General features: G+C 38.7%; 2 protein-coding genes and 1 non-coding gene across 6 annotated transcripts; 1 reads left to right on the top strand and 2 right to left on the bottom strand.

Moving 5' to 3' along the window:
• Nucleotides 1–39,575: 39,575 nt before the first annotated feature.
• Oma1 (OMA1 zinc metallopeptidase) lies at nt 39,576–102,166 on the bottom strand. 4 transcript variants are annotated; one of them, XM_027944985.2, is made up of 9 exons: nt 102,081–102,166; nt 93,060–93,596; nt 88,974–89,202; nt 86,347–86,520; nt 86,142–86,249; nt 83,407–83,535; nt 80,777–80,851; nt 59,895–60,044; nt 39,576–39,889 (listed from the first exon to the last, which is right to left on the bottom strand). In XM_027944985.2, the coding sequence occupies exons 2-9, from the start codon at nt 93,575–93,577 to the stop codon at nt 39,677–39,679; spliced, it is 1,596 nt and encodes a 531-aa protein (XP_027800786.2). In that variant the 5' UTR covers nt 93,578–93,596; nt 102,081–102,166; the 3' UTR covers nt 39,576–39,676. The 4 variants fall into 4 exon arrangements, with proteins under 4 accessions (XP_027800786.2, XP_071474837.1, XP_027800787.2 ...); XM_071618736.1 differs by having other exon boundaries at nt 102,094–102,137; XM_027944986.2 differs by lacking the exon at nt 102,081–102,166 and adding an exon at nt 101,986–102,036.
• Nucleotides 102,167–126,502: 24,336 nt separating this feature from the next.
• Nucleotides 126,503–127,615, bottom strand: Tacstd2 (tumor associated calcium signal transducer 2). Its single transcript, XM_027944891.2, has one exon. It carries the CDS (start codon nt 127,613–127,615, stop codon nt 126,653–126,655), a length of 963 nt encoding a protein of 320 aa, XP_027800692.2. The 3' UTR covers nt 126,503–126,652.
• Nucleotides 127,616–132,575: 4,960 nt separating this feature from the next.
• On the top strand, nt 132,576–132,704 carry LOC114100377 (small nucleolar RNA SNORA42/SNORA80 family). Its single transcript, XR_003584057.2, has one exon. It is a non-coding gene; the product is annotated as a small nucleolar RNA SNORA42/SNORA80 family (small nucleolar RNA).
• Nucleotides 132,705–144,179: the final 11,475 nt, after the last annotated feature.

Raw genomic sequence — 144,179 nt, forward strand, 5'->3', positions numbered from 1 at the left:
ATGCCCTTCAGAACTGTATGAATTTAAAACTTATGAATTCTTTATTTCTGGATTTTTTCCCTTACGTGTTTTCAGACTTTGGTTGACCATGGGTAGTAAGTAAAGCGAAGGTGTAGATAAAGGGGGACTACTATTTTAGTACCCACCTGAAGCCTGTGTGTGCTGAGCACCAGGCTATAAGCTGACCTTATAGAGATGCCTGAGGCCATGTCACAGGCTTCAAAGAGCTTGTGGCTCCAGGGGAAGTACAAGAAGCAAGAGAGCCATTTTAATACTAGGACAAGTACTGTGACAGAGGGCATGGGAGCACTAGAGCAGGGAACCAGACCAGGACTGGGAGCATTAGGGAGGACAATCTCCTGGTGGAGGCAAATGTGCAAGGAACTTCAAAGGTGGATTTGCATGTGGATCCTTGTTGAATGGCATAACTTTGGGAAAATCATTTAGACTCTTGGAACTTGGATTGCCTATTTGTACAATGAGAGGTGCTAGTGTGTACCATGTAACGTAATGACATAATTGATAAGTATGTATCAGACACAAGGCTATCATTTGGTGAATTGCCACTGAGGGTCAGGCATCCTCCTTTGCATCCTTAGCTCCATCGTTACCACCATTATATAGATGAGAGAGCTCAGGACTGTCTTAGCTTGGATTAACCAAGCAGAGGCACATCTTGACCCAAGGACTAAAGCACGAACAGATTATGGGGGGAGTGTAAAGAGCACAGGTGACACTGGCAAAGGGCAAAGCAGTCATTACTGCATTATTAGACCAGCTCCTCTGGAAAGCAGGCAAAACACATGCCTTAGAATTATCCCAGTCCCAGGCAAGGGAACTGGGGCGTTTATATCCCACATCTGTCACACGTGGGTTAAAGGCTGTGCCTAGGAGATTCCAGACCTGCAAGGCACATGAACAAAGTAGAGTCTGGTGACCCAAGGGCAGCTCTCCAAAAAAGATGCAGGTGCTGGCTATGGAAAGGTAAGGCTGGATAGACAGAAAGAACTGACAGTGTCTCATCCAGTGTCCCAGAGGAGGGCAAGGAACTTGCCCAAGGTCACACAACACACAACTGTTGAGCAGCAGAAGGATTTAGACCCAGGCCGTCTGACTCCAATGTCCACTCTACTAGTTCCACACTCCTTGCAGAGCGGGTCACATAAAGGGTGGCTCTTGCCGTGGTTGTCATTGTCTTCCTGATTATTGTTCTCTGGCCCTACCTGTACAGATTAAACCCCAGGGCAAGTATTTAAGTCATCCATTCTACCTTGCATCATGCTGGAAAAAGAGGAGTTTTGGGAATTGAATCTTTAGTTCAAGTCCTAACTGCCTGCCTAGCTAGACAGATTGCTTTCCCTCTCTGGTACCGATTTCCTATAAAAGGAGGTGTCAGATTGGATGATCTCTAAGGAAGTTTCTCTGATATTCTTCGCTTCCCTCATATGGCTTCCCCCACCACTGTGCAGGGTGCCCTCCTGGTGGGCCCCCTGACCAGTGGGCGTCTCTAATTTGGAGGTGCCCACCCCTTCCCACAGCAGGCTCCTGATTACCAGGACTGACAGGAATTTATATCTTCTCAAAACCCTCCTCATTGGGAACAAGAGGAAATTAAATTGCTCACTGGAGTCGGTAACAGATGGTTGGCTCCATCTTCTTTCTGACTGGGACCCCCCCAGAGAGAGTAATTGAGGGCATCCTGTCACATGAAAGGGACCGAGGGGGCAGGGGAGGCTGAAGGATGGCCTGGAGTCCTCTCTTTGGCACTTAAGTCATTCTGATGTCTCCCCATTTCTCAGTGAAGGAGAAAATCAAATAAAACCCCGAAGGAACTACAGCAGATTGTAAATAGGGCACACCGGGGTGCCTCCCGTTTTCCCATCTCACTCTGTTGGTTTTGTTTGGGTACCTGTCCTCACCCCCAAAGCCAAGCTGGAGGTTTCCCAAGCATCTGGCCCAGGAAACTCGACTTGGCCAGCCCCAAGGGAACCCCTGGAACCATCCGGAGGCCAATTGGGCCCAGCTCATTCATGCAATAGCTGGCTCCCCTTCAAAGCCTATGGTTTCAACCAAGAGCTGACACAAGACTTCTTATTATTGCTCAACTGAGGAAGAAGCGATAGTTTACCCCCAGCAACCATGACCAATATCCACACACAAAACCGCTCTGTACCTCCCAGAACCTTCTTATCCCTTAGCTAAATGTTCAGCAGAATGTTACCCTTTGATACCTAATTCCAAAGAGGCTTTTATTAAGGGGATGTCATAGGAGTTCAGCTGGGGGTATAAAAGAACACTGTAATCAGAAAACCTGAGTTTTAATTCTGGCTTTGACACTAATAGGCTGTGTGACTGTGGGCAAGTAATTTAGCCTCTCTGATCTCACCCTTTTAATTTTTAAAATTTAAATTGAGATCTGTAAAGCAGAACTTGTTTTGAGGATTGCAGGAGGTAACATACATAAAGCAAGCAACAGAGGTCCTGAGACATTTGAGATGCTTCATAAAGTCTTGCATTTATGAATAATCACAGAAGTTCAAATTTGAAACTGAAAGAAATGTTTATCCCTTTTAGATTTACCAACCACTACATGATGGAACCACACAGCAGAATTTAGATGCATCCAGTCCCTACCTGTTCCTGATCCCCCCCCCCCTTAGTGACAATGGTGGTAGCTCAGCTTACTTATTCATTAAGAGCAAATAAGCATATTTATTCTTGCCTCCCCTGGATACCCTCACACACCTAGATCGCCCCCTACTCCAGAGGTTTAGTAGGTAATCTAAGGACTTATCCAGTCCAAGCCTGGTCTGAGTTAAATAAATCTAACCTCCCATCACACAGGAGCCTTCCTGTAAAAACATTTCCCAGTGGCCAGTGTGGCAATATATAAAGAAGGACCACCGATGATTATACAGTCCTATGAAGTCTTTGTTCCGGTAGCATATAAACTTCTACATCAACACTCAGGTTGTTTTTCTACTTTAAGTTTGGTAGCCTCCTGCCTCCCACCACAGAATGGACCCTGGGACAGACAAAGGACATGAGTGGAAAACTGCTGAAGACTGAGAGGTCTGGAGTTCATGGGGAGGCACCGGGGCTAACCAATGCTCCACACAATGACCAAGACAGTAGTAGCCTTAGGGAAGCTGGGTGGAGCACACATGGGAGCTCTCAGCTCCATCTCGGCAACCCTCTGATAAGTCTAGTTATTCTAAAGCTAGAAGCTCAGGTATAAAAAGGTGAGGTAGAAAATATCACATAGGGTATGTAACATGTAACACGTGTAAATTAATGAATAAGCATATTTACTCTTGCACAGAGAAAGGAATAACTAAACCTTTTCATTGCTAACACAGAGTGATCATAGTTACCATTTCTGATGTTAAATAATTGTTCATGCTCAAATATCTAAATGCTATTTTTCTTTTTTCAGTGCTGGGGGTTGAATCCAGGTTGAGTCATATATGCTAAGCATGTGTTCTACCATAGAGCTACACCCCAGCCCTAATTTCTGTTTTCCTTCACACTCTACCACTATTTACTAGCTGTGCAACTTTATTTCACTTTTTCTTCTATTTCTGTATCTGTAAAGTCAGTTTAAATGAGCTAGTCCATGGCTGGCAAATAGTAAGTGCCGACTTGGTGTTATTATTACCTTTCCCCAGTCTTGGTCCTTGTTGTATATCCAGCATTAAGCATCATGTGACTCTGAAAACAATCATTAAGTATCTCTGGTTGTTGGTTCCTTATATGCTACCAAAACTATCTTTTGTGACAACTTTAGCACCTTTGGTATGCATCATCATACTAAATGAAGTAGGAGAAATTAGAATAGCCAATATGAGAGCTTATGCAAACTACGGTAAGAGTCTAACGTCCATTACTCATATCATCCTCATGTCAATGGTGTGAGGTTGGGATTCTCCCCTTTACAGTGAAGAAAACTAAGTCTCGGAGTCACAGCCCTTCATGTCAGAGATGGATTGGAACCAGATAGTAAAACTCTGGATTTTGTGCTCTTAGTCCTGCTCAGAGAAACAACTGTGAGCTGTTGTCTCTCCCACTCACATTTCACTGGTCAAATAAAATCACCTGCTCATGTCTGGAATCATCATCACAGGTTTGGACCCCAAATGAAGAAAACTGTAGCCTAAGTCAGATGAGTATGATTAACAGCAAAGGGTTTTCTTAGATGGATAGAAGCACTTAGATTATATTGATATGAGTATTATATATAACACATGATATATTACATACATAGTGTACAAGTATATGTATACATTATATAATGTGATGTGTATATTACAACTGTAATAATTATTTTTGGTTGTTTAATTAACAATTTTAATCATCTATACAGTTCTACTACCTGCTAATTCTGTGAGATTCTAGCTTGACCAATGACTGGAGGTTTCCTGGAATTGCCCAGGGTATGGGACTTTCAGTCCCGGATAAACCAGGACAGTTGGTCACCCTACCTTGGCAAGTCTTTTAACTTCTCTAAGCCCCATTTTTCACATTGGTGAGATAATAATCAAATCTTTTTGTGGGAATTAATATAAACACATGGTACAATCCCTTGTGCGTGATAATTTATAAATTCAGGTGATACCATTATTCTCAAATCCCTAATAACTGGATGGAATAAATATTCACATTCCCACTTTACAGATGAATAATCAGCAGGTAAGGAGACTCCCCCAGGGTGCACAAGCAGCCACAGGCCTTCTCTCTATGGCTGCAGAGACCAGGTGCAGCCCTTGGGCCTTGCCCTACCCAGGAGTCCACAGCAGTAAGTGGCTCTTGTGCTGAAGTCCTTCTCAGACCTGGAGAAAGTGCTGGCTTGTAGCATCCTGCTGTCCCCACAGCCACCCTTCTGTGATTTAGGCTCCAGCTGAGCTTGTGGGTGAGCTCTTGTTCTTGCATCTGTGGGAAACGCCTTTTGCTAGAAGATGGAGAAAACTGGTTGTATGGCGAGTCCCCCTAAAGGGATGGAATGCTTTGCACCTGGGAAGCACTTACACCCAGCCAAGCTTCCCATGGCCACCACTCCACTCCTCTTCCTCCCCTCCACCCCCCAATGAGGGATGGTGGGCTCAGGGAGGCAAAGCCACCTCAGAAAACAGATCTCCAACCTACCAGAGTTCTCTCTGCCACAGTGAGATCTTTGGATGGAACCCAAAAACCACTTTCTTTTAGGGTGACCAACCATCCTGATTTACCTGGGACTGTCCCAGTTTTAGAACTAACAGTCACCCATCATAAGACAGGTCTATTCTTGGACAAAGCAGATAGTTTCTCTGAGTACCCCCAAACCATTTCCTTTACACTGTTATTTAAATATAGATATAGCTTTGCTTCTTTATCATAGCACTCATCCCAGGTGAAATTACGAAAGCAATTGGGAAGTTTATTATTTGGTTTTGTCTATTATACTATAAGCTTCATGCAGCTGTTGATCAAATCTGTATCCCTTGTTTCTTATCCATTACATGAATGAATGAATGAATGAATGAACTGCTCAGTGAATGTTTGTTATATATGTATAAGAATACCTAATAACCACCTTTGCTTAGATCAGCATTTCCCAAAATGTCTTCCCTGCAGGAGTTGTTAACATTGGTTACAAAAAATAAGGGTTGCCTTGGTGAAAGAAGCTCTAGAATGCCAAGTTAAACAATCAATCTGGTTTTCAAATTTTTGCAGTGACCTTTATATTCACTGAGCAAGGTTCAGTCAAAGGGCTGAGGTGGAAGGGAGAGACGGGTAGTGCACACTGTGTTTTCCAGACGTTTTATCCATGGAGACTTCAGCAAGAGCATGTGAAGATTTACGCTGCACAAAACATCCTCTGAGAAAGGCTGGACTAGATAACTGAACGTGTGTACTTGCTGCCAACTCTACATCCTGTCTCCTCCCAGCCTGTAGTTTTCGTCATTGTTGTTGATGCCATCGTTGGGCCTGGTCAGTGCATAAGAGAGAGCCAAGGAGGAGACACTCTGCACCCACTGTAGCTCTGCCTCTGCAAACTCCCAGGCTTTCACCCTCTACAGCAAACTAATGCTTTACAAAAATAAATCACCATGGTGTTCTGGCTTGTTTCCCAAACACCCCTGAAAGATGACAAGCTGCTCCAGTTTGTTCCTCCCAAGCCCCATGTCATCTCTGTTCATTCACAAGCTCCATGATCCCTGAATTGTGGAAGGCCACTCTGGCCATCCCATGAGAATGGCATCAGGGGCAAAATCACCCTCATCCCATTAGCCAAGAGCTAGCTCCATGCTCAGTGGGGAGGTGGCCAAATCCCTACAAGGTGCAGCAACCTCCCAGGTCATTATTCACAAGTAATGACTTATCACTCACCGAGAGTCTGCAGAGAAAGAAAAATCAAAGAAGGGGCTTGCTTAACTGTCATGAATGCTAAAAGAATAGCAGCAAGGGATGGGGCATTGGAATAGCACCTGCTCCTGAGAGGAGGAAATAATGGTGCCTTTCAAAGTAAATTTAAAATTGTTTTGAAATACATCAGCCAGTGATTGGGTACAAAGTCATTTGTCAAAATGCAAAAAAAAAGAGAGAGAGTTGATCAACTTTTCAGGCTCAAAAAGGACACAAAGGTAAACTTTCCTGCTGTGTGCCACTTTTTTTTTCTACATGCAGTCATGTGCTGCTAAGTGACATTTCAGTCAAGAACAGGCCACATATCTGAAGGTAAAGCAATAGTACCATATATTCTATATATGTGGCAAGCCGTGCCATCCAGGTTTGTGTGAGTGCACTCTGTGATGTTCACACAGAGACCAAATCGCCTAATGATGCATGTCTCAGGATACATCCTGGTCCTTAAGCAACACACTTCTGTTAACACATTATCTCACTCAACAAATGTTATTCATGGGCAGTTGCATGTTGAACATTATACTAGACAAGAGACACTCAGTGGTCAGTCCAAGAAACATCACCTGCCTTCACAGAGCTTGTAGATGAGTGAGGGAGAGTGAATCATCAGGTAATGTCATGTAAAAAAAAGAAGGAACGATACATGGTGCTAGTGACAAAGGTAGACAGGACAACGGGAGCTAGTCTGAGCAATAAGGGAAGGCTTCCTTAAGGAGGTGACATTGGGGCTGAGAGCTGAAGGATGAACAGAAATTCTATCATTTGAACATTGTAAGATAGGCATTCAACACGCCACATATCACCATGTTTTGGCAGTGAGCAGCAGCAAACTCAACTGAAATGACTTAAAAAAAAATTGTAATAAAACCCAAGGAGACACAGGTTCAGCATGGGTTAAGTGGTTTAACAATGTTATCCAGAACCAGGCTCCCACGTGCTTCTGCCCTGCCCTCTTCCTTGGGTGTGGGCTTTGCCCTTTGGGTTTGCGCCACACAGCCTCATGCAATGGCTGCTACAGCTCCAGCCAGCCCAAGAGGGGACCATATTCTAAGGCAGAAAAGCGTGAGCTTCTTTCCCCGCCCCCCCACTCCGTCTCCTTTTTCTGTTGAAGAAATCCTTTCCAGGGGCTTCCCAGCAGATAGCCCCCTGATGCTTCATTGGATAGAAAATCATCACATGCCCAGTCCTAAAGCAGACATTTGCAAGATGAAAGGAATTCCCATGATCCGCTTAGATCAAGGTCAACCCACTGGGGGCTTCAACCCTTCTCCCCAGAAGTCTGTGATTGTTTACTATCTAAACAAAAACAGCATTATTTCAGCAATGTAGAAAACAGGATTTTACCCACAATCAATTTTGCAATTAGAAAACTAAAGTCGGAGGGTTGCCCAGCTTGCTCATATACAATTTTCAATTGGAGCTCAGATGAGTCTGACCCCAAGTTCATGCCTTTTTCTCACCCTGAAACATGCATGCAATGAGGACAACCAGACCCAGTGTGGGTTTTATGCTGGGTCTCAAGACATGGAACTGATCCAGGCACTGAGTCTGTGGGTGAAGGATCTCATCTATGGAAGAAGAAGAGGTGGGGATCAGGGAGGCCCCAATGCATTTTCAAGGAAGAAAATTGGAGACATGGAATATGAGTAGAAGATATAAATTGTAACAAAGGATCCCAGTAGGGTTGCAGAAATGAGGAAAAAAATGCCAGCTCTTAGATTGAGCCACCAGCAGCCAGAAGCCAGGCTGCATGACTAGGTAAAACCTTGTACTCCTCCTCCATCTCAGAACACATTGCACACTGCCTTGGCCATTAGCAGGGTGGGACCAGAGCAGGAGGGAGAGAGCAGGGCAGACCATGAGAACAGTTCAGGTGAGCCATCCATGCCTAAAGAGTAGAGAAGAGCCAATCAAGAGAAATAGGAGTGGTCAGAGAGGTACAAGAAGGGCATAGTATAGAAGGCTAAACAAGATTCTCATCAGCAAGGCAGAGTCAAACAAAGATCTGGCATAGAATTCAGAGGGAATATACTTGGATGCATCTGTGCATGTGTCAATCTAAAAATAATCAACCAGAGAGAGATTTTCCAAAGAAACATGACATTTCTTTGGGAGAAGCAGGGTATGCAAGTATGAACATCATAGTAAACCAAGGGTGTATTCAAAGAGGTTGAGGCTGGTGGAAGTTTATAAGGCAAAAATGGGTGGGATTACATCAGCTATTTTGAAACATTATCCTTGGCCATAATGATTAAGGACGAAAGTGTGAACAACTGTTCAACCAAGGGTGAACAGACAGTTGCTGGGCAGAGGTCCTTGCAGAAATACTTTTTTGCATAAGGTTGCAATGGCCTCTCTGCAAGCTGTGGTTCTGAAAGAGTCTTTTGTTCTATCAGGCAGTTGGGTCTAAGAACCTTTCCTTCATGACCTCCGGGCTTCATTTACTTTTTTTTTTTTAATAATATTTATTTTTTAGCATTTGGCAGACACAACATCTTTGTTTGTATGTGGTGCTGAGGATCGAACCCGGGCCCCACGCATGCCAGGCGAGCGCGCTACCACTTGAGCCACATCCCCAGCCCCTTCATTTACTTTTTGTTGCTATTGTTAGGTACGGCGCAAGTGACTTCCTTTGGATTCTGACAACTTTCACATTTCTTTCACACATGTATGAATGAATAAATGGCTGATTTAATGCATAAGGAAAGGTCCGAGAGGAGGCAGGACCTGTAGCTATCAGGGGAATGAATAGGAAGGCTTTGAGACCCCAAGGATTGGAATCCAAGATAAATGAGGCCGATGTAATGCTCTTGAAGATGACTGGTAAGTCTCAGGACCTGGCCCTTCTCGGACCTGAACATCAGTGAGAGTCTGCTTGCTCCCACCCCTTTACAGATATGGCTGCAGAACCAGGCCTGATGCTTCCCTACCCTTTACAGGCATGCAAGCCTTCGGATAGACTTGTCTGCATCCTTGGAGCAAAGCCAGTATTTATACAAATGATGGAATACTAAGCATATGGAACTGCCCAGGTGGATGAGAGCAGGTTAGGAGACCACCAAATATGAATTCTCTAAACTCAAGGATTATCTTGAAGGAGTCTTTGGCATTGTTTTCAGTCACACCCCTGTCCTGAAATCCTAGGAATGCTCAGGTCAAAGAAGACTCACCACTTCTTCACCCATGTCCCCTTGATTTCCAAACCAATGTCTCAGCTCATTCTATTCTTTCAAAGTGAAATTGGGCTGACCTAGCCCAAATCCACATATCCCCAAAGAGACCACTTCCTGAAGGCAGACTGCCTTATTAAAGAAATGTTCTGCTAGGGTTTGAATATATTCCCCAAAAGTTCATGTGTTGGAATCATCATCCCCCAAGTGATGTGTTAATGGTATTGGGAGATAGTGTCTTTGGGAGGTAATTAAGATTAGATGAGGTAATCAGGGTGGGGTTTCCATGATGGCAGTAGTGGCTTTATAAGAAAATGAAGAGGGACTTGAGCTATTAGCATTGCTTGCTCTATCTTACCATGTGCAGTATTCTACCATGTTAAAATGTAGCAAGAGGGTCATGTTCACAGACTTTCCAGTCTCCAAAACCTTGAGATAAATAACCAAACCTCTGTTTTTCATAAATTATATGGTCTCAGATATTTTGTTCTAGCCACAGAAAATGGACTCATGTACCCTCATTTAAGGCAGTTAATCACTTCTATAGTATCACAGCACTCATTCCACTATATTAATGTTTATTTGATAATTCCTTTGCTTTCCCTCAAGCTCAAGAATAACAAGCTCTAGAATAACAAGCACTCAATTATGTTAGGTGGGTTCAGATATTAAACTGCATGAGATTTTGGCCATTATACCCAAGTAATAGAAGTAGACTAGAATTCTGTCTACTTCATGTCTGTATCTTCAGTAACTAACATAACCACTGACTATTAGTAAGTGTTCAAATCATGTGTATTGATTATAGATAGATAGATAAATACAGATATAGATATAGATATAGATATAGATATAGATATGACTTTGAGGGATAAATAAATGACTGAATATGAGAATGGGAGTAAGTAATTATTGAATAAATGAGGGGCTTGGGTTCTAGTCAAGATGGGATATGGAGGTTCACTCTGGCTCTCACTAAAAACAACTAGAAACACTGTAACACATTCATGGAACAACTATCTAAGGGTGTTGAAAAGCAAGTGTTGCTGGTGAATTTGCAAAGCAAACAACTTCAAGTAACAGCAAGCTGGTAGTGAGTTTCCTGTTGATTTTTCCCCCTGGTCCAGACTCAAAGATAGCATGAAGTCCAGAGCCATGCCCTTCATAAAAACAGAAGAAGAATCTCTAAGAAAAATCTTCTAATTGTGGTCAAAGGAGTGGCTTCCCATTCCTGGAGGTGAAGCTTGATTCCTCTGTGCTGGCTTGTGGGCTGAACTTAGGGACTCACTTGCAAAGAATAGGTGTGTGTGTGTGTGTGTGTGTGTGTGTGTGTGTGTGTGTGTGTGTAAATGACCTTGACAAGGGAGAAAAGAGGCAGGCAAGGCTATAGTCAAGTAATGAAGGTTATAGAAGCAGAGATGAGCCAAGTTGACATCGTGTAGTCCCTGAAACGGTACAATGAGAAGGACACTTCACCCATGGGACTTCAGTCCATCACGAGGCAGCATCAGACAAGCCCAAATTGGAGGGCATTTCAGAAAATACCTGACTAGTACTTGTCAAAACTGTCAAGGTCAGGAAAAGCAAGGAAAGCCTGAGAAAGTGTTATAGATCAGAGGGTACCAAGGAAACATGATAACTAAATGCAGTATCAAATCTTGAGTTGGATCCTAGAACAGGGAAAGAAAAAAGACTTTAGTGGAGAAACTGGTGAATCCAAATAAAGCCTGTAATTTAGCTAATGGTACTCTACCCACATAACTTTCTTAGTTTGACAAATGTACCATGATAAATAAGACATTAACATCAGGGAAGCTGAGTGAGGGTATAGGTAACTCTGAATATCTAAAATTATTCTGAAATAAAAAGTATATGTTTTAAAGTAAAAGGCAGGCTATGGGGAAGCTCAATGGTAGAACACCTGCTTAGGATGTATGAGGCCTTGGGTTCAGTCCCCAGCACTAAAAATAAATAAAAGAGTAAAAGTATTTTAAAAAACATACCATACAAATACTGATCATAAGAAAGCTAGAGGGCTAGATTAATACAAAAATAGACATCAGGGTGAGAAAAATACCAGAGATAAAGGGAAAGAGATGGTTAATGATAAAGGGGACAATACAAAAACAAAAGACAAATTTAAGACTAGAGGAATATATTAGAAACTCACCTACATAAGACTTATATTCAGAATATATAAGAAGCCTCAAATCTCAACAGTAAGAAACAAGCACCCAATTTTTAAAAATGGACAAGTTGTGATCAGACACTTCACCAAAAAGTTATTCATGTGGCAAATATGCACTTGAAAAGATATTCAAGATCATTAGTCTTTATGAAATGCAAATTAAAATCACAATGAGATATAACTATATCCCTAAAAGGATGGCTGGGGGGGGGGGGGAGAAAAAGAAAAACCAGTGTTGGAAGATATGGGGCAACTGAAACTTCTACTCACAGTGGTGGAATGCAAAATCATAAAGGCATTCTGCAAAACAATTTTTTTATAAAGGTAAAACTACATTTTCCATAGGAACCAGCAGTCCTGTTACTATGTATTTAATTTGGAGAAATAAAAACTTGTGTTCACACAGAAACCTGTACATAAATGTTATAGCTGCTCTTTTCATAATCGTCAAACATTGACAACAGTGTCAAGTGAATAAACAAATGGTGGCATCTCCATGCAGCGGGATACTCAGCAATTAAAAGCAATAACAAACAGCATGGATGGGTTGGGAATGAGTATGGCTCCGAGTGGAAGAAGACGGCCTCAAAAGCGTACACAATATACAACTCCATGAATACGACACTGTGGAAGAGACAGAACTGTAGGGATGGAGACAGTCTATGGTTGCCAGGGGCTAAAGATGGGGAGAAAGCTCGATCACAAGGCCAAGGGCATGGGGTAGGGGCTGCTGTGTGTCATAATTGTGATGGTAGTTACATAAATTTCTTGCAGCTGTGACTAAAAGACCCAACTAGAACAATTGTAGAGGAGGAAAAATTTATTTGAGGACTCACGTTTCAGAGGTCTTAGTTCACAGAAGGCCAGCTCCATTTGTTGGAGCTGGAGGGGAGGCAGGACATCATGGTAGAAGAGTGTAGTAGAGGGAAGCAGCTCACATCATGATCAGGAAGCAGAGAGAGTCTACTCTCCATATACATAATACATGCCCACTAGACATGCCCCAATGAACTGCTTCCTCCAGCCACACCCCACCTGCCTCCAATTACCACTCAGTTAATCCCAGCAGGGATTAATTCACTGACTAGGTTAAGGCTGTAACCCAATCATTTCTCCTCCAAACCTTCTTGCATTGTCTCACACGTGAGCTTTTGGGGAGCACCACCTCTAAACCATAACACATGCACACCCAGAAAAAAGAAAGTCAATTTGGTTGTAGGTAAACTCACATAATAACATAATAATTGATCATAACAATAATGGTAGCAGGGAATGAATGTGAGGCCTTTGCTCACCTGATCCCACCTGAGAGGAGTTTTTTCACACCAGTCTATTGAGTCTAGAGCAGCCTTGGTTGAGCCCTGGAGTCCCGCCTCTGCAGGTTCCTCTCCTTTTGTATCTCAGCTCCTCATATAGCCCACACCCCACTGAGAAGATCTGGAAACCTAGCACCACACCACGGCCCCTCTGGAGTGACTCATCCTCAGCTCCTCAGTCCCGCTGCTCACTGCCCTCTGGCACTTGCCAAGGTTTGCTGTGGTCAGTACCACTATTCCCCTCGAGTTCTGCTTACTTCAGGACACTTGACTGTATAAGGGAACCCCCTCGTGCTAGCTAAAGTGGAAAGCGTTTACCACAGGGCTTCCCAGAGGTCTCCCAGAACCTGTGACGGAAATTTCAGGAGAGCCAGGCCTCAGGAGAACTGAGGTCTGCGCTCTATCTCAGGGCCTGCTGGCCTCTGCTCCTCTCCCTGTGGCTCTGCTGCCTCCTCCTGTGCTCCCCGAATCCTGCCTTCCTCTGTTTACACCTCAGTTGTTGTTCGGAGTCCCCACACCCTCCACTCTTGGCTCACATGACCCTCAGGCTCCAGGACCTAACAGACACTGGCAGCAGTCTCTATAAATGTTCCATCAAATTCTGGGGAAGGAAATCAAAATGGGTTAGGCTCAACTTCTTACACATATCACACAATTCTAGTCTTGGATGAGGTCTCCACCTCTTACCCAGTTGGCAATTGGGTGAAGTCCAAGATCAAATGAGGCACAGGCTGCTCCTTCCAGGGGCTGTGGCAAGAGCCAGCACCGCAATAGTGCCCTTGAGATTAATTTGTGGATATACCAGGCTGTTGAAATACCACTCCCTCTGGGGCACAGACTCAAGACTGCACACCCAGTTGTGGGGGCAGCAGCAGGTTGGGGAAGCCAAGAAGGTCCAGCGTGAAGACACATTCAGATTAGTCAGAGGAGCCTCAGAGAGGGGAGAACCAGGGCCAGATGCCTGGAGGAGGAGCTGACCTAGACTCAAAGTTCACCTTGAGCAAGAGGTGACTATAGCCACACAGGGCAGCTTTATGAACAGATGAAGGGGTGGCCTAGAGTCTGCAGGAGGCGGATCTGTGAAGGGCTCTCAAGGAGGCCAGGAGAGGGAGCTGGCAACAGGAGCCACACCTCCCTGCTGCCAGAGTGCAGGCCTGCTCCTTAGAGAGGCTGCAGCCTGGGCCTCTGTTGCAGGCATTCTGAGATCCCGCCAGTTCTGCCTGCTCCCAGACAAAAACAATTCTCCAGATCCAGTTTGTGTGTCAAGTGTTTCCCTTCCTTCTGTGGAAAGGGAATTTGTTGTCTTATACCCTTCCTACCTTTGAATATCTATTTATTCTATAAAACTCCAATTTTCACGCTGGGTGATGTGGCTTCCACCTGTAATCCCAGCGGCTTAGGAAGCTGAGGCAGGATAATCACGAGTTCAAAGCCAGCCTCAGCAATGGCGAGACACTAAGACCCAATACAAAATAGGGCTGGGGATGTGGCTTACTGGCTGAGTGCCCCCGCGTTGAATCCCCAGTACCCCCCCCTCCACCAAAAAAAAAAAATCCTCCAATTTTCAATGGGGAGAGGAGTCAGGAGACACCTGAGGAGACAGGAGCCTTCAAGGGAAAAGGGAGTGAGCCAAGATGCCCACGGAAACCAGCCACCCTGGTAATGGCAGCTTCATCCAGCTAGGAAATTCCCGGAGTATGAGATCTGCGCTCTGTACCCACCAGAGAGGCAGGGAGCTGGGGACTGAACACCAACACCCACTAGCCTCAAGTGGAGGGATGCTCTAGAGGGCCTGCATTCCTGGGATTGCAGGTCCACCCCCATCCGCCACAGAAGGCAGGCTGGAGCAGTCCTCAGCAAAGACATGCTTCAACCAAAACAAAGTCTCCAGGAGCAGGGACGGCAGGAGGCAGCTCAGGAGAACAAAGGTCCACTGAGTCATGGTCGGCCCACCTCACTCAGAGTCCCGGGGACTGGCTGTTTATCTCTTATATCTAGAAATTGATATACATAAGAAGAAATGAATCCTGGGGCTCTCAGGCTGGTTACCTAAGTGCACTTTTCCCTCCTTACTGCCATTTCTTGAAAAAGAAAGTCACAAATATGTCCCCTCATTTGACACCTATCACCCATTGGGCAGTGGGTTCAGAAGCTGTGATTGAACAAGTGTGTGTATCTGTCTCCTTTCCCTCCCCTCTCAAGTTACCAGTGTCCCTCCCATAGCTGAGAGGTCAATCAAAGTGGAAAAATGTCCCCCAAAGGATGATGCTTCACCAGGCAGAGTCACACGCACAGCTTGAGATCCAGCCCCTGGCTCTGCCTCTCCTCATTGCAGGTCTGAGGGACAGGATAAACAACTTCTGCACCTTGCTTTTGTCATCTTAAAATGAACACATCTGTGTCGTTAAGTTTTGTGGAAATGAATTTATATAAATTCATTTCCACATACGGAAAACATACAATAGGTGCTCAATACATCCAATTCCTCAATGTTCTCTCCTTCTTTGAATGCAGAGTGATACTGTAAGAGAGGGCCTGATGGTGAAGACCAGCTGATTTCAAACAAAGGCCTGGGTCTCAGGGATCCCCCTTAAACATATGAGAGAACTGAGAACAGAGAGGTTAAGAAAAAACTCATTCAATGGAACTGAAGGACATTATGTTAAATGAAACAAGTGAGCAACATAAAGACAAATGCTGTATGTTCTTGAAAGTGAAAAAGTTGATCTCAAAAAAGCAAAGAGTAGAATAGTGGATATCAGACCCTGGAAAGGATGTCGAGGAGGGAGAGATGGAGAGAAGGTAGTTAGTGGGCACAGGGGGCAGTTAGATAAGAATAACTTTTAATGTTCTATAGCATAATAGGATAAATGTGTCTATTTCAAAATAGATAGTAAAAAGGATTTTAAATGTTCCCAGCACAAGAAATGATAAATGTCTGAGGTAATGGCTATGACCATTACACATTATGTGTATGTATTGAAATATCACTATGTACACTATAGATATGTACAATTACTCTGTGTTCTTAAAATTTTAAAAATATTTTTTTTTAAAAAAAAGCAAAAGAACATCATTCAAAGTTACACAGCTAGTAAATGGCTCAGGGTGGATCAGAATCCAGATTGTATGGCTATGGAGAATATACTCATGATCACTATGCTTCACCGATTCAGCAGAGAAAGGGGTGTGTTGAGTTGTATACTGGAGCTGGGAACATGATACAGTGACTTCTTTCTATTGAAAGAATCCACAAGTACAATAATGATGGTCCAAAGCAGAGCTGATGTGGGCAGGAGAAGAATGGAGGCCCACTGAATAGGAAAGAGATGCAATGGAGGAGTATGCAAATTGGGGAAGGTGAGGGAGGATTGGAGAAGAATAGCGAGGAAGAATCAATAAAGCTGCATTTTGCAACTCTAGGACACTTTTTTTTTTTTGTCATGGGTAACTTAGGTCCAGAGAGCCAGATTTGGAGAACGATGGTTACAAAAATGATCTTTAAAATATCCATTGAGTCACAAAACACTTAATAAGCTCCTGCAGTATATGAACCCTTTCCCCAAATTAAACTTTAAAAATGATTCAGAAGCACCTGAGGAGACTTTTGTTAAAATCTCAGCATTTAGCTCTCACTATGGACAACAAAGTCGATATCTCTGGGAGTTAGGTGTGGGCGTTGTGATTTTTTAAAAGCGCTCCTGGTGATTCTAATATGTAGCCAGAGCTGAGACCACTGGAATTCATTATCTCATTTAATCCTCACAGCATCCCTTTGAGGTTGTACTATTGTCTCAGAGAGGCTGAATAATAGCTCAGAAGAGCAGAGTTGGGGCTCACCCTTTGTTTTGGTGATTGCCTAGTCCATAGTTTCAATCCCTATGCAAGCATAGAGCCTAAAGGGTCTTAAAGATCTCCATGTCCAGTCCCCTTTCCTTTTGCAGGGTTAAAATTTGAGGTCCTGATATGGGGAAATGAATTGTCAGAGATCACCCACACCAGTAATGTCAGAGTCCAAACTCCAACCTCCATCTCCTAGCCCCCAGGCCAGAATTCACCACTCCCCGCCAGATGCATTTTGTTTCAGACTGGATATTGATCCAGAGAAGAAGTAGTGGGGAAAACCATCTGACAGTCATAGTACCCCCACTGCTGAGGCTGGCTGTGGCGAGGAAGGGAGCCCCAGCAGGCCACCCCCGCCCACCACCTCCCGTGTCTGCACAAGAGCTCCAGCTCAGTGACAGCCAGACCCCTTATTAAGCAGCCTGTGCCATCTTGCCTCCTGCCCTTGCTGAACTTACACAGCTCATGTTGTAGGGATTAGGAAAAAAAAAAATCCCTCCACCCTGAGGCGGAACAATAACAACATGGAAGCCAACGGGAAGGCAGTTCATCCTGTTGGCTTGAAAAATAACGAAGGTGACATTTAAGGGGCTGCTCTGGCCTCCCTGTCACTGGGTCTCATCATTAATTTAACTGTCTCTGTTACAGACAAACTTTCTAGTCAATCTTGGAGGGATGAGGGGGGCTCTTGTCCTCTGTGGCCCATTAAAGATGTAGGGGGCTTCTTTTCCTCTGTCCCCCACAGTCACCTGAAATCTAGTTTCTGTCCAATTCCTAGAGCTCAAATGACATTTCTGCAGGAGAGCATAATTGGCTGCTATTGTGGTGGAGGGGAGCGGTATGGGGAGAAGCAAGGAAGGTCCACTAAAGATCAATGCTCTGCCTCGCCAATAGATGCTATTTATTCAGTGCCCAAGATGGACCACTTATTCATACATTCATTCGTTTGACAGTTCATTACAGGTGCCACTGTTGTGTCAGGCACTGTTGCTAAGTGCTGAGTATGTCATGCTGAGCCAAATAGCTGTGGCTCCTGCCTTCCTGGAGCTTATGATCTAGTAATGCTCTGTTCAATATGGTAAAACTAGCCACATATGCCTCCTAAATTTAAATTTATTCAAATTGAAAATAATAAAAAGTTAAGTTGTTCATTTATCCTAGCCACATTTCAATGCTCAATAGCCATATGTAACTGGGCTTCCATATTGGATAGACTGGAAACAACTCCATCATCAGAGAAAGTTCTATCAGATAGCACTGGTCCCTCACAAAGCCATTTGAGGAGGATGTTGTTTCCCACATTTGGAGAAGAGGAGACAGTGATCAGCTGGTCATATTTGAAGACACAATTTGAACTTAGGTTTGTTTTACCAAAAGACCTATAAGTAATAGAAATGTACCAGGATCAAAGCCATAGATAGCCATAGTTAAGAGCATATTGTCTGCAATATGACATATAAATGTTTAAATATTAATATTGGCCAGTGTAAACCTCATCTTACTAATTATATGGGAATAATGATGAGGTCACTTCGTATCTTGGTAGAAATGAGTGGGGAGATAATATATGTATGCATCATGCCTGTAATGTGGTAAATGCTCAAAAAATTGAGCTATTATTGTTTGGGATAAGGAAACTAAACTGTAACTAAGAAAATCAACAATGGACGTTTAGGACCAGAAATAAGAGATAGGTCCAGAAATCATTTGTTTGGAAAACTCAAGAAGTCAAAAATTAAAACCAATTACAAACGAGGAAAGAGGATTCGGGATTTTGAAAACTGCATTATTTAACTATTGCTACATAACAAAACAACTGAAAATTTAATGCCTTAAGCACTGAACATTTATATCTCAAAGTTTCTGAGGGTTAGGAATCTTGTAGCAATTTAGCTAGGTGGCTCTGGCTCAGGGTCTCTTACAAGGTACAGTCGACCTCACTGATAGAGTGCTTGCCTAGCATACCTAATGCCCAGGTTTGATCCCCATAACCAGGGGAAAAAAATGTGCACACACTTGTACCATATTTTCAAATTTTTCAGTGCTAGTAGAGATATACACCCAAAAAAGAGCATATTGTCTGCAGTATGTCATATCAATGTTTAAATATTAATATTGGCCAGTGTTTTCACTTCTCTAAACCTCAGCCACTGTTCTAGAGACCAATTGTTTCTCCTACCAGAGTTGAGTCTCATGATCATTCTCTTGATGGAATAAAGAGTAAGGAAAAGGCAGAGATGGATGAGAAAAGGAGAAATATGATGGCTAATCGCATTCCAGTTCTACTTAGAAACACTTCCAAAATTACATTGTTTTAATTTCTGGCCATCTACTCTGAATTCCTGTCTCCCTCCCATCACTTGTCACCATGTTGAACAGTAGAGAAGGAGAAGCAAGAAAGGAAGGAATCGTTATTGGACACTTACTATGCCATTTTGGTCATGTCTCATAACTATCCTATCAGATGGTGGCAAAGCAGAACATTGGAAATACTGTGCCCTTGTGTGTAGCTACTTGTGTGTAGCTATCCGTGGTTCTGAATTTTATTCTTCTCTAGCTAACAGGGCTCCAAAATGAAATCGACCTACCTAGAAAATATGCATAATGATTTGTGGGAGCTTGAGTGGGGGACATATTGGCCCTTCTAGTTATATATTTAGATTTAAAGAATATTGAAGTTTACTAAGACATAATACACAGATGGACACTGATGCCCTTACCTAGGACTTCTCACCTACTGAGAGATCCTAAGAACAGATCTCTCAGAGTTCTGTACTATGTGTCCCACAGTACAAAACAACTACCCTTGGAACCCACATTCAGTGTTTGGCTTTCCACATGTTTGTGCATGAGTGTGTGTGTGTGTGTGTGGTTTTTGGTCCATTTTGCTTTGTATTTTATAATTGATGTGTGTACAGATAAAGTGCATTTACTGTATTATCTGAAATGTTAGTGTTGACAAGAGATGATGAAAATCTTTTGCACCAGAAAGAGATTCACTGGTTATCCCAGGACCAGAGGCTTGAAGTAGCCATCAAAAAAACAAGCTGTTAGGTAACTGTTACTCAAAAACACAAGGGTTTACAAATTCCTGATCTTTTTTGTGATGAAATTAGCTATTGTCTCTTGGAGCTAAGACAATTAAATTCAATTTCTGGTATAAACTGTACTTTGGATTATACCTTTGAATAACTACTTGAGAAGGGTTAAACCAAGGTTTTCAAAAACATCAGACTTTTGTTAATATGTTTAAGTTACTATTAATCTTTATCTCATGTTTTTAAAAAATATCCATCTTGAAATCTTCATTAATGTATGTTTTATATATAAAATGTTAGTGCAGATGTAACTATGTGATTTGTTTAAAAAGTAGATGTGGCACTGGGGTTGTAGCTCTGTCATAGAGTACTTGCTTAGCTTACATAAGACCTAGGATTTGAACCCTCAGCCAAAAAAAAAAAAAAAAAAAAAGCATGTGCTATTATCAGATGCTCAATTTTTTTATTTCTAGTAAAATCACATATTATGTTTTGGATATGAGGTGTCTCCCAAAAGCTCACATATGAGACAATGTAAGAAGGTTCAAAGGTGAAATAATTCGATTATGAGAGCCTTAACCTAATCAGTGAAATAATTCCCTGATGGGACTCAGTGGTAACTGAAGGTAGGTGGGGTGTAATGGGAGGAAGTAGAGCATTGGAGAATGGTTTGGGGGCATATATTTTGTATCTGGCCAGTGGAGTGCCCCTCTCTCTCTCTCTCTCTCTCTCTCTCTCTCTCTCTCTCTCTCTCTCTCTCTCTCTCTCCTTCTTGATCATGTAAGCTGTTTCCTTCTACCATGATGTTCAGCCCTAAAACCCTGATGTTGAGCCCTGAAGAATGGAGCTGGCTATTTATGGACTAAGACCTCTGAAACCATGAGCCCTCAAATAAACTTTTCCTCCTCTAAAATTGTTCTGGTCAGATCTTTTAGTCACAGCAGAAAAAAAAAAAACTGACTAAAACATTACATGATCAAAAAGATCAAAGACCTCCTCTCTAGAGCCCAGGATTGAGTCTCCTGCAAACTCTCTAGAAGCACTTAAAAGTAAGGGGAAGGCATGGAGGGATGAGAAAGGAGAGAGATGGAGATGCACAAGAGATGGGAGCTTTGGAGAGCACAGCTACTGGGATTGTCAAGGAGAAAGCATAAGAGGAATTCATTCTGAAGTTGTTTTCATGTACTTACAGAAACTAAGGAAGAAACTGCAACCATCCCCAGCCACACTACCAAACAACCAAATAGGAGTCAGAGAGGAACATGCCAGTGGAGGCAGAGCCAGCCAGCTTCGAGATGAACAATGGGATGGGCACCTAGAGAGTACTGATGAAGGGATTGAACCCTCTCTGTAGCTGAGTTATTCTAAAAGGCTCCTGGTCTTTCCTCTGTTTTTATTTTCTGTCTTGATGAGAAATGTGCTGATTTTCACCCTGTCTCTAGACAAATAGAACTTTGACATATAGTTCACAATTTACGTAACTGATTTCATATTCTCCTGCCAGCTGTATCATGCTTCTGACAATTACAAATATTTCTTCCCTCACCCTGAGGAGTTGTGGAGCATCCACAATTGTGCTGCTATCCCTTTAGTTGTATTGTTTTCATCATACACTGCAGGTAAACAAACAGGCAAGGGGGTAATGTTACCTAGGGACACATGATGGGTAGATGACACAGCCACAACCTGAGGAAGCAGGTTTCATATCCCAAGGATCTCCAATCTGGATCCCCTCAATCCCAATGTATTTGAATCAGTAGCATTTTTTTTAGAATGTTTTACCTTTGAAAAAAAATATGGGAGGCATTGCTTTAAGTTTTTACCCAGGAGACAAATATCCTGTGTCACATCCCTTTAACTTCATATAGCATACCATTGGCCAGACTCTTGCTAAGTGATCTCAGCAGGTTAATTTGACCTTGTGTGTTTCAGTTTCCTCATCTGTAAAATGGGGATGAGGATAGACATACATCCTAGTGTTATTGCAAAGATCTTAAAAAATTGAAACTCGAAATGCACTAAAAACAGTACCTGACATAGTAGGACATCAGTGCCTGCTGTTGTTCACCTCGGTTCCCTCATCCATAAAACAGGGAATTTTCATTCCCATAGCATGATTGTGATACTCCAACGAAGGAGTGCAAAAGTGGTTTATAAGCTGTAGCGAGCTCTGAAGATGAGAAAGTATGCTGTAATTTTCACTCTTAATGACTCACATATGAAACAAGTCTAAGAACAGTGTATTCCAGCCGAGAAATTAAAAGCTTTGTTCCTTAGGAGTCAGAGTGTGTCCCTGTACAGATCAATGTTGCTGAAGGGAACAGAGAGAGATTTAATTACTTTGAGCCTTCATGCCTTCCCCACTGAGAGCAGAGAGCTCCTGTTGAGAGGAGTGGCTGTGTGTGGAGGTGACAGGCATCCTAAAGCACATACTAAACCTGGCACCTTCCAAAGGCCAGACAACTTGAAAAAGAAAGAGCTGGCCCCGAGTAGAAAGTGTAAGCCCTCTGTATCTTTGAAAGAACAAGAGCTATAGTGGAATCCATTTGAGTGTGGCACCTCAGGGAGAAGGAGGCTAACATGCCTTCCTGGCCCTTGCCTGGCTGTGTGAGTCTTCATGTATAGGCTATATGGTGCTGGGTTTGCCTACTCTGGTACCCACCCTCTAAGGGATACATGCAACCACATAATAAGTGTCACATACATAAGGTTATTTGCATGCTTCCCAGTCTACATGCACATGTTCCTGTGGCTCTGGCCACATCCTTCATGTAAAACATGAATGGGTTTGCATGTAAATGCTGTGCCTGCCCCTATAGACACATGCATGTCTGTTGGCCCAGTGTCTATGTGTCACACCAACTACCCCATGTGTATGCATAAAAGAAATCAATGTGAGTGTTGTGAATACATGGTGGTGTGCATTTGTATAGGGCTTTCCCAGGGTTTGTCATGTGATGTGATTCATCCCAAGGATGTTGTCTTTTACTCAGATAGCATTTAGACAGCTTATTAGGTGCATGGGGTGTTTGGGAAGGACTGTAATAGAGTGGGATCATGTCCCCTATCCTTGAGGTTCTTCTATTCTACAAGGGGACAGAAACAAGGAATCACTCAATTCAGAGAAAAATTATAAGCATCAAAAAGATGATGGATAGGGATTATACTGGCTAGATTTGTGTTCAAGACTGAACTCCACCTTTTATGAGCTTCATGGCCTTAGCAAATTACCTCTCTGAATTTCTTTTCCCTTGTCTATGAGATGAGATAATAACAATAGGTTTTGGGGGAAATTAAAGGAGGAAGTAAGAAGTCACCGAACGGTCAGGGATGTGGCTCAGTGGTAGAGCATTTGTCTGGCATGCAGGAAGCTCTAGATTCAATCTCCAGTGCAGAAGGAGAAGGGGGGGGGGGAGTGGGGGAAGGAAGAAGAGAAATCAGGTAATAAAGTACAAAACAAATACTATGGATGTGAGCTTGCGAGGCGGGCTCTATGGAGGAGGAGGTAAGAACTGACCTGGTGGGCAAGGCTGATGCCAGTCCAGGAGAGGAGGTGATGATCCTGAGCTCCATGTTGGGCAGCCCTTGTTCCTTCACCTAGCAGTGTCCAAACACCTGGGGCAGAAAAGGACCTTAGATAAAATGGGACTCCAACCCTTCAGGTCACTAAGGCAGAAACGGATTGAGAGGGCTCATCCATACCCTTTCTAGGAGTGTGTGGAAGGAGCAGCTAACACAGCAAGAGGTTCTACTCTGGTGCTTTTGCACAGTCTCAGCCTGGCTCAGGGGCAGAGCTACCATGAACCAAGAGAGCACATTTTTCAGATAAGAAACAAACCCTCCTTTCGATAGCTGTAGCCCAATAGAGCCCGCCTTGGTGAGCTGCAAATTAGAATACTGCTTTCTTCAGGCAGGCATAGGCCTTGAGCACCCAGCTCAGTGATCAGCGCCCTGACCAGGATGCAGGCCTAGTTCCCTCTCAGGCAGATGCCCTATGTAACCCTACAGAGTGGCCATTGCCTGGATAGGGTCCAGGCATCATAACAGATACTGGAAGATGCAACAGGTAACAGGACATTGTGTCCACTCCCACAGGAACTCGGCCTATCAGAAGGAATGAAAATAACAAAACAAGCAACCAATCATTGTGAAAAGCCCCATGGGAAAGGAAGGCTACAGATTAGAGGAGGAGTCCCAAACCAAACCTCAGGTTCAGGAAAACTGTAGAAAGATGGGTGAAACATCAAGAATGGAGTGAGGCTCAGATCTATTTGGTACACAGCAGTGATCAGGCACAGAGATTTTATATTTTGATGTAGCACCGTCAGGCTGATAAATTAAAATGGCCCCTAAGTGTAACAGGTACCATTATACATAGGTAACAGACACACCATGTGTTTTCATACAAGGAAACTGAGGGTTAAGTAACTTGTCTACAGTGTCTGACTGGTAAGTGGCAGAGCTGGGGGCTGTTTCCAAGTTGTACCCTAACCATGGTCTCCATCACCTTGGGTAAGATGTGTTTCTTTTGTCAGACCCAGGAATAAGAGGCAAAGCAGAAATCCAGATTTATTTATTCTCTTTTTTTCTTTCTTCTTTTCATTTTTTGACAGGGTTTTGCAACATGCCCATGCCCATGCCCATGCTGGTTCAGAGGTCCTAGGCTCAATTAATCCTCCTGCCTTGGTCTCCCAAGTGCTGGGATGGCAGACATATGCCATCATGCCCAGTTAAGCCCAGACTCCTGAAACAAACAAACCAAGAACAATATGGAGGCTACAAGAATATGCCTCTCGGGTGTCCTATTTCAGGGGGCATAATTAATCAATGGAACCAACAAGTGCCCTCCAAACTCCAGCACCAACTCTGTACCATGCTGGTCCCTGGTCACTCCTAGTCAATGGAGACTCTCAGGAAAGGCTATTTCTGGAAACACAGGACTCCTCTCATGGGAAACTCATGTCGCAGTGACTCCTAGACAGCCCTGCCAACATTTCCCTAGGAGCTCCTTAGGATTCCTAAGACACTTCCTGCCCTCCCTCTCTTCTTCACTGAGTATCCCTCCTGCATCATGAACTCATGGCTTTTCCAGCCTCCTTGAGCTTCCTCCTTGCTTTTTCTCACAGGCATTTACCCTACCAGATTCTTGAAGGTTTAATCATGTCTCAGTTTCTATTTTCCTTGGAGACATGGACTAACACAGATGAGGTGGGTAGGTCTAAATAAAAGCAGACTCAAGATGGGTGTCCTGAAGCCCAGGATTCAGAGCCTGGAAGGCAGACAAAGGGAATGTTCAGAGTAGTTGCTGCTTGAAGCTCTGTCCCTTTCCTCACCTCTGCAGGCCTCACAGGAGCTGTTCTTTCTTGAACACCCTCCTCTCTCGCCTTCCTCTGCACTTACTCTATCTCATCTGGAGATCATTTCCTTCAAGCCCAATTGGGGAGATGCTCTACCCCTTTGGGCTACCCACAGGCCCTGACCTTCACATATCACAGACCTTACCACACTGAACCTGCACCTCCTGCTAGCTGGGGGCTCCCTGAGGATGGATCTCAGCCTGTGCTGCTTATCACCATACTCCAGTGCCTGGTGCAAAAGTCCCTGAAAATGTAGGAGGCATTGAATAAACAAACACATTGATAAGGAAGGTGTGGCCTCACAGCAGACCCACCACTTGCCTTGTCATGCAGATACAGAACCTGGATACAGTGCATCACAGTGAGCAACTAGGACTAGAGAGGCTTAATCTGGCAGGTGGCCCTATTCTCAAATTTGCTGAGCATCAGTTTCCTTATCGGTGCCTCACTCTCCCAGTTACATGTCATGTATAACAAAGTGACTAGCACAGTAATAAGAGCTCAAATATGTCACACCCTCTAACCTGGCCCCTCAGCCACCTCATTGCAGACCTATCACTCAAATGTAGCTACACTCACAAAGACAGAGCCTCTGCCTTTCTGACTATATTGAAAAAATACTTATGCTCTGCCATCTGCACTACCTGCCATCTTTCTTCCCAGGGCCCCATGTTCTCATCTCCTGATTATTAAAGACATAATAAACACATATTGCTCTCCTGCTGCTGTCATGGCCCTGGGGATTCAGAAATAAGGAGATGAGAGTCTTCTTTCTTATAGCTGGTGGTCCAGTGAGGGTTGGAGAGAGAAAGAGAATAGAAACACGTGTAAAAATAAATAATTGCTACTCAGTGCAATAAAGCCACAATAGACTGAGACTCGACTGCTGGCATGTGACAACATGTATCCCAAATTCTCAAAACATAGCCAATCCTAATCATTTTATTATTTTCACTAGAGGCAATTCATTGTGTATGATCTACTTAATATGTTTTAATTTTTTATTGTGAAATACGTTAGGCATTTTAAAAAGCACAGGTACAATGAACAACCATACCAACCACAGAGCTTAAATACAAAATGCATTTGTGTTCTTTCTTCTTTCTCTTTCCAGTGGTAATCTCTCTTCTGATTCAGGTGTTTATCATTCCCCAGTGTGTTTTCATACTTTAATTGTACATGTATGTGACTACGAATGATATATTACATTGTTTGACTTGTTTAAAATTTTATATGAATGTTGCATACTGTATACACCACTCTGCAATATTTTTGGATTTGCTCAGCAAAATGTTTCTGAGATATATCCATGTTGATACCTGTACCTCTCATTCACTCATTTTCACTGCTCTATAGTAATCAGGTGTATGGCACACATTATACTATTAATCTATTTTCTTAATTACAGATATTTGTTTTAGGAAAACATATATGTCCATTAGCATCTTCCAAGAAGCATACATCAAGATGGAATTAGAGGTGCAAGAGATTTATTGGAGAACCCCTTATGAATGATAAAGGGGGAGGCGGGGTAAGATGTGGATCTGATAGGAGTGAAAGGAGAGTGGGGGCTGGGGATGTGGCTCAAGTGGTAGCGCGCTCGCCTGGCATGCGTGCGGCCCGGGTTCGATCCTCAGCACCACATACAAAACAAAGATGTTGTATCTGCCGATAACTAAAAAATAAATATTAAAATTCTCTCTCTCTCTCTCTCAAAAAAAAAAAAAAAAAGGAGAGTGGGAAGGAAAGGGGATGGAGGAGGAGAGCTTCACTGTAGTGAAGTTCTAAGAAGATCTTGCCAGGCCGACAATGATCCCCTGAGAAAAGGTTGTCCATTGGAGGTGTCCTGCGTTGGCAAGAATGGCCCACTGTGACACCCCTACATGCAGGTGAAGCATCATGATAGACCTAAAGGTGTAGCAGCTGCAGCATCAACCATGCTCCCACAGCAGGTTTTCTTGAAGAGTGCCCTCCAGGGTTGCAATTGTGCATGAGCAGAGAGGAAGTTTTTCTGGGGGACTTTTGTTCATTCATCCTCTATCTTAAAAAAAAAAAATGAGGTGAAGAAGGTCATCAGAGTATGGTGTCATTAAAGCTGGGTCCTAAAGGACCATCTCAGGCATCATTGCTGGGGCCGGCAGTCACAATAAGCCACTTCCATTTATTTCTTGATATCCATTGAGCTCTGCTGCCAGGGATCTACAATCAAAGCTCTAGCAGGCTTCAAGGTAAAGCTTTGAAGTCTCACAGACCTGCACTTCATTCTTATTGCAGCCACTTGGCCATTGCATAACCTTGTACAAGACATTCCACTACCACGTTCTCATTTTTCTCACATGCATAATGAGAATAACCAGATCTATTTCAAGAGTTGTTCTGGGGACTGATTAGAGATGAGATAAGCACTGTACCTGACACACGTAGTAGGTGCTTGGAAAAAAAAATGTCTTCCTCATCCTATCAGACCATTGTAAAAGATTAAGAAATCTATCCTTGGATGCAATAATTTTTCTCAAACTGAGAAATGCTTAAAAACTTACAACCTTAGTTCTGCAAACTCCAGCTATAGCAATTGGGATGAATCAGAGTGATCTCCACCAAACCTTCTTATTCACACCCATCACTCTTTCTAAAGCAGCATTTGTGATTAATCTCACTCTAGGGCTAAATCGGTCCCAAGCGCTTCCCAGGCACTTGATAAAGAAGCTCTCTGATTTATAGCAAACACCATTATTGAGCGGTGGCAGAGAGAGGCCATTGGGGGATTTGTCTTGCTGGAAACTCTGTCCGTTGGAGCCATTTCTTCTATTTTCCTAGATAAGAGCTCAATTTATTTCAAAATAGATGGATGGGGTTCTTTTTGTTGTTGTTGTTGTTTCCTTGGTGGGTAAGAGACAGAGAAGACATGAACAATTTTTAAAAACAAAGAATAATATTTACTATTTTAAGTTTGAGAAACATTTGTCAGCTTATGCAGACATCAGGACTTATCAGAGGGCTAGGTACATAGTAGATCTTCAGTAAGTACTTTTGGAAATGGACCATCATCTCATATGATCATCTCATATGATCTTCTCAGTGACCCCATGAAGTACCCTGAGGCCACTTTATATTTGACAAAAGAGGAAGCTGAGGTTAACAGTCTAGAGGTAGCAGAGCTAGGACTTCCATGGAAGCCCTGGACCCAATCCTTATTGCCCTCCCTGGTCCAGAAACAGTCATCAGACCCATTTCCTTGAGCACAGATGTTTGAAATACGGTTGTGACATCAAACTGAAAACCTGCTTCACTAACACTGCAACTTCTTTCTCACCTATTCTCTGGGCCCTTTTGGTTCTACTCCAGGAAACATGCATGGGACATTTGCCTCTCATTTGTGGTCACTGTCACCTCCACCAACATGACTGCCTCATCTGCTTGAACAGTCCCGTTGCAGTGACTGAGAGCTCCTTACTCTGCCATACTGTCCACTGTTGCAAGCCCTTCTTATTTGATTGGACCAGCATATTGTCCTTGAAATACAATTCCCCTGGACCCCAGACTTGGCCACTGGCAGAATAGGGGCAGGAAAATCAGGCTCAGGCAGACCTGGTTTGAAGCCTACCCACTTACTAGCTGTCTGACATATGGAAAGTTCTCATTTGTAAAGTGGAACCAATATTGTGTCAGTAGAAATATTTCTTGGCACCCAATAGTGGCATAAATAACCACCTAATAGTGGCATAAATAATAAAGACACTTAATATCTCACTTCACAAAATGTTTAAAGGGAGGAAGTGCCAATGCACTTAGCCCAGCAACTCAGGGATGTTGGGGTTCTGGGGTGGTACCTCCAGAATGCTGGAGACCCTCATAGCTTGACACAATCCTTGCAAAGCAGGGATAGAAAACAAAGTACAATAACAATAGGCTTCGACCCCAAACTAAAACATCCTGGCTTGGGAGGCTGGGACAGGAGAATCGCAATTTCAAAGCCGGCCTTAGCAATTGCAAGGCACTAAGCAAATCAGTGAGACCCTGTCTCGAATAAAATACAAAATAGGGCTGGGGATGTGGCTCAGTGGTCTGAGTGCCACTGAGTTCAATCCCTGGTACCAAAAAAAAAAAAAAAAAATCCTTTCCATGACTTCTCTCTTTTCCAAAGAAACATTTTCCCTGGAAAACATTTGCTTTGTTTGATTTATAATTGGTCATATCTGGTCACGTGCCTTTTTAGTCACTGGCTGGTGAGGAGCATTGCCATGATTGACGAAGATGGTCATGATCTATTCTCTCGGGCAGGGCACACCACCACAAAGCAAAATAATGTTTGCTGGAAAGGAAGAGCAACAGTGATTGTTGGCTGGGCAACAGTCGCATTTTAGTGTATAGAATTGGACAATGTTTAGTAGAATCCCTGGCAATTTGTTCCATAATTGTTAACTATTACTATGACTTACTATTGTTAAAAATGTTAATGAAAGCAACCAAAATTCCCACCTAGAATCCCTGCTTATCCTCAACAATGGTCTTGATTAGCATGCTCCTAACAGAAAAGAAAAAGGCATCCAAGGCTGGGCTGCCTTGCCACATAACTCTATGAACTGGGACACACATCACGGTTCAGGTGAATGGCACTCTGCAAGTCGGCAGTGTTCAACTCGTGTGGCCATTTAGCTTTGGTCCCAACTAGGAGGAGAGTATTCTTTAGTGTCATCTGTCTTTACCACAGCCTCTTATCTAAGAAGTAGTCACCTTCTATTGGCCCTGACATAATATTATTTTTAGTTTAGCTTCATTGTTGTCATGACCACTTTTCATAAGTCTCACACTGAAACTTTCAACATAGGTAAAAAGAGGGAGAAGCAGTTCCCTTTGAGGAAGAGCCAGTGTCCAGTTGTGGCCTTTGAGCTTGACCATGGAAGCTCTAATTGTCCTTCTTATGTCACTGAGACTGGGGTGAGGAGGGCTCCCCAGTTCTGCTGGGATGTATGAAACAGTTCCAGGAGAGAGACCACAGAGACCACTGTGGTGATGGCTGATTGTTACTTCATGTTACCTGGAGTACAAAACAGACTTGGTTGAAAATGCCATCTTATATTTGTCTCTTGACATTCTGTCTTATGAAAAGAATCTCTTAGTGATCTGCCAAGAACTGAATGTCCTCTCAGGCTTTGGCCCCAAACTTCCTTTTGTAAAGCAGCTTTGGAAATAAGGCTGAGTGTAAGCTATTAGGTGAGAGGGAAAGAACAGTAGCAAGCAACAATCACTTACCCTATGCCAGGGACCTAGAAGCCTAAACCCACTACCTCCTCACACATGCTCTATAAGGCAGGCATTCCAGATCATTTGGTAGGAAAGGAAACTGTCCCGGGATGCTAAGTATTTCTCCAAAAAAGTATTTCTGCATGTTCATGTATTATGGACCAACCAATTAGCCAAGCTCCCAATGTCTGATGTCTCCAAAGGGCATTGCATCAAGGGCCCAGAAACTGGGAAGGCCGAGGTAGCCTTAACTGACTAGAACAAGACACTGAGGCACTCTGGGCTCCAGTGTCCTCATTCCTAAAGTAGGACAATCATACCTGTCTCACAGAATTGCTGCAGGAGTCAAACCAGCTACTGCGTGTCAAGTGCTTTTAGGTCTTGGTTTGTAAGAGGTCTCAGTAATGAGTGGAGGCTGTTATTATTGCTCTCCTTACTGTTTGTTTGTATTGTTAGTGACTTGATCCTACTGAGCCCCAGTGACCCCATCTCCAGAACAATCTGACTCAAGGGCTCTCTGCAGAGTGAGTCTGAGCACTGCTGGGCAGGTTTCCCCAAGCCTGGTCTGTCTTTCCTGCCTGCATTTCCTTTGCATTTCAACAGATTTCTATGTTCTGGATGAGGCCACTGAGTGTTATCTGCAATCTGTTCTGGCTGTTTCAAATAAACTTTTTCTGCTACAGGACAAGCTGTCACATGTGTGTAAATATCACTTTCTGCCTGGACTATGATTTCCAAGTCAAAGCTCTCACTTCATGGTGACTATTAGGGTCACTCTGGATCCAGAGCCTATGAATCATGGATTACAAGCTCAAACTGTGAGGCTGCTCCAGGGACAAACTGGCCTGAAAATGGACTGAGTACTCGAGCATGTTTATGGCCACTCTTGACATCACAAAACCACCTTCCATGTCATCCTCATTTGAAGAGGTTGCACTATGAAGAGATAAAAAGCAACATGTGCATAACAGTACATTTACAAAGCCCATTTCTGCCTGAGAATAGACTCTTACATCCTTAGAACAACTCCAGGAGTTCAGGAGTCTCAGAACTGTTGTGTAACCCAGCAGTCAATAACTTCACCTCTCTGAATCTCAATTTCTCTACCTATTAAGTTGGGTTGTTGGGGGATTGAATAATAATGTTTGATAGCTAACTTCACAGTTTAGGCTTCCCTAAAAATGCCCTGAGATAAGCATGAGGGCAGGGCAGGTGGCCTTCAGTTAGTTTAGTTGGAAATAATCTTAGCAAGCACTTGTGAAGGGCTGAAAGTAAGTCAGGAAAGAGAAAAGCCAATGTGTGAAAGTTCTAGACCCCAGGAGGCTCAGTCCCACAGGGTCCCCTCTGTCAAACTTCGTGGGACATACCACAGAATCATCTCAAGAAGATGTGGATGCTGAGGCCTGTGTCCAGTGACTCAACCTCACTAACTGAGGGATGGGCTTGGGCTTGAATCCCTGCATGTCCAGCCGACCCTGCTGGTTAAGCAACATCCTGTGGTGCCAAAGGAACCTCTAGGGAGAAAAGCAAGCACCCCCAGCATAGGCAGGTGATCTCGAGGCCAGGAGACATGGGTGTGGCTCCTCAAGCAGTCCTGACACTAACTCTGAATGCTAATCAACTCTAATGCATCCTGACAATACTTCTTACACCCTGGAGAGTATGCTGAGCCCTGGACACACACAGGGTCCTCCCAATAACCCTGCAAAGCACCCATTGTGGATATCTTCATTTTCTAGGCAGAAAACAGTCTTAGAGAGTAAGTAAGGTAACCCACCCAGAATGAGCCAGCCTCAGACCCAGGTCTGGATGACTGCAGAGGCTGAGCTCTTAGGGGCAAACCTGGAAAGGAATCTGCCTGTCTAGTAGAACCACTGAGACTCCACTGTGAAGAATTCAATGGCACAACATTAAAAGGCAATAACAGTTATTATTCTTTATATTGATTTAAGAAGCATGTATTGAGCAATGCTTTGGACTGTTGACACAAAAATAGAGGAAAACAACAGAGCTCCTGACCTGAAGGTACTCTTGGGCCAGTAGCCAAGGGCAGGCTTGCAGTATAATGAAGCAGGGACAGTGATAGGACTCTTCCTGTCTTCACATCATATGGCAAGGACAAATTGAGCTGAGAGGCAGAGTGACTTGTCAGATCCCACAGCCAGTAAGGAAGACAGAATGTGAATCTACAACTTCTGAACTCAAATCCCTAAACTAGTTCCCCTGAGAGGAGTAGCTAGTACATTGAGATTAGTTAAGGTCAAAGCTGATGGCCTGCAAGAGTCTGGGTAGCCACAAGTGTCAAATGAGGGTTATAGGTACTCTGAAGAAAAATAAAGCAGATAGTAAGATTAGCGAATGACTAAAGAGTGAAGAACTGGTGGGGGTTTTTTATACCCTGCCATAGGTGGGAAGAGGTGATATAAAAATGTCACTGGGTACATGGGTGAGACTTTCCCTTTGCTATGTTAGTAAAGTTCACCCAAAAGCTACTTCAAACATTTAAGAAACAACAATTGCTTGCTTATTTGCACTAATTTGTTCATATCTCCATTCATTAAAGCTTTCAATCTTTTGGCTTGAATTCACTTAGCACTAATGTGCAGTAACATGTCAAGACTAGCTTTCGGTTAGGTGATTGGTTCATGGCAAGCAGAGTTGCTATTGAGAAATAAGATACTGGAAAGTGTCAGGGATTGTGAAGCAGGAGAAAAGTGTTCCTACAGAACAAAGCAAGGACCCCAAATAAATGTTTCCCTGTCAATTGTTTTCATTTGTGTGTAAAAGCATGTTAAGACAGTTGAACCTTTTGAGTCTCATAGACCTGGATTATCTTTGTATCTCTGGTCAAGCACCACAGTCCTATGTGACCCCATTTTTTTAGTTATAAATTGGGAGAATCAGCCAGCCTTTACAGGATTGCTGTGAGGATTAAAAGGAGAGAAAGTTTGTAGGATCTTGCCTTCAGTAGGGATCAACAAATATTAGTTCCTATTCTCCCAGCCTATCATATGGAGAATGGAATGGTGATTCTAGGAAAAGGCTGGCCTCATTTCTCTATACTTAAACATCAGAATATAGAAACCGATGAATGTATTAGTTAGCTTTCTGTCACTATGACAAAATACTTGAGAAAATCAACTTAAAGGAGGAAAGATATCTTTTGGATCACAGTTTCAGAGTTTTCAGTCCCTGGTCACTTGGCTCCACTGTTTGGGGGCCTATGGTGAAGCAGAACATCATGGTGGGATGTGCACTGTGAAGCAAGGCTGCTCACCTATGGTGGTCAGGAAGCAGAAAGCAAGAGGTAGGGGACTGAGGACAAAATATGCCCCCCAAGGGCACTTACTTTCCCCAGTGACTTACTTTCTCCAACAAGGCCCCATCTAAAAAGTTCCACCACTTCCCAATAACCTGTTGAACTTTGATACATCAAAGGGTTAACCCACTGATGACATCAGAGCCCTCATGATCCAATCACTTCTTAAGGCCCCACTGCTGAACACTGCATTATAAACCAAGCCTTCAAAACATGAATTTTTTTTTTTTTTTGGGGGGGGGACATTTCATATCCAAGCCAAAACAATGGACATCAGAAGCACTATCCAGACCAGGGCACATCATCAGTTCTAAGCTATAATAGGCCACATAAATGGCCATCTTTCTGGAAATGCCCTTGCTAATAATGCCAGCATGTAAAAACCCGTGTGAGTACAGTGCTTTGGATGCTGTTTGAAGAATACACCTGTTACTGTACTTAAAACCCCGAATAAGCCTGAAAACTAAGCAGGGTAAATGTTACCATCCCAGTTTCCCTTAGAAAAAATTAAGACTAGTAAGACCAGTGATGTTGCACTTGATTCTTTTACACCATCAAAGGGGAATAATGAAAAAAATTAAATTCAATTTGCTTCTGTGCAAAAATAAGTGGAATATTGAGGTTTTCTTTCCAGAAATGAATGAGGTATTTCTCACCATAGATTACAGAACTCTAGGCCCTAAAATAGGACTTTTACCCTTCACGTGTATGAATATGTTTAAAATGGATATGTTTACCTTCTGTCATAATAGTATTAAAATGACTAATTTTAAGTAGGGGATAAAAGTTACTGGTCCTGCTGTTTACTAGTGAGGGGTGAAGGGAAACACACTTTCCATACACTTATGAGATTTGCCAGCTGAAGTGACAAGTTAACTTTAGAAGATACATCCTTAAATATAGAACAATAAAATCCTCCAGTAGACCATCCATCATATCTAACCAACAAAAATGATCATACTTTGTATCTATTGGCTAAAATTACTACATGTTAATTTTACTTTTTTTTTTTTTTTTTAATATTCTCAAGGTGTGGGGGAAAGTAGAGCTGATTTTAAACCAACACAGCTCAAGATTAGGTTCCAGGCCCCTTGTGGTCTATGAAGATGGTAGTAGTAGGAATCTGCCAGCTATGCTTAATATTTCCAAGAGCCTAACTAAAAAGTTTCAGATTTTCTCTCGCATAATTAGGCCACCAAGACAAATTAAAACCACAAATTTCTGTTCCTTTGGCTGGAATTTGGAAATGGCAGCGGGCACATGATGATCAGAGACCCTGATTAGTCTAATAATATCATAGAATCTCCGAGAGCTGAAAATAGGACCACACTGTGACTTCTGCCCCTTGCCCAGCCAGCCGCCTCAACTCCTAAACAGCTGGGGCAGCGAGAGACCATGGTCACAAGTTCAGACACTCTGATCCTTTGACAGAGAGCTGTGGTACAAACTCCTTGTGCACAGGAAAGGAGTGCTTGGTGATTAGAAGCTGGGAGCTTCTAACAAATCTGATGGAAGTCAGTGGGCCAGGTATAGAGGGTGGAATATTGAGGGTTTTTTCCCAGAAATGAATGAGGTATTTCTCACCACAGATTACAGAACTCTAGGCTCTAAAAGAATAGGACTTTTACCCTTCACTTGTATCAATATGCTTAAAATGGATATTTTTACCTTCTGTCATAATAGTATTAATATGATTTTAAGTAGGGGATAAAAGATACTGGTCCTGCTGTTTACTAGTGAGGGGTGAAGAGAAACACAGTTTCCATACATTTATAAGATTTGCCAGCTGAAGTGGCAAAAAATGAAAGAAAGACACAGACTTCAGAGTCAAAAGATGAGGGTTTGCAGTTCAGTTCTACATTAAGAGTTAAGCAGTACAGGACACACTGCTTAATATCTTTGAGCTACAGTTTCCAAAGAAAAAATGGAAGTGATACCTGCTTCTCCAAAGAGAAGCAGAAAGAACACTGGATTACAAATCAGTGAGACCTTTAGTTCCAATCCCAGTTTAGCCATTTACTTGAAATATATGCTTAGATAATTTGCCTAATTCCTTCAAGCTTTGTTTCTCCTCTATGAGTAAATAATATCATTTTTCCTTCCAATATTATAGGTTAGTTTTGAGGATACGGTGCAGGTAAAAAAAAAAATCCTTGTGTGGTAAAGCAAATAAACTATCAAATTTACTATCAAAGCAAGATAAAACTTAGGTTCTTTTTGCTGAGATAAATATCATTTCATTTTAAGGAATTACTCTGTTTCTTTGCCTGCTGAAGGAGGATAAACCTAACAGGTTTCAATTCTAGTCCTGCCACTCCTTCACTGGGCCCTGTGGTTGCATGTTCCATCTCACATTTTGTTTGGTGGTGTTGATGGTGCCCCTCCTCAATTCCAGGGCTGGATCCGGATAGGTCCAGGCCAAACAGGATGTTCCTGTCCCTTGCCATGGATTGCTTCAGGGATACAGTTAGAGTGTTGAAGGCTCTGTTCCAATAGTTGTAGGCTGAGTTGTTCTTTCCACCTGGGTATGAATGAAGCATGTAACCACAAGAGCTGCTGACATCCACCTTAATAACATTAGGGAAGAGTGAAGCCACAGTTGAGAAAAATCACAAAGAAAAAGATCAATTGCTTTGCTTACATCATGATCCTCTGGATTAAACTATGCCAAAAGGTAGTTCACTTCTGGGGTTTTCCATTAGGTGAGGCAATAAATTTTCTTGACTCAGTTTGAGTTAGTTTTTCTGTTCTTACAAGTAAAGTTTCTTCCTCATCTTTTCATAGCTTAGCCGTGGGCAAACTTCACTGCCCCTCTAAACTTCAGTTTCCTGATCTCCAAAGGGGACATATAATATCTATCATTTACAGGATTGAACTGAGGTTCAAAGACACTTGGTACAAAGCAAGCATTTGATTTTTCTTAAAAAAAAAAAAAAATGGTTATGTTTGAAGCTCTAGGCTTTATGCTGCTTCAAGTACATCATTTCACCTAATCATTGCATCAAACCTCTGAGGACAATAAATGAAGACATGCGGATTACAAAGTTGCAGTGATTTGGCCAGAGTCCCAAAGCTAACTCCCAAGAGGCAAAGTTTCACAAAATGTGACTGTTTTTTCCTTTTTTCATTCTCTTATCCTTTGACCAGATGATTGATGTTGAGTATACAGTAATAATAAAATATTAATTGTATGCCCATAATGTGCCATGACTATAAGGTATTAAATATATACCAATAAATACACACATTCTCTTTTAGTTTTAGAGGATACAGTTTCACAATTATCTGCATTGTAAAAGAGATTAGATGAAGTCTGTGCCTTTACTGGCCTCATGCCCCTAATGATTGAGCTAAACAGCCAACATCTAAATCTTAAAGGCACAGGGATAGTGCAGACAACAACAAGAAAAATTCTACAACTAAATGCTGAAACATATAGAGGTTGTTTTAATAAGATACTTCAAATACACACACACACATACATACACACACTACACATATATCTTACATTCTAATTGCTATTTGTTCCTAAAACCTTGGACCAAAATGTAGTATTTCTTTTATATTTGATTCCATGGGTTAAAAAATATTTTTTTCATATGCATTATAAAGATATTATCTCTATTTAATCTTTGCTTTTTTTTCTTTGACATGATGTCAACTGGTATATGTTTTCTAGAAAGTCTGAACACCACAATCAGATGTGACAATGGGGTGGAAGGAAAAATAGACGAGGGTCTCCACTACACTATTTTCTTAGGAAATCTGCAGGGAAATCAAACACTGTGTTTTACTGTTTACCTCTGGGTGACATTCTCCAAACGTCTTTACATGTTATGGAGTGCCTCTTACAAAACCCAGTCACCAGGAGAGTGAAGAATGACAGTATGTAGAACAGGCACTGTGAATCTCTCCCTTACAAGTGTTGTCTTTTGTGCAGATCAAGAAATACCTTCTGAGCAATACATAATAAACCCTGGAAAAGAAAAAATAGGCTCTGAACTTGTCTTCTTAACAATTAACAAATAATTTATCAAAGCAAACTGAACAGTATTAGGACACATCCTAAATGAGACTCCACAGGCTCCCACATGCAAGGAGGGGCCCCACTTTCCTATACTGCCTCACTACTGCAGATTTTGATAGAAGCATCTAAAAGGAAGACCTGAAACATCATCCTGCAGACAAGGTAAGTGGTCTCAGGTTTTATGCGGGCATAAAGATGTTTACCTATATTGAAGCCACACATGAAGAAACCAAAAAACTAGAATTTTTTTTCTTATCTGTTGATAGCTTAATCTTAAGATACTTAAGAGTTGTGGAAAATAGAGTGGTAGTCAGATATACCTTTGCTCTTCTTACATTGGAAGTCAGATATAGATTTAGTCTTCTTACATTTTTTAACCTCTTCAAGCCTATTATTGTAACATGAAAATAAAACCTTCACAAGGTGGTAGAATAAATGAATATAGTCCAACTCATAGTAGATGCTAAAAAAAATAGTTACTTTCTTTTTCCCTTCTCAAAAAAATTATTTATTTAATAAAATATGTTTTAAGGAAAATTCTGTCCTAGGAATATAACTAGAACAGTGTTAATCTTTACCAGTTTGGGAGCACAAATAATACTGTATAAGTAAAACTCATATTTGAAAATTTTCTCCCAAATGTATACAATACCATAATTTCTGGGCATCACTGGGGATTTGTGCTTCTTTTCTCATCTTCCTCCTCCAGCACTGTTGTGTTGTTTGTTTTTTTTTTTTTTATTGGTTGTTCAAAACATTACATAGCTCTTGACATATCATATTTCATACTTTAGATTCAAGTGGGTTATGAACTCCCATTTTTACCCCGTATACAGATTGCAGAATCACATCGGTTACACATCCACTTTTTTACATAATGCCATATTAGTAACTGTTGTATTCTGCTACCTTTCCTATCCTCTACTATCCCCCCTCCCCTCCCCTCCCCTCCCCTCTTCTCTCTCTATCCCATCTCCAGCACTGTTGTTGATGTCTGGTACGCAGGAGATGAACATGGGGACAGCATCTCATTCCTTCTCCTAGTGGTATCTCAATGAGAATAGAGTGACTGTCTTCTCTGAGAACCCCAGGGATTTCCAAACTATAATACTGCTGAGAACCCAAAATGACATAACTTTACTAAATATGCTGTGACAACATGAAAATGAACATTTCTCCCAATTTTGTTGTTTCTACTATTGCCTGGACCAAAACCAGCACTTCTTGTGCTTCTCTACTAAAAGGGCTTCTTCGGCATCAGCCTGTGACTGTTTCCCTTGTCATACCATCCATAGGTGAAGACCAGGAAATTTTCTATCCCAAGGTCCTCATGTCCACATAATCTCTACTTTCCCCACCAATGCAAACCATTTCCTGCAAACAGATACCTTCAGACATCCATTTCCCAGTTCATCATAATCACCAAACTTTGGAATCCAGTTTAGGCTGAAATCCTGTAACAACTATTACACATTCAGATTTCTTATCCGCTAGGGGTCTGACTTTCAAATCAAAGGCAAGTATGAGAAAGCAAGATGTATAATATAAATTTATTCTGTGACATTTTTCTCATTAAAGATATTTTAAAATACATCATTATTTTATGAAAAATAAATACCTCATAGAAGAATTTAGATAATATCTGTAATATACATGATTTGACCCTGGATATTCTTTTTTTTTTCATTTTGAACATCATTTCTTAAAAAATAGCACAAAAATTATAAGGATTGCTGTATTCTTCACATGTCCTTAGTCTCATAAATTTTAATTCAACTGTCAGTTCTTTTCTCAACTATGTATGTTAATGGTATTTGCTCCTGTTTTTGGATTGGAAGAGTATCCATTTTCTGTTTCTTAACAGTGATATTTAGGTCCTCTTTTTCTGATTCTTCAAGAAAATGCTTCATGCTGAGTTTGAATAGCAATCGAGGGTCTGGTCCAGAAAGCGGTGGGCAATTACAGATCTCTCGAATTTTGAGAGCCTATAACGAAAGAATACAGTGCAATTCCTGATATATTTTATGCAAATCAAATATAATGCATTCTGTATTTTAGAGTAAAAGTCATCTTAATTAAAACACATTAAAGATAAACACAGATAAATTCATGGTAAGTATCTACTTACCATCATTTGCTCAAATAGTATTTTTAAACAACAGCAATTGTATCTACAACTGCTCAAACGCTCTGTAAAGAATAAATAAATCTTAGAGATATCTCTATAGTTTCAAACTCAAGCAGACCCTGAGAACAACCATTCAGAGTAACAATAATCTGAAGACTCTTGAGAGTGTTTTTTTTTTTTTAAAAAAAGGAAAACAGTAGAAATACATGTCTGAACATACTGGAAAAAGACATACTTGGATAGCATGGGATGAAATTCATGCAAATAACAGAAAAGGAAACAAAATCAAAATCAGGAAAATTATAAACTGTAGGAAAAATAAAATGCTGTTGGGGAAGGAAAAGTCATCACAGTGCATTATGTGGCTCAGCTACAACTACAGGATGGTTGCAAGTTCCAGGACAACATTTGGAACTTAGCAAGACCCTGTCTCAAACTGGGAAACAAAAAAGGGCTGGGGATGTAGCTCAGTGGCAGAGTGCCACTGGGTTCAGTCCCAGTACCTAACTAAACTCACAATTTTCATTAAATGGTTAAAATTTATGGGGAAGAAGGGAGCTGAATACATGTGTGTGCATGCACAGGTATGATGATGGTAAAAGGGAGCTTATGTCTGGTACTGTTTAGTGGAAAGCAAATAAAAGACCTAAAACTGAAAAGTTAGGAAGTCGCAACATAAGCAGGCTATTTAGATATAGTGGGAAATTTTAAAAATTATGCAATAAACTTGGAAAGTAATTAACCCAAAACTGAGGGCAGGATGGGGGAACTACTGCTTCAAGTAATTACCCTTAACTATTGACTTAACTCTAAAGAAGGCCCACGAATAACTTGAAGATCTTAAAATATTTGTATGAAAAAAAGTTTTAATATTTAAGTGGTTTTAAAAGAAGGACATTTAAGTAGAAAAGTTGGTTCAGTATTTTTTTTTCAGTACTTCTGACTTTTTTTAATATTTATTTTTTAGGTGTAGATGGGAACAACACAATATCTTTATTTTTATGTGATGCTGAGGATCAAACCTGGCCCCACCCGTGCTAGGCAAGCACTCTACCGCTGAGCCACAATCCCAGCCCCAACTTCTGACTTTTTGATAGTGATGAGTACTAAGGGAAGTAAAAAAGACAGAAAGGGGGATAGTAAGTATCTGGGGGAGTGGTAAAATTTTAGAAAGGCTGGACAGACAAGGTCTTACTAGTAAAAAAAATGACTCTGGGCAGGGAGGAGAAGACCTAAAAGACTTAAGAGACCACATGGCAATCTTGGGGAAAAGCATTTCACAAAGGAATGAACAGCAAGGAATGCAAGGGAGATGGAAGTGTGGAAAGCTGGTGAACCAGCACAGCACAGGTTAAAGAACAGAATAAGATCGAATGTGCTCTCACAGGTACATCCTTTACATTGTACTATGAATAGGCCTGCCTCTAATATTTGCAGGGTCCAGGGCAAGACTGCAAATTGAGGCCTGGTTACCATGTGTCTAAGTATCTACAAGCTATAATCCAAGGTAATAAACTATTATATAAAGGAAGTTCTATTCTCCTACTTCAATGAATATCCACTCAAAATTACCTGTATGTCCAGGTATAAATTCTTGAATTTCAGAATGTATAAGGTTGAGGGAGAGTCTACTCTAGTTCCTTCTACTAGACTGCTGTCTGTTCCCTCTGTTCCCCTCCCCTCCCCTCCCATTCCATCCCATCCCATCAGGCCTGTAAGGGCCTATGTGTGCACATGTATCCAAAGGAATAGGTCCAAAAAGGCCCTGGAAGCAGACTCAACCATGTTTGGGCAAGGTACCCAGACTAATGGCATGCAGGTTCTTAGACGGGAATATCCCCTTAAACCTCACAGGAATGTGGGGTAGAGGCAAGTGGCATGCAGTCAGAGAAAAGTCAGAAAGGAGTCTTCTTCGGTTGATGGGGCTAAGGCAGGAACCAGGGATAGGAGCATGTCTGATAGATGAGGCTATTTTTTACCAAAGTAAACTAAAGAGGTATGCACAAATGGTGGGACTCTATTTCATATACAACCAGAGAAGTGAAAAATCCTGCTCCATTTGTATACAATGAATTAAAGAGCTTTCTACTGTCATGTATAACTGATTAGAACTAATAAATAAGTAAATAAAATGTGAAGCTCTTTGCTGGCAGAGGCTTTGTTTTACTTCCCTTTGAATCTCACAATACAATAGATTTAAGATATTACCTCTATTGAGCATTAACTGTTTGTCAAAGTAAACTTAATTTAAATAACAAGAAAAGGTTTCCCTGCTATACAATTGAGAAAGCCAGACCCTCAGGGTGAGCTACTGTCCAAACAGGTACACTTTTGAGGGTACAAGAGATGATACTGAGATTTCTGGCATAAGCCAAGACTTTCTTGGCTGAACTGAAACATACAGGCACCCTTCACAACTATAGCGACTTTCTTTTCCAAGTGAGAAGTTTATCTGCTATACCACATGTCTAAGCCCCATGCTGGCATCATTAAAAGGAGAAAGTATGGAGTCCAGCACAGCAACAGCTGGCACAGCATTTAGCAATGAAGAAATGCACAGAGAACAGAAGAGGATGCCATCTCCATTATCTTTCTAGATTTAGTAAATACTGTTAAATTCTCTTATTTAGTATTTTCATATATTACAGATAATTAGACCACCACACTGAGTAAAGTAGTAGGTACACATCATTCAGAATAGTCATGGTTGCTGTCTGTAATTTACTTTGTATTTCTCTACTACTGGGCATCTGAATTGTTCCCACAGTTTTATTTGGCTTTTATAAATTACCCTACTATAAAAATATTTGTTAGCTGGTAGTGGTGATATATGCCTACAATCCCAGCAACTCAGAAGGATCACAAGTTCAAGCTAACCTGGGTAGATTAGGAAGACCTTGTCTCAAAAATAAAAAATAAATAGAAGGGCTGGAGATGTAGCTCAGTGGTAGAGTGCCCCATGTTTAATTCCTAGTACTCAAAACAAACAAACAAACAAAAAAAACCTTTGTATTAAAAAATCTTACATTTTAACCTCCACTTGGGTTTACTTGAAGCAAAACTCTCAAAAATAGAACTATCTGATCAAAGAACAGATTATAATTTCTGTAATATAGGACCAGATTCCTTTCTAGCAGAAAAACTTAATCAATTTATAATGACATCAGCAATATAGAGAGATTGAGTTTAGTCACAATCAGGATAACATAAGATTTCAAATTCTTATCAAGATAACCACATATTCCAAACACCAGAATCCTCAGAAATCATCAGTTAAATTTTACAGATGAGAAAATTGATCCCCAAAGAAGTTAAATGACTGGTAGGGAACAAAAAGTTGCCTTGGAAATCTTTGTAACAGTTTTATTTGCCAAAATTTGGAAGTAATCAAGATGCCCTTTAGTAGATAAATAGTAATAAACTGTGGTACATCCAGACAATGGAATATTATTTGGCTCTGAAGAGAAATAAGCTATCAAGTCATGAAAAGACAAGGAGGAACTTCAAATGCTTATTAATAAGTATAAAAAAAGCTAATATGAGAACATTATGTGACAGTGTGGAAAAGTCAAAACTAAAGAAACTAAAAAATCATTGGGAGGGATAAGTAGGCACCAATTTTTTTTTTTAAGGCATTGAAACTATTCTGTATGATCCTCTAATGGCAGATGCATGCCATATCTTTGCCAAAACAGAATATACACCACCAAAAGTGAACCCTAATATGAATTATGGACTTTGTGTGGTAACAATGGGATGGTGTAGGTTCATCAATTGTAACAAATATACGATACTTGGCTGCAGGATTTTGATGGTATGGGAATCTATACCTGGGGTCAGCTAATTCTGTATTCCTCCCTCTCAATTGTGCTGAAAACCTAAAACTGTTTTTCTTTTTTTAAAAAAATGAGAGTCTGTTTTTTTAAGTATCTTGGAAGTAAAAAACAGGGATCAGAACCTGTTTTCTATCTAATGCTTTCACCCAACATGCTTTTTTGTGCTAATGCTTGCTTGTACCACATGATATGCTTCTTGAGTAAATTCTTTTACTGAATAAATGTATTTGGCATGTTTGAGCTGTTTCTTTAATTGCTAGAAAAACTATGTTATCTTTCATAAAGATTTTCTATTGCTTTCTTCATATGTAAACTGTGTCTCTCCTCCTATTATCAAAGCAAAATTCTATAATACACCACATATATTTCTATAAAAGCTTCATCTATTTTGCAGAGTAAAATTTTATCTGCTATCTGGATAAAGTATTTTTATTTGCTTTATTATGCTTTAGGATGCTGACATCTTTTTACTTTTATAAATTCAAATCCATCTTATTATATATACCTTTATATCTTCAAAAGTGAGCAAATACTTTCCTAACATACTGCTAGAATATGATTTTCTACTTTTTTTATTTTGTTGTCTTGTTTAACTCCATGTACTGCACATAATAGGCACTTAATACATGCTAAATGTATATAGAACATATATAGAACACTAATCATTGTCATAAGTGTCATAAGGAGAACATTCTAAGGAATTTATAGCCTAAGAGAAAGCAAGAAGGGGCTTTAATGGCGAGAATATATGGTTCTGAGAGTCCTGAGGAAGATCTGAAGTGCATAGAGATGAGCCAACCCAGGGTAGTTTTGGTTTGCATTTCTCTAATTGCTAGCAATGATGAACATTTTTTCACATATTTGTTGACTGATTGTATATCTTCTTCTGAGAAGTGTCTGTTCAGTTCCTTGGCCCATTTATTGACTGGATTTTTTTTTTGGTGTTAAGATTTTTGAGTTCTTTATATATATTCTAGAGATTATTGCTCCATTTGACATGTGTGTGGTAAGAATTTGCTCCCAATTAGTAGGCTCTCTATTCAACCTCACTGATTGTTTCTTTTACTTAGAAGCAGCTTTTTAGTTTGAATCCATCCCATTTATTGATTCTTGATATTAATTCTTCTGCTATAGGAGTCTTATTAAGGAAGTTGGGGCCTAATCCGACATGATGAATTTGGGCCTATTTTTTCTTCTAACAGACTCAGTGTCTCTGGTTTAATTCCTAAGTCCTCCACTCTGAGTTGAATTTTGTGCATGGTGAAAGACAGGGGTTTAATTTCATTTTGTTGCATATGGATTTCCAGTTTTTTCCAGCCCAATTTGTTGAACAGGCTAAGTGCATGGACACTGACCGTTCATTTTGTGCCTTGCACCATGCCAGGTATCGTTCACATGTTTTCGAAACTGATGTTACAACATGAGTCACAGTTTAAGTCCTGGGCCTGGTATATAATCCTTACCATAAAGTGTCTTATAAAGGAGGCAGGCAATGAAGGAGAGAAGCAGGTAGAACCTCATCCACACAAGTACATAAAGCAACTCCTTTAAGATATTGCTTACCCTGATTTTAAATATGAAGAAAACCAAAGGTTAGATTTCCTTTCTCAAAGTTAAGTGGCTAGGTCAGAAACAAAGGCCAAGACTCCTGACACTCTGCTATTTTTTTTAAACAATTCAACTTCCTATGAGCCTCTTTTCCCCATCACCAACTATTAATTTTCCTAGATGCTAATGTTCTATAAAGCTGTGGAAGTGCTATTCAATTCCACTGCCAACTTTTCTATTTTTAGCCCACTATTATATTGCTTATTTTTCCTATCATTACCCACCATGCACTCATTTATATATTCACTAGGCATCTCAGAAACTGTCACAGGCACTAAGGAAACAATGAACAGGGGCTTTACATTCTAGGGTAGAGACAGACAATAAAAAGTAAACAACATCATTTTGCATGAAAAGTGTGTTGTGTAGAAAAATGAAGAACAACTGTGTGGAAGAGAGGCTACTTGACACTGAGGGATCACAGAAAACCTCCAAGGAGGTCACGCCTGTGTGAAGAACTGAAAGTAGGATGTTCCAGGCAGAGAAATAGGCAAGTAGAGGAGCTCTAAGAGGAAACAAGCTTGATGTAAAATGGCTGGAACCAATAAAAACCTGGGGGTGGGGGCAACAAGTGATAAAACAGGAGAGGAAGGCAGTGGCCAAATTATGTGACTTGAAGACTAAGTATGGAGTCTGAATTTCTACTCTAAGTTAGATAAGAAGCTTCTGGCAGGTTTTAAGCAAGGAAATCACATTAAAGAGATCATTCTGGACATTTATTGAAAACAGGGTTTTAGGAATTGAGGTGAAAAATGGAACAGGGAGACTAAAATAGGGAGTGCATGTGGTAACTGGGGAAAGGTGATGGTGACTTGTACCAGGGTGGTGGCAGTGGTGAAAGAGGAGGACAGATTCCTAATGCACTGTAGAGGAAGTCAAAAGATGTTCTTCTCCTTGATAGGATGCAGACAGGAAGGAAAGAGAATCAGCAAAGATGAACCCTACATTTCTTCCTGGGGGGCAATAGTTTTACTTTTAAGATGACACCCATGAATCTAAGGATAACTTACTTGCTTATGATAAATAATTGTTGAAACCTAGTATTCTACCATCTGATGATTAATGAAACCAGTCCAAAAATTCTTTTAAAGGTATATTTATCAAATTGTAGAAACAAAATCATTTATGCTAATGAAATGACATAGGATGAATCAGATACTCGATAACAACTCTTTTTATATCTTGAGGCTGGGATTAGTCACTGGGTAATTGTTCTTTCAACTTGTGAAAAAAATTCTCCAAAGTAAATCACCATCAGGGATAGATGCCCTTTTCTTTCTTCACATGTTAAAACTCTATGGGTTTATTATAATTGGTTTTTTTTTTCATTTGATTATTTGTACCTAACTGCTTTCCAAAATTAATTTGAAGAGGTTCATTCTATTTTACTATATTTTCTACTTCTAGCTGCAATCACTCTGGCAATTCATGCACATACACATATGCACACACTTTTAATTACTGATTTTAACCTGAGCTATCAATTAACATCATCTAACTAAAACTACTCTCCCAAATAATTCATCTTTATAGTATGTTAATTTATCTCTTCTCCAGATACTATTTTCATTTTATTCCTTGTCTAACTGATCCAATGATTATTGCCTTAACGAAATTTCCCAAAGAATCAACTACTGTCCTTTAATTCCTGCTTAATTTTATTAATTCTATTTCCCTTATTTGAGGCACTTATAATTATCTACAACTTTTCTCTTTTTCTTTAATTAACAGAGACATTTAAATTGATTAAATTCTTTCTAAATATAGCTTTGGCAGCAACCCATAAAAACAGAAAAACGTCATTATGAAATTTATTTATCGTAAGGTATTCTCATGTTTGTTGATTTATCTCTCACCTTTCATTCACATTGTTTTAATTTTTATGTGGTCATTTACCTTTCACTTTTATTATAATAACTTAATACTATGTTCTGAAATTTTAAATCATAACATTTTATATTACAAACATAATATTTTGTGAAAAGTGTGCATTTGATTTACTCCTTTTACTTAGCATTTTGTTTCTTATGTCAGTTACACCTTATTTTACATATTATACAACTGATTTTTAAATTCCTTACTTGTTTTGTGGTTCTTTAACAATGGCATAATATAAAATTAAGAATGATATAATCATAGAAACTAAACTGTGCAGTTGATTTAGTTCCTGATCATCAATAGATTCTGGGGAAAAAACACCGATGCTAATGAGTACTTCATTGACATGTTGTTAGAGTTACATTTATGAAGGATCTTCCATCTTAAAAGACAAGAATATCAGTATGGCTAGATATCATACCAAAGTGTATTAATTTTTTGGTGTTTTTTTGGTTGTCTTTTCTCCTAGACTCATACTTCTTCAAGAATCTGAAGAGTAAGGTTCAAAATCATTCTTACTCTGGTATGACTGCTTTTTTACCTAGGTAGCCAGTAAGAGCCCATCGTTTCAATGAAGACTGGATCCTTCATAAATTTAAATATTCAAGTTTTGCCATGTCAGCAGTTCTCATGCGTGATATTCTGGGAATCTTCTAAAAATCACATCTTGAGAAATAGTATCTAAACAACGACAACAGAAAGTGAGTGATATAGATGCCACAAAGAAATGAAGACACCGGTAAAAAAATGATCGCATCTGTCCCTCATATTGTTGCATGCAACGTGGATTTCCTGGTGTCTTTCAATATTCTTTCATTTTTTGGACATTTTTTGGCTTTGAGTGTTTTAATTCGGTTGTGCTATGTTCCTCTAGCTTCCAAATCAATAAGTCTTTGTTCTGAGGCATCGATTCTGGTTTTTATAGCCTCCACTGAAAGTTTTATAGCTCTGCTGTATTCACAAGTTTTGCAATTTTCGAAAAGGAACGTATCTTACTTTCTTGTTCTGTCACTTTGATGCAGTCAAGTCAGGCTTATCATGCCAGTTTCAGGTGGCACTGCTTCTGTAGGAGCTCTTGCTACCTCCTCTGCTCACTCCAGCAGTGAAATTTTGAAACGACACCTGATATTTGGTTTTTCCTTTTTTATGTTTTTCTACTATTAAGGCTTATCTTATGAGGAGACAATGGGCATTTCTGAGGCTTTGTTTTTCAATGTTATTACTAGATTTAGTTTAGATGAGGTTCCTCTGGTGCTACTAGTTAAGGACACTGAAATGTTCAATAAATTTTTTAGATAAAATTACCTTTATCATTCTTCTCTTTTCAGCTATTTTTTCTAACTCTTGTAACTTATTATCATTCTGATTTTTTAAGCCTTTCTTACCTGCCTGTTCGTTCAATCTATTCTTGAATAGGAGAAAAATATAACTTTAACATTCTTATTTCAGTAGGGTTGATTTGACTGGTCTAATTTCCTTCTTCACTGTTTTATATAGACTCCTCCTGAAGACACACACTAAGGTCAGCCTCTTCAAATAGAAAAGTTTTCAATCATGAAAGCTCAGGTTGAGAACTGGATAATTGTAGGGTATGAAATTATCATCCCACAATCTCTTGTTAGCTATAAGGGGGAAAACTTAATGCACAATTGAAGAGTCAGGAAAACACACTGATGGACTCTGGAGCATGTGGGTAGCCAGATATTAAGAAATGGGAAGCATAATACACTGCCTATAAAATGCTTTTGCCCCAACTGGACTTCAAGTTACAAGTGTGTGGAGAAACAAGTTAGATGATAGCACAAAGAAGCAATCAAATAAATCTAGAATCTAGAATGTGGAAGTAGATCTATTCAACAAGTCAATGACATATTGAAAAGCAAGATCAAAGTGAGGGGTACTGTTCTAAAGTCAAGGAGACTGAAGGGTCATGAGAACAAAATGCAATATGTGTACCATAATGGATTGCAATCTGAACAAACCCACTATAAAACTCTATTTTGAGATAAAGAAATCTAAGTATCTAAATATGGACAGATGTTTAATTTTAAGGAAAAACTATGAATTTCCTTAAGCAGGTGTTACAGAACAACCTAGCCTCAGTATATGAGAATTGGGCCCCAAAGTATCATTAGACCAGAGTGCAATTTATTGGGGACTTACTGTCAGAAATGTGGCAGCGAGACCAGTACCCCTTCAATTTGGGTCAGAAAGAGAGGTCATACATATTGGTTAGGACAAAAGCGACTTCATCCTTGCTGGAATAACTAATGGTTTTGTCTATTTACAGTTTCCTGGTAAATGCCAGAAAACTAAGTAAGGTTACTCCAAAGTAATCATGGAGATGACAACTCAAGTTAGCTGCAGCCATGTTAAGCTGAACCCATGTAAGAGGATAATGGTATACTTACAGAATATATGGACACTACTTCCTGAAATGCATATTGAAGTATACAGTGAACAAGCTCAGGAAATGCTACCCTGAATATGGCACTTAGGTATGATGATTACTTTGAACTAAGGACATTTGGAGAACACAGAAGGAAAGCAAGGCTTTCTCTAAACCCCCCATCTGCCTAAAGACAGATACTCCTAAAGGAACTCAACTGTTATGAATTTCTTCTTGGGTAATCTTATCAATCAGGAAAGATTAACTCACAGCACAGGAGAAGAGACTGGAGGTTGATGCCATGCCCAGATAATCATCTATTCTTCAACTTTATTACTTGAGAGACTTTTTATCTGTATAACAAGGCAACTTTTATTCACCATACATTTCCTCCCTTTACCCTCCTGGAACTTCTATCCCACCCCACCCTAAAAGCCCCAATCTTATTCCTTTCTGTAGCTCAGGATGCTATATAAGCTCTAATGATCTGACTCTTCTTTGAATTTCATATTGTTGTGGGACTCCTGTGCATATGTATATAATTAAATATGGTTTTTCTCCTACTAAACTGTTTTACATGAATTTAATAACTAGGGTAGGCAAAAAAAAAAAAAAACCCAGAAGTGTAGAAGGAAAACATTTTGTTCCCCTGCAATGAAGTTCTGGACATATCATCCCAAAATATGACTAACAGTCCAGAAAATGACATCCCAAATATCTCTTTAGCACAATAATTATTTTGAACTTATTTTAAGAAACAACACACACAGAAGAAGCTCTGAAAATGGCAGAAGTTACCCTTTTGATAGAGAAATTTACATCTATAAAGAAAATGTCTTTCTCTGTACCAGGAAAAGAAAGATTACTCTGTAAATCACTAGAGACTCTAAACAATGGAAAGATACTGACTTAAACCTGCACAACACACCTTACCACACTTGCTTACCATACTTTTCTGTCCATCTCCCCATAGCAAGGCCCTCATTATGCTCTCTGTGTTTCAGCTGAAGATGTTATTTAAGCCTGAATTCAAAATCCTCTTTCCCTGGTATCACTTATGTGTACATGAAGTTTACATATTAATAAACTTGCATCTGTTTCTCTCTTGTTAATCTGCCCTTTGTTACAGGAAACTTGTCCTAAGGAATAACTATGAAGGGTAAAGATTTATTTGTTCCTCCCAGATAATTAGGGATAAAATACCCTGATGTCTGCTATTTACACTGAAATACATCTGGGGGAGGGGCAGAAAAGGACAGATGAGCAAATGCATAAAAGGATTGATACTGTCAGATGAGTGAAATTGAGTTTCATTAATTATTCAAGTCATTCTCTACTTTTACATGGGTTTTTAAAATTTAAAACTAAAACATACATTTTAAAGTACTTTTCCTTCTCTGTCCTCACTTCTCTTCTATCACTTTTGCCTTTATGCAACTTCACTCTTGATTTTACAGCGGTGTTTTTAGTTTTAAATGGCTCATGAAAGTTTTAAATGTTCCTCCTGGAAAATGAAACCAATCCTTTTACTATTACCTCTACTTCCAACTCCATCCCTTAATTTCTGAAAGCAAGCATATATATATACTTTTCAAAATACCTAAGGAATTTAACATTAAGAACTTCAATCCATGTAATATGCTAACTTCACTTAGCATTATCTTCTCTAACTCCATCCATAAAATGCCATGATTTTAAGTCCTTTGGGTATAGAATGAGGAGACGGATAGCTGGGTCAAATGGTGTTTCCATTTACAATTTTCCAAGAAATCTCCATACCGCTTTCCATATTGGCTGCACTATTTTGCAGTCCCACCAGCAATGTATGAGTGTGCCTTTTCCCCACATCCTCGCCAACACTTACTGTTGTTTGTGTTCTTAATAGCTGCCATTCTGACTAGAGTGAAATGAAATCTTAGAGTAGTTTTGACTTGCTTTTCTCTAATTGCTAGCGATGACGAACATTTTTTCATATATTGTTTGTATATCATCTTCTGAGAAGTGTCTGTTCAGGTCCTTGGCCCATTTATTGATTGGGTTATTTGTGGGTTTTTTTGGTGCTTAGCTTTTTGAGTTCTTTATATATCCTAGAGATTAGTGCTCTATCTGATGTGTGAGGGGTAAAGATTTACTCCAAAGATACAGGCTCTCTATTCACCTCATAGATTGTTTCTTTTGCTAAGAAACTTTTTAGTTTTATTTCATCCCATTTATTGATTCTTGGTTTTAATTCTTGTGCCAAAGTAGTCTTATTAAGGAAGCTGATAGATGAATATATATATAAAAAAGTGGCATATATACACAATGGAATATTACTCAGCAATAAAAAAGAATAAAATCATGGCATTTGCAGGTAAATGGATGGAGTTAGAGAAGATAATGCTAAGTGAAGTTAGCCAATCCCCAAAAAAAACAAAAGCCGAATGTTTTCTCTGTTATAAGGAGGCTGATTCATAGTGGGATAGGGAGAGGGAGCATGGGAGGAATAGACAAACTCTAGACAGGGCTGAGGGTTGGAAGGGGAAGGGAGGAGGCATGGGGTTAGAAATGATGGTGGAATGTGATGGACATTATTATCCACAGTACTTGTTTGAAGACATGAATTGGTGTGAATATACTTTTTATACAACCAGAGATATGAAAAGTTGTGCTCTATATGTGTAATAAGAATTGTAATGCATTCCACTGTCATATGTAAATTTAAAATAAATAAATAAAATAAAAAAGAACTGCAATCCAATAGATCTGACAAAAAGTAATGACAACAGTGGGTTGTTACTTTTAAGAGACAGAACAAAAATATGGTAAGGATAATACCTGCATGACTTCAAAATAATAAAACAAGACATGCTTATATATTAGTCTGATAGGATATTTGATTAGGTATCTTTTTTCTTGAAAGGAGAAAGAATGTCAATAGAAAATAAAAACAAAGAATTATAAAAGACTTTGAAATGGGCAAAAAATATCATTAGGTGGTCTATTAAGTGTGCCCTTCTAGGTTATCTGTACCTGTCATGGTCTTTGAGCTATTTCACAACTCTGTAAGTCATAGAAAATTAATAATAATGAAAATGATACTTGTCTATGGAAATGGGAAATGGAAATGAACTATGTCTCATAGGATGAATCTGATTACTGCTCTATAAATGGAGTTTTGCATCTATTTGTATTCCTTACTGCCTATATAACTCTTAATGAAATAAAAGTTAATATGGCTGCAGAATGTAAAACATGAGAAAAAAAAACAAAAGAAAAAGCAAAAATTATTTCCTGAGCCTTAGAGATCTACTGACAGGAGCAAGATTACCACACATATATCATGCAGGAACTGAGTCTGTCAAAGGGAACCATTTTCTAGAATCTAACAATATCATGTAATGTTCAAGAAATACCAGAGTAACCCAGTTTTGCCTTGACCTGGACATTCTGATGGACCTACAAAACTTACGACCACCCTTCTTTGCATTAGTTCCCAATTGCTGGACTTGATAAAAGCTGAAGTCCACTTTCCTGCTGTGGAATGCTGGTGTGGTCTGAGCCTGCGTTCCTAATTTGCAATCTATTATGTACCTGAATAAAACTGTCTATGCTTTTTCCCTTAACCTCATTTATGATTTCTTGGCTCACACTATGGTTCTTGAGTTGTCCTTTGCACTAGTTGTAACAATTAGTTTCCCACATTAATTAACAAACGTTAAGTAAAACTTCACACATGTATTCATTTTATATTTGAATGAGTAATGATTTCATCTTTTGAAAAATTTATACTTCAACTCTTTTCATAATCTGCAATGGAAATTGTAGTCTGACCATTTTTTGAAGTGATTTAAAGTAAATAACCATGAATAAGAATATTTAAAGTAAATTTTAAAAAGTAAAAATTCAGGCCACTTAACCTATCGATTGTCCTCTATAATGAAAAAATAATCAGGAAAGGTTTTCAAACAAAAACATTTTATAATCAACCACTCTTAACAAAGGCGAATGATAAATCCTGTCATTTGTAACAACATGGATATATCTCAAGGACATTATGGTAAGTGAAATAAGCCAGGTGCAGAAAAAAAATATTATATGATCTATCTTATATGTGAAATCTTAAAATGTTAAACTCATAGAATTTGAAAGAATGGTAGCTCTCAGGGACTATGGGAAAGAGATGGGCATGGGGAGATACTGGTCAAAGGGCACAAAGTTTCAGGTAGAAGGAATAAGTTTAGAGAGCTATTGTACATCATTATGATCATATTTAACAAAAATATGCTATACTATAAAATATATAATATATATTTGAAAACTGTTAAAGGTATAGATTTTAAATGTTGCCACCCCTCACAAAAAAAAATAAGCTTGGGGGAGGAATTCATTAATTAGCTTGATCTAATCATTCCACAACATGAACAAATATCAAAACATGTCATACCCCATAAATATATACAATTTTTAAGGGTTAAAGTACATAATAAACCCATTTATTTATTTTAGGAATGGCACTCCCAGTAACTAAAGTATTCATGAAACAACTGATACACATCAGAATTATTCTACTTTACATCAAGTAAAACAATTACTAATTCTTCGAATATAAACAATAATAATTGAGTTTAATAGGAAAAAAGGAGGGAAAATAATGCCAGAGAGACCTCATTATTGGATTAAAAGTGTCCTTTGAAAACAGAAGGCAAGACACATCAAGGAGGGAAAAAAAAAAATCACCTCCAATTTTTAACATGTTTTTCTAAAAATATCATTACTGTCCCTCCCTTACCCACAAGCAATTTTTCCTAATAGCCCATTCATTTCAACCTCAAGCAGATACACATCACGTATAATATAATGGTTTGTTTTTTTTTAAGGTTTTAGACAATGTTACTGTCAGGCCTCCTGGCTTTATATGATTCAGAGGCCAATTCAATTACAGTTGCTGCTATGATATTTGCCTTTTCCTCCACACTCTCCATGTCAGACAAAATGAAATTCTGTAAGGTGAGCAGTGTATGTTTGTGTACATTGGCCAACAATGACATTTCACTTTAAACACTCTTATATTTTCTGCTCATGAGATGTATAATAGTAATGATTTATTCATTTACTTTGTGCAATTATAAAGGCATAAGAATGATTTACGCATGAGTTCAAACCCCTAGCTTCCTGAAAGTTTAAAGGATTCAAAATAAAATGAGATTAAAATGAATGCATTTACAGTCTGCTACTGAGTGATTTTGATACCTAAAAATTGAACATGAATATCAAGATTTTAAAAACAGTTAACAAATAAAGCTGGCACTGAAAGCTCTAAAAATGTTTAAAAATAAATCTTATTCAAATTATGATTATGACATTAATTATAATAAAATATAATTAATAATCCTCAAATAATAATCAATATATAATCAATATATAATATAATAATCAATATATAATCAAATAATCCTCAAATGCTTCTCCTACACATTTTATCATCCTCCATTCCCTGTACCTCCCAAAGAAGGAATGGGAGGGAAAGAGGGGGAAGGAAAGTATAAGAAATAGAGAAGAACAAAAAAGAACAAAAAATAAAGACGTAGAGAACAAAAATATCTATTAAATGTTTGGTTTTAAAATAAATATTTAAGTAAATTTAACTTACTTATGTCCACTCATATTTTATAAAAATTCTTATTGAAAAAACGGGTATCTCTTTCAAGGACAAATTATGATGTACATGAATTTAAAGTCTGAACAGTATAACTATAATTTTAAAACTGTCACACTATTAAACATCAACAGGTTGATACAACATCTGTTCTTCAATTTTTCACCCAAGTTGTTATGGTAACCAAAATATGTGGGATATGTTTCCTAAATTTAACTGATTATTTCAAGTAAATAAAATTATAGCTTATCAGCTTATTAACCACAAATAATATTATTACTACAAACCTATATTTATCCTTTTTAAATGCTAGTGGATCACAGGATTATATTTAAATACACATTTATACATGTTTTATCTCAGAATTTACATTAAAAAGTAGCAAGGATTTTTTTCTTATTTGGAAGCATTATCTCAATTTTTGAACAAAACAGGAAAGGAACTATTTTATTTTCTGAACAATATATTATGCTAAAGTACTCCAAAATTATATGAAAATTGTACTGCTCTGTGGAAGCTGTAAATCACATTCTTCCAAGCATCTGCTAGAACTTGTCACTCCTCCAATTCTCTGCTCAAAACTCTTTACGAGCAACCCATCTCTGAGAAGAAACCAGAGTCCTCATAGAGGCACCTTCTCTAACCCCGTTTTAAAGGGCTATTCCAGCACCCCATCCTATCTCTGCTCACACACTGTCTGTCTGCTAAAGAATGAAGTGTTTCCCCCCAAGACTCATATCTAACCCTCAGTGTGTACATATTTGGTGATAGGGCCTACAGGAGGTATGTTAAGGTTAAATTAAATTTAGGGTGAACTGATCCAACAGAATTAGTGTTCTTCTCAAAAAGAGACACCAGAGAGACCCTACCTCCCCTATTTATTGTCTGTCTCCCCTTTGTATAATAAGCTTTATGAATGTGTAGATTTCTGTCTAGTTTACATGACCTAAAACACCTACAACACAGTGCATAATAGGTGATCAATAAATATTTGCTAAATATATAAAACAAATTCACATCTTAAATATATAAATACATACTATTGTAACAAATAATACATATTTGTAATGATATTCAAGGAATCCAAAAAGAAAAATTTTAAACTGTCAGTAATTTAAATGAATAAAGTAAAAATTACCAAAATTTGTATTCTCATCATAGAACCACAAAATCTTGCTTTCTTGGTTCTCCTCCTATGAATCTGACCCACAACAGGCTCTGTCTTCTTCTGACCAATTAAATACAGAAAATAACTACTCCTGGTGCTACTCTGTTCTAGATCTTGGTCTTTATCAGTTCCTTGGTGAACTCATCCACTCTCACTGCTTCAACTATCACCTCTTTTGAGTGACATTGAAGCCATTGCCTCCGGCCTAGACATGTCTATGCAATGTCCCAACTACCTTTGAGACATGTATCACTAGCCATAACATCAGCAACATCCAAGGACAGGAGGCTAAGGTAAAATATAATATTGTACTCATTTGAGTAGGAAAAAAAAAATCCTAAATGAAATAGGAATTTAAAATACTGTCTTTAGTAGTGTATAGACTCACATAATTCCACACACTGCCTGAAGAATTGCTTTTTTTCATTATAAAAATTAGACCTATGATAGTAGAGAATTAGAATCTTTGAGTTATGACTTTGTATTCTAATTAACAATATACCCGTATACTAACTATCAGTTTCTTTTCAACCACTGAATTATTCCCAATATTGCAATAGAGTTTTATTGCTTTCAAATTGAATTTAATCACTTGGGGGGGAAATATAAGAAATGTATCTGAGGTTTTCAAATTAAGTTTATGAACTGGGATAGTTTATTTTTAGAAGAAAAATACCTCCCATGTTTTTCTTCATCATTGGCTTCAAAATAATATTAGTTTCTCCAACCATTTTTTCCCACACTTAAGAATCAACTCATTACTTTAAAAAAAAATTAAAGCACATTTTTTTTTTAACCTCTCTGAAGATCCTCAGTAATCTGATGAAATGACAACTCAGAATTTAGGAAAGGCTTCTAATCAAAGTTGGCTAGTACATTTGTCCATTTAAATAAATCACATTTTTTTTTTTAAGAATTTCACTGGATGTAAATAAAAAGAAGGGAATTTCCAAAAGAAATCTTAGTTTATTATGGTTTTAGAGACAGGATGCCTAAGGAACCACAGGTCCCTGGATCTTGTAGCACTGAAGAGTCTCTTACAGTCAATGAACCTCAGTATTATCAGTAACTGATGAGACTAGGTCTACATTGCCCTTTTATGATAAATGATTACCATACATTATACCTGGTACATTTTACTGGAATTTCTCAAATAACTTTTCTTTAAATTAAGAATATAAATGGAATTTGGTTAGAGTAAATAACCAAATATCATAAATAATCATGTCCCTAAAAATTCGTATGTTGAAATTCCAAAATGGTGCTAGGGGTTGAGGCCTTTGAGAAGTAAGTAAGTCATGAGAATGAAGCCCTCTTGAATGGGATTAGTATCCTTATAAGATATTCCAGAGAATTCCCTTGCTTCTTCCACAGTGTGAGATTACCAATAGAAGACAGTCATGTATGAGTTGGGAAGCAGACCATAGTTTCGCTAATGTGAATTGAGCTGCTATAAACATTGATGTGGCTGTGTCCCTGTAGTATGCTGTTTTTAAGCCCTTTGGGTATAGATCGAGGAGTAGGATAGCTGGGTCAAATGGTGGTTCCATTCCCAGTTTTCCAAGGATTCTCCATACTGCTTTCCATGTTGGGTGTACCAATTTGCAGTCCCACCAACAATGTATGAGTATGCCTTTTTCCCCACGTTCTCGCCAACACTTATTGTTTATATTCTTAATAGCTGCCATTATGACTGGAATGAGATGAAATCTTAGAGTAGTTTTGATTTGCATTTCTCTAATTGCTAGAGATGTTGAACATTTTTTTCATATATTAGTTGACTGATTGTATATCATCTTCTGAGAAGTGTCTGTTAAGTTCCTTAGCCCATTTATTGATTGGGCTATTTGGGTTGTTTTTTGTTTTTGTTTTTTTGTTTGTTTGTTTTTGGTGTTGGTTAAGATTTTTAAGTTCTTTATATATTCTAGAAATTAGTGCTCTAATGATATATGTGTGGTAAGAATTTGTTCCCAATTTGTAGCTCTCTATTCACCTCACTGATTTTTGCTGAGAAACAGTTTTTTTGTTTGAATCCATCCCATTTATTGATCCTTGATATTAATTCTTATGCTATAGGAGTCTTATTAAGAAAGCTGGGGCCTAATCCAACATTGGGCCTACTTTTTCTTCTAATAGATGCAATGTCTCTGGTTTAATTCCTAGGTTCTTGATCCACTTTGAGTTGAGTTTTGTGCATGATGAGAAAGTCTATACCTAGAAGATCCAAAAAATCCCATGAGAAAACTTCTAGAACTAGTAAATGAACTCAGCAAAGTAGCAGGATACAAAATCAATACCCATAACTCAAAGGCATTTCTGTATATCAGTGACAAATCCTTTGAAAGGGAAATGAGGAAAACTACCCCATTTACAATAGCCTCAAAAAAATTAAAATACTTGGGAATAAACTTAATGAAAGAGGTGAAAGACCTCTACAATGAAAACTATAGAACACTAAATAAGAAATTTAAAAAGACCTTAGAAGATGGAAAGATCTACCTTACTCTTAGATAGGCAAAATTAATATTATCAAAATGACCATACTACCAAAAGCATTATACAGATTTAATGCAATTTCAATCAAAATTCCAATGATATTCCTCATAGAAATAGAAAAAGCAGTCATGAAATTCATTTGAAAAAATAAGAGACTCAGAATAGCTAAAGCAATTCTTATCAAGAAGAAGTGAAGCAGGTGGCATCACTATACCAGACCTTAATCTACACTACAGAGCAATAGTAACAAAAATAGCATGGTATTGGCACCAAAATAGACTTGTAGACCAATGGTACAGAATACAGGATACAGAGACTAACCCACATAATTACAGTTATCTTATATTTGAAAAAGTCACCAAAAACATACATTGGAGAAAAGATAGTCTCTTCAACAAATGATGCTGGGAAAACTGGAAATCCATATACAGCAAAATAAAATTACTGGTATTTTTAACAAAAAGCTTATATCACCAAGGAAAACTTAAATTATAACCAAGGTAGTGTATATATGTATGTGTGTATACACACACACACACATACACACACATATTAATTTTAAATTTTAGTTTTAAACTTTTATCAAATCAGTTAAAATTAAAAGTCGCACACTAAAGGATTGTCTTCACCACTGACAAAAGTCAACTAACAGAGCAATTTTCTCCCCACGACTGTGGACATGCAGGATTATACTTTTCAGCCCAATTCCTTAAAAATTGATAATCCATAATCATAATAAACAAATAGTTGACATGCTAGAACTTTCTTTATCTATGCAAAAGAAATAACAGCATTAATGACAAGTGATAGAGCAAAAATAATTTCCTGCTTTGTACAGTGTTAGCTGACCTGTGGTATGAGCCTATCCAATTGTTCAGCTCGGTTTTCATGAGAAGGATGTGTAGATAACCATTCCGGTAACTTGGGATGACCTTGGAGGCTATCTGCAAACTCCATCTGCTGCCAAAACACTGAACTGGCTCTTACATCCACACAAGCCTATAACCAAAATTAATAAAAGCACACAATGAACTTAGTTATGAGGACATTTTTTTAAAATGTACCTTTATGTCACTATATGTTTTTAAAACATCTTCTACCACCATTTTAATAAAAGCAGAATATGTTCATTGACTTTAAAAATTCAAATACTATGATATTATAGAAATAAAGAGACTGCCACTGTCCCTTTTTACTCCCTGCCCAACACAACATTCACAATAATACCTAACTCCCCAAAGATAAACTACTATTCTCAGTATGATGGATAATAAGAATATGTACTAAGGGTAAAATCTCTATACAAATGAAAATGTTTATACTTATATAAAAATAAATTTTTAAATTTTTATGTTTTAACATATAAAAAGTTATTACACTAAAGATAATTCACTCCTAATCTATACCACTAGAACAATTACAAGATTTCAAATAAGCATGCAGAAACAAAAGACAGTTATATATTTTAATGTACATCAACTTATCTACTTTTCCTTAATGTATGTGAGAAAGAATATATTTAAGTCATTCAGAATATCTTTACAAAGTATTTTAAAGGACATATATATGGATCTTATATCTTATATACAATGAGCACACATACAATTCCATCATACCCTCATACCTACATACACATACTTGAATATAAACAGAATATTTCTGGAAGGCTACTTTAAAAACTGTTGTTAGTAGTTCCCCTAAGAGTATAAATGAGGTATCTGATGATAAAGAAGAAATAAAAATTTTACTTCTGAAGTATATTAAAATGTAACAAAAATTATTGTTAAATCCTCCATAAGGTAACAATAAATATTTTCATAAGCCTGTTCAATTTCTTCACATTTCTTAACATTCTCTCTAGAAGAACTGAAAAATAAGTGATTACCTATTTTCCAAATATTTTACTTTTGATTAAAACAAAGAAAAAAATATTATATTGATGAAAATGTGATTTCAAAAACTCTTAAAATAGTGTGACTGTGACACCCAAAGAGGCAAATGTGGTACATCACATGCTAATACAAGTCATCTACATTGATGCTACATCAATACTTATCAAATACCATTTCAAATGCTGAGAAAATTTAGGAAAAAATAATTTGAAATTCAAGTAAAATTTTGAAATTCAAGTAAATTTTATCCAATATTTAAAGAACAATAATGAAGACCTTCCTACTGCACAGATATGGATAGACATGTATATGTGTGCATAAACTGGAATATATCAGATGAATACATATATCAAACATATAAATATATAACCTATGTTTTATATATATATACATATCTATCAATGCACAAGTTGTAATATATGTGTGTGATATATATATATATATATATATATATATATATATATATATATATATATAATATAACATATATACACAAAAATATTTATGGCTGAATTTCAAATACCTACAAGAATATATCTGTCAATAGCAGGGCATCACAGTCATAATATAAATACAATCTGAGACAGAGACAAACAAGTAAGGTAATCTAAAATAATTCATAAAAATATACAGTGACTTGAAAGAGCTCCAATTGAAATCATATCATTTTATAAAGCACAGCTTAGCTAATAGGGTAAAAACAAAACAAAACAAAAAAACAAATGAAATACTGAAAACTGTAAGATGATACTTCAATAGACTTTGCTTGGAACATCCTTCTGAAAACACTCACACTTAGAAACAAGCCTGAGATACCAGTGCACTCTGCAGAATTGAATGAAATCTGAACTAGAATGGCAAAATGGTCTCACCCCTTTGCCTCCCCCAAGTTTGCCCAATACAAGACAGATTTCCCTGGGCCCACAGGTATTACAAGGGAAAGGAGCATTGCAGTAGTTATCCAATTTCCCTAATACTCCCAGAAGCTTCCCAAGGAGCACACTCTGGCCTCAACTCACAGGGAACACTAGGGCAATGGTACAAGCTAGACTACCTAAAACGGTAAATCTTGTGTTAAATGTTCTTACTACAAAAGAGAAAGAGACACAACTATACACCAAGTGAAAACATTTTTTAAGTAAATATGCTCTTCATCATAAGCCTAACTCACGTATAAGCCTAACTCAATAATATGTCCCTTATTAACAAAAATAATAGCAAATATAAGGAACTTGTGTTCATCAAACATGAAAACAAAGAAAGAAAGAATAAGACTTTCTAGACAACTTTTCCTTCTTAAAACAGAATCAGTAATGACTACATCCAATCAGAGAAACACAAGTAATGTGTTTCAGTGAAATGTTTTGTAAGGCAGAAAACTGGGCTAATGAAAAGACCATTGGTTTTAGAACCAAAAACATTTGGGTTCAAAATACCAGTTATTCTTTTAAGTAATAATCAGTTATATGACACCATGTGCAAGGTATTATACTAATGATACTATAAACATTAACTCACTATATTAACTCACTTAATCCTCATATCAATCTTATGAGATAAGTACTATCATTACCCCCTTTTTAAAGAGCAGATGAGGAAACCAAGGGCCACAGATGTTAAGTAATAACTTGGTGAAGTTTGCAAAGCTAGTTAGACAGAGCCACAATTTGATCCTAAGTAATCTGGTGCCAGAGTTTGTGCCTGTGAACCAAAAATTCAGTCTCCAAGAGTCTAAGATTCATTTATAAAACTGAAATTAAAGCAGTGGATCATCAGGATAATAAAATTTGATATCTTGCAAAATATCCAGTCCAGAACCCAGAATACAGTCAACTATTACAACTTCTCCTTCCCCCTGGTGAGCAACCAGAGGCATGTAGTAGTTAGAGGGTGCTATGTTTGGTCATAAGTGATGATGTCATACACTTATAAGTGAAGAAGGATCTAGTTTAATCTAGACTACAGTAGCAATATGCATAAATATGCATTAAGGGACATATTATTGAGAAAGAATTTGCTACTATTCAGTTAGAAACTCAGTGGGATATGATATTCATAAAGAGTGAAGTAGTATAAAAACTTTTCTTATGGTATGAACACTTCTCAAATGCCAAAACAATAACAGAGAAAAATATATAACAAGTCTAGACCACATTGAAGCCTACTGGTACTCTATTTGTAGACAAAATGTTCCTTAAAAATAAAACTGAAAAGTGTCCAAATTTTGCTATTTCTATTTATTGGACTCTCCAACAAAACTTGTTCAGCCCTCACTCCCTGTAAGAGGTTAAATCTTGGTATTAGCTATTCTGAATTTTGACTCTCATTAACACCTTAATCATTCTAGCATCCCCTCCTGTATCCCACATAGACTTGTGGTAAATAAAATAATCACGTGAGACAACACTGAAGCAGAAGGGTACTTGGATTACTAGAGCTAGAAAAGTAACCGAGATAAAATTTAAAGGGACCAAAACGGATTTTAAAAATGAACATTATTTTAGAAACAATAATGCAAAAGACTAAAATTGTTTCCAATGGGTTAAAACAAGAAAGTTTCATGTTAGAAACAAACATACCTCTACTCTGGTACTTACTATCTGTGAGATCTTTGCAAGCTACTTAAGTTCTCTACCATTCAGTTGCACCTGTAAAATGATAATAACAGGACCTATACCTTAAAGGGATCCCCATAACATATGCAATGCATTCAGACAGTGTCCAGATGTGGGAAAATGTTACCTGCCATTGATTGCTATTATAACCACTGTTAAGACCATCATGAGTGTCATTGGCATACCATTGTCTTTTTTGTTAACTACCAGGAAACTAGCTTGTTTTAGTCTCACACACTCACACAGCTTCACTGTTTTCCAACACCACTGCGGGCGTCACTTGCTAAAACTCACTTTATTTTGTAACCCACTTCTCTAGATATTTTTCCAGAAAATAACTTAAAATTTCTCCTTTCCAGCTGAATGTGACACAGTTTCAAGATAGCTTCATCTAAATCATTCAAAGTATTTGCTAATGCTTCTCACTAAAAAAGAAAAACCAAATTTGATTTACACCAAAATTTTCTATGTCCCAACACAAAGGAGAAGTGGGAGCATATTATTTTGAGGTTCATTTAATTTAAATTTTTTTGCCCAAGTTTTCTGCTTCTTTTGATTGCTAATGTTCCAGTTCATCAATCAGTACAATAAAGTTTTAAATAAAATTTCATGTACCTATTTTTCTCTATGTTCAGTAAAGTTTTATCATAAAATTCAACACTCAAGAGCTTAAATTGTAGCAGTTAAAAAGTAAGTGAATATGCATTTCTCTGGGTGATAAAATTAAATGCAAAAAAGATATTAGGCATAATGTATGCATATAAAAGTTACTTTATAACACACCTATTAAATGAGATGTTCTAATTTACTACTTTTTCTTCTTAAATGAATAACTTTTCAAGAACCTAAGATAGTAATCCAAATAAAACACAAAGATAGTGCTTTGTAATTAAGGCTCAAAATACTAACCTGGAAAACAAGTGCCAGGGATCTTGCTACTAAGCATGTCATTAGATAAATCACTTCACCTCTTTGGTAAGTTTCCTTACCAGTAAAAGAGGAAGGTGAATTATACTAGCTCTAAATTTCCTTCCTGCTTCAAAAATCTGAGTCTATAATTTATTATTTTACATAGTTGAGAATTTTTAATTTTCTCATTTCTGTGAGGAAAGTAGATTCAGCATGGTACCTAATTCCCTCACTAGATGGTGCTATTGGCACAGTTATTTCATGTTAGTTAAACCTGCAGGCAGTGTTTCCCAAAGGGACAAGATAGGCTCCAAGCACCAGACAATTTGTCCTGTGAAGACTTTAGGATATTTATCATTCCTAATCCCCATTAAACACAGTAATCTCCTCATACCTCTCTAATTACTATAACAATAAAAAGCAATCACATATAATGCCCTCCTAAAAGGATGCTCCCAGTTTAGATCCATTTAAAAAAAAATTAGTTTTCTTTTCAAAACTTAAAAAAACAGATACTCAAAAATAAGAATAAATAATTAAATTGTGAAATTTTTTTAAGAAATTAATTTCTGGTATACAACCAGAGATATGAAAAATTGTGCTCTATATATGTAATATGAATTGTAATGCATTCTGTTGTCATGCTCCACTTTGTCATAACAAATCAAAATTTTTAAAAAATAAGGAATAAAAAATTTAATTTCTGTAAATGACTGTAAACTCTCAAAATTTGTTACAATAACAAATAAATATGCAATATTACAGTGTGTGGATGTGAAGTATCCCCCCAAAAGCTCAAGTGTGAGACAATGCAAAAAGGTTTACAGGAGAAATGATTGGGTCATGAGAATGTTAACCCAATCAATGCAATAATCCCATGATGGGATTAACTGAGTGGTGGCTGAAAGCAGGTAGGGTGTGGATGCAGGAGGTGAGTCTTTGGAGGCACACCTTTGGGGTATGTATTCTGTATCTGGCAAGTGGAGTCTCTATCTCTGCCTTCTGTTCATCATGTGAGCCACTTCCTTCTGCCACACTCTTCTGCCATGATGATCAGTCTCATCTGGAGCCCTGAGTAATGGAACTGGCTTTCTATGGACTGAGACCTCCGAAACTGTAAGTCCCAAATAAACTTTTCCTCCTTAAAAGTGTTTTTGTCATGTCTTTATGGTCGTAGCAACGAAAAAGCTAAGATATGCACTGTCAACAAAATCAAATACTTAAGAGAATATGTCTTTCTAATAGAGGATTAATAAAATGAATGGGAAACACTACTTCCTTCTGCCCTCTCAAGCCCCAAACACTGACAACCAATTTTACAAAATTCATCTGAAAACACACTGAAATAAGGAGAGAGAAAAGGCCTATCTATATTCCATGTAAAGGTTCTCAAAGAAAGAGCTCACTGACCATGCTTCATCTTACAGTGAAGTTCACTAACCCAACCTATGCAAACAGAGCTTCTGATAAATCTCCTAGCACCTTATAAAATATGGACACATAATTATGCATCAAAAGTTAAGGACTTTATTGTATAGTTTTAGTCATTAGAGAATAACTAGTCCTAGACTGGTGTTCTCATTTTTAATATCTATAAAGCTAGACAAAATAAATAAGGCAAATGTATTAGGTAGGACAGAACTGTGATCCCAGACTGAAGAAAAACTCTCAAGGTGATCCCAAAATGTGCCCCTGATCTCTGCCTGGGATTAGTTTCCTAACCACAGCACAGGAAGGCAGAAGCCAAGTGGAGCATGGCAAGTCTCAGTGAGAGGAGTTAGGGGACAGGAGTTGAGGGTTCCAGAAGTGGCTGAAATTTGTGTAATAAAGTACCAAAAGGAAACAGGGCCCCAGAAATTGGTATAGAGGTTCTATCCAGGTAATTCAAACTGGACTTCATTAAAATGAAATGTTTATTCTTCAAATGCACCAAAAAAAAAAGCACAGCAAAGAACCCTGCTAAGAAAAAGCAGACAGACCACAGACAAAAAAAGACTATTTTCAAATCACATAGCCAACAAATGACTATATCCAGAAATTATAAAGAATATTCTAAAGTTAGTAGTAAAAAAAAAAAAAAAAACAATCCAATTAGAGTATGGTAAAAGTATTGAGCAGATATTTAATCAAAGAGAAATACACATGGACAAATAAGCACATAAAATCATTAGTCAGATAATAAACACTGAGTCTTCCATAATGAGAAGTCAACAGATAATATCTAAACTTAATAAATGAAAAAATTTCAAAATAAACATATTACACAGAAATAGCTAAAAGAATTAAAGATGATTATGTAAAGTGGGGCAGAGAAGGCTAATATTTTCCATTATGAGTTCATAATATTTATCTTTCTACACTATATTGAAATGATGGATATACACACAAATATATACATACATTTAAAAGGGAAGGTGGTTAATAGTTTCAAAGGCTACTAAGAAGTTGAGTGAGGAAAAAGGATGTAAGCATGGAATACAACACAGAAGTAGAAAAACTGATTGGAAAAACAAAACTGATAGACAGAGGCATAGACCTTAGAATCATACAAACTTGGATTGAAGTCACAGCTTTACCATTTGTACTTGAGAGCAAGAAAGTGACAAACTACATGGGCTTCAGCAGCTTCATCTGTAAAATGGAGAGGATAGTCATAACAATAACCACTTCACAGAATTACTATTTGACAGATCAGATTATGCAATATATATAAAACACTAAGCATAATAGTGGCATATAATAAGTACTAAATGGCAGATAATGGTGCTATTATCCAAAAAGGTGCTATCAAAAAATAAATGGCAATATAAATAAAATATTTGAGACTTTTACACTGTTTTTCTTTTTTGACAGGAAATAAAAACTTATATTTCAGGGATGTCATTTTTATAACATAAGTTTTCCACAGCAAAGACATTATCTGCATTGCTACATATTTATGACTTAACATCTGTAGCAATATTTCTTTCTCATTTGAGCTTAGTAGTCCATATTATCACAACTGGCAAAAAAAAAGTCACGTACTACAAAACACAACAATATTTAGTGCACTTTAGAAAATGGGATCAGACTTTTATCTATCCAAGTACTCTTTTTAAAAAGTGGTTTGTATGTTACAAATAATCAAAGAAATATCGGTAATCTCCACTAATTTCTCTAATTTTATTCTTCTATTTAAAAAAATTAACCAAGTCTCCCCAAAACACAAAATTGGAATTTGATTATTTAAAGCAGAAATGTCTAAATTTACCAGGGTATCAGAATCACTGTCTGTTCTTAAATATTTTCAGATCAGAACTTTGTCATCTACCTACTAATTCAGAATTTCCAAGTATAGAGCCTGCAATATCTATTTTTTAAAATCTACCCAGCCAAAAAAAAAAAGATAATCTGCAAAAGAGAAAATAAAAGTCAACAGAAGAGAGACAATGTTCAATTTACCATGAGGTAAGAAAATACAAATTTAAAAAGTAATGAGTCAAATTGGTGGCACAGGCCTATAATCTATAATCCCAGCTACTCGGTAGACTGAGACAGGAGGATCTCAAGTTTGAGACCAGCCTGTACAGTTTAAAAAGATTCTACCTCAAAATAAAATAAAAAGAATTGGTGAAGTAGGTCAGTGGGACAGCACTTGCCTAGAATGCACAAAGCACTGAGTTCCACTGCCAGCACTGAAAACATTTTTTAAAAAAGGAGCCAGACATCCTTTTTCGTCCAAATTGACAAAAAGTTAAAAAGACTGAAAAAGTACTGATGTGGGTATGAGAAAAAAGGGCTTTCTCACATGTTGGTGAAATCTGCTATTAACATTTGAGAATACTTGGGAGTATGTGCTAAATATGAAAATGAAAATTTTAGCAATCTTGTCGTTACCCTTCCTACAGGTATAAAAGTCCATGGGATTTAAAGAAATATAAATATTTCTATTTTTTTATAGAACAATCACAAAAAGAATATATCCTGGAAATAATCCAAAATTTTAATAGCAGATAAACAAATGTATCATTTCTATTATGGAATATTAGGTAATTATTAAAATTACTAATTAAGGAACTACTTCTTCTAGTCCTGAAAAAGCAGCTTGCAACAGACCAATGTTTCTGCCATAAACAATTAGAAAATCTGGACAAAATAAGAAAATCTTGTTCAAAAGTTTGGAGAGTTAACAAGTCAGCCAAGGCTGGAGGAAGAAAAATCCCTGAAAGGGGAGCTCAATGAGGTGAAATTCCCTTTCTATGTATCATTCTTCCCCCTCAGAGAACCTGAGGAATTTTAAGCAATGAAGAGCAAGAGGCTGAAAACTTCAAGCAGAAAGAGGTGGCAAAGGAAAGTGTTTGGCTGCCTGGTGGGTCTAAAGAACCAAAAACTTCAGAATCAGACTCATCAAAGCTGCCAAATTTGAGAAGTCGAGCTTCTAAAGGCAAGGGGAACGCTGATACTACACTTGATTCTAGTTTGCAGAGGTATCTGCCATTCTTAAGCCACCCAAGTGCAACAGCTAAAGTTAAACAGGAAGCAGCTAATCTGTGTGTGGTAGCACACACCTGTAATCCCAGCGACTGGGGAGGCTGAGGAAGGAGGATCACAAGTTTGAGGACAGACTGGGCAACCTAACAATGTGGGAGACCAACCTTACACGTGACTGGGTTACACTCCCCGGCTGGGTGTTGAGGCGCTCAGTCGCAGAAATGTGGCAAAGCTTTCCCCATCCTTCTTGGGTGCGAGGGTTGCTGTCTCGTGCATGGGTGTGTCTTGCTACAGCCCCATGGGTGAAGCTACGCTCACCTGTTTCTTTGTAATATAACCCCTTGCCCTGTTTAGGATAGAATCTTCCATGGAAGTGCCTTGTGTATGTCCCCTTCTTTTACTGTGCCCTTGGGTATGGCCTACCCAGGTGTCAGTCAACCTGCTGACAGTGGACATCATGAAGATACTCAGCCCCCTGAAACCTGACCCCTTGCCTCATTTGAATAGCTTCCCTCAATAAAAGGGGTCAGTGCGTGCTCTTGCTCTCTCTTTCTGCGGACCCTTAAGGTCAGAGGAGCCGTCACAGCGACCCCAAAGAAAAAGGTATTTGTGTCTCTTGTGTGGTTATTTTGTGCAGCCCAGTTAGCCCAGTTTAACTGGAGTGACCCCTGAGCCTTTTAGTCTCGAGAACAGAAACCCAGCATAACAAGACCCTCAGAAACTTTCCAAGACCCTGTCTCAAAATAAAAAATTAAAAAGGTCTGGGACTGTAGCTCAGTAGTAAAGTACCCCTGAGTTCCATCCCTGGTACAAAAAAAAAAAAGAAAGCCAAAATACTGAGTAAAGATTTCAACAATTCTAACAGTACCTTGCTGCTATGAGGAAAAGAAAAAAAAAAAAAAAAAATGAAGCTGAGGACCACTAAAGAGGAGGAAGACAATGCACACTCCAGACTTTCAGGATGCCTGCCTAGAGGACAGTACCCTTAGGAATCTGGTGTACCCGACAAAGATAGTAGGCAGGCCCCTGATTGAGTGAAATAACCTGCTTTACTCTGTCATCAAATACAGGGAGTTGCTCTAATCAAATAAAATGTCAACTAGAGCTAAAATATCTATCTATATGAAATATTCAGCATTCAATCAAAAATAAGCAACCATTTCAAGAAAAAAAGACCAAAGGCAAAACAGATAACAGAAACAAACTCAGATATAATCCAGACATTAGAATTAATAGTGACATTTTAAAATATTATGATTAACATATTGAAGAAAATATGAAGAAACATATTACAAGATGGAGAATTTCACCAAGGAATTAAGATTTATAAGAGGGAATCAAATAGAAATTCTAGAATGGAAAGACATAGTAACTGAAATTTAAAACTTAAAGATGAGTTTAACACAGAATGGACACAGTTGAAAATAAGATTAGTGAACTGCATTACGGTGAAAAACATGCATCCTAAAACACAAACATGTGTAGAAAATAAAAAAATTAAAAAGAATTAAAGAGACACATGACAGTTTAACATTATCTGTAATCCTGATACCGGAAGGAGAGAAGAGAATAAAGCAAGTATAATACATTAAAAGATAATGGCTGAGAGTTTCCCAGACTAATGAAAAATATGTAACCACAGCAGACACAATAAATAAAAAGAAAATACAAGTAGACATATCACACTCAAACTACAGAAAAGCAAAGACAAATAGAAAATTTTAGCAGCCATGGAAAAAAGATGCATTGTCTTCCAAAGAACAATGGAAAGACTGATAGCTGATGTGGTAGGAACCCTCTTCAAAGGCAGTGTAGCCTGGCTAGCATCTGTGCAAGCATGTGGGACTCTGAAGGACAACATGGCACCTTCAGTAACCATGCACCCATGCATTTCCCAGACAAAAAAAAAAAAAGGCGAGGTGGCACACAGCACGCATGTGCAACTCTGCTGACACTCAGGGCACATGCATGACCCTGACAAACTCCCTTTCCCCAGTGGCAGGCACAGCTCTGTCCTAACTTCCTTATGATTTTAAAGTATAGAATACCCATATAGGGGAGATGAAGGAGCTAATATGTAATTAGGTCGGGGGGAGGGGAATTAGTAGGGGCTGTATAAGTCAAAGCCTCTCTGCGCTCCATCTTTGGATGAAAATCCACCAAGTCTGTGTTGGCACAAAATAAATACTGCTTTCTATTGAACACCCCATGCCTTGTCTCTTTGTGTGTGAATCCCACAACACAATGTCTCAAAAGAAACAATAAACTTAGAAAATGCTAGAATGTCATCATTAACATGCTAAAAGAAAATAACTGTCAGTTTAAAATATTATGCCCTATAAAAATATTCTTTCAAAGAATGTGAAGCTTCCAGTAAGGATAGAAAAAGGTTGTGTGAACACTACAGCAGATAAAAATTATAAAAAACTTGATCAAAAATAACAGATATTTAATGACACTGGCCAGTAAACAAAAATAAACAAGTCAAAAGAGAATTAAACCAGGCACAGTGGCACATGCCTGAAACCCCAGCCGCTGGGAGAGGGAAGCAGGAGGATCAAAGCCAGCCTCAGCAACAAGGAGGCACTAAGCAACTCAGTGAGACCCTGTCTCTAAATAAAATACATTATAGGGCTGGGGATGTGGCTCAGTGGTCAAGCACCCCTGAGTTCAATAGCTGGTACTGCCCCCACCCCCGAAAAAAAGAGAGAATTAAATATTGAACTTTTTTTAGAATAAGTAAGACAAAAGCTCACGGTTTTCTGGCCTAAGGATATTGTCCAGCTTCCACAGACAAAGCTGCAGAAAATAGTAGTGAAAAACAACAGCTCACCAGCTACAGTGCCAGAGAACAAAGCTCAAGGATAAAAAAGCAGTTTGAAATCTGAAAGAGGAAATTCTTACAGTGAGAACAAAAGGCCTGAGAAACTCTGTCAGCTCTGCCCAAATTATCTAACAAGAAGAAGGGGAAATGCAAGGGTGGGATTCTGGGGGACTACTGAAAAGTTGGCAGAGAATAGACAGACATCTACTTTTAAAAGAGCAATGCTGGAGACCAGATCTATGGGTCTGCAGCCTTCCCCCCCACCCCACCCCCGCAATCAATGCATTCATCAAACAATTGAGTTTGAGCAACAAAAAGCTAAAGTGATATGGTTTGTAGTTTTTGTGGAAAAAAAAAACTCAGGCCAGCAGCATGTTACAATTTAAGAAGAAACCCTCAGAAATCATGAAGATTGGACTTTATCTTTGCCTAAATGCATGATGACTGCCAAACATCATGGTAAGACTTCTGTTTTTTCTTAGAAATTATTCAATATTAACCTCAAGTAGATTTGAATAAGTTAAATATGACTACCATTATCTTAAAAGGATCAATTTAAAAACAATGCAAAAACCTATACCTAGAAAGTCAATGGTATGAGATAAAAATATATTGACTGAATCAAAAAAAGGCAAAAAAGAAGAAACAGAGAAACAAACAAAAAAAGATAAGACAAATAAAAAAACAACAAATTGGCAGACCTAAATACAACCACACTCAAAAATATTTAAATAAATATAAATGGACTATCACTTCAACTTAAAGGCAAAGAAGAGGCATATTTTTTTAATTTTTTTCTGAAATTAGATCAATTTATTAATTAGAAACTTTTTCCAATTAATTTCAGGTTTTATATAACATGTCCTCTTTCCTAATTATTCTGAGGTTTCCCCTCTTCTCTTCTGCCTTCTACTTTCTGAACCACCCTAAACACCCTGTAACATGTAACAACAGGCTACACAATCAGTGTATGTTACTGTGGCCACAGGGACCACTGGCCATGCCCTTGTACCGAATGATGAGTATCATGAAGAGGCATATTTTAAATGTGAAAACTCAAATAGCTAGAAAATAAATTAGTAGAAAAAGATATACCAAGTGAAGTAATTCATAAGAAAGCTAAAGAGGCTATATTAGTGTCAAATAAAATAGACTTCAGGTCAAGAAGTATTATTACAAACAAAAAGAAATATTTTGTAATGATTAATCAAATTAAGAAGGTAAAATAATCCCAAATGCATATGCACCTAATACAGAGCTTCAAATTACATGAAGCAAAAAGCAAGAGAACTGAAAGGGAAAATAGACAAATCTAAATTATAGTTGAAGATTCTGAAACTCCTCTCTCAAAAAAGCAGACTTGTAGAAAAAAATCAGAAGGATATAAATCTGAATGACAGTGTAAATCAGCATAAACTAACTTGTATTTTTTGAAAAAACACACTCAACTATGGTAGAACACTTTTTTTTTCTCCAAATGATAGACTGTTCACCATAACAAACCAAATGTTGCACCACAAATCAAGTTTCTGGATCTTTAAGAGATTAAGATCTTATAGAACATGTTTACTGGCCACAAAGGAATTAAATTAGAAATAAACAACAATAGAACATTTAAACAAACCACAAATATCTGGATATTAAATGAATCATTTCTGGGGCTGGGGATGTGGCTCAAGCGGTAGAGCGCTCGCCTGGCATGCGTGCGGCCCGGGTTCGATCCTCAGCACCACATACAAACGAAGATGTTGTGTCCGCCGAATACTAAAAAATAAATATTAAAATTCTCTCTCTCTCTCTCTCTCCCTCTCTCTCACAAAAAAAGAATCATTTCTGAACAACTCAGGGATAAAAGAAATAACAAAAAAATTAGAAAACATCTTTACTTAAAATGATAATAAATATAACAATATATCAATGTTTCAAATTCACCTAAAATAATGGAGAATGGGAAATTTATAGCTTTAACCGTCTTTGGTAAAGAACAAGAAAGTCTAAAATCAAAGATCTTAGCTCTCACTGTTAGAGTTTAGATATTAGGTATCTCCCAAATGTTCACATGAGACAATGCAAGAAAGTTCACAGGGGAAATGACTGGATTATGAGAGTTTTAACCTAATCAGTGCATTAATCCCCCTAACAGGAATTAATTGAGAGGTAACTGTAGTCAGGAAGGGTGTAACTGGAGGAGGTGGGTTATTAGGTGGATATGCCTTTGAGGTATATATTTTGTGAGCTAGGCTTAGCCCCTCTCTCTGCTTCCTGCTTCCAAGACCTGAGCTGCTTTCCTCTTCCACAATCTTCCACCCTGGTGTTCTACCTCACTTCAAACCCAGAGCGATGGAGCGAACCATCTATGGACCATGATCTCTGAAGCCATGAGCCCCCAAATAATCTTCTCCTCCTCTAATTGTTCTTGTCAGGTCTTTTGGTCTCAGTGTCTAAAAAGCTAAAATATCCATCTGAAGAAAATGAAACAAAGAATAATAATTACATCCAAAGTGGAAAATTGGGCTTGATAAAATTTTAAATATTCTCCAAATCCATTCAAACAACAAAAAGAACAAGCCATAAAATTTAAAAAAAAAAATGATAAAATACACACATCTGACAAAGGATTTCTATCTAGCAAGTATATAAAAACTTTTTATAACTCAAGAATAAGAAGGCAAACAATTCAATTTAAAATGGGCAAAGTAGCCAGGCACAGTGGCACACATCTGTAATCCAAGAGGTTCGGAGGCTAATGCAGGAGAATCACAAGTTCAAAGCCAGCCTTGGCAAAAGCAAGGCGCTAAGCAACTCAGTGACACCCTGTCTCTACATAAAATAGAAAACAGGGCTAGAGATGTAGCTTGGTGGTCAAGTGCCCCTGAGTTCAATCCCCAGTACTCTGTCCCCCTGCCCCAGAAAAGGGCAAAATACCTGGACAGGTCACAAAGAAAAATACATGAATGATGCCCAATGTGCACATGAAAATGTGCTTACACTAATACCATTAGTCAATAAGAAATGCAAGTTAAACTCACAGATGAAAGGTAAAGATTAAAGAACAGGATTTCTTCTTTTTGGCAGGGGGGAGTACCAGGGATTGAACTCAGGAGCACTCGATCACTGAGCCACATCCCCAGCCCTATTTTGTATTTTATTTAGAGACAGAATCTCATTGAGTTACTTAGCACCTCTCAAGAACAGTATTTCTGCTTATAAGAGATACACACGTTAAGAACATAGAAAGTTTGAAAATAATAAGGAAGAAAAAGATGCCGTTCAAGCACTAACCAAAAAAATAATAATAATGTGGAATAACAATACTTATAAAGAAAAAGGTGAATAGTAGTCAAAAAGCACTGCTAGAGACAAAAGGCATTGTACACTGATAAAAAGATCAATCCACCAGAAAGATGTAAGGATTCTAAATGTGGATGGTTAAAATAGCTAAAAGATACATAAAGCAAAAATTGATACAATTAAAAAGAGAAAAAGAAAAATCTTTAATGATAATGAAAGACTAACTAATCTCATATACAAATCATAACATTAATCATTCAGAATTTTTCCCTGATATGTGAGGAAAAAAATCACCAAGAAGACCTAAAACAACAAAATTAACAACATTGAGAAAACTAGCATCTGTAGAACCCTGCATTCACATAGCAGAGTCAACTTTCAAGTGCAAACCATTTTAACAATCTTGATCACATGCTGAATCACAAAGCAAGACCCAAAAATGATTCTGTTTTGGTCAGTTTTGCCAGGCTATGATCAAAAGACCCCACAAAAACAACTCGGAAAAAGAAAAGTTTATTTGGAGTCCACAGTTTCAAAGTCCTCAATCCATAAACAGTCGATGCCATTTCTCTGAGATCAAGGTAAGAAGGGCTCAGCAGAGGAAAGCTGTTCAGGTCAGGAAGCAGAGAGTTGTGGGGGAAAGGGTCACAGGGAAGATGCCCACCCCCAGCCATGCCCATCTGCCTACAGTTAGCAAGCTAGTCTGTTCAAACTAAGATTGACAGATTAGGTTACAGCTCTCACAATCCCAGTCATTTTATCTCTGAACATTCGTGCATCAACACAGGAGTTCTGGGGGGACACCTCATATACAAACAATAACATTAATCATTCAGTATATTCTCTAATCAGTGTAATTAATTTAGAAATCAAAAACAAAAGGTAACCATAGAATCATGAAATGATTAAAAATTAAGCAATAAACCTCTAAATAATCCAAGAGTCAAAGAGAAAAATCACAATGAAAACAAGAATATATTTTAAACTAAAGAAAAAATGCATATTAATTCCTGCAATGTGGCAAGCAAAGGTTCTCCTAAAGGATATCCTTAAATATATACATAGTCCTCAACTTACAATGGTTTAACTTGAGTTTTTTTGACTAGAGGATATTGTTAAAGTGATAGGCATTCAGGAGAAATCACACTTCAAATTTTGATCTTTTCCTGGGCTAGCAATATATATAGGGTACTCTTATGAGCCTGGGCAGCAGCAGAGTCACAGCTCCCAGCCAGACACATGACCACAAAGATAAGTCACAAATATGGTAAAAGGCACTGAACTACTAAGCTATGATGGTTAAAAAGTTAGGTGTAATGAGCTGTTAGTCAATTTTCTGTCACTATGACAAAATACCTAACATAATCAACTTAAAAGGAGGAAAGACTGATTTTGGCATACAGTTTCAGAGGTTTCGGCCATGGTCACTTGGCCCTGTAGCTTTGGGCCTGTGGAGACACAATACATCATGGGAGGAGCATATGGAAGAAGAGGTCTATTCACCTCATGGCAACAGAAAGCAAAAGAGGAAGGAGCCAGAGACCCAATATTTCCCTCAAGGGCATGCTCCCAGTGATCTAACTTTTTCTCAATAGGCCCACCTCCCAATAGCACCATGGGCTGGGGACCAAGTCTCTAATACCTGGGCCTCTGGGGGACACTTCCAAACCACAGCATATTTTTCAACTTCTGACAGGTTAATAAAGATGTAACCCCACTGTAACTTAAAGAGCATGTGTGTTAAAAGCAAAACAGAATTTAAAAAATCAATAAGTATCCCTTTAAGAAACAATGGAAAAGAACAGCATATGAAACCTGAAAAAAATTAATAAAGATAGGAAAAGTAACTGATATAATAGAAAACAAACATATAATAAAGAAATTACATAAAATCAAAAGATGGTTTTTGAAAAGATTAATGAAAGTGATAAAATCTAGAAAAAAAAGATAGGGCACAGATCACCAATATTAGGAACCAGGAGGATATTTAAAATTTAATATGTAAAATACAGGTATCCTTTAGACATTAAAAATATAGGAATAATATATTAAAATAATTTTATACCAATATTGTTGAAAATTTAAACAAATTCCTAGAGAAACAAGCAATAGAAAACTGAATACTTCTACATCTATTAATGAGACTAAGCCCATAATTAAAAACAATCCCACAAAGAGATCTGTAGAACCAAGTGGCTTTACCTATGAATTATCCAAACATTTAAAAAATAAATAATGCTACTCTTATAGAAAGATTAACATTACACGTCTTTCATTTCATTACATTTCTTACAATTCTTGTCTTCCAGAGAATAGAAAATTAAGTTCACTTCCCAACTCACTTTATTACGTCAGTATAACCTTGATACCAAAAACTGAGAAAAACATTATAAGAAAAGCAAATTCCAGGCTACCATCTCCAATAAACATAAACATTCAAAATATACGTCAGCAAACTAATTCAAGCAACATATTAAAGAGTAATGTAAATGACAAAATCCAGTTTATTTCTACAAGTAAAAGTTTGACTACTTTAAAATAAAATCAATGTAATTTGCCTCACTAACAGATTAGGAGAAAAAAATCACATAATCCTCTCAGTAAATGTAGCAAATACATTTGATAAAATATAATATTTATAATTTTTAAAAATCACTTAAAATATTAAAAGGGAAATTTTCATCTGATAAAAAGTCTCTATAAAAAGCTTATAACACACATCATAATTAATGGCAAAATATTCTAAGATCCAGAAGAAACAAAGTTGCCTATCACCTGAAGTTTCTTGCTATTACAATAAGGCAGGAAAAAAGTATACAGACTGGAAAGTAAGAAATAGATTGCTGAATACCAAGTTAGCTATATAAATAAATGATAGTTCTATCTGTAAGCAATTTATTTTTAAAATGACACTATCTATCATAACATCACACATTTAACAATAAATCTAACCAAATATGTCTGAGTCCTACATACAAAAACTCTTCAAAACATTACTGAGAAAAATTTAAAAACATCTAAATAAATAGATAAATATATCATATTCATGGATGAGAAAATCAATATGGTAGACTACAGGGCACCACCTGTAAAAAATACATGAGGATCTTAGCATGTAGTCAGGGAGATTTCAGGTTTAACCTTGGGGACTATCCCTGGCTCTCCCATGCAATAGATTGCCCAAGGCACATGACCTTTATCTTTGTTCAGCTAGGAAAATCTCTCACAGTCTCTCTAGAGATGGGCACAACCCATTGGGAACTGGGCAGCTCACCTTCAACATTTTTTAGAGAAGAACATTCTATGGAAAGCCTTTGATGCCCCCCAATATAAATAAAGCAGACGTGGGCTCCATTTTGCCTTTTAGTCTAGAAGCTTGATCTGTCTGGTTAGCTTGCCCATCTCACCCCAACTTTTTGAAAATATTTTCTGTGTCTTGAGGTTTTTGTCATAGTTCTATTTTTCTTAGCTTTTATTTCTCAGCCAACCCATTCCACAGAGGGGAATCCCATTCCCATTGCCTGCACAGGACGCAGTCGTCCCCAAATTGATGTATAAATGCAATGCAATTCTAATAAAAATTCTAGGCATGCTTTGTAAACAGTTGTATAATTTAAAGCTGATTCTAAAATTCAAATGAAAATGCAAAGGTCCAAGAATAGCCGAATCCATCTTGCAAAACACTGGAGGACAAAAGCTATCAGATATCAACATTTATTACAAAAACATAGTAATGATGTGGTATGGGAGAGAATAAGGAGTCCAGAAAATAGACCCCAGATATACCACCACCTTTAAAACAAAAAGATACTGAAGTGTGGTGAAGAAAAGAATGCTCATCAATAAATGGTGCCAACTCTACTAGCTATCCATATAGAAAAAAATTATCTTAGCCTCTTATATGGTATGAAAAAGATAATAAAGAAGTTTCTTGGAAATTAAGCAGGCACAATTTATTGAGATCAACAAGATTTCTTATCAAGAACAAAGAACACACAATATAAAGGGAAAATCTGACAGACCGTAATACATTAAAATTAGAAAGGTCTTGATATAGCATATCTATCACTCCTTATTTAGGAATCTCAATGTATGCAGTCGGAAAATTCACTTAATTTTACTTACTTAATATTCAAATAATGATTTCTGGTTTGTAAATGAGTAATATCTTGATTTATAAAATTAAACTATAAAACTCATTATGAGAGGTTCAAGTAATAGTAATTTCAATAATAATAACTACTGGAAACTTAACAAAGGATCAAATAAAACTTGAACTTAATATGTGAAGTGGCATTGTTTACACTCATTTTTATTAAAACTACACTTTTACTTCTAATGTTAAATTCAGGAACTGTTACTACAGGTGATTAAAATAGTAGTCAGGCAAGAAGTATCCATTCAGGAGAGAAACAAAACCAATTTAAGTAAAAGTAAAGGAAAAAAAAGTCACCTGCTACAACAAAAACACACTGAATGCCTATTCCTTTATACATCTATTTACGTGTATGTAAAAATGTAAAAACATTTTGCTCAATCAGAATCATAGCTACAATAGGATTAGCCTTTCTCTAGGTGGGGTAACAGCTATACATCATCTTATTTACTCAAAGAGCCTCCTTAGATCAGAAACGCAAGGACAGGAGGAAACTAAAGACTGCATTAGCTTTCTAGGGAGAGCAAGTTTTGTTTTGTTTTGTTTTTGAGGTTTTTTTTGGGGTTGACTGGTTATTTTTGTTGTTGTTGTTGTTTCTTTGGTACTAGGAATTGAACTCACGGGCACTTAACCTCTGAGTCACATCCCCAGCCCTTTATTATATTTTATTTAGAGACACAATCTCCCTGAGTTGCTTAGGGCCTTGGTAAGTTGCTGAGACTGACCTCCTTCTCCTGCCTCAGCCTCTCAAGGCACTGGGATTAATGGCATGTGCCACCATTCCTGGCTATAGAGCAAGGAGATCAAGACATTACTTATCCCTACGTTTAAAATTTTCAATTTACATAATTCATGTCTGTAATCAAATAATAAAACATGCAAAAAATTCTTTCCAATAAAAGATTAAGACTTTTTTATATAACCCTATAATTACGGCACTATAATCTTACATATTCTGTTAAAGACATAACAAAACCTCATATATAGGAGGGGGTTAAGTGAACATCTTTAGTTTGCATTCTTGCAAAGGTGACAATCTTCAAATTCTACAGATTAATGAAAATTACATAAGGGGACTATGGTTTGGATAAGGTCTGAATGACGCCCAAGAGTCCATTACCATTAAATGCTTGGACCCCAGGTGGCACTACTGGGAGGTAGTGGAACATTTAGAAGGTGGGAACAAGTTGGAGATCCCTAGGTCACTGGGGGTGTGTCCTTGAATGAGATTGTGGGACCTCACCTGTCCTCTCTTTCTCTCTACTTCCATTATAGATATTACCACTTTGCTTCTATGCACGCTTCTGACATGACATGTCACCATCTTCTACCCACACCAGAACTCAGTCAATGCAGGCATTATGTTTTTGAACCTCCAAAATTACGAACTACATAAACCTCTTCTCACTTGAAATTAGCTGACTCTGGTATTTTGTTGTAGTAATGGGAAGCTGATAAATATTTAGGATTAATATATTTTAATTCTTAATCTCTGCCCATGCCAAACATTAAGACAACACACATTTATCTTTTACTATGTGAAGAACACTACTTTCAACTAATAATCACTTTACCTTTGCAGCAAACTGTAGTCCAATTTGATCAGCTTCAGCTTCCAGTGCTCTACTGTACGGTCTATCAAACATATACTAAAAAGAAATATGATAGAAAAATTCCATTAAGGTAATTTGGTTTTTGACAAAAGGAATAACAAAATGAAATTTTTAAAAATCAATTTCAGAGAGTATCTAGGATAAAATTTCTATACTTCCTACATCTTTAAAGAATACCATGGTATAAAACATAAAAGGAACCTTCATTTCTTCCATCAGATTAATACTTTAAAAACAAGGAAAAATAGAAAAAAACATGCCTACAAATTTCTGGACAGTCAATTGTATCATTATATCTGTTTTCCAATTATAATCTCCACTGAGTAGAGGGATCTCTAAGAAAGCTTATTAATGCAAGCTCTTAATATGACCAAAGAACATTTTGATATTACAGTTTAAAATGAAATTTAAAAAATATAAGTCCATAATAACCAGTGATACTATTAGAAGATTTATTTCAGTAAGAAAATTAACAATATAGCAGAACTTTGTTTCTTTGATAAATTATCTTAATTTCCCTTTCCTTTCTAAGTATTAATTTGTTAGGAAAATGAAATTTTCTTCTGACTTCAATTTTTTAAGAATAGATATTATAACTTTTATTTTCCTAATTACTTGTATTTATGAGAATGCTTTTCAGTTAAATTCTAATTTTCAGTAAATACTAAAACTTTGTAAAGGACAGATCAATAGGCATTTTTTCTTTGAGAAAAGAGCTATTAATTGGGGAAACGATTTTTCAAACGTAGCAACATGTTTGTGATGACTAAAAATAATCAATCTGAAAACAGTATGTGATCATTAGATGTGAATTTTTTTCTTCTCAATCGTATCTGGTTTAGATTGGTAAACGACATCACAGTCTCTTCACTCTCATGAGCAGTCTTCATGTGTCCCATTGAGTCTACTAATAATATACCAATTTAAAACATTGGCTTTAAAAGGAGAACCAGTAGTATCATATGTAAAATGGAACTAATACCAGCAAGCACCAAATTCCTAGATTTACAAAGAGAATTAAATGAAGCAATAATAAAATCAATAGTTCATATTTACCGTGTCCTTACTTTATGACAAGGACTGTGCTAAATGCTTTAAATTAGTATTCTCAATCTGGTATGACTCTGTCCCCCAGGGACATTTGTTAAGTACAGACTTTTTGACTGTCACAACTAGGAAAAGACCCTGATAACTACAAGGCACAGGAAAACTCCCCACAATAAACAAGTATAGTTCTGAGATTGAGAAATCCTGTCATTAAATGTAGTTTTCAATAGCCACAGCAAATGAATGTAGGCAATTCCCACTCCCTAACAATTTTACTATCAGCATTCCTTTCTCCTTCCCAGTCACAGTGAGCAGGGCTTTATAGAGAGAAAAATATGTGTCACCAAAAGTTTTGAGGGGAAAAGAATTCAAACAAAAGTCATCTCTATTCTATTTTCAATTTAATTATTGAATTAAAGAATTACCATGAAAAGGCAGGCTTCGTCAAGAATTTCAAGAAACAGATACAAGATATCTTTATTATAACCAAATCTGATTCCACCACAGAAAAAGTAATCTATAGATGGATGGGTTGGGGAAGACCATATGAACTCCTCTGACATTCCAGCAGGTCAGTGACAGAAACAAAGGTCCAAAATGTGAGATCCTATAATCTAAGCAATAACCATTCCTTCTTTTTTTCCCTTTGAGAACCTTTACTTCAATATAAATGAAGCCAAGTGATAGGAGAACTCTAAATAAAAGCCTTAGTTATTGAATCTCAAAAGCAATTTGTCTCAGAGAATTCTGAACATTAGATTTGAACAACACCCAGATGGCACTCTGATGGGTGCTCCACAACATTAAATAAACAAATGACAGATTGTGCCTAAATAACCAAACTCCCAGGACAAGAAGAAATAAAGAAAAATGTAAAATAGTTAATCATGGTTAACAAAGTACTTATGAAGATTACAAGACCTACTTTCAGTAATGCAGCGTTTTAAACAAAATGAAAGACTTAATACATTTTTGAGATTATCATTACACATAAACACTAAGAACCAAAGTTAACAAATACCTAGTAAGACTGTCCTTTCAATATTTTTGAGGCAATGTAAGTTTAAATGGGAGTGAGCAGGAGAGGGTGATAAAGCAGCTTAGCAACCCTATCATCATTAGAGATTTCTTTGAAGAGTTTTCCCCAAAAATGAAAATATCTGGGGGACAAGGGAGTCAGTACACTAGAGTAACAGAATGAAAGAAAGGGTTCATGACTATGCTTTCTCTCTGTAAGACCAACAACTATGTGAAAAAAAGATATTAGCTAAAAATGACCTAACCCTTTTAAACCATCCATACGCATCACTTATTTGAGAGATGTAGCATTCCTGAAATTCTCATATAAGAATATTCCCTAAAACAAGTAAACATAAGGCACTAAAATTCAATACCCATGTTAAATTAAATATTAAATAAAATAAATATTAAATATTAAATTTCCACCCTAAAAGTGGAAACATCTCTGGTATTTGTTGCTTCACAATAGTATTAAAATATCCGCAAGTAACCCTTATAAATTCAAGTTATTATCTCAGACTTACCTCCTGCAGTTTAGACTGTATCCACTGGCCCAAAATTGCCAAACTATCTCGTGGACAAATGGCCCAAATCATTGTGAGAAAAATCATACCAAGGAAATCCAGTAAATGAACCAAGCTAGCCTTTTCCGCCTGAGAACAATAAAAAAAAAAGTGAAAAATTACATTCAATAAATTGAGACAGTGTGTTTATATTCTCTAGTTATCATGTGTAATCACATTAAATAACTGCATGTGTTTAAGTGGTCCTCAACAAATAAAACCCTTACTTCTCTTTCTTCTGTGTGCATATCATTCCCAGTCTCTTTTTCCTGTCCCTTACTTACATAGTCATGCACTTACTGCACTGCTTACTATCAAGTCAGACAATGACAGGTTCATTAATCTACAGTTTCTTATATTAACAGCACAATACTGTGAAATAGGTTAAATTACTCCTATTTTACAGATAATGAAACTGAGATGGAGAAGGCCCTTAAAAATACTACCCAAATTCATATCATTATTAGTGAAAGGACCAGGAATCAGACAGACCCAGTAAGTTTTAGTTTCTAATACAATCATAAATCTTTTTAAACATAAAATAAATGTGTTTATTGTACTTACATTTTTGGATAAAGACTAAACACTACCTAACATATGAAGCAGTTAAAGTAAGAAATAATTCAGAAAAAGACTGGAAGTTTATTTTAAATAAAAGTCTTTTGGTCTTTATGATTTAATTTAGGAAAGTATGATTGATTTATACAAGTTGTCAATTTTGTGATTTTAGTATCCCTCACCAGAGAATTAGGTTGAGTTTTTGTATTTACCTATAAAAGTAACCAAATAAGGTTATACATAATATAGTTGTTTTGAATAGTAACGTCTAATATAAGTTTAATACACTGGATTGTTTCTTGTTTGCTACTGATGTTGATTAGTAAATGTTAATGGAATGCTGAGAATGATAACATAGCAGTTATTAACTTGAACATATGAAACATGCCTGAAACTAAAAGCAATGACTTGGACTATATTCTTCAAAAATATCATCTTTCATCACAAACACACTTTGCTTCATTATAAGAACTGTGCCCTATGAAAAACAAGTACAGGATTATTTTAACATGAAAGAGTGAAACTTAAAATAATGAAGCCATTATGGAACAGAAAGTCCTTGCTATTAATTACTAAAGAATATGATTACCACTACACAGTCTTAGAAAACTAGAAATAAAAAAATTTGTGTATTTGTAAAACAAAGAAAACATCAAAAAAAGTTAGATTTAATTAAAATTAGACTCCCAAAAGAGAAAAATGTGTTCATATAATAAAGACCTCTGCAATAGAAGTATTAATAACTGTTTTCTATGAAGGGTACTATTTGCATTTTATGTCTCATCTAATTACTGTTCTTGCACTGACAAAGATAACAACAATATAATGAGAATGAGGCATTGAACTAGATTCCAGAAAAACATAATGAATAGTAAAACCTTTTAAATGTTAAAGTGGCCAGATTGATTTATTTTTGTGATTATGACAACATTAATTGGAAGACAGAGTGCATATAATGACACTAACAATTGCTTAGACTTATTTTTGTACATATTTAAGAAAAACAATTTTTAAATTTTCCTTTAACTTTGAGGAAATAAGGGAGAAAAGTACTATTTGCACTTCAGAATAAGTACAACTTTGACCTATCTTATTTTCTTATTACTCTAGGAATAGGCAGAATTTAAGAAGACTTTTAGAAGGAACATAAACATTATTGTTTCCATTTGAGGTTAACATTACTTACACTTCTGATTTAGTATTTCATAATCCTTTCACTATTTGCTTTCATGTTTTCAATTAAAGAAAATATACTTCTCTCTAATTATGTGGACAAAAGAGCCATTCATATTTTTTAATGAGTGGCAATTTAAAAAGGAGTAAAACAAGTATATGTTATTTTCCTGGACTCATACCAAGTCAAATAGATGTGTAATCAAAAGACCATAAATCAACCTGAATTCTATAATGTATTTTAAAAACTGCTGCCAACAAACAGGTAATTGTGGTAAAAGGAAGAAATGCTGGACTTGAAAGCAGAAGACCTATTTTAAATTCCCAAGTCAGTCACTTTGTCATGTTGTGTTATTTAGAGTCTTTTTAAATACCAGTCCTCATATATAAAATAGGCATAATAAATATATACTTCATGAGGTATTAAAGTTATGAATGAAAAGATACATATTAAAAACCTTGGTAAACTGTAAGATGACAAGGTATCATTATTACTTTGCATTAATTATATATGGCCTATCATTCTAGATATTTTCAGAGATGCTCTAAGCTATCCTCTGAGAATGAACAAAAAGAAAACTAGTTTTCACACTTCAATAGTAATATCATTTTATATAATTAATTTTCTGACTAGATTATATATATGTTGATAACTATGGAAAGTTTAAAATCTAATTTGAAATAATTAGTGGTTGAAAATAATTACTTTTTTAGCAAAAGAGACAGGTAATAAAAATAGTATTTAAAAGAAACACTAATGATTCAGTATCAAGTATAAAGATCATAAAAAAATCTGAAAATTAGCCAATCACATTTTTTTTAGGTAACAGAATAAGGAAATTACTAAACACTAAAATTCCATCATTATAAACAGAAAACTGAAAAGACTCAGTTCTTGGAAGAGATGTAACCTGCTACTTTAGCAGCAATATTCTGACAACTGAATATTCACTTCAGGTACTTACAGCATGCCCAAGTACTGCATGTGCTATTTCATGACCCAGAAGGAAGGAAAGTTGATGCGTATCAGTTACACTATTTAAGAGCCCCGTGAAAATAAAAACTTGTCCATTCTGCACCATAAAGAAAATAATACAAGCAATTAGAACAACATAAAATATAAGGACATTAAATTTAGCAATAAAAATGTGTTTGAAAACATTTACTTACTGGAAGCACAAAGGCATTTATATCTGGAGAATCAACAACATGAATAACCCAATTGAGCTCAGAGATTCCTGGGATATCTTTATTACATTCAATTAGATGATATACCACTTCTTTAACAGTCAGATATCGAGGGTCTTTCTCAGTTAGCATATCATTCTTAAATTCTTCCATCCACTAAAAAATTAAAATGAAAATATTCTTTATTGGGAGGGGAGGGGGGATAGTAGGGGATAGGAAAGGCAGCAAAATACAACAGTCACTAATATGGCATTATGTAAAAATTGTGAAATGTGTAACTGATGTGATTCTGCAATTTGTATTTGGGGTAAAAATGGGAATTCATAACTCACTTGAATCAAATGTATGAAAGATGATATGTCATGAGCTTTGCAATGTTTTGAACAACCAATAAAAAAATAAAATAAAATAAAGAAAATATTCTTTATTGTAAAAGAATTTTACAAAACATTTATATTGCTTCATAAAGAGTTACATGACTACTTAGTGTTGAACATTTTAAGTTTTAATTACGTAAAAGTTTGTATATATTAAACACTCAAATCTCTCAAATTTGAATTATTCATGCAAAGGCAAAGTGGTTTCTCACAATGGAACAAATTCTAATATGAATATTTTTCACATAAATGTGTTGAAATCAAAATTTCATTATATTAACCTATATGCTAGTAAAGTGCTTAAATTTTATTTCTACTTTCTAAGTATTTTAGAAAGCAAAACACTGCCTAGAAAACAAAGATTTCACATAAAAAAGCAAGACATAAGAGTTACTTTTATAACTTACTAGAAAAACACCCCACACACCAATACTAATATGAAGAACAAAATTTTAAAAAGACGTTTTATTCATTTTAAAGTGATTTATTCACACAGATTGAAAGGGAATTACTAAAATATCAGAACTAATGGTTACATAATTTTCTCCATATGATGCTGATCAAAACTAGCCACCTCGTGTTTCAAGAACTTTTTCTGAAGCTATATTCATGTGAGATCCTTTCAAGTATACTGAGATAACTAAGGATGTTCTGAATATATACTTTAACTTCCAAGTTGTCGTTCACATATGAATCAACAAGTGAGCAACCTTCTTTTTCAGCTTCACTAAAAACACATATTTTGTAGAATCCATATTCTAAAGACTATTAAAATAGTCTTTATATCAACTAACATTTTTAAAGCATAATACATCAATGTAAACTGACTGAAACAAACAAAAAAACCTACTATGAACCTATCTGAAGGAGTTCCAATTATATGTAATTATAATACTTTATCTCTAAAAGAACATTTGCTTTAATTTTATCACAGAGGTATTATATCTGTAGATTAAACAATAAAAAAAGACAAGTGTATCTATGGCTATATGTATATGTATATACACATGTAGAAGCACATATATATAATTTTTAAAAATTTCTTAGCAATATGAATGGTACAAGATGCACTAATAGAAAGCCCATCTTAATCTTTCCAGAATACTTTCCTCAAAATTGTCTCCTACTAGGCTAAATTCTAAAAAATATCTCACATCTCTGTATATACTCTTATAAGAGATTAGTCTTAAGAACAATTTTTACAGAGACAAGTCATTATTATTTTTTATTTTAATGGTAACTTTTCTTTGATAAATTCAGCAGCTTATTTGCAATTAAAAAAAAAAAAAAAGACCTAATCATATCAAAGTTTGGTCAAGTGAGGTTAAAAGACATCAATTCAGCCAACATGACCTAAGCACATATCATGGTATGCCCTAGGCATTAGAGACAGAATGTTGATATCCCCAAGTAGCTCACTAGGGTACAAAATGTCTAACTACCTGAGTTATTATACTTTCCAAGGAGTTAAGAATTAGAATTCCCACCCACCCACTCCTTTTTTTTTTTTTTTTTTTTTTTGCATTCAGGAAATACAATTGCCAAAGCTAATGTTTAGAAAAAATGTATATTTTATTTTACTTGACTTTCAATTAAAACATCACTACATATGTGTTCACTCAATAAATTCACACTAAACACACTTCATGTACATGCTAGTCTTTAAGATAAAACACCAAACAAAACAGACAAGGTCCTTGGCCCCATGGAGCTTAGTTCAATAAGGGAGACAAACTAACAAGTAAATAATTATACAAATAATGAAGTTACCCTCCTGTATGTTCTTTGAGGGAAAAATACAATAAGATAAAAGAAGACAAAAGTAAGAGACCTAACCCCACTATCACCGAGCACCAGCCACAACTACAAATGAGCAGGTTCATAGTTCAATGTGAATGAAGGATAACCCCTAGAGCCTGATCTAGTCACCCTGCCTATCCCAGTCTGAATAATCAAGACAGGCTTTCCTGAGAAAGTAAAGATAACACATGCTGAACAGGAGTTATTGGGTGAATGGGAAACAAAGCAATGAAGACAGTGGGAATACTACATGTGAAAGTTCTCAGGACTTTTGAAATAAAAAAAAAAAAGATGTTAATTTCATTCCAACAACTAAAAGATGTTTATTTCATTCCAACAACTAAAAAGCAGTGCATCTTTCATATATATGTAACTTTCCTGCTTTGAGTGTTATCGTAAACAATCTAAAGAAAAACAGTTCTTACTACTTACTGCTTCATATTCCAGTTCTGACAGAAGTTTGAAATGCTCTTTCCCCAATAATAATAGCTTGCTTCTTCCTGTGATTGGGCTCACTTCCAGGTGAGTAAAATAAAACACTACAAATAGCAGTCCAAAGCCAGTGAAACCAAGGAATAACTTCCATTTATTCCTCCTGACACTCTCTTTAAATAGTTCCTTCTTGTTAGGAGGAAGTGCCTGCCACCATTTCCTTATGCCCCTAGAGCAAAGAGAAAAGTTCAAAGTTCTGATAACTGTACAAGCATATATCATCAAAATGCAAATGCATGTGCTAGAATTTTATGTCATTAAACATTTGAATCTCTATGATATTTTTCTCAGTATAGTTGGATTTTTTAACGTATTAGCTAAAAGATCAAAGAGTAATCAACTATATAGAGAGATAGCTAAAAATTCTAATGCTCATTTGAATTTGCTCTTCAGCTATTTTAAGGACAAATAGTAAATGAGGAGTTATTTGATTATTTTACTGCAACTACCTAATTAACATTTATTGACTATTTGCCACACAAAAAGCACTCTTTTTAATCATTACACAGATGTCATCTCATTTAATCTTCCTAACAACCATGTTACAGAAAATTGAGACACAGAGAAATTAAGCAATTTGTGCAAGTTCAGAGAGTAATAAGAGGAAAGCCAGGCAATGAAGGCAATGACATTCCAGAGTCTGACCATTTAACCACTTAATAGGGATAAATTGCCCAAATAAACATATAAGGAGCTACTATACAACAAATTTATACCTTTAACCACTATTCTTCCCACTGCTTCTCAGATTTCTGGCCAGTGCTTCAGCAAGGTATAAGGAAAACTACCTCAGCATTGATTTTGGAAATAAATATTGTTCAGAAGCAGAAACTCCTTTATCCCCTCTAGAACATGAGAAAGGAGAGGTAAAAAGAAGATCAGAAGCACTGTAAATAAGCAAATGGGAGATTTTCTAGATAACATCTGAGAAAGTCCAATTTCTATTGCTCAGCAGAATTCATAAACATTTTGACAACAAGTAATGTTTTCAATAATGGATAAAAAGTTTTCCTTATAAGTTCACCAGTAAAATCAAAATAAAAATTTAATATGTATACATCATTTTCAACAAAAATTTACTTTAAAAAATCTTAGAGTTATCATAATTTTGTTAAGTTACTAATATGGCTTACAAGTTATCCCCAAAGGTCCAAGTGTTAAAAGGTTTGTTACAGCCTATGGCACCACTGGGACTGTGAGATGGTGGAACTTTTGAGAGGTAGGAGCCTAGTGAGAGGAAGTTAGGCATGAAGTGCATGCCCTTGAAGGGAATATTGGGACCCTAGCCCTTTCCTAGTTCCCTCTTTTTGCTTCCAGGCTTCTGCCATGATGCATTGAACCTCCACAAGACAAAAGTAACAAGGCCAAAAGACAACTGCCTGAAACCTATGAAATCATGAGCAAAATAAGCCTTTGATTATTTCACGTATTTTGTCATAATGGAAAGCTGCCTAACACAATAACATATATGAAATGCCTTAGACAAATGCCTTAGACAAAGAGTCTTAACCAGAAGAGACATAAATCAAACTACAAATAAGTAAATCAAACACAAATTTTAAATTTCCTATTTAAAATTTACATGACATTATTACTTAATTAAAATGTATATGGAACACATTTTGAAAGACAATTTTAAGTAACTGATAGTTGTAACAAAAACAAAATCATTAAAAATAAAAAATTTTCACATGAGAAGTTAGAAAGCTATTATCCCAAGAAACTGGGAAGAGTTTGTTACTTAACCTATGATCCAATATGACCAGTTATTTTCTGAGTGCAAACACCAAATCATAAAGAACACAATAACCTAGAGAGAACTTTTTTATTTTTATTAAAAGCAAATTGGGTTGTTGGTAAGGAAGAAAGAAAACTAGAAGAGACATTGTAGTTACCAAATTTAAGAAAGCTTAATGAGGAGATGAGCTTTCTTCAATTTCAATGAAATAAGAAAAAACAGGGTTAAAAAAATATACTATTTAAGCACTTTTTGTAATCCCAAGTACATGGGAGGTCAAGCAGAAATATTGCAAAATCAAAGCCAACCTGAGAAACTTAGCAAGATACTGTCTCAAGCTAAAAATAAAAAGAGGTTGGGATATAAATCAGTGGTTGAGTGCTCCGGGTTCAATTCCCAGAACTGCAAAAAGAATTTATTTATATGAAGCAAAAATGGTAATTTTTATAAAGGACTACTAAGAGAAATATTTTAGAATCAGAACAATTACATATTAATGGTTTAAAAGTTAACTTGACTAGGTATGAGCACTTTCTTATATAAGAAAAGAACCAACCTAAATGCCCTTTAGTAGATGAGTGTATTAAAAAATGTGGTATATATACACAATGGAATATTACTCAGCAATAAAAGAGAATAAAATCATGGCATTTGCAGGTAAATGGATGCAGTTGGAGAAGATAATGCTAAGTGAAGTTATCCAATCCCATAACAACAAAGGGCGAATGATTTCTCTGATATAAGATGACTGACTCATAGTTGGGTAGGGAGAGGGAGCATGGGAGGAATTGACAAACTCTAGATAGGGCAGAGGGGTGAAAGGGGAAGGAAGGGGGCAAGGAGTTAGCAATGATGGAGGAATATGATGGACATCAATATCCAAAGTACATGTATGAAGACATGATTTGGTGTGAACATAGTTTATATACAGAGATATGAAAAATTGTTCTACTTGTGTAATAAGAATTATAATGCATTCCACTGTCATGTATTTAAAAAAATAAAACCAATTAAAAAAAAAGAAAAGCTCTTCAGTTTCATGATTCACTGGCTCAAATTCCACAAAATAAAAAGGCAATGTTAAGTACTATAGCATGAGCTATAGTCAATACTTCTGATTCTTCTTATAAAGTCTTTTTAAAAGGTACACTTATTTCCTATTTAAAATTTACATGACAAAATGGGCTGGGACTATAGCTCAGTGGTAGAGCACCTGCCTCGCACATGTGAGGCACTAGGTTCAATCCTCAGTACCACATAGAAATAAATAAAGATATTGGGTCCACTCATACATTGCTGGTGGGACTGCAAATTGGTACAGCCAATATAGAAAACAGTAGGGGGAATCCTTGGGAAACTGGGAATGGAACCACCATTTGACCCAGCTATCCCACTCCTCAGTCCATACCCAATGGACTTAAAAACAGCATACTACAGGGACACAGCCACATCAATGTTTATAGCAGCTCAATTAACAATAGCTAAACTGTGGAACCAAACTAGATGCCCTTCAGTAGATGAGTGGATAAAGAAAACGTGGTATATATACACAATGGAATATTATTCAGCATTAAAAGAGAATAAAATCATGGCATTTGCAGGTAAATGGATGAAGCTGGAGAATATAATGCTAAGTGAAATTAGACAATCCCAAAAAAACAAATGCTGAATGATTTCTCTGACTTAAGGATACTGATCCATAATATGCTTGGGGGTGGATGGAGATTAAATGAACTCTAGATAGGGCAAAGGGGAAAGGGGGAGGGAGGGAGCATAGGGGTAGGAAAGATGGTGGAATGCGATGGTCATCATTACCCTAAGTACATGTAAAAAGACACAAAGAATGTGACTCTACTTTGTGTACAACCAGAGATATGAAAAATTGTGCTCTGTGTGTAATATGAATTATAATGCATTCTGTTGTCATATATAACATATCAAAATTTAAAAAAAGATATTGTGTCCATCTACAACTAAAAATATATTTTAAACAAAAGGGGGCCTCATGAACACATAACTTTTTCAAGATCATATTTCTATACCATAAATTAATATGCAGCAAATTATTTTGAGAGCATTAAATTACACATAACAAAACTGGGTAGGACCTACTGTATAAAAACTCAATTTTGAGCTAAATATGGTATGAGGAAGACTAAACAAGGTTTCTTTAAAAGTACTGTTTTTCCATATTAAACTTTAATTTTTAAGTTAATAGAAGTCGATACAAATGTGAACACTAAAATTAACAAAAGTTAGTACAAAAGTTACTTTGTTAGTTACTTTACCTGCCCACAATAATTGCAAGTAGCTTCTGCACTGGTTTCAGAATGATCAAGAAGAGAGGAACTGGAGCAGTTTGAACCCGTGAAGAAGTGTGGAAGCTCCTGCCAACCCTGACAGAGGAACAGCTCAGCGGACACAAGGCTCCAAGAGCAGGATCAACTGCAACTTTTTTGGTAAGCACCCATCTTTTAAGCTTCCATCTTGGAAAAGAGTCATTCCATGCAGTACCTTTGTGAGTAACCATCCAAATTTCCTTACTTTTGGCACTTGAGATGTATCCTATTCTTTTGTTACTGAAAGTCCTACAGAAATGAAAGTTTCCAGGGAGAAAAGTTGACAGCTCACACTGACTGAATGATTTAAGACCCTGACACTTCTTTATCATTTGGAGATTTTGTACTTGACAACAGCCCACTAAAGTTACTGCTGGTGAATTCCATTTTCTCCAGTTGGTCAGTAAATTAAACTGGGAAAGAAAACAGTTTCTAGTAGCAGACTGCAGTCCATATATGAAGCTCATCTTTCTTGATCTTGATTATCTGGAACACAAAAAAATAAAAGATAAGTATCTATGGAAAATATTTATTCACCAAACCAAGAACATAATATTTATGAAACAGGTATGATGTAGTTCTTTTGCCATATCTCAGCCTAAATTACCTTGGGCTTCTACTCATCACCCCCATGGCAATGCCTTTCACCAATACAAACTAGAAGGACACATATAACACTATTACTGTACAATATGTACTTTTAAAACTTGCATTTTTTCACTTCATTTTTAACCTTTTGTTGGGGAGAAGTCTACTTTTTATTTTAATAGCAAATTATTTGAGGAGTAAGAATAGACAGGATTAAAAAGACACTAGTAAAATTTTATCAGTTGGTAGTAACAGGAAAAGAAGGATGCAGTGGGATAGAAAAATTAACTAATAAAATATATCTTTTAAAATACAAATGGTTTTTCTTTTAAATAAAATCCTAGGACTTTTGACTGGGATTAAAATAAAGTGGGACCAGATTTACTTTCCCACCTAAAAAAAAAAAAATTATATATAACAACTGAGCATTTCAACACACTGAGCATTAGAAAATGAAAGGTAGAAAGATGGGAAACAAACAAGATGAGTCCTTTATTCACCCAGCTTACTATACTACCTGGTGAGTTTCCAGGTGACCATGCAGACAGGAAAATACGGGTGAAACTCAATGGTTGCCCTAAATTGAAGAGATGAAGCTGGGAGTGCCAGTAGGCCCAATTTACAACGCAGACAATAAGAAAAGACAGAGCTGCAGAAAGAGTGAGTTCTGGAGATCTACAGAGAAGCTCCCTCTCACATTCAGCTGAGTCCTATAGGCACATGTATGTAAAACAAAACAAAAACCACTGAAGTTTGCAAAGAACTACCTGAAAAGAATAGAGGGCACAATATATATACAAGGCTACATAGCATTGGGCACAGTGTCTGTTTCCACCCACTGAAGCAGAAAAACTTACAATTCATGGTAACTGGGTAGAGTGCTCAGAAGGGTTTGGCTTCAGTCTTACAGAAAAATTAGTCCAACACTGAAAACTATTCTGATCCTAACCAACAGACAACAAGACATACCTAAAAGGTCAGACTGTTTCCATATAACAGCTACATGCCAGTAGAGGACAAAACCTCAAGAACAGATGTAAGAATAAAAAAAAAAAAAAAAAGTCTAGTACTTAACACGGTATAATTTAAAATTAAAAATTACTAGACTCTCAAGAAGCAGGAAATATGATCTATAATTAGGAGAAATATCAATCAATGGAAATGAAGTCACTCCTAAATAATACAAATGACAGCATTAGTAGAGAACGATATTCATGGAGTTATTATAACTATATTTTACATGTTTAAGAAGTTAAAGGAAAATTTAAGCATGCTCTGTAGAGACATGGAATGTATTTTTTAAAGGGCCTACATTTAAATTCTGAAGAAGAAAACTATAATGTCTAAGATGAAAGACATAAAGGATTAAACACCTTATTAGACATTGTGGAAATAAAGACTTGTGAACCTGAAGAAATATAAGAGAGAAAACAGACTTAAAAAACTGTATAGGGCATCAATGAGGTATGGAATTTCAACAGCCTAATATGCTTACAGCTAGAATCCTCTCAAGCAGGGGAAGGGAGGTAGATGAGAAGTTCTTGAAGAAATAATGGCCAAAAATTGCTTAAACCTGATAAAAACCATAAACCCACAATTCTAAAAAGTTTAATGAACCAAAGGAAACAACTCCAAGGCACATCATAATTTATTAAAACCAATGAAAGAGAAAATGTCAAACTTGACATCTTAGATGAAATGAATAAATTCCTTGAAAAACACAATCAAAGCTTACTCAAGAAGAAACAGATAACCTGAAGAGCTCTACCTTTTTAATTGAATGTCCAATTTAAAAATTTTCCCACAAAGAGAGCTCAGGCCCAAATGGCTTCACTGAGGAATTCTATAAAGAATTAATATTAATTCTATATAAACACTTTCAGTAATATTAAAGGAAAGAATAGTTGTAACACATTCCTAAGACCACCATTAGCCTGATACCAAAGCCAGACAACTACACTAAAGTAAGACCATAAAGTAATATCCCTCATGAACCTAGATATAAAAGTTCTCTCTGTTGGGGGGAAGGGGGACAGGGGGAGGGTGTGCTGGGGATTGAACCCAAGGCTTTGTGATGGAAGGCAAGCACTCTACCAACCAAGCTATATCCCCAGCCCACTAGATACAAAAGTTCTTAACAAATTTTAGAAAATCTAACTCATTATATGAAAAGGTGGCCTCATGCTAGGCACTGTGGTGCACGCCTGTAGTCCCAGTACCTCAGGAGGCTGAGACAGGAGGATCACAAATTCAAAGCCAGCCTCAGCAAAGACAAGGTGCTAAGCAACTCAGTGAGACCCTGTCTCTAAATAAAATACAAAAATTGGGCTTGGGATGTGACTCAATGGGCAAGTGCCCCTGAGTTCAATACTGGGTACCAAAAAAAAAAAAAAAAGGTGGCCTCATGATTAAGAAAGATTCATCCCAGAATGGTTACACATTCATAAATCAATCAAAATAATTCACCCTATTAATGGACTGTGAAAGAAACACCACATAACCATCTCAATAGACACAGAAAAAATAAAATTCAACATCCATCACAGATTTTAAAATAAAAAACTCACAGTAAACTAGGAATAGAAGGAAACTTCTTCAATCTCATAAAAGAGGAAACAGTCAATACAGGAAGCAAACATCGTACATTTATTGGTTTAAAAAAAAACAAACTACATTTTCCCCCTAAGATCATGAACAAGGCACATATGTCAGCTCTCAACACTTCTACTCAACACTGCATTAGAGGTCCTAGTCAGAAAGAGACAGAAGGGGGAAAGAAAGAAGGGAGGGAGGAGGGAAGGAGGGTAGATATCCAGACCAAAAATAAGGAAGCAAAACAGTCTTTACTTCTGGATAACATGATTGTCTAAATTAAAAATCCAAACAAAAAATGCTACGAGTTCAGTAAGGTACCAGAATACAAAAATAATATATAAAAATAATTGTATTTTTATATACTAACAAGTGATAGAAACCATATGTACCCCTCCAGAAAAGTATATGTAATACTCTACAATTCCAGATCTATAATATACACTGCAAAAAAATGCAAAGTAATCTATAGTATCTGAGCAATAATTGCCTGGGGATGGATAGGTAAAAAGGGGCAAGGGAAGGCATTGCAAACAGCTGAGGTAATGAATTTGTTCACCCTCTTGATTACAGTATTGATTTTATAGATAACCACAAGTCAGAACTTACACTGTACAGTTTAAATATGTACAAATCACTACATATTAATTATCAATTAAACTATCTTTTAAAAGATACTAAAAAGACAATAACCAAATACAATGTGCCCAAATTGCATCCAATTTGGAAGAAAATCATCAGCTTTAAAAGACCTAGTGGGAGAATTTGAATTTGGATTTGTTTTTAAGTTAATTTAGATAAAGATTACTTATTTTATTAGGGAATGATATTGTGGTGATGTAGGTGAATATCTCATTCCAGAGATACTTGAAGTACAAATCTTACTTTTGTAAAAATTGTACTGCAAATGCACATACATAGAGGACATACAGCCAATAGTGTAAATATTAACAATTACTGTGTCTGTGATGGTTATATGAGTTCTTTTTTCTTAATATTTATTTTTTTTTTAGTTATAGTTGGACACAATACCTTTATTTTGTTTATTTTTATGTGGTGCTGAGGATAGAACCCAGGGCCTTGCACGTGCTAGGCAAGCACTCTACTACTGAGCCACAACCCAGCCCTATATGAGTTCTTTAAATGTTTCCCCCCCCCCCCAATTTTTCTAAATGTTTTAAAAATCTTTATAATAAAAATTGGGGAGATATAAAACTAACTCAAAATTTGTAATGTTTTGAACAACCAACAATAAAAAATTTAAAAAAAAAAGAGAAAAAAAAAACTAACTCAACCTTGGCTAATACAACATTATCTAAAAGATGCTTTAGAACTGCTAGTTTTAATAAGTAAGATTATCTATATACTAAACCATTTGAAAAGTATTCAAATTTATTTTGTATGTAGTTTATATACTCTGAGCTTATACTATTAATGTATAAAGTGAATAAAGCTCATGCTAAGTAAAAATAACTCCAAGTTAACCCCTTCTGAGTTACTACCAATTTTTAATTAGTAGAGTCCAGGCTGATCTATAATAGTTTGACATTTTAACAAGATGTTTTATAGGATTTTTATTTTTTGAACCAATATGACAAGTGGTAAAATAATTTAACCTTGAAAATCATTTCAAAAATAGTAGTCATGCATTGCTTAATGACTACGATACATTCTGAGAAATGCATTGTTAGGCGATTTCATCACTATACAAATATCATAGAGTGTACTTATACAAACCTAGATGGTATAGGTCAAACACTCAACATGGCCTCTCAAGGCAATTGAGGGACATGATAAACAAAATGTGTGAGGCTGCTGCCAGAATAATATAGCATTCTGTTTCACAGTAAATCTTTTTAAAATATAAGTAGGGAGTACTCTAAAATAAAAAGTATAGTAAATACAGAAGCCTGTAACATAGTGGTTTATTGTCAAGTATTATGTAATGTACATACCATAGGTGTTATACTATTATATGACCCACAGTGCAGGTTTGTTTACACCAGTATCACAACAAGCAGGTGAGTAACACATTGTGCCAGGAACATATTATAAGATATACAATGTCACGAGGCCATGGGAGATATTCAGTTCTGTTATAATTTAATGGGACCATCCTCATGTATTTAGTTTGTCTAGCTGGCATAGGAGTTACAGTAACAGCATAAAACACAGTCGTTGCCCTAACAGAGGTTATAATCTAGTCGAGGAAACTATAATTCTTTATGCCACCTGGGTAGATGTAAAGAGACAAAAATTCTGAAGAACTGTTTCAAATGGGAAAGTGTATTTAAGTTCTTCTACTAGAACCCAAACTGCAAAAACAGTACAAATCCATTTTCCTTCCTTTACTTCAAATCTGAGGGTTTAATATGGTAGATAAGCTTTAAACACTTGCCCCCAATCACAACCTCAACTTAGGAGATGTACCTAAAGAGTTATGTTTGTCCCTAATGACCCCTGCCACTGGTCACCAAGCTAAGACTGGATATCTGATATAGAAAAGTTTTATGTAAGACAGTATTCAACATAGGAATATATGGGCTTGAATAAACGGGGACTATAGTTGGTGCTATAGAAATGCAAACCAATATACAAGCAAGAGCTGAAAACCAAAAGCTTTGCAGGAGGATATACAGAAAGGACAATGGAATACATGTGTGAAAAGAAGACAAGTGATAGACCATGAAGCCAGCAAGAGATAGAGACACAGGAAAATAAATAAGAACTTCCTGGTTCCTAAGTGATTACTACAGTACTTTCTACATTTAATTGAGCTTTATAAGCTTTTACTTTATTCCTAAAATAATTCCCTCTCTTCACTGAGTGTCTTGCAAATAAATTATCTCGAAGACATTTACATGGTATGAAACAGTTACACATTCATTTATATACAAATTGATAAAATTTTAGAATTATACATGTTCTTTATTGAAACCACCTTAATGTTCCTTCTATACTTTACAAACCTCCCAATTTATAGCACTGCAAAAGTTCCCGAAAATGCTGGATTATCTCTATAGCGACTGTAACATCCAAAAGACCTAAGCCCACATTAAATCAGTCCTGTGTATTCACCTCCTATCAATCCAGTTCCTGGGCTCTGCAATCCTACAACATTGATTACTATACAGTCTCCAATCATTTGGCCTCATTTCACCCCATCTCTTCCACTCCAAGTCATCCCCCAAACTACAGTAAAGGCAACTTTTCTAAAATGCAGATCAGACAACAGAATCTAGTTCCATAATTCACATAAAATCATATGGTGCTAAATATTAGACAATCACTAAAAAGATGGAGATCCACATCATGACCAAGAAATGTGCGAATTTAAGAAATAATTACAATAAATGCTACTTGCAAAAACTCTGTATACCAGGAGAGGCAAACTGAAATATCTAAAACAGTACTGCATAACAGAATTTTCTACAGTGATGGACATATTCTATATCTGTACTGTCCAATGATAACCCCTACACATAGTTATTGAGCACTTGGAACATCTAAGGAACAGAATTTTTAGCTAGCTTAATTTTAATTAATTAAAGTTAAATGGCCATATTTTGTGTGACTAGTGGTTATCATACTAGGCAGCAGGTTTGTAGGATTCAGGCAGGTGAATATCAGTAAAGCCACACTTACATGAACACAGATTCACCTCCAACTAAAAGGAGATACAAGTATGGTGGAATTTGAGCTTAATGTTCCCAAATGTTTCAAAACCACCAGCAGAAATCCAGGCTTAAAAATTGTCAATTGTAAAATGCTGGCAACTAACATAATTTTTTTAACCACCTTTACCAAATATTCACAAATCTCATTCAGTTTTTGACCTCTGGATTATATTATTCATTTCATTTATTCGTTTACTCAATATTTAATGAGTTCCTACTACATGCCAGACATAATTGTGGGTGGTAGGGATATTACAGAGAACAAAACAGAAAAAAATTCCTACCCAATTTGTAAAAATAGTAATATTAAAATATGTTAATGTATGCAAAAATAAGCAAATCTTAAGGAAGATTACTATTCATAATGACACTTTGAGTAGCAGGATGGTGGTCATAGGGATTTAGTATTTCCATCTTACATATTTCTGTGCAGTTTAAATTTTTACAGGATTTATTACTTTTATAAACTCCAAACCAACCAACTCTGCTTTATTTCCATTCATTTTCTATAGGCCTCAATAATCTTCATAATGCTGTCTCCCCCTTACATCTCCAGGCACTTTTCCCAAACTTTCTTCACCCATCCCTAAATTTCAGAATCTCTGCTTTACTTGTACCCCTCAGAAAAGAAAGCTCTCATCTCTATGCCTATGTGCATCTATTCATACTGCTTAGCTTTGCTCATATGACAAGCAAACTCCTGCTCATCCCTCATAACTTGTGTAAAAAGTTTTAAGCATTCTACTAACAGAGCCAAAAGCCCCAAATACTACCCATATATAATTTAAATCATTACCATTTCTATCACTGACAATCAAGTGTCATTTATATAGAAACAGTACCTGATATTTTGTAATTCTGCTTTATCCTTAAAATGGGGTAAAGAATGGGGGAAGAAATCTATTTATACATTTTCAAAGAGCCAATCACTAGACAATACAGCACCTAAGAAAGAATTGGATCTGACATATCCTCTTCAAAGAACTGTGACAGGTCAACAAACATAGCAGGCAGACTTCTAGGATTACTAAATTAATGATGTGAGAAAATTAAGCAATTTGAATTGTGAGCCTCTAAGAACATTTCAGATTCTTAATTCTTTAAGTATCATCTCAGAATGAGCAAGTACAGCACTCACTGGCACTCACAGCTGAAGACTGGAAGACAGTTTTAACAACTCTCGCTGAAAATGACTATTTCTTCTCTAGTTTCTATGGAAACAGCTGTCAGATTGGCAAAAATAGGACATGTACTTTAAAATAATCATTCAAGCAAAGTACACACATAACGGAAGTCTGTTTTAAAAAAAAAAAAAATTGTAAGGCAGCAGTCTGGGTTCTTAAGCTTCCAAAAGCCACATTGCACCCCCTTCACCCTGTCAGAGAATGACTGATATGAACCTTAAACCTTTTTAGTTAGGGTTACAAGGCCTTGGTCGGAGTCACTATAGTTGATCAACTCCTGAATTTCAAATGAGGTATTTTCATGTCCCTGGACCAACGTTTCTCGCTGAGGACTACATAGCACAGTACAACTGTTGCTCCATTTTACATACATAGGTGACATTTAAATAGAATAAAAGTGATATTTCGTAGACAAGTTCATAAAGAAACTATTAAAACTCTCCAGAACTATTTACGCAAGAAGTTTTCTGGTTTTCACTGTCGACTATAGGCAGGAAACTTTTTCCTCCCTCAGAAAGAAGAAAAAAGCGAGGGGCTGATATTGAGATGCCTTAAGCAGCTAGAAGAGGTTTGCACAGGTGAAGGGGTTCGGCTGAGGCGCGCAATCCCGTGTTAGGAAGGGACACTTAAGGGCAGCTGATGAGAAGGACAGTCTGTGGGAGGAGGGAAGGAGAGGATCTTCCCGGAAAACACCGCCTCTGTGCCAAATTGCAACTTGGCTCCGTGGCATCCCGGTCGGGGGAGGACCAGGCTGTGCCCTCGCACCTGCCCTCTCTCCCACGCCCCAGGCCTCGCCACCCAGCCCCGCTGCAACCTCACAGGTCCCCTCCTTACCCAGCGTCTCTCCTTGCCCTGCTCACCCCAGCTCCCACTCGGCACCCCGTCCCCTCCGCCCCGCCCAACACGAAAGAAGAGGGCAAAGGCATCACCGTGAGCACAGACTCTAGCAATGGCGAAAACCTGGGTTCCTCCGGCCAGACTTCTGCGCACGCGCAAAACCCTCCGAGAAGCCCCGCCTCCTCACTTCCTGCCCTTGGCTCGGCCAGAACCTTTTCTCCGCCCACCCCGGGCAGTCAATATTCCCGCCCAGAGTCGTCCTCTCTGGGGGAAACCTCTGCCCCTGTGCGGACTATGGCACTATAGTGTCCCCGTGTGGTCGGAGGAGGAATGTGGCCCTGGGCTGGGTGGTTTGCCCGGGAGTGAGTTAACTTATTCAGATCTTGTTACTTGCTTTGGCTAATTTGGGTTGTTTAAAGAATGATTAGAGCAAGGCTGTACCTGCTGAAGATTTAAAGCAGTACTGGCCAAAGGAGAAAGACTTGAGGGCTACAAAAGACTCAAGCTTCTTGGTTCTGAAGCTACACAGTCTTTGGAGTATGGGGGCACTCTGTTTTCACAGGACTTCTGGAGTGACACATGAAGAAAGATGAAATGCTACCTGAAGTGTCTGGAAATTAGTTGAAAATAGCTAACTACAAAGCAGGGTATATAGTGCACTTCATTCCACACACAAAATAAAATTCTTGAGCATGAATTGCATTCTAGGTGCCAGTTATCTAGTAATGAACAAGACAAAGACCTGACTCTCATAGAGCTTATATCACAAAAAGGAAAGTAGATAGTAAACAAGTATATCGATAAATAAACAAGATAATACTCTTGGACCCAGTTCAGACACCTAGTGACTGAGGATCATATTTAGACTCTGCACAATGAAAAAAAATTCAAAGGACATAAACGCTATGAACAATTTTAGGTATCTCTTTCAGAGGATTTATAAGTGATTTTTTTCCTTTTATCTGGCTTATATGTATTTTATAATTTGCCTTTTGTTTTGAAGGGAACATCCCGGCAAACCCCTGACCCCTAGATCCTAAAAACTGAAGTAGTAGTTCCCTCAGTTCTCTAGGGCTGTTTTCTGAACCTGTGAAGTACATATGCCATACCAAGGTTTCCAGAATGCTAGGCACCTGCCCGCTTATCATGCCTATTTAACATGATGTCATTGTTGTAATAAATGGAGACATTCTGTGGGATGTCCATGTGGTTCACCTCTGTACTGTCTACAACCCAGTTGTGTTAGAGCAGTGGGATAAGTTGCTAAGAGACCAAAAGAAAGTACCTGAAGGTGGCATGTAAGGCACAAGGTTTATTTTTAAGTGCTTACAGGGACAGTCCAGTGGCAACAAGTTGGACAGATAACACTTCCATCTCTCTTGGTGCTTCACCAAATAATGCCTCCATCTTAAGCCCTCCTTCTGGGGCCATCTGATTTCTAAAGAAGCTACACTGGCAAATTAAATGAAAATATGACAGGGATAACCAATCCTGTATCCTTTAAATATTTCATGATGGCACTTATCTCTACCATCATCCTCCTTGGGGGAAATATTAGTTTTTATTTATTATCTGGACTTGGGAAAAGGAGCAACTTCACCAGCTTCCATCTGGTCTTCTCCAATACTTTAACTCAAGTTTAAGGATCTTATATTAGTTTGGTATTCCATAAGATATGTTGGAGGGATGCTGCTTTAGGAAGGAAGAAGTCTAGCTAGCTCACAGTTTTGGAGGCTCAGAGTTCAATATCAAGCAGCCCCATGTGTTTGGCCTCTGGTGAGGTCCATGGATGGCATCACATCATAGCAGAAGCACATATAGAATCTAGCATCATTATCTCAAAATAGGAAGCACAGAGAGGGAGGGCCAGGCTTGCTTACAGCTGTTAACAGTAATCACAGCCTGCAGGCTTCTGATGCTTCAAGCCACCACCAAGTTTCTATTACTCTGGGATCCTCTTATCCCCTGGATATTATCTAGGCCAGCCTTATGATGGCTGATTTTTCCTTCATCCCTAGCCTACAGAGGACAGACTCCTCTGAATTTCCTAGTGATGCCAGTGCCCCTCTCATCTGTGTGCACCCCATTCATCATTTGTGTATCTGTGTGCCGGCAGAACACAGCCCTCTGACTGGTCTTCTGCCTTCACACAATAAATTCATCCCAGCAAGCCCACTTCCCACAGCTCTTTCTTTCCTTCTCTACCATGTCTTAGGGCAATTCAGACATTGCTGCCTTACTGTGCATGAATCATGACTTTCTCCTGGGTGCTATGAATCACCTAGCATTGAGTTTACCCTATCTTCTAGGGTCTTACCAGGATTTCATGTCCCAAGAAAAGGTTCCCAAAGACAATAAATTTTTATTTAGCTTGGCTTATGTTCTTGCATATCTTGATCAAGCACCCTTAAAAAGTTGAATTTAATCAAAAATTGCTGTCAGCTCCTGCTGGTACATGCTTACTAATTCTTGCAGCCGCCTCATTATGCAATCTCTCTCCTCTGTAACAGGCCCAATATGTCTCTAACTGAGTGATGCTGAGATTGAACCCTGGCTATTCCCCTTCCTGATAACAAAGAGGAGATGGGGAGCAGTCCCTGAATGAGCACCTATTGCCTTGTGATTAGAACCTCGGATTGACCTTGCCATTTAGGTTAAGTGTCACTCTTACTATGGAAGAGTTGGCCACATCCACAAGCTATAAGGGTCTACAGAGTCAACATCCTCAAGGATTCTATCTAGATGTCCCATTTCCATACTTCAGGTTTTCCCAACCAGGGCTCACATCTGCCTTGGCTAAGCATTGAAACATCTCTAGGGCTTCGTGACTCTTTCCATCAGATTCCCACTTACTATGGTGGGACATTGTGTGAGCTCCTTAGGTCACTGGGGTGTGCCTCAGAAGGGATTGTGGGATCCTAGCCATCCTTAATCTCTCTCTTCTTTTGTTTATTAGAGGAGTTTCATTCCTCCAAAAAATGGGTATCTACTAAAACTCACATTATGCCCAGTCATTGGTTTAGAGCAGCCTGGGGTGAGCATGAGCTTGTTTTCAATGTGGGGAAGAACCCACAATATCAGAGGCACAGACTGTCAGTCAATTATGCCCCCCACTGTCCAGCTAGCATTTCAAGAGGGTTACATATCAAAATGGTAGTGGTGACTATAGTAGGGGTAAGTAAGAATAATTTTCTTTTTTTATTTTGCTTTTCTGTGGTATTAATATTTTGCTTGTATAACAAAAAAATTGCTTTCACCAACACTTAGAAAAGTGTTCCACAAGAATTTCTAAAGAAAAAAAAATCTCTGGGGAATAAGCAAGGGTGGGTTTGAGCTTAGGCCTTCCCCTTTGGCTTTACCTAGAGCCTGCTGGGCCATGTTGAATCATTCTGACATTTAACTTCAGGAATTGGATCCTAGTAGATACAAAATTAGACAAAATGAGTGAATCTAGAGGCAGGAAGACCAGTTAGGAAGCTGGTATAATAATAATCTAATAAATAATAATAATAATAATAATAATAATAATAATAATAATAATACTCTATTATAAATATAATATACTGGGCCCCAGTGTGACCATTATGTTGGAGCAGAAAACAAATGCTTTAATTGGAAGATCTGCTTGTGTTATGTAGGAAGAACAATCTGGATGACAAGAAAGTAAAGGGAGTCACACTGGATGAAGGAAATGCCAAACTAATTTTTACTGGAATAGAGCACGTGAATGGTGTTGTGCAAATCCTACAGGTTGAAGAGATTTCAAATATACTGCCATCCACTTCCACCATGTTGAACAGTTGGCACATATTTAAGTAGAATAAGGTGCTGTCCAAGCATTGCAGCCCACCAAATAATGGGACCCTCTCATCAAATTTGGGGCCATTTCAACTGGTACACAGTGTGCATTTGGATCAGCAAAGATCCAATTGTTGTGTTGCGCTTCTGTCTGAACCTGTCAAAGAACAAGTCATGCATCATAATTCTTCAGCACTTCTTATAAGAGTTATCAATAAATATCCCTCTCTATCAAGGTGGCTTTCCACTGGAGAAAGCTGAGTTGTCTTTGATTATATCCCCTAGAAGCAGATTGTGATAAATCCTTCTGTGCAAGGTTACTGGAGAGGGTCCTCAGGAGCAACACCTATAAGAAAGCAAGGAAAAGAGCCCAGGGTAGAGGGAGATGTGGAGTTTTTCAGCTACTCCCAGAAAGAGTTCTGGAGTGGGATAGCTCTGCAAGGTTATCCTCCATTGAAGTACAAAGTCCCAGACTTTGTACCTCCAATCAACTAGTTGTTGAACTGTCCTGTCCCTGGAGAGAGGACATATCCTTGAATGAGACAGGTGTATCTTCTGCCAAATGAAATCTCCCAGGAGGCAGGCAGCTGCTGGAATGGTGCCTCTTTGAATGGGATCTGGTGTGCAGTGCAGTTTCTACTGTAAGTGTTAATGAGTAAAGGTCCCGCTGCAGCATTGGTGTCGCAGGACAAATGCCTCTGTAGAACCCATTTAGCAGCTCCGCTACCATGCTACCTACAAAAAATGCTCACACCTCATCAAGAAATGCTCAAAATGGAGCACTTTTTCTGAGGACTTATCCAAAGGAAATTATTCTTGTCAGTCCTCTATATCCAAATGAAGCAAATAGTTTGGGAAATTTGACAAACACTGCTACCATTTTGCTATGAAAAGCAAGATGAAACTACTTTACATACTTAAAAACTTAAAACATTGATCCCTGCTATTTTAATGTGCATTTTTTATTCCTGATGAGGTAAACACTTTTTCATGTTTATGTGCTGCTTGAATTTCTACTTCAGCAAATGCCTTTTCATTCCCTTAACCAATCTTTCTATAAAATGTTCATTTTTTAAATGTACTGACTAATAAAACTTCTGTATGTGTTTAAGAGTTGTCTGTGGCTTATGTAGCATTCCCCCCACTTGGTTGTTGTCTTTTAATTTTGTTAATTTGCATATACAAATGTACCTAATTTTCGATTTTCTGATATGAATAAATCTATCCATTTTTTTCGTTGTGGTCTCTGCCTCTGAGATCACATTTATATTATGTCTTAATCCCAACGTTATATTTTTATCAATATCTTAGTGGGACTTTAATGACTGTTCTTTCTTAAGTCTTTTAGAAGCTTTAATATACTAGAAATATATTTCAGCATGAGGTAGGAGAAAGTAACAGAACCTAAAATTCTTTTTGAATGATTAGGCTGAGAGAGCTTTTCCAAAAGACACAGCATTGCCCTCCCCATGGGAGGACTGCCAAGCCAACTGATGTCCCTACAGGTGATCTAATATTCCAGCCTTGCCTGATGAAGTATCACTTTTGCTGCATACTAAATTCTCATATGTTTCTAGATTTTCTCTTTTGTTTCACAATCAGTCTGTTCTGGCATTAGTACATATCTTTTATTTATTTATTAATTCTAATTTGTTATATATAACAACAGAATGCATTTCAATTCATAGTACATATATACAGCACAATTTTTTTATATCTCTGGTTGCACACAAAGTAGAGTCACACCATTCATGTCTTCATACATGTACTTGGGGTAATGATGTCCACCTCATTCCACCGTCTTTCCTACCCCTATGCCCCCTCCCTTCGCTTCCCTCCCCTTTGCCCTGTCTAAAGTTCCTCCATTCCTCCCATGCTCCACCCCCCACATTCCCATTATGGATCAGCATCCTCATATCGGAGGAAACATTTGGTATTTGCTGTTTTGGAATTGGCTTACTTCACTTAGCATAATATTCTCCAACTCCATCCATTTACCTGCAAATGCCATGATTTTATTCTCTTTTAATGCTGAGTAATATTCCATTGTGTATAGATACCACAAAACAGCATATTTCAGAGACAAAGCTACATCAATGTTTATAGCAGCACAATTTACAATAGCAAAATTGTGGAACCAACCTACATGCCCTTCAGTAGATGAATGGATAAAGAAAATGTGGTATATATACTAGTACATAATTCTAACTTTTGTAACTTTTTAAAGTACATTTTATTGCCAAATATTGTCTTGTTCTTTTTACTTTAGAACTATTTTTCTTTTCCCAAAATGCACTGGGATTTTGATTTTGTCACTGTTTATAATCTTAGATTACTTTAAGGAACTTTATAGCTTGGCAATGCTGACTATCAATCCAGGAAACTGGTATGCATCTCCTTTTATCCAGGTCTCCTTTTATGTCTCTCTATAACATTTTACAGTTTTCTTATATGGGTCAAAACAGTATTTTTTTAAAGGAATATAAATTTTTATTTCTTAGGATTACTAAATCTGAAAGCTAGAAGGGACTCAAAAATCACCTCATCACCCCTATCCCATCTCTTGTTGAGTTTCCATCTTGCATAACTAAATATCTGGGGTATATTTTGGTGTTTTAAAAACATGATAAAATCAAATTACATATATTTTCTGTGACTTCCAGTTTATTACTTGAATAACAAAAAGGGGAATTCGAATGTCAATATATACAGGTCAACTAAATCCATTTTACTCACTGCATGGTGTTCTGTGCAAAGGATGTGTATGTAAGTCAGCTTCTCATTGCTGTGACAACATACCTGAGAAAAACCAAAGAGGAAAGATTTGCCTTGGCTCACAGTTTCAAAGGTTTAAGTCCATAATCACTTGGCCCCACTGGTGTGGGTTTGTTGCAAAGCAGATTATCATGGCAGGAAGCATGTGGTTGAGTAGAGTGGCTCACCTTGTGGAAATCAGGAAGCCAAGAATGAGAGAGTGAGATGGAGAGAAAGAGAGAGAGAAAGCTAGGGATGTGATGTATCCTTGAAGGACAAACCCCAAGTGACCTATTTTCCCTAATTAGTTACCACCTCCTATTCCCTAATTTTTACCACAACTCAATAATGCCATCAAATTATGAATCCATTACTGGATTAATCCACTGGTGAAGTTAGAGCTCTTATGATCCAATCACTTCCTAACACTGCTGCATTGAGACCAAGTATTCAACATAGGAGCATTTGGGTGACATTACAGATCAAAACTATAACAATTGGCATCTTAACTCTATTATTCCTCTATTGATAAACATTTTAGTCATTTGTACTCTTTTGCTGTTATGAAAAACTCTGCTCACAAGTTTGAATTCTGAAGTCAAAGACCCCAAAATTCTAGAGCACACAATCACTGTAGAGGCCCCTTGTCAAAAATCACCAGCAGGTGGCTCAGTTCAAACATAGACATTCCTTGGAAAACCATTCCTTTGGTTTTCCAAGGTCCTTCATTTTGTTCGACAAATCTTATTTTCTGAGCATGCATTAGGAATCCTAGTGCATAATACATACTAGAATTTTTTAACTGACAAGTTTTATTCTTTAGAGAAGTTTTAGATTGAGTGAAAAGCATGGAAGGTTTTCATATATGTCCTGTTCCCACATAAATACAGTCTCCTTCACTACCCACAGTGGTATATTTGTTAAAATTGATACATCATTATCATCCAGAGCCCATAGTCTATATTGGGGAAAATTTTTTAAATACTTTTTTTAGTTGTATATGAACACAATGCCTTTAATTTTATTTATTTATTTTTATGGGTACCAAGGATCAAACCTACTGCCTCACTGGTGCTAGGCAAGCACTCTACCACTGAGCCACAACCCCAGCCCCTATTCGGGGCATTTTTAATACACTGATTTTAATACAATAGGCAAATCCATTGATTAATAACACTTATGGAATGAATGCTATGTTCCAGAGATGGTGTAGAACTGGTCTTCGGGGGAAATTAGCAGTCCTCAATGCCTTGTCTCAATTTCCACAATCCCCTGAATAAAATATGGATCATTACATCATGGTGTCCATGTATTAAAAGGTTGCAGGTGATTATTTCATACATTAAATCACTAGACCAAGCAGCAGATTCCCAAATAAGATGGACAGCCTCTTAAATTTGTTTTGAGATCTCCATGCTTTTACTCCCATGCTCTTGCACATGTCACTCTTTCTAATGGGGGTTGCACATGTCACTTTGCCTAATGGGGGTTCCCCCAGAAGGAGACTCTAGGACAAGGATTCAAATGCAAGTGATTTGGGGACAGGGAAGGTGATCCCAGGAGACAACATTTGGGGAGTAGAGAAGTGAAATAAGGAAGGAAAGGAAGCCAATTGTGTTAGGCAGATATGCATGATTCTAAAAAAATGCTTGATGTAATCAACTCATAGGAGAAATGGTCTATTTGGCTCAGTTTTCAAGGTTCCAGTCCCATGATCCGTTGTTATTGTTTTGTTCCTGTACCAAGGCAGCACCTCATGACATGAGCATATGGCAGAGCAAACAATGCCCACCTCAAGGCCAGGAGACAACAGAGAAAGAGAAAGCAGATAGAGTCTCAGAAACTCCTTAAGGGCACATCCCCAGTGACCTATGGGTCTCCCACAGGCTTTCCAGTTTCCATTACCTTTCAATACTGTCCTGCAGATAAAGCCTTTATCACTCAGGGCTTTGTGGAACATTCAACATCCAAGCAATAGCACCAATAAAGGATGTATTGACACCCAAGTTGCAAATGAGAACAGATGGAGTGTGACCCTGAGGAGGAAGACTGGAACACTGTAAAAAAAATGCTTCAGAGTTTTTCCAACTGAGGGATGAGGAGCTGGGCTATTTATCCACCATCTTTTGCTAGTCATTTGTTGAAGTCTGTCCTGGAGGTGATTAATCCTCTGGCACTTCCAACCTCCTATCTGTATAAGCAAAGAGGGCTTCTGTTGACCAGAGAAAGCCTCAAGCAAAGAGCTTCAGCTGTTGGCAGTTGCAAGTTGAACTAACATGTGCAGAAATTTGTGCTGGTCTCCAAAATGAAGGGAAATGTAATGGAACACCAGTGACACCTGCTACAAATGTCTTTTCTACCGTCACCTGCTTAATTCACTATTCAAAACAAAACAAAAATCACCAACTCTGGCAATCTGGCATGTATCTAGGCCAGAGCTGGTGCATTTACCTTCTTATGAACAGCTGGAGCTCATATCGCTCCTACTGAGATTGTAAATACAAGTGCAGAGACCCAGCTCCAAATATTAGGCTGAGACCCTGAAGCCAATGTGCAATACTCTAATGAAAGAGATCAAACAACCAACTAAATGAAGAGATGTTGCATGTACCTGGATAGGAAGTCTCAATATTGTCAAACTATTAATTCTTCAAAACTTGATCTATAGATTCAATACAATTTCAATCAAAATTCTGACAAATTATTTTGTGAATATTGATAAATTGATTCCAAAATTTACATGGAAACACACACACACACAAAAAAAAAAAAAAAACACAGAATCACCAATACAATATTGAAAGAGGATGAAATCAGAGGTCTGACAATACTCAACATCAAGACTTGCCACAAAACTACTGTAACCAACACAGTGGTGCTGCCAAAAGAATTTTTTTAAAAAAATTGACCTATGCAACAGAATTGAGGATCTAGAAATTGACCACATAATAGAGTCCATAGATCTTTTACAATGGAACAGATGATACAATGGAGAAAGGTAGCCTTTTCAACAAATAGTTCTGAAATAAGAGGACATCCTCAATACAAAATATGAATAAAGAACAGACCTCTTTGCATTTGTCACACAAAAAAAGTAACTCAAAAGGAGTCACAGGTGTAAATGTAAAATACCTGTTATGGATTAGATATAAGGTTTCCCCCTAAAAGTGCCTCTGTTAATACAAGAATTAAAGAATTAGATTATGAGAGCCATATTCTAATCATGAATTAATCCACTTTTTAGACTTATTTGATGGATTAATAATTTAAATAGATTACTGGGTAGTAACTATAGGCAGGTGGGGTCTGATAGGAGGAAGCGGATCACTGGCCTTGTGCCTTAGAGATTGTATATTTTGCCTTAACGCCCCCTGCAGTCTCTCCCTCTCTTCCTCTCCCTTCTCCTTTCCCTCCCTCCTTCCAGGCTACCCTGAGGTGAGCAGCTTTCTTCCAACATGCCCTCTGCCGTGATGCTCCTCCTCACCTTGGGCCCAAAGCAATAGAGTCGTCCACTGTGGACTAAAATCTGAAAATGTGAGTTAAAAATAAATTTCTCTTCTAATTTGAACTGCTCAGGTATTTTGGTCACAGCAACAAAAACCTAACTAACACAATACCAAATGAGAAAAAGAACATAGGAGAAAGTCTGGATGACCTTGGATTTGGCAATGACTTTTTAAATGCAACAAAACATCAATCCATGCAAGAAGGAATTGATGAACTGACTTCACTAAGATTGAAATTTTCTAATCTGTAAAAGACACTGTCAAAAGAGTGAAAAGAAAAAATATAAACCAGAAGAAAATATTTGCAAAAGGGTGTCAAATAAAGGATTGTTATCCCAAATGTACAATTAAAATTCAATGGTAAGAAAACAAACATTTGATTAAAAACTCAGCCAAAGATGTTAAGAGACATTTCATGAAGAAAGAAATAAGCATATGAAAAGTCCCATATCATATGTCATCAAGGAAATGTAAATTAAAACAACAGTGAGCCCCCACTTTATACCTGGCAAAAAGGTCAAAATGCAAAACACTGAGAGTAAACAAATTCTTGAGAGTATGTGTAACAACATAAATTCTCATTCATTGCTTGTGAGACTGCAAAAAGGTACAGCTACTTCAGAATACAGTTTGGCATTTTCTTACCAAACCAAACATATTCTTTTTTTTTTTTAATATTCTTTAGTTGTAGTTGAACACAATACATTTACTTTATTTATTTACTTATTTTTATGTGGTGCTGAGGATCAAACCCAGCACCTCTCACGTGCTAGGCAAACACTCTAAAGCTGAGCCACAACCCCAGCCCCTCTAAACATATTCTTAACAGACAATACAACAATCATGCTCCTTGACTTTTAACCCAAGGTGTTGGGGGAAAAAAGTGTCAAAAAAAATACTTCATACATAGTTACAACAGTTTTTTTTTTTTTTCATAATTGCCAAGTTTAGAAGTAATCACAATGTTCCTCAGTAGGCTAAGGATAAATGTAGTATATCCACACAATGGAATGTCACTCAGCACTAGAAAGAAATGAGCTATTGATCCATGAAAGACAAGGAAGAAACTTAAACACATGTTACTAAGTTAAAGAAGCCAGTCTGGAAAGGCTACAGACTGTATTTCTCCAACTATATAACATTCTGTAAAAGGTTAAACTATGAACATGATAAGAACATCAGAGGTAGTCAGAGGTTGGAGGGATGCAGGAATGAATAGTAGAGCATAGAAGATTTTTACAGTAGTCAAAACATTATGGTAGTAGATACATGATATTATACATTTGTCCAAATCCATAAGATGCATGATACCAGGAGAAAGCCCTAATATGAACTATGCACTCTGGATGATAATAATGTGTTGATGCAGGTTTATTGGTTATAAGAAATGTACCACTCTGATGGAGAATGTTGATAGTGGAGGAGGCTATGCATGTGTGGGGGCAAGAGATGCAAAAGAATGTCTGTACCTTCTGCTCCACTTGAGTGTGGATTTCCCGACTGAGAAAATGTATACCATTCTAGGGGTTGGGGCTGGGGCTCAGTGGTACAGCGATTGCCTTGCACATGCAAGGCGTTGGGTTGGATCCTCAGTCACTAGGTGTCTGAACTGGGTCCAAGAGTACCCTCCCACAAAAATAATAATAATAATAAATAAATAAATAACAAAAATCTCATGTCTACCTGGAACCCAGGAATGTAATCTTATTTGGCAATAGGGTCTCTGCAGATGTCATCAAGTTAAGATGAGGTCATGCTGGATTAGAGGGAGCCCCAATTCAGTGGCTGCTGTCCTCATAAGAAGGTGGAAATCTGGACACAGCGACACACAAAAGGGAGACAGCATGGCAAGGGAGTTGAGTTTGCAGTTACACTGCCCCAGGCCCAGGAGCACCAAGGATTGTCAGCAACTTCCAGCTTCTGAAGTTGCAAAGTAGGACTTTTTCACAGAACCTTCAGAGAAAACACAGTCCCGCTGACATCTCCTCCAGAACTATGTGAACTTAATGTCTGCCATTTTAAGGCATCCAGTTTGTGGTGCTTTGAATGGCATCCCCAGGAAACTAACACATGGTCCTATCTCCTGCCAAGTGATCTTCTCCCCCACCGCTCCTCGGTGGAGTCCAAAACATTTTTCCTAATCGTGTTCTTTAGCCTCTCCCTTGAGCACAGAGCTTCCCTCAATATGCGCAAAGGCTCCTACTCTTTCTCGGCAAACAGGAGGTGGCCACCAGGGAGGTTTCCTTTGCTTCTGCCCTTATAGGTTCTTCAAGGCTGAAGTAAAACAGACTAAAAGAAAATAGTGGATTTCCCGACTGAGAAAATGTATACCATTCTAGGGGCTGGGGCTGGGGCTCAGTGGTACAGCGATTGCCTAGCACATGCAAGGCGCTGGGTTCGATCCTCAGTACCACATAAAAATAAATAAGTAAAATAAAGATATTAAAGAAAACCACTCATACCATTTTACTCAAAGATATGTTTTTAAAAAAGAGGGATGTCAGGGTGTGGGGGATGTGGAGTGAGAGGAAAGCAGTTATGGTCAGTTCCGATTTAATTTGTTCCCATTTTTTTTTTTAATGGAGTGGAATCATTGTGTAATTTTGTTACATTTCCCCTCCTCACTTAGCTCCACAGTATACTGAGTGTTTTAGTCAGCTTTTTCACTGTTGTGACTAAAAGATCTGAACAGAACAATCATAAAGGCGGAAAAGTTGATTTGAGGGCTCATGGTTTCAGAGGTGGCAATCCACAGATAGCAGACTCTATTCCTCAGGGCTCAAGGTGAGGCTGAGCATCATGGTGGAGGAGTGTGGCAGAGGGAAGCAGCTCACATGATCAGGAAGCAAGAGAGAGACTCCACTCTCCAGATACAAAATATATACCCCATAGCCACGCCTCCAATGAACCACTTCCTCCAGACACACCCCACCTTCCTCCAATCACCACTCAGTTAATCCCACCAAGAATCAATTCATTGATTAAGTTAAGGCTGTGACCCAATCGTTTCTCCTCCAAACTTTCTTGTATTGTCCCACACGTGAGCTTTTGAGGACACCTCACATCCAAACAATAATGCTGAGTATATTTTGTCCATATTAAAAAATCTTCAAGGACTATACCATAATTTGTACAAAATCACAATTCCTTACCTACAAATCCAAAATGCTCTGAAAACCAAAAGCTATTTTGCAAATTTGGTGCAAATTCCTGTGTCACTAAAGCTGACCTAAAGTGACCTATTGATGTTATGGCCTATTTATATCATTTAGTGGAACTATTTATAAGATTCAAGACAGAAATCTGGATGTAATGACTAAAGGATGCCATCACCGCTGAGGAGATTAAATAATATATGCACCAAGTTTTGATGTGATCTGAAAACTTTCTGATTCTGAAATGTACCAGATCTCAAGGAGTTGTAGACCTGTATAACTATCCCTCTGTTGGATGTTTAGATTATTTTCACCTTTTTACTTTTTAGAACTGCTGCAGGGAATATGTCTTTTATGTAAATCTTTGTTTTCATCATTTTTTCTTAAGATAAAATCCTTGATATGGAAATAGGATGTCAAAGAAAATGAACACCCAAAACATCTCAATTCAATGGATATTGTCCACTGAATATTTGGTGGATATTGTTTACATGTTTTCCAGAAAGGGCATACCAATTAACACCCCTGTCACCAGCACTGAGCAAAATCCATTTTATTAATTTTGCAAGAAAGTTTTTTATCCACTGTTCTTTAAACTCAAAGATTTAAATAATTGCCATTTCAGTCTCCTTTTCTGGAATTATCTACTCATGACCTTGGATCATCTTCTACCAAACTCGGGGTCATCTCAGGGGGTTGTTCTGTGTTATGTGCCGCACAAAGGCCAAGGGGGTGCAAAGGGCCAAAAATCAAGCCTGATTCCAGTCACCAACCTGTGTACCCTCAACTCAGGAGGGAGCACCTTGTTTCTTCTTACAAGGGCACCATGGTCCCCATAGGCTTGCTCAGTCCTGCCCTGCAAGAGCACTTCAAGGAGATGGAATACCTTTTTCTAATTTGTCTGCCCAGAGGGGGGCGCCCTTTCTAATTTACACAAAGGTACATAGCTGAGGCTTGAACTAGATAACTGTTTTTTTAATTAATTAAAAAGTTAATAGCTTTATATACTAAAAAGTTAATAGCTTTATATACTAAAGCTATTAACTTTTTACATACTATATTGGGCTATTTTCCTTGCTTGTCTTGTATTGATTCTACTCATAAATTACCTAATTGCATTCTATGTTGCTTTTCTTAAGAAACCTTCATGGAATCCAAAGTAGCTTTCTTTTTCTTCCTTTTGTTTCTGAATATAATTTTCAGTGGTGAGATATAAATAGAACTCTATGAAATCTAACCCCTTGAAAAGTTGATCCCACAGTCAAAGGGTCACATTTGGCCCTGTCTAAACTCACAGTCCAGGACTCCTTCTGGGAGATATCTACACCCATCTTACCCCTCCATCCATTCAATCAGCATTAATAATTGAGCATTGGCTATGCCCCAGGCACTGTTCCACACACTGAAATATGAGGAGAATAAAAGGAGCAGCACCCTTTCAAGGAGCTTGCAAAGGCACCGTGCGTTCCAGTTTCAGAAAACCTCAACAATCGCTAAGGTTTATGAGTGCTCAAGATATGCCAGGCACTAGTCAGAGAGGTATATATACACTAAGGTTTTTATTTCTCTCACCACTCCTGTGGGGAGGGGTAGATATACCATTGTTCTCACGTTGCAAGTGAAGAAACAGAGGCCCAAGGTTAAGTAACTTGATCCAAGATCACACACTGGCAAATAGCGTGGCTACTTGCAAAGTTGTACCTAGGCAAGTCTTGGCCACTTAATCCAGCCTCTCCTTTTCCCCATATAGACTCCACGCCCATAGTTACATCCTAACTATCCCTCCAGTACCCCTACATCCCCCCATCAGCACCACTCTGCTCCATCCCTAGTTCATGCTGTCTCAATCACCTAAATACTCCTAAAGTTGGACTTGTATTGTTTCCTTATCTCCATTCTTGCTCCTTTTCAGCCTAGTCTCCATATTCCAGCCAGAGTGGTCTTTTTAAAACCCAATCTGATTATGTTACTTCCTAAAATAATTTTTTTTTAAATGATATCCCTATGCTCTTGACAGAAGGGCGGCCAAAGCTAAGTTATAGTGGGTGATGGGTGCATTTGTCATGTCCTATGCTGCAACCTAAGTACAACTATATAGAATGCTTCTTTCTAATCTGTCTGCATGAAGGGCATGGTTTTGTCATTTGCACAAAGTTCAGAACATTTCATAGGCTTAGATGGTCTTCCATAGTCCGTCCCAGCCTCCTTTCCCAACCTCATGCAGCACCAGTTCATAGTGCTATCCATGTTCCACGCTTGCTGATCTACTCTCAGGTCATCAGATGAACCACACCCTTCTGCCTCAGGTTCCTTGAATGTGCTTTTTCCCTGACTAAAATGCTTTTCTTCATTCATAAATAACATTTTCTATCTTGCAACTCAGATCAAGCATTAATTCTTTAAGGAAGTGACTCCCCATAATCCATAGTTGCTTTTTTTCTTGTCTGATTTTTTAATTGTGCCCTTACTTATGTGATTATGTGGTTAATAACTGACTTTTAGTTCCATAAGGGTAGAGACTCTGGGAGTCAAGATTCTTGATTGTAAATAACGAAAACTGATTCTGGCTGCACTTAAACATAAAAGGAATTTATTGGAGGATTTTGGGGAAGTTTGCAGAATCCATGGGAAGGCAGAAATCAGATGCAGAAAATTACCAAGTACTAAAGTTGGGCTGTGCAGCAGGGAACATGGCCAAGGTCAAGCTATGAGGCAACAGAAGTATTTCTCCACTGGTGGACAATTGGTCCTTCTCTAGCATAGCTGTGCTCTTCTTGGCAAAGTCAATTTGCTGTGAGTGATTTCTCAGCTGGCCTGAGTCATGACTTTGTGGCCTTTAGAACAATGTCCTAGTCAGGAGTGTTCCATTGGCTGAACAAGGTCACATGCCCATGTCCCACCACTCCAGAACCATCTGGTCTCCCACTAAGACTCAACAAACGGGGGTGTTTCTCCCATTGAGAAGGTCATGGGGGTTCCTGATAAGGAAAAAAAATGTAAAATAAGCACCAAAGAAACTTCATTTGTCCATTTCATCCTATATTCCCCAAATAGGTACCATGTATGCATAAAATACAACAAAAAGTATTTGAAGGAATGGATGAATGATCAATGAATCTTTTTTTGGGTGGGGGGGGGGTGGTACCAGGGATTGAACTCAGGGGCACTCGACTACTGAGCCATATTCCCAGCCCTATTTTGTATTTTCTTTGAGATGGTCTCACAGAGTAGCCTCACTTTTGCTGAGGCTGGCTTTGAACTCATGATTCTCCTGCCTCAGCCTCCTGAGCTGCTGGGAATGCTCTGCATCTTAAAAAACACAGGAGGCCCAACTTGTGACTGCTCCAGAGTGACCACCACAATTGTAAGCGGCCTCTGCACTCCAGAGATAGCCAGCCCAGGTCAAACTGGGATAAGCTTACCTCAGTCCCACTGAGCTCTCTGAGCTAGAGTGAGTGGACTTCACTAAATTCATTTTATGATTCAAAAGTGGGATTCAGGAAAATGAACTGCTGTATTCAAAGTCACACATTTAGAATGCAACAATCAGGACTTGAAGTCTCATCTGCTGGATTAATGAATGCTGTTATGATTTAGATATGAGGTTCCCCCAGAAGCTCATGTGTGAGACAGTGCAAAGAAGTTGAGAGGTGAAATGATTGGATTTTTAGAACCTTAACCTAATCAGTAAGTTGATCCAGTTGAATGGATTGACTGGATGGTAACCATAGACAAGTAGGATGTGACTGGAAGAGATATATCATTAAGGGTGTGCATTTGGGAAATATATTTTGTCCTTGTTAAGAGGATCTCTCTCTCTCTCTCTCTCTCTCTCTCTCTCTCTCTCTCTCTCTCTCTCTCTTTCTCTCTCTCTCTCTCTCTCTCTCTCTCTCTCTCTCTCTCTCTCTCTCTCTCCTTTACTTTCTGGTGCCATGTCTTGAGCTGCTTTCCTCCTCTGATGTTCTGCCTCACCTCCGGCACAGAGCAATGGAGCAGGTCATCTATGGACTGAGACCTCTGAAACCCTGAGCTTCCACATAAAATTTTCCTTCTCTCATTGTTCTTGTCAGGCATTTGGTCACAGAGATGAAAAAACTGACTAAAACAAGTACCTCTTCCCACCTTCTGAAGCACATTATTCAGTATCATATGATAATGTACATTTACATCAAAACACTAGAGTAGCTGAGTGCAGTGGCACACATCTGTAATCCTAGTGACTTGAGAGGCTGAGGTAGGAGGATGGCAAGTTTGAGGCCAGCTTCAGCAACTTAGTGAGGCCCTGAGTAACTTTGTGAGAACCTGTCTTGAAATAAAATATAAAAAGGGCTGGAGATGTGGCTCAGTGGCTGTCCCCCCAATCCCGGGTTCAATCCCCAGTACCCTCCAGACACCCCCCCAACCAAAAAAAATAACTAAAAAAGCAAACAAACAATAAAAAAAAAACCTCATAGGGTGGCCAGGACATTTCATACAACAGTGTCAGACAGCAAGGGAGTTCAGAGTGTGACTGAGACATCCAGTGTAGAGGCTACGAGGTCATATGTCTTCTCATGGGTTCCGCTGATCTAGTCATGGTCCCTTTCCTCCCAAGGAGACGAGACGCCTTGGGAAGTTGAAATGCCTGTTTTCTGCTGGCTAATGTGTTGACTCTTACTCTGGATCATTTCCTTCCCCTTACCCAGCTCAGTTGGACCTCCTTGTGCAGCATAGAACTGAGCTTTTACATTGAAATAGGAGAAGGGCTTGCTGTGGTACCAGGGGCACAGGTCTCCTGTCTTCAGGGTAATTCCCTAACAGTGAACAGTGCTAGACCTGTAATCTACCCACCCTGCCCTTCCAATAATCCTTTTCTTGGGCTTACCATGAGAGGCAATCATGAAACCCCTGGTGATATTACCAGCATCTGAGAATGTTTCCAGAAGGGAAATGACAGCCGCTGCAGCCTAGAGCACCACAGGATGAAGAACCCTGTCCCACAGCAAGCAAGTGATGGTGCAGTAGTGAGATTTATTCTCAGAGACTTAGATGCACTCCCTCAAAGGACCACTTGGGAACTTAACAGATGTCTTTTACAATCAAGCATGTCCTAGTGGACACCTTCCAGTTGTCATTTCCCTTCTGGAAACATTCTCAGATGCTGGTAAATATCACCTGAGGTTTCATGATTGCCTCTCATAGTAAGCTCAAGAAAAGGATTATTGAAAGGGCAGGGTGGATAAATTACAGGGCTAGCACTCTTCGCTGTTAGGGAATTACCCTGAAGACAGGAGATCTGTGCCCCTGGTACCACGGCAAGCTCTTCTCCTAGTTCAGTGTAAAATCTCAGTTCTATGCTCCACAAGGAGGTCCAACTGAGCTGGGTAAGGTAAAGGGAAGTGATCCAGAGTAAGAGTCAACACATTAGCCAGCAGAAAACAGGCATTTCAACTTCCCGAGGCATCTCGTCTCCTTGGGAGGAAAGGGACCGTGACTAGATCAGCGGAACCCATGAGAAGACGTATGACCTTGTGGCCCCTACACTGGATGTCTCAGTCACACTCTGAACTCCCTTGCTATCTGACACTGTTGTGTGAAATGTCCTGGCCACCAAGACATGCTTGATTGTAAAAGACATCTGTTAAATCCCTGAATGGTCCTTTGAGGGAGTCCATCTAAGTCTCTGAGAATAAATCTCGCTACTGCACCATCACTGCTTGCTGTGAGACAGGGTTCTTCATCCTGTGGTGCTCTAGGCTGCAGTGGTAAGAGCACAGTCTCTGGAAGAAGGCAAACCCACATTTGAACTTTACCTTGCTTCTTACCAGCTATGTGACCTCTTGTTTAAGACCCTGGTTTCCTCCTTGGTAAAACAGTAATGACAGAACATACTTCATATTCACGGGTTGCTGTGATATACATTGTGAGGTTAGAGCTTGAGTGAAAATATTGGCACAGTCTATGTGTTCAATAATTGGCAACCCACCAGTTCAATTCAACACATTTCCTGGGTGCTCATTATATGTTATGCTTCCCATTGTGGGATATAGAAATAATTCTGCCAGGAATTCATTCTCCTCCTTGGAAAATACTTTGTTTAAAAGGGAAATCAAGACGAGGATTGTAGAGATAGAGCTCTCTCTTTTAAACCATGTTCATCTGAATGGCTCTAGCAATACACCATAGACTGAGTGGCCTATAAATAAACTTATTTATCATAGTCCTGGAGGCTGGGGAGTCTAGGATCAAGGGGCCAGCAGATTCAGTGTCTGGTGAGGGTCTGCTTCCTGGCTCAGAGACAGCATATTTTTGCTGCATCCTCATGTGATGGAAGGGACATTGGACTCTCTGGGTTGTCTTCCATAAGGGCTATTCTCTGTCTCCTAGTTTTCTCCTTTGTTATAGGAATAATACAGACACTTATGCCAATTAGGGTAAAAGAATAAGCTAAAATAAAAACAAAAGACTGTTAGGGAGATCTGATAACATGAGAGTATCCCTTATCCAAAATGCTTAGGATCAGAATTATTTCCAATTTTGGATTTTTCTCAGATTTGGGAATATTTACATATACATATTGGGATATCTTGGGGGATGGGACACAATTCTAAACTTACAAAATTCATTTATGTTTCATATACACCTTGTACATATAGCCTGAAGATGACTTTGTACATTTTTAGTGAACCTGTGTTTTGACTATGACTCCTCACAGGAGCTGAGGTATGGAATTTTCCACTTGTGGTACCAGGTCAGTGTTCAAAAAGTTCCAGATTTTAGAGCATTTAGGATTTCAGATGTTCAGATTAGGGATACTCAACCTGTAGTTTAACAAGTGAGGCATTTATTTATCTCTCACATCCTAGTTGAAGATCAGTGTGCCACCTGGATAGGCATAGCTGAGCTTTTTTTCCATATTTGTATTGGCACATTGTAGCCGTGCATAATGGTGGGATTTGTTGTTACATACTCGTATGCGCAAAACATATAACAGTATAATTTAGCCAATATCATTCCCCAGTATTTCCCTTTTCCCTTTCCTCCTCCCTCTGCCTGATCCCTTTTATTTAACTGATGTTTCTTGATTTTCATGAGTCCCACCCCCCAACTTTTTTTTCCTTTCTCCTCTTTAGCTTCATCAGATGATAGAAAATGTTCAACCCTTAACCTGAGTTTGGCTTATTCTGCTTTACATATTGTTCTTGAGTTCCATCCACTTTCCTGCAAATGACAATAACATTCTTCTTTATGGCTGAATAAAACTCCATTGTGTATATCTACCACATTTTCTTTATCCATTCATTCATTGACAAACACCTACACAGGTTCCATAGTTTGGCTATTGTGAATTGTGCTGCTATAAACATAAGTAGGCGTGTTTCATAATAGTATGCTGACTTTTCTTTTGGAAAAAGAAATATGAAGGTGTGGTATAGCTGGGTCATATGGTAGTTCCATGCCTAGTCTTTTGAGGAACCTCCATACTGATTTCTATAGTGGTTGTACTAATTTACTATCCCACCAACAGTGTTAAAAGTGTTTCATTTTCTCCACATCCTCTCCAGCATTTATTAGTGTTAGCTACCTTTCTGATTGGTATGAAATGAAATCTCAGTGTAGTTTCAATTGCATTTCCCTAATTGTTGAACATTTTTTCACATATTTGTCATTTGTATTTCTTCTTTTAAAAAGTGTCTGTTTAGTTCATTTGCCCATTTGTTAACTGGATTTTTTTTTGTGTGTGGTTTTGGTATTAAGTGTTTTATATATTCTGGATATTAATCCTCTGTAAGAAGAGTAATCAGCAAAGATCTTCTCCCATTTTGTAGATTCTCTCTTCACATTTTTAATTGTTTCCTTTGCTGTGAACAAGCTTTTGTTAACTTGATATCATCCCATTTATAAACCCTTAACATTATTTCCTGAGCTGTAGGGGTCCTATTGATAACATCATTGCCTGTGCCTTCATGTTGGAGTGTTGGGCATAGCTGTTTTATACAAACCAGGTGAGTGATTGCTCTGCTTCTATAAACATATGGCTTCCAAGGTTGAAGTCTAAGAATGGAGATGTCCTCTTAAGAAAGTGGGGTGGAAGTTCTGCTCACATTCCACTGAAATAACTTAACCATTACTGATAATTTATTCCCCATGATCTTAGGGTAACTTTTGTTGTTGTTGTTCACACAAGAGTGATCACTCACTGAGTGCATATTCCATCTTTTCACATGTCTAATCTCAAAAATCTAGCACGTTAGTTAAAACTAGACCTATTTTACAAATAGAAAAACAGCTGCAGGTAACTTCAAGCTCATCCATTTTACATTAAATCAAAAGATCTCTCCTCTTTAAGTGATATTCAAAAGCTAAAGATTAACCACAGCCTAAGAACAGAAATAATCAAGGAAACATAAATAAGCAGGAGAGTAACCAGGGAGGCAAGTGGGACAAATGTTAGACGGGCAGAGTGAAGTTTGGGGGCTCTAGTAGCTCTGCCACCCTCTGCTGGGTTGGGCAAGCCATTTCCTCATCTGCTGAATGAGGCTATTGAATTAAATATGTAAGTGGAGGAAAGGGGAATGGGTAATTTTTTAAAAATTGTTCTAATTAAGGAAATAGCCAGAATAGAGAGATCTTTGGTGACCTACACAAGGAAATCAGTAGTGCCTCCTCCAGTCTCAGAAGACAAGCCACAACCTGCTAGGTGAGTCACACCTGCTTCTTACATTCCTTCCTGGGGCAACTGCAGGTCTGAGTCCAAACAGTAAAAGGTGAATTAGGAAGGGAGGGAGTTTTCTGGGGGTCGAGAAGTTACCCTGAAGGTAACTGGCTCAGGAGTCCTGAACCCAGCAGAGGTAAGCTGAGTTTCACAGAAGCATGAGGGGCTTGGAGGAAAGGACCAGGAAAAGCATTTTACCTGCTGGGTGCATAGGACAGCAACCTGGGGTGGGAAGCCAGAGGCAAGGTTTCAAACCCAGGCTTTGGCATGTGGAGGATGTGTATTCATGAGAGTACTCGACTTCTGTAGAACTCGGTTTTCTGATGTGTGCCATGCATATCATTTAGAAAAGAGAATTTTTTTTAAGTACACTGAGCTCTTGCCAAGTGCCCAAGTTGTTCTAAGTACTTATACCAGTCCCACCTCATTTCATCTTCACAATAATAAGATATTTGTAGTTTCATTTAACAAATGAGAAAACGGGAGTTAAGTGACTTCCCAGCTTAACGGAGCAGGCTTTGAAATATTTGTCAATATTTCAGTTATTTCCAGTAAGTCAATGTCTCGAAGATTATACATGTGAAAAGTACTTTTTTTGTACAGTGAGTGCTATAAAGTGCAGGGAGTCATCGTCTGGAATGAATGCAGAAACTTATAGATATTATACAGAAGTGACATTCCAAAGAAGGAATGGCTTTTGTGGGGAGCTCCCTTGTTTAACTGTCCACTCAATCTGTTTATTTTTTAGGCAGTCAAGTGATAGTTTTTTTGAAGAGACTCTTGAAACAATGAAGCTTTCTAGTTCCAGCTGTGCCACAGAAACATTAAACTAGAGAAGGCACTTGCTCTTAAAAAAAGAAAAGAAATGAAGGGTTAGGTCAGAGGCCATTACCAAGGTCCTTTATGCTAAGACATGTGAGTGACTCACAGAAGTGGGAAGCATCCAGGGAGCCTGAGAATGGAGTCTCACTCTCATTGCTACCATTCTTACTTTGGGCACTGTCCTACGATGGGGAGTCAGCCCACATCCTTCCCCTGCCCCTCTGTGAAGTCACATCTTGTATGAGCCTAAGAAGATTTTTGAGGCTTGAAGAGCAGTTCCTCCCCAGCTGGGGTGGCAGCAGACTCTGAGATCTGTGGTGATCCTGAAGTATTAACTTCTCCAGCACCTGAAACCCCCAGCGCGAGCTGCAAAGACCTTGGCTGAGAGCAGTCTCCCCCATTCTCACCCATGTTACAGTCTCCAGGGGTTAGCATAGACTGTGGAGGGGAAAGGGGCATGAGATGGATTCCTGGGCGAGAAACTGAAGTCCTGGATGTAGTGTATTAGTTACAGAATATTTGATATGCCAACCACTCCCTCCTTTACAGTTGCCCAGTGTACCCTCAGCTTCCTGGTTATTACTGTCATTGTTTACACTTAGGCTGCCCCTCAGCACCATGCTTGGCTTCACATAAATAAATGCAAATGAGTGAGGAGGAGGAGAATGCATGAAAGAGCCAGAGCCTGGTTTTTACAGCTACTAAGGAAAAAAAAAATCTTTACAGAACATTAATAGTAAAATCCTAGAGAAAACAGCCATGTGCACAGCCAGCTCATAGGGCTGACCACAGACACTGGCTTTAATTTCATGGGAAAGTTTCTTAACCTCTCGGAGAATTTCAACATGTTGAGCTTAATAAATTTTCCCAAGGACTAAATGAGAACAGTACCTCCTATTTCAGAGTAGGGCTGTGAAACAAATTAGACCTTTCCCTCTCTACTGGTGCCAACACTTGCTTAGAGGTAGTCAAAGAAGGCTGGCTCCTCTCTTAGCCAGCGTGGCCAGTTTTTGCCTCCCGCCTCAAACTCACCAGCATTTAAATTGGCCAGTTAGGGCCGCTAAGAAAATACCACAGTGGCAATATGAAATGACCGCTCTGCAAAAAAGAAGTGTTAGGATTTGAAATAAAAATACCCCAGTCATGGGAAATCAGAGAGAAGAGGCCAAAGTAGTATAAATCCGGAGGGAGTATTCACAAACTCCATCTTTTCATCTGTGCCTTTCCCATATTTTATTAAATGCATGTTTTTAAAAAAAATCACAGCAGTATTATCAAAGACGACATATATACAAACATTTTACAAAAGAAAACATTACTGATATCAGCTGTAATAAGGGAGAGCTGAGAATCGAAGCTGTTTCTGGGGCAGTCTCTGCCCTCAAACTAAGACATCTAAAATGTGTTCAGGCAGGCAGTAGAAATAGGCTTCTTTCCTAGTGACAAGCTGTGTGGTCGGTAATACAAACAATGGTAAATGAGGATACTACACAGGCCCAATTAATAAGGAGGGCCATGATAACTGGGGAGCTCATCAAATAACAAACTCAAGATAGTAAAAGAGCTGTTTGCCTTCTAAACTCATTTACAGCTTCCAGATAGATCTGATCACTTGCAAAGAGGCTGGGTTGTAAGACACTTGCTTCTTACACGTGGCTCAGTGCCATCCTTCCCTTAATTCCCAGAGTTAGTTTTCCTTGGACCAAAGGGAAGAAGTTTTAGAATTGCTTCCTTCAAGACATAAGTCAGGAAGAGCTGTCCCCTGATACCAGGAAATATCAAATTTATCAAACTCGGTGTGTGTGTGGAGGAGGGAGGGGGGCAGTAAGGATTTGGGAAGAGAAATGTCTCCTTTGGGCCAAGAATCAAGAATTGTGACTCAGTTTGGTCTGAGATAATCTGATACCCACCCCTCTCCCTTTCCCTCAGTGTACCTACAAGCTGGGTTCATTTCTCAACTCCCCCAGTTCTTTGATCTCCACCTTCTTATACTTCCCGGACTTTCTCCGGTTGGTGATCACCAGGACAACCAGGCCAGCGACCAAGGCTACTACAACCACGACGATGACGGCGATGAGGCCGGCGGTGAGGCGCTTCATGGAGAATTGGGGAGGCTTCTCGTCCAGGTAATAGATCAGCGTCCGCTCCACGTGCAGGGGCTCACCGCGCACCTGCATGTCCAGGCCTCCTGGGCCCGTGAACAGCGACTCGCCCTTGATATCTCTCTCAAAGTAGTAGGCGGCGTCAGCGATGTCCACGTCGCCGGGGACTTTCTGCGAGGCGTTCTGCCGCAGCTCGATCTGAATGGTGGGTTCTTCATAGTGCACAGCCGTCAGGAACCTGGGGTGCAGCTGATAGCGCTCGCGGAAGAGCCGCCGCAGCTCGGTGTCCAGGTCGGAGTGGTTGAAGGCGCGGTCGGTCGCGCGGTGGCGCAAGTCAATGAGGATGTGGTGGGTACGCACCACCTCATCGCAGCGCAGGCTCTGGTCGCCCTTGTCCGTACGGCGCACACCCACCGAGTTCACGCACCAGCACACCGACGTCTGGTTGCACTGGCGCGCCTTGAAGCGGCCCTCGTGGTCACATTCGGGGTCGTAGAGGCCATCATTGTCCACGATCGCGTGCTCGTTCGGCCGCACCAGTCGACGACCGCTCTTAGGGACACTCATGCGGGCCTTGAGCAGCAGGCACTTGGAGGTCAGCTTGGAGCAGTCGACCACCACGCCCGAGCCGAGCGCGCGGCATTGGCAGCGGCCCCCAGGGCCATCCTGGGAGCACACAGTCATCTTGTTGGTGGGGCATGTGCAGTTGTACTGCGCGACAGTGTAGCCAGACACCGCCGCCAGCACCAGCAGTGCCAGCAGCGGAGGCGGCGCGAGGCCGGGGCCCCTGGCCATAGTGGAGCGGAAGAGCGCGGACGGGGCACTGGAGGATTAGGCGCAGGGGCTCCGCTGGCTCTGACTCCGGATACCAGGACAGTCTGCAGGCGTCTGCCTCCTGGCCGCTCCTTCCCGCTCTTATACTCCGCCGGACCTGCCCGGCTGGTTCGGCGACTACTCACCGGCTGGTATTTGGGTGACACATCACCCCCACTCCTCATCCCACGGAGGGCCCAGACTGCCCTGCGCCGCCCGCGATAGGATCGGGGCAGGAGAAGCTGCTCCCGCCTCCTCCGACCGAAAGCCGGGAAGAGGGAAACCGATACTCACCTGCGGCTGCGGGCCCCGGGCCCCGCCCTCCTGGCCCCACCCTGGGAGGGATCCGCCCTCTGCAAGGCTTCTAGCTGCAGACCTCGGGCGTCCCTGCGGCTCTCCGGGGCAGGGATTCCCAGGAGTTTCAAGGGGGAAGTGAAGCTCAGGGCTGCCGCTGGCCTCCCCACCCTGTCCCCACACTCCCTTCCTTTCTCTCTCCCTTTCCCCAACACTTTCCTTCAAGTTCTTTCATTCCCTCTCTTCCTCCCCAAGTTCCAGTAGCACACATTTATATAGTTCAGTGTTCACAAGCATTATCTCATCCTCATGCCAGCCCAGGCAGGCATGCCGACCTATCATACCCACTGTATAGGTGATACAGGTGAGGCTTAGAGACTAAGGTCTCCCAGCCAACAATTTCCTCAGATTCCTGGGAAGGACCTTTGATATCCTGCCTAGCTGTTGTGAGATCTTAAATAAACGTGGAAAAGAAACGGTGCAGAATCTAAAGAAAAGCACTGTTAAAACCTAGGTATCCCAGTGTCCAATTATTAAAAGTTCCTTCACACGCTTGGTACATTATGTCTGTATTCAGTATTAGGAGATGAAAAGGAAAAAAAATGTTAAATAACCAGCAAGACTATAAGGAGTTCTTTGAATAAATAACTTGATTCTAGAAGAGCAAAGTTTTCTTTTTCGGGTACGTCTCCGAACCTGCACATAATGAAAGAATGGAGCCGGTGAGAAATTGCTAACCTGCCACTGTGTGGCTCCTTTAATGGGATGGAGGAGTTGCAATCTCTTTTTGAATCATTGAGAAAGTTCAGAGTTCCAAAGCTGTGGTAAAATTAACAATAATTAGAAAGCTATAATTATGCCTGGGTCCTCCATCAAAGCACGTTTTATATATTCAGCAGTTAATATGCACCGCCAGTAGCACAGAGGTGTTGTTTAACACATGAAAGGCAGTCAGGACTCTGCCCCATTAATTTTCAAGCAATTCCTGAAGCAGGTAGCTGGAAACATATTATTCTGCCTTTACAGGTAGAGGAAGTGAATAGGTGAAGGACAATTGTCTACCTACCAACACCAGAAGTTTTTGAATTCGGCCTCTGCTTTCTATCCCCACCGTCTCTGTTCAGTTCTTTGGACAAATAACCTAGCCAGGTTCCCACTTTGTTTTCCCTCTTCAACCCCAGCACACCCTGCTTCAGAGAGACTTTCTAAATCACAAATCTGTGCCACCTTCTTTCTTTTTCTAAATCACAAATCTGTGCCACCTTCTTTCTACAAAGAGTGCTTCAAGCCTTCTCTTAGGATATGTGGCTCTTAGGATAAAATTCCTACTTCTTAAGTTAGCACATAGTATCCTTTCTGTATTACCATATCTTCTCTGTGCCTTAGTTTCTTCATCTGGAAAATGGGGGTAATAAAAGCACCTTACATGATAGGTATGAGGACTAACATAAAGAAACTATTGAGAATAATATCTGTTTCCATAGCATCTGCATATGGTAAGCAATGGATAGGTGTGAACTACTATCATTGCCATTGTCACTGTCATTGTCATCATCATCATTCATCTTACTTCTGAAACTTCTTCAGCATTCCTCATGGTTTCAAGCCCTGGCAACGTCATCTACCTGGAGTTTCCCCTTCTTGGTCTACGTAGTGCATAATTGTGTATTCCTACTCAGTTCTTGAGTCACCTCCAGGAATCCTTCCCTATAGGTCCTCCCTATTGCACTCAGAAGTATTCATTTTCTCTGTGCTTTCCTATCTTATATATATACTGCAATTAGCATATAATTAACATATACTACCTTTTCTGGGCTTCTGTTCCCCTCATCTGTAAAATGGGTATAATACAGTCTCTACTTCATAGATTATTCTGAGAATCAAATCTAAATAGATGAAAGAGTAGATGCAAAGGCTTTGTAAACTCCAATAATCTGTTAAAAAGAAGTTAGATTACATTTCCATTTTTAAAAATATCTTTCCTATCTTCTTACTTCTTCAGAGATGGACTAGGTTGCTACAAATCTGTGCAACTAGCAGAGCCATCTGGTAATCATTCCACTGGGTCCCAGACTGAAGAGAGGAAAGCTGATAGGAGAGGGTTCTCAGGACTGAGGGCTGTTTGTGATGATGTGTTGCCTTCTTAGCTAAGACAGCCTCAAATGGCAGTACATTATTGGGGCTAGTGCTCTGAGGTCTCAAATCCTCTGCCTTTTCCAGTTATGTTCTATCTATTCTGGGAAGACAGGAATAGGAGGGGCCCAGCCTCTCTATCCTCTGTGGGAAGCTGGTGGACCAAAGATGACCTCCATATGTCCCCAGTCCCCTTCCTTCACTTCTGTAATTCATGCAGCTTTCCACAACAGGCACACAAACACCAGAATGGGTTCATAAACAGTCCCAGCTCTGATACTTTCTTTGTCCATTTCCTGCTTATTTCTGAAAAATAGCATTTTTTAAACAAGCTTTATCTTGTGGTATTTTTTAAAATTTATTTTTAAACATTTAACATAAAGCATTCCATCAACTCAGTATTTTTGAGTGCTTGTAAGTGGGCAAGAACCCCATCTGAGCACTCCAGCTCCAGCACCAGCCTACAGAAGACAGTAAACAATGTGTATTATATGAATTCATGTTGCTTTGGCCCAGAATGTTACGGTATTAACATCCTCCTTCAGCAGTCTTCATATGGACCATTTCAAGACTTCTAGCTTAAGTCTTACCATCTACCACAGCCACAGTTCTCCATACCTACCCTAACTCACACTCCACTCACTCAATTTCAAGGAAGGCTAGATAATGATGCCATGAGTATTACTTTTGCTTTTATGCATGACTCCAAACTTTAATTGGCCTTGTGCTTGGATGGAGGAGGGATGTGATCAGAGGAGGCCAGATTGATTCTGTAGGCAAGGCATGTAATGTGATTGAAAGAAAATGGACTTTGGATCCAGTTAGACTTAGGTTTAAATTCTGGCATCATAGCACTCATTGGCTAAGATTTTGAGTAAGTTATTTTGCCACTCTGACTACAGTTTCTTAATTGCCAAATGGGGGTAGTAATGCCTACATTTCTCCAACATCTATGAAAAGGATGATTTCCCACAAAGTTCTTTGCTATTAAGAGCACAATTTCCTCTCCCTATGACACTTCAGTTGTTCTTGTGCTCTGTTTTATAAACTCTTAGTGATTATCCAGTGCTCTCTGGGTTAAAACTAACACCAACATGTGAGTTTTATATTGAGAGGTATGATATACTTATATATCACATAACAAGACACAAATATAGAACTGTGTTTTACTAATTTAAAAACTAATATCATCCAGAATTATTTTAATGATTCAAGATAAAAATTATCAATATCCAACATAGTGTTTGGCATGTAATAAGTAGAATAATCTTAGCTATTGTTATCTGCTATCTCAGGAATGTGAGAATCTTTGGAGATCATTAAAGTATTCTACACAAGACTGGTGATTCTGGAGACTGCTGAATATCAAGAGCAAGGAGCTGGGTGCTAGGGAAGAGAGTTGCAGAGAGCCCCACTACCCCTTGACTCCCAGGACACAGGTATACATAGAATATCCAGGTGCAAATGGAACTTTGGTATAATTTCTCCCACTGTTTGCAGCAGAGCCTACAATACCCCAGGGGAGTAGGCAGAGAAGGTGTTATTATCCCTATCTTACAGATGTGGAAACAGAGGCCTTGGGAGGGGAAGGGAAGAACTTGCCATGGTCACATGCTTTTAAATGGTAAGGCCACATCTAGAATCCAGGTCCCTGACTGCAACTGTATGTAGAATTAACAAAGATAGAACTAACAAAGGGATGAAAGAGATTAAGGTCTTATCTTATGTTACTGGGCTTTTAAAATATTTTTTTTCCTTCTTTGTACAAATATTTTTAGTGAGTTCTGGTTTTATAAAGAATGACCAAATAGCTATTCACGTAGGCTACAGCTATGTGCCCACACCTGAAAACCCCAGGACTTGTGCCATTGACCACCACTTCCTCATATACTCTGGAGTGGAAGTGGTCCTGTTGCTTCTGTTCTGCCTCAAAGAAATAATCTGCATGTGAATTCAGTAATGGCATGTATTAGCCATGGACTCTCTGTAGGTCTTTTCCCTTGGCTTCCTTTTTCCCAAAGTAGAGATGATGATGACCTCTTAGAGATGTCATGAGGCGCCACAGGCATAGTGTCTGCCTGGTGGCATCTTGGGAAGATTCCTCACTCTTCTTTCTGGCCTGACCGTGGTCCCCTTGAGCCTGTGTAAAGAGCATCTTTTGAGACAGCAGCCGCCCTGGAAGGCCAGGCAGGGCCTTCTTTCCTCTTCAGAGTGCTCTTGGAGCTCTAGAGAAAGCAGGGGATTCTTTAGCCAGGATGCAGGAAGTACAGCGCGAGAGGAATCTGCTGTGGTGACTGTTGGCTGAGGGTAAAGGAAGGAGGCCCCAAGAAACAGAACACAGAAGAGGAAGTCAGCCCGGGAACTGGGAGTGGGGTTGTAGGAAACCGAGTAGACAAGACACAACTGTAGCCTCAGTGTTTCGTTTCCTTTAAAATGTTAACTCCAGTACTATGAAGTATTATTATTGGAAATATTCAGGGTATAGACACAGTCTGCCTCTTTTTTTTTCCTTAAAATATTTATCATATGGCAGGCCTGTCCCGCTGGGTCTTTCATAATGTCCCATGCCAGAGCAAACTGTGGCCCTGAACCATTGCCTGGCCTGTGCCTATAGGCTGCTGGCACTGAAGAGGGCTGCACAGTGGAGAAATAAAAAAGAAAAAAATGTTTATCATTAAAAAAATTCACATTAAGTCAATCCCATAAATTTTTGGATGAAGTATTTGGGGGTAAAGTAAGTTTTCTGTTTTTGCTTCCACTTGAAGTTTTCTTCATTTCCATAGTTTCTGTTGCTATGTAAACTACCATTTATTAATCATCATGTTACAAATGTCTTATATTCCCCCAGCAACTACAGAACAGTTATTCTTCCTACCTGAGCAGGAAGCTGAGCCTTAAAATCACAGAGCTAGGAATCAATCAAGAAAGGATTGGAAGCCAGGTCTGGTGATACAGACATTTTTCGTTTCTTGCTGAAGGGTTCTGAATGAGGAGACCAAAGATGTTAGGATGATAAGCTGGCTGCTCAGGGGACATTTGATCTTTTCACTTTTTCGGGAAGACAGCACATTTTTGTTTGTGCTTGCTCATTTGGGTGGGGCCTTACTCCATTTCTTAGGGGGGCTGGCTGAGAAGACTGTGGTCCTGGTGGCTGTTTGTAGTTCATCTGGATTTGAAATGACTGTGATCCCATCTGAGAGTGTGTCACGGTTTCATCTCAGCATCTCCTGTCTGTGTTCTTCTCTTCGTGATTCCCTTGTTATGAGCTATGAACCCTGCCTGGCTCCCATCTGGTTCCCTCCAGGGGTAGCTGGAGTCTTTTCTAAGGGATTTCTAGTGGGGCAAAAGCCAGTAAAACACCCAATAACTTTTTACTTCTTTTGTTGTGAATCTGATAGGGCTGGCAGTTTCTGGAGAGATCTGGCAACAAATGAAGAAGAATTGGGAAATCTTGGGTTCATGAGGCAGCCACGTTGCTGTACCCACAGAGATGAGTCACCTGTGCTTGCTTTCCCAGGGCCAGCCAGGTGATGTGTGAAGCCCATTGAGAGGGCCTGCAGGTGCTTGCTGCTTCTAAGCACTTCCTGTGTTCTAGAGGTAGGCAGGTGACAAAGACTCTCAATGTGCTACTTCCACCCCCAACTGCCTGCTTTTCTGGGCTGTGATGGCCCTTAAGATTGTTGAACAGGATCTGAGGGGACATGTCTCCCAACCAGAGGAGGAATCCCTGTTCCAAATCCTGCACAGGTGCTTTTGTGCCACCTGCAATGGTGAAACTACCTCTTTTCTCAAAAGACAGCCTGTGCCATCCCAAGCGACTTTATGAGAAATTTCACTGTGGTATTCAGGGAGCTCCTGTGCTCTGTAATTTTCACAAACTGATCCAAATCTCTATTCACGGGGTAGCAAAGAATAAGTGTTTTTTTATCCTGTATTCATTGTTTCCTAGGGCACGGAAGGCAGGTCTCCTGTCCCCAGCTCCTTCTCCTCTCCTGCCCTGTCTCTGCGTCTTCCCTTCCCTCTGTGCAAAGGAAACATCCCTATTTCTCTATCCTTCCTCCTGTGCCAACACCCTGGGTTGCGGTGGGTGTTTTCCCACCAGTGGCCCAATCCAGCAAATGATGTCACCTAACCAGGCAGTCTGGGGAGACGCCAGCCAGCAGAGGATCCTGGGGAAGCTGTGAAGGAGATTCACTCCTGCTGTCTCCTCTCTCTACTTAACTGCCCCCTTACCTATCTACGTGTTTCCTGTTTCCCCAGGTACAGCTGGGGTCTGGGAAATACTTACACTTAATTGATAGAGAGCCTGTGAAGGGCAGGCAGCTCAAAATGTGCTGCCTCCAGCTTTACAACTCCTAAACGAGGCAGATTTTGTTCTTCTCTCTTCGTAATCAAGGAAGCCCAGGCAACAGGGAACCAGACTATGTGGATAATAAAATATGCACGTATTTGCAGATAGGAGACGGCAGAGCTGGGATCCACGTTCATTGTGTCTGGGTCTGAGGTTCTGCCTTTTCTGCGACCTGCTGCCACACCACATGAATTTCCTGGACCCAACTATTTAAAACTCCAGTACACTGGTGTAAAATCTGCAACTATTCCCCCAACCTCTTTCTTCTACTTTTGCTAAAACAGAGGACAGCAGAGGAGGGGACAAAAGTCTCTCAACTGAAGCAAAGTAATCAGAGGTTTCTGGTTCTATCTGACACCTTTCAGTTTTGCTGTCTGCCATCTTGGTTGAGCCTGGTCCTTTGGGAAGGCAGGAGGGCATGGCTAGCATTGTGCAAATGAACAATGTGCAGGCTGGTACAGGAGAGTGGTTTGTCCAAGCAGGAGAGCAGGACAGGTCTTTCCAGTCCCCTTGTAGAACACACTTTCCTTAGTCCTGTGCTGCCCTTCTCATGGATATAGATGCCCAACACCTTGCCTGTGTCACTGTCCTGAATGTCACTTGGCTTCTCCCTGCCTCTGCTGCTGTTCACCTTGAGATGTCTCTGGTCACATCAGTCCAGGGCTGAGTGAGGTGAGGAGCTGGCCTCCACTCCTTCTGTCAGTGCTCATGAGTCACCAGACACACTGGAGATGGAAGTGGAGGCGAGGAAGAGTGGGAGAGAGGAAAAGTTCAGAAGTCCAGGCGTGAAAGAGGAGACTTCATTGTTCGATAATTCTGGGATGTATGTACCCCAAACAAGAAAGGGCAAGAAAGTCTCCATTGTTCCCCTGGCCTAAGTGGGATGTCAGAAATTGGATTCATGTTTTTGGATTCTTATGAGAAGTCCTGGCTCTGCAGCTGAGCCACAGCTGTGAACTTTCAGACCATGACTGGCAGAAACAAGAGGCCGCTCTCAAAAGCTTCTGTGAAGCCAGGGAGGCTGCCAACTGGAAGGCCACCAGAAGCCAGCAGGACTGAAGTCCTTACACCCTGGACCACCTTTCCCCTCTTACTGTCCTGATTTTATAGCCATCCATTGAACCATCCATTGAGCCACCCATTCATCCAGGCTGCTGCCCAGCCATCCTTATCAGATCCTACCATGTGCCCCGCCTGTGCTGGACTGAAGGACACAAGGAAAATCACACCTAACCCCTGACTCTGAGCAGCTCACAGTCCACACAGCAAGGACCAACTAAGGGCGGGGAGGCTTAATATATATTTATTGACATAGGAACATCGAAATAATTACAATAAGGATTATAAACCTCAGTTCCCGTCCTCCCCACTAATACAATATTTACTTGGAGTTGCAAAATGCAACAACAGAGAAACCTAACTTGACCCAGGCATGGTGCCACATACCTGTATCCCAGTCTCTAAGGATTCTGAAGCAGTAGGATCACAAGTCTAAGGCCAACCTGGACAATCTGGGGAGACCCTGTCTCAGAAGAAAAATGTAAAAAGGGCTGGGGATGTGTCTCAGTGGTGGAGAGCCCCTGAATTTAATCTCCAGTGGTGGAAAAAAAAAAAAAAGGAAACCTTACTTGCTCCTAAACTTATTCATTTTTTTTCTCATATGTTTCCAGTGATGACTAGTTATAGAGGTTTGGGAGTAAGGGAAAACCCAACCTGACAGATAATACTACATTTTCAAAATAAAATTTTCATTTTATTTTGAGACAGGGTATTCCTAAGTTGCCCAGGCTGGCCTTGAACTTGCAATCCTCCTGCCTCGGCCTCCCAAGTAGCTGGGATTATAGGCATACACCATCATACTTGGCCTATTACATTTCATTGACACTAGTTATTTAAAGTATGTAATATTTGAGTAGAAAAGACAACCTAAAGAGAGAATATTTGAAGACAAAAACGCAAGTAGGCATACACCATCATACTTGGCCTATTACATTTCATTGACACTAGTTATTTAAAGTATGTAATATTTGAGTAGAAAAGACAACCTAAAGAGAGAATATTTGAAGACAAAAACGCAAGTAGAAAACTGATGAATGTTGATGCTGGAAAGGACCTCAGAGAAAGCAAGCCCCACAGAGCTAATCTGTAGGAGTCATGGGGTCTATTTCCAAGGAAGGTGGTGGATCATTTCCAAAATTAGTGCAATTTTGCCCAAACACACTATTTTTTGTACAGTTTCCAGTGGGAGAGTCACAGAGCCCCTGAAGTTTATTCATTTGAAGAACCCCTTCTCCCTCAATTTAGAATCTCTGATGGAGTTTAATAGGATCAGTGAAATGACTCATTCAAGGTCACACAGCCAGCCTGTTATCGAAAACACAAGGCAGTTTGGTCTTAATACTCAGTATTGAGGATTGAATACAGGAGTGTGCAACCACTGAACTATATTCCCCAGCCCTTTTCATTTTATTTTGAGACAGGGTATTCCTAAGTTGCCCAGGCTGGCCTTGAACTTGCAATCCTCCTGCCTCGGCCTCCCAAGTAGCTGGGATTATAGGCATACACCATCATACTTGGCCTATTACATTTCATTGACACTAGTTATTTAAAGTCTCTCAACCTTAACGTCTTCATTTATCAAATGGGGAAATGATTTTAGCAATGATATATATGTATAAAATTATGTGTATGACTTTGTGTGGGACATTATACATGAACTCAGCCCAACACGTTCTTTTTCGTAGTTCTTTGGGAATCTAGGAGTTTGTTGTCTTTTTGTAATCACCTAAAATCACAGCTGCCATCCAAATGGTGATGCATTAGTTTCCTAGACTGAAATTGCCACAAAGTACATGACTTAATGTAACAGAAATTCTTCTCATAGTTCTGGAGACCAGAAGTCCAGCCAAGGTATCCGCAGGGCCATGCACCCTCCCCAGACTCTCGAAGAGCATCGTTTCTTAATTCTTCCAGTTTCCAATGGTTTTTGGTGTCCTTGGTTTCTGGCCACGTGACTCCAATCTCTCCTTCCATCTTCTCACAGCAATCTTCCCTTTGTCTTCTGTCTTCACTTTCTCTCTATTTTCCCTAACAGATATCAGTCATTGGCTTTAGGGTAAAACCTACATCCAGGATTATTTCACCTCAAAATCCTTAACTAATTATATCTATAAAGACCCTATTTTCAAATAAGTCACCTTCTGAGATTCTGGGCAAACATGAATGGTGGTGGGGGGGGCACTACTGAACTAAAGTAGTGATACTTCCAAATGCTTCCAACTCCTTCTTACCATTTTTCTTATTTTGACTACAACCCATGCCTTCACCCCACATTTTGGGAGTAACTACTTTGTGCCAGACATAGTGCCAGGTCCCGAGACACATAGGTGGTTTCTTAAGGAGTCTGTAATATTTTGAGAATGATGCCCATTAAATAGGTTCTCCGGAGCTAAAGTGAAAAAGGAAAAAACAAGACAGTGCAGCATCCCGAGGTTGACCAGAGGGCTTTCTACAGTAGGTAAAAAACTGCAGTTTCGGGGGGGAATCTAGAAACTGAGTTCTTTATTATACAGATTCTTTATTCACAGGTTCTTTATTCATCTACTCAGAGGTGCAGGACTGAAATGAAAGCACAAGGGGAAAAGAAGGAAAGGGGATTTGGATGGTCTCACCCTCTAGATTAAATAGGACTTGGATGGTCTCTTGGTCGTCCGGTCTCTTACTTCAAATAATATTGGACAAAGCATTTCAGACAAATAGATATCAATGTACTACAGATAAGAACCCTGCATTATAGCATTAAACTTAAAATAGAGGATTTATATTATGTTTTATGTTTATGGAAAAATACTTTTTTAAATTTTTAATTTTATTTTGGTACCAGGGATTGAACCCAGGGGTGCTTAACCACTGAGCCACATCCACAGCCCTTTTTTATTTTTTTATTTTGAGACAGGGTCTCTCACTAAGTTTCTGGGATTCTCACTAAGTTGCTGAGGCTGGCCTCAAACTTATGATCTTCCTGCCTCTGCCTCCCAAGTCACTGGGATTTCAGGCATTCACTACCACATCTGACTGATTTTAATTTTTGGATTGACATATGATAATTGTATGAATCTGTGGAAAACAGTGTGATTTAAACTCACGTGTACATTGTGCAGTGATCAAATCAGGGTAATTAACATACCTATCCCCTTAAAAAAAGCAGCTGGCTTTTTGAGTTCCTTATATCCTGTTTTCTCCATTTACTAGTTATCTGACCTCAGTAAATTACATAACCTCCTCTGCCTCTTCTTGCTCATTTGTAAAATTTTGATAACAGTGACTTACTTCATAGGGTCATTGAAGGATCAGGAGCTAGTCCATGTTAAACACTTAGAGCAAGGACTATCAGATGTTTTTGTAAAAGGCTAAATAGTTTAGGCTTTGTTGGATAAATATATATAAATATATATATTTATTGGATATATATATATATATATATATATATATATATATATATGTATATATGATTATTTAACAACATGAAAACCCATTATTAGCCCATGTTCCATACAAAAACAGAATTTAGCCAATGGTCTGTAATTTGCCAACTTTTAGCTTAGAGCAGCACACAGTAAGTGCTCAATAAATACTAATTTCTGTTATGCAAACTAGGGCTCTTTTGACTGCTATGAAATGCTTATGATCCCTGAAGTATAAATAACAACAGGAAACAAGGTGTATGTCAAACAACTTAGCCAACCTGTTTGTTAAATAATAAGCAAGGATTACCGAGGTATACAGTACCTCCCTGCCTTGCCCTGTTCAGGGCCTTCCCATCCATGTCCAGCTTGAGGAGGTAAAGCAGGCTAAGCTCTAATTATTTTCAGAGAAGCCTCAAGCAGGTGGCAAGTCAAGGTGGGGGAAGAGTTGGAAGGGGATCACAGGCCTTAGTTCTGGGCAGAAGAGAGAGATGGGAGGAGAAAGGGACCCATCCCATACAACCAGTGTTGCAGGCTCTGGAGCACCCTGCTATCTTTCATCTGTGGGGTGCTGAGAATGTCCTGCCTCTTGCACCTGGAGGAGGCCAGGTCAGCTTCCTCCTGCCCACACCTACCCACTTCAGACACAAACTCTGTCGGGCAGCCCCAGACACAAACTCAACCATCATTGATCCAATTGCCTCATATTACAAATGGGAAAACTAAGACCCAGGTTGGAGAAGTGATTTGCCCAAGGTCCTATAGCGATCAGAGCTACACTGGGACTAGAAACCCAAGCTTCTGCCTTCCAGGCCAGTGCCTATTCCCTGCCTGCAGTTATTCAGGTTTCTGTCTTTGCCACATATTGGAAATACCCCAGGAGTTGCCAGTCCAGGGTTTATTGTCATCAGATGCAGCTGGATCGCCTTGGATACAGCTCTTGCTGAGTATATTTGCTTGTTCATCAACATTACCAGTTCTGTGCTGGATGTGAAAGATGAAGAAGGAACCAAGGTCTGCCTTCAAGGAGCTCAACTTACAATTCAGTTACAATCATTGTTATTCACTTGTTGGTTTGTGCATTTGTTCATTAATTCAAGGAAATGACCTCAGTAAATCACATAACCTCCCCTGCCTCTTCTTGCTCATTGAGCATATACCATTGAGCATATACTTGGTGTGAAGTACTGCACTAGATGCCCAGAAATACAGCATCAATAAAGTCTGTGCCTTTATGGAAATTATAACCTGGGGAGGAGATAAGTAGTTAAAAAAAAAAAAAAACATAGACACAGTCATGTTCAGGCAGTTGTTTATATATGAGAAAGAGAGAGAGAGAACCTTTGGGTGACTTTGAATAAATATTCTCCATGTGGCCAGTTTCAAGGTAACAACATGGCATGGATTTGGAAAACCTAACTGGTTTTCTATTTGGGAGGGGTTCACACAATTGGCTCTTGCAGCACAGCACTGTGTAGGCACTGTGACAGATGGTAAGCTTTGAGGGGAAATGAGTGGATTAAGAGAAGAGAATGAGGGAGAGTGTGCTGCTGTAGATTGGCGGTCAAATGGCCTTTCTGAGGAGGTGAGGTCTGAACAGAGACCTGAAGTCATGAATATTCATTAGATGAGCCCCACAGGCGGCAGGAAGCACGTGGGCAGAGGCCCTGAGTCAGGACTGTGCCTGGCCTGTTTGAGGAATGGCAAGAAGGCCAGTCTGCAGTAAGTACAGGATTTCTGGGAGCCCATAGGAGAGGAACTTGAATCCAACAGATGTGTGTGGGGTGGTGATAGTGGAGCGCAAGAATTGAGAAAGGCTACCCAGAGAAGACGTGTTTGCAGGGAATCTTAAAATATGAAGGCAAGTTAACCAGAGGTGAAGAGAGAGAGCAGCTCTGGGCAAAAGGAACAGTGTGGACAAAGGCCTTGACGGTGGAATGGAATCCCATGCCTGAGGTCAGGAGTATGCAGGCAGTCCATCCTGCACAGGTCAGTGAGAGTCCCGTCATGAAGGGCCTTGGGAGCTATAGAAGTTTTCCACTAGGGAACAGACGCAGAGTGGCATTCGTGAAGGACATAGCTGATGGGGAGATACAGGAGGCAGAGAGACTGCTCTGTGCAAGAAAGAAAGGACCTGTGTCTAATTTAGGGCAGAGAGGAGAGGATGGACTTGGAAAGATAACCTTATGTCCCTTTAGGACTTATACTAAGGGCCTTCACCCAGGCCAGCTTTCCTCATCTTTACAATGACCCTGTGAGGTACATGGGATATGTGGTGTGGCGGATTAGACCTGGTGGCAAATATTTGTCATTCTCCTATTTCTTTCACTTGAAACCACCTGGCCCCATGTCCCACCCATAATCAATAGGATGCAGGGGAAGTGACACAGAGGGACTGCCAAGGCTTCGTCTTGTTTCTGCCTTGATCTCCTGGCATTCTTGCTCTACGGGAAGCCAGCTGTCACATGAGAAGTCACTACCCCAAGACCACTGTGCTCTGTATCTCAGCTAGCTAAGTGGAGAGACCCATGGCCCAGGAGGTGCTCAACCAACCTCTGGCTGTTTCATTCCACCCAGCCCAGGTGCCAGGCATGTGAACTGAAAATGTCACTTGGATATCTAGTCCCATCACACCTTCAGATGACTTTAGTCCTAGCCACCATCTGACTGCAATTGCATGAGACCCCAAGCAAGAGCCACCCAGCTGAACCCCATTTGTGTTTTGAACACAACACTAGGAGGTCATAAGTGTTGCTGCAAGCCATTAAGATTTGGTGTGGTTGATTATGCAAGAGCAGACAACCAGAGACACATGGCATTATCACCATTTTAGATGGGGAAATGAGGCTTATGAAGATCAGGAGGACTTGTCTAAAGTCACATGAATGGTAAATGGTAGGTCCAGAACTAAAACCCAGGTGTGCTGACCTTTAGAACTTCTGTTTGGACTCTTTCCTGCTCTATCATGACCATCCCCTCCCATACCCTGGGCCCAGAAAGGTCAGAGAGGGAGGCAGTTAGTCACCTGAGTCTTTCTGCCAGCCTAAAGGGGAGGTCCTTGGCGGCAAGTGTAAAAAAAAAAAAAAAAAAAAAGTGTCCCTTGTAGCATCCTGATGCTCAGGAATGCTTCTCCTGCATACCCCCATATTCTCCCCCTCTCCATTCAGTTCCTGCTTTCAACCAGCTGTCCACTTGGGAATGAATAAATTCACATTTACTGAGCATTACCTGGCTAAGCCCTTTTACATGGTATTAGGTCATGCAGTCCACACAGTGTTGTCAGTAGGTGCTGCCTCACCTAATGGAAACAGGCTTAGGCAGGGAAAGGCCTTCCCCAAAGTCAGACAGCAAGAGTTTCAGAGCTTGGATTCCAATTCAGGTTTGTCTGTCCTACCATCTGCATTTCTTGCACTGAAAATGGGGCTAATGTTATACACAACAGCTGAGGCTTGTTGCATAGGTTAGGGGACATGACTCTCGAGGCCATGCCAGACAGTGTCTGATCCACACATATATCCAGTCCATGCTAGATTCCTCTCGCTTTCTCTCCTTCCATCCCTGCTCCATCCCAGGGAAATCCATAACCTGCCAAGGGCAAGAAAAGTCCTCAAATAGAAAAATAATACTCAATATTTATTGAACTCTGTGGAGTAGGTTACAGATTATCTAATGTAACCTCATAAATACACTATGAATTAGGTGCTATTATTATCTCCACTTTACAGATGATGAGGTCAAGTCTCAGACAGGTAAGTAACTAACAGCATAAGTAACAGGTAAGTATAAACTAGATTATATTTCTGGTAAGAGATGAATTTAGGGTCCAAACTTTGGTGTGTTCATCTCCAAGTCTGTGCATTTAACCAGCAAACACTGCCTCAGCCCCTGGGCTGGGAGTCCCCACAGCAGGTACACACCTGGCAGGCTGCCTGATGGAGCAGGACTGGGCAGGCTGATTAATGAGGGGACCAACATGGGGAAGGAATGAGGTCACATTCCAGGAGGCTGAGGCAACGCAACCGCTTCAGAGAATTTGCTCTCTTGGAAAAATACTAGCATGGTTGTTACTTGTGCCGAATAAGAGAACTAAGATACACGAAAGGGATATAAGGACTGAGCAAGGCATTTCGCCCTCGGATTCAGAGAAGCCATGAGCCATCATCCTCCAAGGACTCGCTCATGTCCTGCCCACTTCCCATTTCTAACCCGTGTCTCCAGAGGGCCAGCTGGCTTTCCCTTCAAGCTTTCACCCCTCTTATGTTTGTGGCTTCAGCACATATCATGTTGTTATTAATGAACTCATTTGTTTTACTGATCTATTTCCAGCACTGACTTTATGTCAAGCACGGTGCTAGGAGAAGTGGACATGGTATGTTTGTTAACCCTTTAGGTCTTAGACATTAAACTGGAAATGAACACTGTGATAGGTGAAATATAAAAACAAACTTCCTAGCCTAGCATGGTGGAGCATACCTGTAATCTCAGCTACTCAGGAGGCTGAGGTAGGAGAATTGCAAGTTTGAGGCCAACCTTAACAATTTAGCATTCCCTGTCTCGAAATATAATAAAAAGGACCCAGGGTGTAGAAAAAGGACCCTCTGGTAGAAAGCTTGCCTAGTATGTATAAGGCCCTAGGTCCAATCCTTAGTACCAAAAGGAAAAAAAAAATAACTATCTTCTTTCCCTCTTTGTATTCCACACTTCCTCCTTCCTTCCCTTCCTTCCACAAATACCTGAATCTACTATGTACCAGACCCAGTTTTGGTGCTAGAGATAAAGCAATATACAAGGGACATATGATCGCTGTCTTCTTGGAGCTTAAACTTCAGTGATGATTGGGGGATTTGACCCAGGACAGGAACAACTTGTGAAGAAACTTGGGGACCATATTGAAGAGTATGGACTTTTATCAGACTAGCAAGAGAGAACCAATATTGACTTTAGACAAAGGTATGGTCTGAGTAGATTTGTGTTTCAGAAAAGTCCTACACCATTAATGAGGAAACCAACATGGGGAATGAATGAGGTAACATTCCAGCCACTGGAAAACAACATGGAAGGTGAATGGAAAGAGGTGAGACTAGAGGCAGGCAGATCAGATTGGAGGCTACTGGAGAGAAGTTATAGTGCCCCAGACCCAGCAGGGTGAGGAGAGGGAAAGAGCCCCACAACTTACTCTTAGCCAGTGACATTGGCATCCTGGATGCTTGGACAAAGCTGTTCCTCTTCAGAATAGTTTTTCAAAAATTATGGACATCTCTATTTAGTGGGTATGGAGAAAAACAAATTATTATTAAAAATTGCA

This window comes from Marmota flaviventris, chromosome 10, assembly GCF_047511675.1.
Source record: "Marmota flaviventris isolate mMarFla1 chromosome 10, mMarFla1.hap1, whole genome shotgun sequence".
NCBI classification, from domain to species: Eukaryota; Metazoa; Chordata; class Mammalia; order Rodentia; family Sciuridae; genus Marmota; species Marmota flaviventris.

Excerpts from the sequence above, each read along its gene's own strand:
- Oma1 (XM_027944985.2), bottom strand. The coding sequence starts at position 93,577 with ATGAGCTTCATATATGGACTGCAGTCTGCTACTAGAAACTGTTTTCTT. Across the intron at positions 86,250-86,346 it reads TAAATGCCTTTGTGCTTCCA|AATGGACAAGTTTTTATTTT; the intron begins GTAAGTAAATGT and ends TTTATGGTGCAG. Across the intron at positions 83,536-86,141 it reads ATGCAGTACTTGGGCATGCT|GCGGAAAAGGCTAGCTTGGT; the intron begins GTAAGTACCTGA and ends TATTGTTCTCAG.
- Tacstd2 (XM_027944891.2), bottom strand. The coding sequence starts at position 127,615 with ATGGCCAGGGGCCCCGGCCTCGCGCCGCCTCCGCTGCTGGCACTGCTG.